The sequence below is a fragment of the Conger conger genome, chromosome 8 (assembly GCF_963514075.1).
Source record: "Conger conger chromosome 8, fConCon1.1, whole genome shotgun sequence".
Classification (NCBI taxonomy): domain Eukaryota; kingdom Metazoa; phylum Chordata; class Actinopteri; order Anguilliformes; family Congridae; genus Conger; species Conger conger.
In genome coordinates, this window is record NC_083767.1 from 60,082,247 (window position 1) to 60,217,588 (window position 135,342).

General features: G+C 44.1%; 6 protein-coding genes across 8 annotated transcripts; 1 reads left to right on the top strand and 5 right to left on the bottom strand.

Moving 5' to 3' along the window:
- Positions 1-10,843: 10,843 nt before the first annotated feature.
- Positions 10,844-28,493, bottom strand: f13a1b (coagulation factor XIII, A1 polypeptide b). Of its 2 annotated transcripts, none has more exons than XM_061251097.1 (15): positions 28,391-28,493; positions 24,600-24,781; positions 22,249-22,428; positions 20,621-20,869; positions 20,169-20,287; positions 19,524-19,631; positions 19,141-19,315; positions 18,620-18,758; positions 17,043-17,146; positions 16,759-16,847; positions 16,121-16,274; positions 14,878-15,153; positions 14,389-14,549; positions 14,072-14,208; positions 10,844-12,468 (listed from the first exon to the last, which is right to left on the bottom strand). In XM_061251097.1, the coding sequence occupies exons 2-15, from the start codon at positions 24,748-24,750 to the stop codon at positions 12,327-12,329; spliced, it is 2,184 nt and encodes a 727-aa protein (XP_061107081.1). In that variant the 5' UTR covers positions 24,751-24,781; positions 28,391-28,493; the 3' UTR covers positions 10,844-12,326. The 2 variants fall into 2 exon arrangements, with proteins under 2 accessions (XP_061107081.1, XP_061107082.1); XM_061251098.1 differs by having other exon boundaries at positions 28,319-28,446.
- Positions 28,494-32,096: 3,603 nt separating this feature from the next.
- Positions 32,097-46,586, top strand: si:dkey-185m8.2 (trichohyalin). Of its 2 annotated transcripts, none has more exons than XM_061251095.1 (5): positions 32,097-32,312; positions 33,269-33,412; positions 37,147-37,914; positions 39,428-44,641; positions 45,571-46,586. In XM_061251095.1, the coding sequence occupies exons 2-5, from the start codon at positions 33,319-33,321 to the stop codon at positions 46,344-46,346; spliced, it is 6,852 nt and encodes a 2,283-aa protein (XP_061107079.1). In that variant the 5' UTR covers positions 32,097-32,312; positions 33,269-33,318; the 3' UTR covers positions 46,347-46,586. The 2 variants fall into 2 exon arrangements, with proteins under 2 accessions (XP_061107079.1, XP_061107080.1); XM_061251096.1 differs by lacking the exon at positions 45,571-46,586 and adding an exon at positions 44,849-45,166.
- Positions 46,587-52,081: 5,495 nt separating this feature from the next.
- LOC133134518 (zinc-binding protein A33-like) lies at positions 52,082-54,661 on the bottom strand. Its single transcript, XM_061250719.1, has 4 exons — positions 54,413-54,661; positions 54,195-54,217; positions 53,991-54,109; positions 52,082-52,638 (listed from the first exon to the last, which is right to left on the bottom strand). The coding sequence occupies exons 1-4, from the start codon at positions 54,659-54,661 to the stop codon at positions 52,082-52,084; spliced, it is 948 nt and encodes a 315-aa protein (XP_061106703.1).
- Positions 54,662-64,354: 9,693 nt separating this feature from the next.
- Positions 64,355-68,644, bottom strand: LOC133134519 (zinc-binding protein A33-like). The gene is made up of 5 exons (XM_061250721.1): positions 68,237-68,644; positions 66,996-67,091; positions 66,626-66,856; positions 66,205-66,304; positions 64,355-64,911 (listed from the first exon to the last, which is right to left on the bottom strand). Exons 1-5 carry the CDS (start codon positions 68,642-68,644, stop codon positions 64,355-64,357), a joined length of 1,392 nt encoding a protein of 463 aa, XP_061106705.1.
- Positions 68,645-77,549: 8,905 nt separating this feature from the next.
- Positions 77,550-100,727, bottom strand: LOC133134520 (E3 ubiquitin-protein ligase TRIM39-like). Its single transcript, XM_061250722.1, has 9 exons — positions 100,320-100,727; positions 99,154-99,249; positions 98,788-99,018; positions 98,568-98,590; positions 98,364-98,482; positions 95,941-96,429; positions 94,774-94,787; positions 89,853-89,961; positions 77,550-78,103 (listed from the first exon to the last, which is right to left on the bottom strand). The coding sequence occupies exons 1-9, from the start codon at positions 100,725-100,727 to the stop codon at positions 77,550-77,552; spliced, it is 2,043 nt and encodes a 680-aa protein (XP_061106706.1).
- Positions 100,728-122,957: 22,230 nt separating this feature from the next.
- On the bottom strand, positions 122,958-126,932 carry LOC133134521 (zinc-binding protein A33-like). Its single transcript, XM_061250723.1, has 5 exons — positions 126,525-126,932; positions 125,658-125,753; positions 125,302-125,532; positions 124,881-124,980; positions 122,958-123,514 (listed from the first exon to the last, which is right to left on the bottom strand). The coding sequence occupies exons 1-5, from the start codon at positions 126,930-126,932 to the stop codon at positions 122,958-122,960; spliced, it is 1,392 nt and encodes a 463-aa protein (XP_061106707.1).
- Positions 126,933-135,342: the final 8,410 nt, after the last annotated feature.

The following is a 135,342-nucleotide window of genomic DNA, read 5'->3' on the forward strand; positions in this document are numbered from 1 at the left end:
TCATCTGCTTAGCCTAATCAACTGTAAGTCACTTTGGATAAAACTTGTGAGCTAAATAACTGTAATGTAACGTAATATTGGTAAACTGGAAGGGGAGAAAATTCAGTCAACACACGCGTCAGACAGATGGGAAATTAAGAAAGCCACTTAATCTTGTCCACCTCAATGAAGGTTAGGCAAACAAGGAACCAATCAGAGGAGGAGGGTGGGTATGCAACGGACCAATCAGAGGAGGAGGGTTGGTATGTAACAAACCAATCAGAGGAGGAGGGTTGGTATGCAACAAACCAGAGGAGGGAGGACAGACCCACCGTGTCAATGCGCTGATGAGTTACAGTTTCTTGGAGGCAGGGGTCTTGGACTTTAACATCTGTGCATCGACAGCAAAATTTGTTAAGCATTTGGACATCTGAGTAGCTATTTGTTCCCCTAAAATGGGGGGTCATATAAATAAATTAAAAAACATTGATCACCCGATACGGATGTAAGTGCCTTGAAAGTAAACAGACAGTCTGTAGTTTAACCTCATTTATTGTCTCATTTCCACTCAGTTGTGCTGGAGTGCAGAGTGAAAACAACCAAAAAAATGTTTCACTGTCTCAATACCTGCACACTGCATTGTAAGTACAGAAACAGCTGAGAATACTCCGCTGATAAGAAGGCACAACAAGAGCTGAGGGGTTTCAGTGGTGGACAAACATGTCATAAGACCCCCCCCCTGACTTGCAGAACCTTTTATTAACATGGCAGAAACGCACACAGCTTTTTATAGAACGGGCAGGCATGCAGGCAGAAAAATATTACTTGGTCTTTCCAAACTTGGGAACCCTCACATGGCCCTTTGATATAAACTTGCACTACGCAAACTGGCCACAGGAGGGGGCACTTTCATAATGTGCATTCACAATAAACTTGTGCACTGTAGTATGATAATGTGATCATCGTCGAATGAATTTGGCTCACAAGAATGGTATCCAGCGTGTAGCAGTGTGTATGATGTACAGAGTTTGAAGTTTCGGCTGTCAACAGCACAGCTGCTTTTGTGGGGAGACTCAGGTAGCGGGGTGGCACTTGGGGGCCCATGGCATGATAGTAGCCCACATATCACATTCAATAAAAGTGAATATTACATCCCAGTCTGCTCTCTCCCTCGAGGACCCCCCCTGCAACGTGGGCCTCCACGGCGTCGGAACCCCTCCAACCTCAGCTACCCTCCGCTGACCCCCTGTGAGGACTTTGCTGTCACAGGGGGACTATGGAACTGCCAGTCTGCCACTCAGAAGGCTGACTTCATCCCTGCATATGCCTCCCTCCAGTCCCTACAATTCCTTGCCCTCACAGAGACCTGGATCACACCTGACAACACCAGCACTCCCGCTGCCCTCTCATCCTCCTTCTCCTTCTCTCACACTCCCCGGCCTTCCGGCCGTGGCGGTGGTACTGGTCTTTTAATTTCCCCCTCATGGAAATTCTCTGTTCTCCCCCTCTCTGACCTGTCCATATCCACTTTTGAATTCCATTCTGTTGCAGTATCCTACCCTACTAACCTTTTCATTGCAGTTATCTACCGTCCTCCAGGGCCCCTGGGAAACTTCCTTGATGAGCCGTTGAGGTCAGTTCCTTCCCTGAGGATGGCACCCCACTGATTCTCCTTGGAGACTTTAACATCCACCTAGAAGCCTCCCAGGCTGCTGCCTTCCTACTGCTAATCCACTCCTTCGGCCTCTCCCTGCAACACTCTCCTCCAACCCACAAGGCGGGCAATGTCCTAGACCTTGTCTTTGTGAGGAACTGCTCATGCTCCGATTTCACGGTTACCCCTCTGCATACATCTGATCACCACTTCATCTCATTCTCCCTCCCTCTTCCTCCCCATCCTCCTCCCCCTCCTCCCACCCACACTTCCTCAGCCCGCCGTAACCTCCACTCCCTCTCACCCTCTTCCTTTGCCAGCACCGTCACCGCCTCACTCCCCCCTCTCAAATCCTTCTTTAAACTCCCCACTAACTCTGCATCTGCCACCCTCCTTTCATCTCTCTCCTCCGCCTTTGACTCTCTCTGTCCCCCTGCCTCAAAGCCACCTCGCACATTCCCTCCCAGTCCTTGGATATCTGACACCCTCTGTACCTCCAGGGCCAGCTTCCGCGCAGCGGAGAGGAAGTGGGGGAAATCCAGAGACGCTTCAGACCTCATGACTTACCAGTCTCTCCTGGCGGCATTCTCTTCCGCTGTCACTGCCGCCAAAGCAAAATACTATCAAACACAAATTCAGAACTCCGGTTCTAACCCCCGGAAACTTTTCTCTATTTTTTCCTCTCTCCTCAACGCACCGCCTCCTCCTCAGTCCTCCTTCCCTGCTGATGACTTTGCTGATTTCTTTGATGAGAACGTCACAGTCATCCGCAGATCCTTTACAACCACCGCCCCCCTCACTGTGCCCTTCCCCCCCTCTAGGCCCATCCCTTCCTTTTCCACTTTCTCCCCCCTTACAGACTCTGATGGTTCTCAACTCCTGCTCTGCCACCGCCCTACAACCTGTGCCCTTGACCCTATCCCCTCTTCTCTTCTCCAGACTATCACACCAGACATTCTCCCATTTGTCACCTCCCTTGTCAACTCCTCCCTGTCTTCCGGCTGTTTTCCAGCATCCTTCAAGAGGGCCCACATCACTCCGCTGCTAAAAAAGCCTGCTCTGGATCCCTCCATCATCCAGAACTACCGCCACTACTATCATCTCTTCTTCCTTTCCTTTCTAAAACTATAGAACGAGCCGCTTCTACTCAACTTTCTTCTTTCTTTTCTAACAACAACCTGCTAGACCCCCATCAGTCTGGCTTCAGATCGGGCCACTCGACAGAGACTGCGCTCCTCTCCGTCAGTGAGTCACTCCATGCCGCACGAGCAGCCTCCCTCTCCTCTGTCCTCTTCTAGATCTCTCTGCTGCCTTCGACACTGTGGATCACTCCATCCTCCTGTCTGCCCTGTCAGCAACGGGCATCTGTGGCACAGCCCTGGACTGGATTGAGTCCTACCTCTCTGGTCGCTCCTTCCAGGTTGCCTAGGCTGGTTCGGTATCGACACCTTGGCCCCTCGCCACAGGAGTTCCCCAGGGCTCAGTCCTTGGCCCGCTTCTTTTTTCTCTTTATACTCGCTCCCTTGGCCCTGTGATCACTGCACATGGGCTATCCTACCACTGCTACGCAGATGATACCCAACTCTTCATCTCGTTCCCGCCGTCCGATACGCAGGTTTCAGCCCGTATCTCTGCTTGCCTGAGGGACATCCAGAGCTGGATGGACAACCACCATCTAAAGCTCAACCCAGGCAAGACTGAAATGATATTCATCCCTGCTAATACCTCTCCCCATCTGGATCTCTCCATTTCCCTTGGGGATACCACACTCACGCCGTCACCCAGTGCACGGAACCTCGGTGTGGTGATGGACAGCAGACTGTCCCTTTCCAAGAACATTGCGGCGGTGACCCGGTCTTGCAGGTTCTTCCTATACAACATATGGAGAATCCGCCCCTTTCTCACCCCCTACTCGACCCAGCTCCTGGTCCAAGCGATGGTTCTGTCCCGCCTGGACTACTGAAATTCCCTCTTGGCTGGCCTCCCAGCGTCCGCCCTCCAACTCATCCCGAATGCAGCAGCTCGTCTGGTCTTCAACCTTCCTAAATACTCACACGTCACCCCCCTGCTTACTTCCTTTCCACTGGCTGCCTGTCATGGCTCGCATCAAATTCAAAACATTGGTGCTAGCCTTCCAAGCAGTTAAAGGGTCTTCCCCAGCTTATCTACAAAAAATCATCAGACCCTACACCCCTGCCAGACCTCTTCGTTCAGCCTCCACAGGCCGCTTGGCACCTCCCCCTCTCCAAACCTCCACCTCACGCTCACGACTACTGTCTGTTCTGGCTCCACGGTGGTGGAACGAACTCCCCGTTGAGGTCAGAACTGTAGAATCTCTCCCCACCTTCAAGCGCAAGCTGAAGACACGCCTCTTCAAGCAGCACCTCTCCCCACCCCTCCCTACCTCCCTGTGAACCTTAATTGTTGTCTCTGTGACTTGCTTTGTGTATCGGTATTTTTAGTTGGCTAGGTAAGCAGTGTTTGGATAATTAACTTTGGTCACTTTTGCTCTGTTTGTTTGTTTCTTTGTTAAAAAAAAAAAAAAAAAAAAAAATTGGCCCACGTCCTTATCTTTGTTGTACAGGTAGCAGTTGAAATTGTACTTCCCTCTAGGGTCTTTCAGCGAACTTATCCCTGGTTATGGGTATGCACTTCGCTCTGGATAAGAGCGTCTGCCAAATGCCAATAATGTAATGTAAAATAAAAGAAAGCAAATAATAATAAGAAGGAATATAAGCCTGAATCTTTGGATAGAATCATTATCTGTTTAGGGTTAATTATTCCTGCAGTTCCAAATAAGGGATTCAGCTTTGGGTACACCTGGAACAGATACAGCTCTCACTCCACAGAGCCAAAACAGCAGAAATGGTGTCATTGTCCAAATACTTACGTTACACGTCATTATCCAAAGTGACTTACAGTTGATTAGACCAAGCAGCAGACAATCCTCCCCTGGAGCAATACAGGGTTAAGGGCCTTGCTCAAGTGCCCAACGGCTGTGCGGATCTTATTGTGCCACTGACCTTGCGGGTCCCAGTCATGTGCCTTAACCACTACACTGCAGGCTGCCCGTATGCACTGTACTGTAAGCACAGAAATAAAATAAAAAGATATTCCGCTGACATGAAGGCTCAGTATCCTGTAGAATCATGAATCATGATTCCCAGGCAGAACCATGCCATGCAGAAACCACACACGACTCAAACAACCAACATGTGACCAGGTTCACAAGAGGAAATTAACATAAGCCATCTTCCTCTTTCTGAGCCACAGTTGCCAATCAATCATTCGGGATGGCATCATGGAGGGACAGTCAGCCGTTTGGAAATGCTGGCAGAGCCCAAACTCTGGAAGAACAGGAGAGGGGGCGTGGGGCAGATATGGCCGATCTCAGACTGGTACTCCTAGGGGGCAGGAATTCTGGAAAAAGCTCTGCAGGAAACATCATCCTGAGTAGAAGTGTGTTCGCAATCGGAACGGTGAACCGCAGATCTACGATGAGGCGGGGGACGGTCGCCGGCAAGACGGTCGCCGTGGTTGACACTCCGGGCTGGGATTATTACGCAGCCTCCATCCCACGGGAGGTGGAACGGGAGATGGAGCGCAGCGTGTCTTTGTGCGCCCCGGGGCCCCATGCTTTCCTCCTGACCATCCCTGTGGGTTCAGACATGATGCAGACGCGAGTGGACAAACATATGCGTCTGCTGGGCCAGGCTGTCTGGGGCAACACGCTAGTGCTGTTCACCTGCGGGGACCGGCTGGGCGACGCAACCATAGAGCTGTACATTGACAGCAATGGTGGAGCTTTGAGGAGGCTGCTCGGAAAATGTGACGGCAGGTACCACGTTCTCAATAACTTAAACAAGAGTGACAAAACTCAGGTCACAGAGCTCCTGAAAAAGGTAACTTATTGTGGAGGCTACAGATGTGAGATACCCCAGCGTCTTGAACCAAGCGGCCAGTGGGAGCAGGCACAAGTGAGTCAGCGATGGACTGAGGGATGCCTGAGAGAGGAACAGTGCCCTGTCGAGAGAGACCAGGCTGGGAAGCGGAACCGAAAGAGTGCAGGAACAACAGAATCCAGCCCGTCTTTAACATGTGAGTGCCAAACTCTTATTTTTTGCTTGATATAAGAGTCCACAGCAATTAAATCACGCGGATTTCAGGTAGAAATCGTAATTTAATTACACTTTCTATATCAATGCAGTGTTTCCTGCAGTGTTTTATAGTTAAGGCGGGACTGGCTTTTGCTCAGCCGGCCCACCTTAACCGTAAACCACTGTGGGAAACATTGTATTCATATAGAATTTGTAATTCAATTATTGATAATGAAATTAAATTGCACAGAGTATAAAAATAAATAAATGACTTGTGCAAGCAAGTCCTTGAAAAAAAACTAAAATTAGTTTGCATGCTTTCCTAAACCATTGTATATATTTCATGAGATGTAATGGATACTTTCTTCTTCTGCGACTGAGGATCAGTCAGTAGGGGTGGCATCGTGGAGGAACAGTCTACTATTTGGAAAAGCTGTGAAAGCCCAAATTTAGGAAAAACGGGAGAGAGGGTGTGGGGCAGGTGAGGCTAATCTGAGACTGGTGTTCTTCCGAAGCAGGAATTCTGTACTCAGCAGGAAACACTTTGTTTCACGATTTTTCCGTCTTTTAATGTTTAATGTTTAAAAAAAGCAAGTCTCCCTGAGACATCTTACGATTTCCCCAACTGGGTCGAAACTGCATCACTTACCCTGTGAACAAACATGTGCAGAAAAAAAAAAAATTCATCCAAAGAATGTAGTCGGTTCAAGTGTTCACATGGCTTATATTCACCTGTTAATTGGATTGTCGAAAGGTTTAGACTACCCCTTTTAATCTGAATAAAATTTTAATTGGAATAGGATCATTTGTTCCGATTGTGTGGTTACATGAGGCATTTTTATTCAGATCGGCCTGTTGATCCGATTAAACATGGCTACATCTAAACGGGGCTACTGAGTGTATCACTACAAGGCTGTAGCATGTTGTCAAAGATCTGTGTTGATACACCTTGATGGAGAGAATGTAATTTTTGTGATTAATTTGATCAATTTTTACACCGGGAGATCAAATTAATACTTGATAGGTCATTATAAATATGCATTAAAAATAAAACCATTGAACCTGCCTTACATTAAAGAATCTATTCGGCCCACTTGCCAATGTTAACTGGAGTTAAAGAACACCTCGCCTTGCAAGCCCTTCCTACTGATTTATTATACACGAACGCCATCTATTGGCAAAAATTGGTATTTGCCATTCATTGAATGATACATTTTGTTTGAATTGAGAGTTCTCAAGCAAACGTTTTGTTTTTTATAGCTGCAGTTGCATCATTTGTGGTACACATATCTTAGTTATATAGCTAGCTAGTTCCATAGGCAAATAAGTTGCTTGCTCGTAACATAGTTGGTTAGCTAAAGTCTCATCCATCCATTATCTTAACCCGTGTATCCTGAATAGGGTCGCAGGGGGGCTGGAGCCTATCCCAGCATACATTGGGCGAACGGCAGGAATACACCCTGGACAGGTTGCCAGTCCATCGCAGGCCACACTCACCATTCACTCACACAGGAAGTAGCAATTTTCAAGCATTGTAACTGTGTTATTAATGTATGCTTCTATGACCTTTTTCCACCCTTTTTCCACCCTCCAACCCTGAATCCTTCCTCCAGGCCCCCCAGTGAACCAATCTGAGGATGCGCTCACAGAGACTTTCCGAATGCCGTCTCCACACATGTCCGGGGAGAATGTTTGTAGGCGCACAGTGGTCACCTGCACAGACACACTGCAGAGCCGGGAGGGAGGGAGGGAGCTCCAGGAGTACATGGGCGTGCATTCGGGAGGCAGCCACACAAGTGACAACAGATACCGGGGCAACTGTTGTCAGGTGGCCCCGCGGCTAGGGAGGGCGGAGGTGAGTGGAGCCAGGTTCTACGGCTGTGGGGAGACCCAGGGAGCGGGGGGCATGTGGAGGCAGGGAGACAGACAGAGAGGGAGGGGGGATCCAGGGGATCCACTGGCGAGACACGGACGTGTGCTGCAGCAGCTCGGTGAGGTCAAGGAGACGCTCAGACAGAAACTGGTCCGGGAGGAGGCGGCTCTGACACGGAGAGAACAGGAGAGAGACACTCTGCAGGCAGAGATAGAGAGACTGAGAGAGAGCAGTGTGGAGAAGGACAGAGAGATAGAGAGACTGAGAGAGAGCAGTGTGGAGAAGGACAGAGAGATAGAGAGACTGAGAGAGAGCAGTGTGGAGAAGGACAGAGAGATAGAGAGACTGAGAGAGAGCAGTGTGGAGAAGGACAGAGAGATAGAGAGACTGAGAGAGAGCAGTGTGGAGAAGGACAGAGAGATAGAGAGACTGAGAGAGAGCAGTGTGGAGAAGGACAGAGAGATAGAGAGACTGAGAGAGAGCAGTGTGGAGAAGGACAGAGAGATAGCGAGACTGAGAGAGAGCAGTGTGGAGAAGGACAGAGAGATAGAGAGACTGAGAGAGTGCAGTGTGGAGAAAGATACAGAAATATTGAGACTTAAGGAGGAAGTAGTAGAGGTGAGAGAGGAGTATGAGGAAGCTGCCAGAGAGGTGGAGATGCTCCAGACACTGGCAGCTCAGCTAAACACCGCTGATGAGGTGGCAGGAGGAGAGTGAAGCCAGGCAGGAGAGTGAAGCCAGGCAAGAGAGTGAAGCCAGGCAGGAGAGTGAAGTCAGGCAGGAGAGTGAAGTCAGGCACAATCTTCTCCTTACAGAATATGAGATATATCGGCTTTCATGATTTGGATTTTTTTTTTTTTTTTTTTTGTGAGTCAATGGAAGGCTCTCCTGATAATATTTTAAGCTTTTATATTTATATCATGTATACTGTACCAATGATATCAAGACATAAAAACTGGTGTATTTGTGAAATAATAATAATGCAAAATGTACAAACCTAAATGTAGAAGCATATTTCTCTATAAAAAACATGGCGTATAAATTTGGTTGAAAAAAGAAACTGCTATGTCATATGATATTATAAACTATTTTATAAAGCATTTGATAAAGTACCGCATTACAAACTTATTTAATTTTCAAATGAGGACGATAGGAATTACAGGAATTGGTTACAGGATAGAACACAAAAAGGAGGGATCTTATTTGAGTCGAGTATTGTGAGAAGGATCAGTGCAGGGACCACTGCGTTTACTCATTTACATGAATGAACTTTACATGGGGGGGCACGGATGGTGCAGTGGGTAGCCTCACAGCAAGGAGGTTCTGGGTTTGAATCCCTGTCGGCCGGGGCCTCTCTGTGCGGAGTTTGCATGTTATCCCCGTGTTCGTGTGGGTTTCCTCCGGGTACTCCGGTTTCCTCCCACAGTCCAAAGACATGCAGGTTAGGCTGATTGAAGAGTCTAAATTGCCCGTAGGTATGAGTGTGTGAGTGAATGGTGTGTGTGTGCCCTATGATGGACTGGCGACCTGTCCAGGGTGTATTCCTGCATTTCATCCAATGAATGCTGGGATAGGCCGCAGCCCCCCTGCAACCCTGTTCAGGATAAGCGGGTTAGGACAATGAATGAATGGATGAATGAATGAACTTTACATGGGCATTGAAAGTACATTAGTTAAATTTGAAGATGATACAAAACTGGGAAGTTTAGCTAACAGTTTGGAATCTACTAAACAGAATCCAGAAGTGGCAAATAAAATTCAATATAACTACATTTAAAGTTCTACACATGGGAAACATAAAGCAGGATTACTTTATGACTGGTACTTAATTGGTCCAATTGAAAAAGACTTGGGGGTAATATTTGAGAGCCGTTCAGGTTCTCATCAATGTGCTGTTGCAGTAAAAAAAAGGCCAGCAGAATGCTTGAATACATCGCCAAGAGTATTGAGTATAAATGTAAAGAAGTCATACTCACCTTATGCAATATCCTTGTCAGACCACACTGAGGATATTGTGTGCAGTTCTAGATATCATACTACAAGAAAGATGGAGGCACTCGAAAAAGGTTCAAAGAAGGGCAACCAGATTGATTCCATGTACAAAAGATAAAACTGATGAGGAAAGACGCTTAATCTCTTCAAGTTTAGGAGACTTCTGATGAGAGATGATTTGATTTCAAGCACTAGCTTCTCTGTCTTTCCGGGGGGAATTTTTGAGTGGGGAGTCAGTTTGACTGACGTTAAATGAGGAGGGGGAAGCAGAGTCGTAGCCTATGGCTCTGGGGGGAGGAACACGTGCCAATGCATGAAAGTGGATAGAAAAAAAACATACACAGTCAAATGTATATATTTTTTGCAATCGGTATACTTGTTTGTATGGTTATGAAGAATTGACAAAATTCTGAGGAAAAAGTTAAATTTCACTGTATCTAAATTCATGGGCTTAACAAAATTAACTACAGGTAATTTGTCAGGGTGAGCTTGGTTGGCAGAATGAGGGGGCATAAAATTCACAAAAGGATAAATTCCATGCAGGTTTTGGGCAGATTGTTTACTTTGTTTTCTTTTGCACTTTTTTGGTTAGATTTGAGGTCAGAGTGGAGAATCTGTCTGCAGAAGACTCACCATTTTGTTTTCATGGGAGTTCGAATAGCTATTTGTTTTAGACTAGAGGCTTTAGTCTTGCTCTGGCCTGTGTCCTGCCCAATGCCATAATGTATGTATTTTAGTTTTGAGGCTTGTTTTATGTCTTCATAAAAAAGTATATTTATTTTTATTGTATTGATGTTTCCATAAATGTATTTTGAACCTTTGTATTTTTGAGCCCAAGCGACTTTGTCGTGTTCCTAGTGTGCTTGCCATGTTAGTTGTAACATAGATTTAGGCTAGATTTGGGACATAACATCAATATACAGCAAATGTACATTTTACATTTACATTTTAGTCATTTGGCTTTAATCCAAAGCGACTTACAAGTGCATAGGTTCTTCCACAAGTTAAAGTATCACATCCATAACTAGTAAAATACACATGAAGTTGTTTCTTTAAACATAGTCATCATAAATGCAATTTTTTCTTCTTTTTTTTGTAATGTAAGCTTGCAGCCTTCTGTAAGATGTGTCTGATGGAATCAGAATATTTATTGCCATGTCAAGGCCTGTACTTAAATGATTCACAAATCATGACAGCCTCATATATCATTGTCCGTTTACATAAAGAATAAGTGAAGCAACCTCAATCTGGTTTCAACAGCATATTTAATGGAAAGAAGAAAGGAAGTGTGAAATGAAAACAATTTCATTGCTGTATAAGTACAGTACTGTGCGAAAGTCTTAGGCACATGTAAAATAATTCTGTAAAAGGGAAGATGCTTTTTTACTATTTTAAAATAACATAAAGAGCAGTAAACAGTTATAAACTAAATCAAATCAATATTTGTTGTGACCACCAATTAAAACTGCATCACTTCTCTCATAAGAAAATCGGTTGGTTGGCAAACACGTTGGTGAACTTGCTACTGTTCTTCAGCAGACTTTGGCTGTCTTGCTTGCTTCTGTCTCTCCAGGTCATCCAAGACACTTTTCAAAGTTTTTGTCCGAAAAGTGGTCCATTAATGTTATTTTTCACACAATACAAACAATTATCTGTAACATGATTTTTTTTGGAAAGTTAGGAAATATATTGCTCTTTTCTACGTGCACACTAATGCAGAAAACTAAAAATAATCATTTATTGACCAAAATAAAGACCTAATTTCTGTATATTTTGTGCCTTTTGTTAGTTTTCAGTAACACTTGACCCAGTGTTTTCACTTGTGTTGTGAGACTTGTCGTTTGACTAGGAGAGATGAGACGGTCCAACAGTGTCTCTCCTTCAGAGCTAAAATGAAACTTAAACCAATGGACTTTGCTTTTACATATGAAAGCTGGGCTAATATAGTTGCATGTTAATATAGCCATTCTCCATCTCCCATAACCACACTCACTAATCCACATTAGCTGCATCCACTGACTTCAAACTGCCCGTGGCTAGAATGCTTAAACTGTATGATGTGCAATATGATGATCTTATGTTGTGATCTAAATACGTATAGTGCAGTTAGCTATAATTCAGCAGCATAGACCTCTGGAAGGGATAACCTTGAATGCAAGTTAAATACAATGCCTGTTAAAACCAGTGCCGGTAATGTTTTAGAGCAGGGGTGTCAAACTGAATTCCCAGGGGGCCGCAGTGACTGCGGGTTTTTGTGGTTGCCAATCAAAGACTTAAATGAGCCACGGGAACAACCTGAACACCAGCAGACACTGCAGCCCTCCAGGACTGGAGTCTGATACCTGTGTTTTAGAGGATGAGGTTCCATCATTGCTGGTGCCGTTGCTACAGACACATGCTCAAATGGCATTTGGAGGCAAATGCTCCATTTGTCTGATGTGGTAGCCATCAAATCCCCCTTGGAAAAAAAAAAGCGTATTTTTAAATTGTTCTAATGGAGAGCTCCCATTCATTTCTTTGGCCACCTCAGGATGCATCACTGCTCCTGTGTCTTCAACAAACGGAAAGGGCCCGTTCACCGTTTCCACGACTACTCTAGCAATAGAAAGAAGGAGGACAAAGACAAGACGGGGAAGAAGAGAAGTAAAAGAGAGGTAATATAAAATGCCGCCCCGCCCGTCGTGAGCGTGACCCCCCAGAGGTCGGCAGCAGGATGGGGAACGCCGCCCGCCTAGGGTTTGACGTTGACCACCACCTGGCTGTACACCTGCCGCAGGGCGGCGCAGTCCAGGGTAACCATCAGCTTGGTGGGCCCAGCTCGGCGTGGAGTGAAGGAGTCTGACCATATCTCGGAGGCTTTTGGGGAGATCAGGCTGGTGGGAAAAAAAACATGAAGGTGCCATTACTTCACACCACAGGCAGAGGGAGTGAGGGTCACAACGGGGTCAGCAGTCAGCAGTCATCATCACTGAGACGGAAATAGGGCTCCCTACCGCAACCTGCTCTATTCCGTTCAAGTGAAGACATTATGATGCAAATGTACAAAATATGGGCCCAAACGTATTTCAAAAGGCACCACCCCCTTTTAAGGCAAATGTACTCAAAGAATAGGTGCACTGCAGTTTTATAAGGAAATCTGCTGGGAAGTTGTTCCAAACACATCGGAATGAACTAGCTGCAGTTCCTCAGCTGACTTTTGTACCACTGCTTCTGCCTCTCCAGGTCATCCCAGACACTCCCAGACACTTTTCAGATAATTTTTTTTGCTGAAAAGTGTTCTATCGCTGAATATGTTATTCCTCACAAAATACAAACAATAGAATATAAAATAGAAATATTTCTGAAATATATATTTTAGCATATCAAATGTGCTTATATATGCTTAGCAATCAATTGCTTCATAGTTGCAGGTCCCCTGTTCACATTGCCAATCATGACAAATCATGCTCTGCATTTTCATTGCATAAACTAAGGAAAAAAAACCCCCCAAAAAAACCCCCATAAATGTCACTTTGGCATTGCTCCTGGTGCATGTACATATACCAGGATGAAGACATCGAAATGGTTCCGAGATGGGGCTTGTGCTTTGTGTGTATCTGACTGGCCCCATCTTCTATGTTCATTCCTGGCTGGTATTATGTTGTAAAACAATTAGGCCAGCAGCACCGGTGGTCTCCAGCAACACATTTTGACCAACGTGGTCTTCAGCGCACGGGACCAAATTGCAAGGAAAGCCATGCTGCATTCCATGCTAAGTGTGACAGTAGACCATGCTAAGTGTGACAGTAGACTATGCTAAGTGCTGCAGTAGACCATGCTAAGTGCTGCAGTAGACCATGCTAAGTGCTACAGTAGACCATGCTAAGTGCTGCAGTAGACCATGCTAAGTGCTACAGTAGACCATGCTAAGTGCTACAGTAGACCATACTAAGTGCTACAGTAGAACATGCTAAGTGCTGCAGTAGACCATGCTAAGTGCGACAGTAGACCATGCTAAGTGCTGCAGTAGACCATGCTAAGTGCGACAGTAGACCATGCTAAGTGCTACAGTAGAACATGCTAAGTGTGACAGTAGACCATGCTAAGTGCTACAGTAGACCATGCTAAGTGCTGCAGTAGACCATGCTAAGTGCTGCAGTAGGCCATGCTAAGTGTGACAGTAGACCATGCTAAGTGTGACAGTAGACCATGCTAAGTGCTGCAGTAGACCATGCTAAGTGCTGCAGTAGACCATGCTAAGTGTGACAGTAGACCATGCTAAGTGCTAAAGTTATTATTTATCGGACCATTTGGCTAGAGCGTTTTCTGAGTGTTCTACCTCATCTAAAACTGTTTGCACATCTGTTTTTTCCCCCCATTTCTAGTCATGCCTTTAATAAAGCCTCTACCATTTTGATCGCTGTCCCGCTAGTGACCTAACATGGAGGCGTAACGACACCCTTGTGTGATTATGACCTGCATGCCCCTGCTGTTCACCTGAAATGCTTGATTTTGGGAGACATGAGTCCTGGGCCGTCCATGCGGAGGTACACGTTGTCCAGGCTGAACTGAAACGGGTTGGTGAACTCCACGGACACCAGGGTCAATTCGCTCACCCGCGGCTCACCGATCACCTGCGAGGGAATAGAGGAACTCAGGTCAGCTGACTTGTGCTGACGCTCAACCTCCCCTAAAACAATAAACCAAGCCGCACCGTGGAAAAACTCTTCACTACGTTTTCCGTAAGTCCGTAACTACAAAATTCTGACTTGGCCTTTTTTTTTGCATTTGGCTTTCTGGCGTGGTTTTTGGACCTTGACGACGAGCTCGGGAACGTGCAGGGTGATGACCCGCATGGCGGAGACGATCTGGCTGTCTTGCTCCACGCGGCCGGTGACGATGAAGTGGAGGTTGCACTGCTCCACCAGCCTGCTCATGTAGTCGTCGGCCTGCACGTCCACTGACACCCGCTCGGCTGGAACACAGAGGGGACACATAACGGTAACAACAACAACAATACCAATAATAGCAACACTCTCTTATTAATGAGGGCAGCCTGTAGCGTAGCGGTTGAAGTACATGACTGGGACACGCAAGGTCGGCGGTTCGATCCCCGGTGTAGCCACAATGAGATCCGCACAGCCGTTGGGCCCTTGAGCAAGGCCCTTAAACCCTGCATTGCTCCAGGGGAGGGTTGCCTCCTGCTTAGTCTTAATGAACTGTAACTCGCTTTGGATAAAAGCGTCAGCCCAATGACAGGTTATGTTGTGTAATGTAACGTAAAAAAAGAGGTCCAAACTCACTCTGCCATGGGTCCAAGGTGACCGTCAGGGTCTTGGACTTGACCTCGTCGCTGGTGACGCCGGTGTAGTAGACCACGTAGCCGTTGACGAAGGCGTTGACGGTGCGTTGCTCCCCGCTGAGGTTCTTGAACTCCAGGGCCAGTTTGAAGTTGTCCCCGACGCTCACCTCCTGCGCCAGGATCTCCACCTGCACGTCCGTCTCGGGGTAGTTCACCTTCGTCCGTCCCATCCCGTACTCCTCCGCCTTCTGCAGCACGGTGCGCTCCTCCTCCGTGCCTGCGCGGGTGTCACACCAATCACGTTCACCGCTGCTGAGCCGTTCACGCCTGCCTGCGATTCTGACCTATCAGGTTTACGAATGTTGGAGCTTGTCCGATCGGATTTACCCGAGTGTGACTCTGAGGAGTCGTATTATATGACCTTTTATTATATTATATTATATGACGTTTTTCTGGTCAGTCATCAGTGAAGAAGTTGAGACCTTGACTGCTTTACTATTTGCATATTTTCAATTTCAGGGTTGAAAATACTTGTGTTTGATTTGCACTTCGTTGTACGTCGCTCTGCATAAGAGCGTCTGCTAAACGCCATGTAATGTAATGTAATGTAAAAAATGTAATGATCTGGCTTCTCTGAATGACATTATTTTCTTGAAAATTATAAACAGATATTCAGCATCGATACATGCTACCAATCAGTTCCTGCTACAAGCTGCCCTGTGAATGCAAGTTTTACTTGCGCCAAATATCGAGTCAGAGTGTGTCATCAATATTTAACCGCCTGTAAAATATTTATCTTTTATAATATGAAATTATTTATCGAACTGAAATGAGATATACTGGGTTACATTGAGGCGGCACGGATGGTGCAGTGGGTAGCACTGCCGCCTCACAGCAAGGAGGGCCTGGGTTCCAATCCCCGTCGGCCGGGGCCTCTCTGTGCGGAGTTTGCATGTTCTCCCCGTGTCTGCGTGGGTTTCCTCCGGGTACTCCGGTTTCCTCCCACAGTCCAAAGACATGCAGGTTAGGCTGATTGGAGAGTCTAAATTGCCCATAGGTATGTGTGAGTGAATGGTGTGTGTGCCCTGCGATGGACTGGCGGCCTGTCCAGGGTGTATTCCTGCCTTTCGCCCAATGTATGCTGGGATAGGCTCCAGCCCCCCTGCGACCCTGTTCAGGATAAGCGGGTTCAGATAATGGATGGATGGATGGGTTACATTGAGATGTAGGTCTTGTTACCCCACCTTCGGCGAATTTGTACTGGCTCGTGATGTCATCATACTGGTCTCGACCGATCGCTTTGGTCAGCACCTTGCGTCCCACGTGGGTGCTGTTCACTTTGACGGGCACCACGTTCCCGCTCTGGTCCCTCTTGTAAAAAACGACATCGCTGTTCACCTGGGGAGGACAGACACGGGCCGCAAAACAAACACGTACCAATAACCATTAAATGAAAGAAGAAAACAATGTTTTTCTTACGAAAACATTTTCAATTGGATTCAAGCTTGAAAGGGTTGCTTCACATAGATCAGGGCTGGGCAAGGCGGGCCATATCTGTTTCTGGATTTCAGACCAGCTTCTGCTCTTAATTATCAAATTATCCCAATCATTTACACGATTTGTCATTTTCAGGCAGATTCCACGATATGAACTGTAGCCAAGAAATATTCATGTCATTCATAGCATTTTATTGTGGTCTAATTTTACAAATTAATCGGTCATGGTACGTATGGTTAATTAGCTGATTGAGCAATGGTAACTGTGTCGTCAAATCCTGCGTACACACCAGCCCTCCAGGGCTGGAGTCGCCTATCCCTGATGCAGATGGTTACCCTTCTGCCCTTCTGAACTACGGAGCTGCAGAAGGGCTGAAGCTCTCTACCTCGGCATATATGAAAGGCGCGTCGAAGGGGAAGCAGATCTGTCCATGTTTGATGGCTTGCACAGATGCAGGACCACATCGGTACAGTCCTGAGGAAATCCGATTAAAGAGAAACAAGTCATTTCACAGAGGGGTTATGGTACCACAGTGTTTCAGGAGCAACAAACCTGATACAACTACTACTAATCATAATGCACGAATGATACAAGTCACGAGTCGGTTACTGATACTACTAGTACTACCACGAATAAATAATAATCTTGAGTTGGGTGGCTGACTCTCACCATCGCTGGTCTCCTGTGGGGTTGCGTCCACTACCTGCCAACCCCCGAAGCCTTGGGGAAGATCAGGCCTTGTCATGTAGCATTCGTTCCAGCAATGATAGTTCCTGAAGAGAAAACCACACCCATGCCTCAGCTCGAGACAGCGTGCTGACATCACAGCGGAAGGCACCATTGCGACAGAAGGCAGATGCGACAGAAGGCAGATGCGACAGAAGGCACCATTGCGACAGAAGGCAGATGCGACAGAAGGCAGATGCGACAGAAGGCACCATTGCGACAGAAGGCAGATGCGACAGAAGGCACCATTGCGACAGAAGGCAGATGCGACAGAAGGCACCATTGCGACAGAAGGCAGATGCGACAGAAGGCACCATTGCGACAGAAGGCAGATGCGACAGAAGGCAGATGCGACAGAAGGCACCATTGCGACAGAAGGCACCATTGCGACAGAAGGCAGATGCGACTGAAGCACATTAGCCACGCGGGTAGAGCCACTGCACCTCGTCGACGGCGGACCGTGACGTCGCTATGAACCGATCGATTTCGCTTTGCCCTCCATAGCAGCAACTCGCATGCTTTGCCCCTTCACGTCACTATGGTTACGTGTTAATCCATCGACCGGAAGACACGAGGCCAGGTTGAAAATACGGCAGCCATTAGACTTCAAAAGTGCTTTCTCTAATTGCAGTTTTGGAAATGTTATTCCAGGCAGGCAGCTCAGTCAGAGCCAGGGCCAATATTCCTCTGAGAGCAGCAGCACTGATCTAGGATCAGGTTCCTCTGTCCATTTCCTGACCTTCTCCGATAAGGGCTAAGGAGCAAAACTGATCCCAGATCAGTACTGTAAATGTGCAAGGCTTTCAGACTGTACGCTGCTCTGGATGAGAGCATCTGCCAAATGCCATAAATGTAATGTCTCGTCCCCTTTGTGCCAATCGGATGACGAGAAAGCTAACTCTAATCAATCTTTAGAGGGGTGCAGAAGCAGTTTTGAGCAGAGGCGTTAAACTGTACGCCCAAGTACAAAACTGCACATTTATGTAACACAAGCACTCCAGAGACCCTAATTTATGAGAGCTACCCTCTTGCAGAGTGTCCTCTAGGACTCATTCTCTTGGGGTCTTGGACCAGATGACTGAAGTCATTTTCATTGAATAGCAAGAAGCAACCACCCCCCCCCCCCACCCTCCTTTTCCAGATGCTAATCAGGAACAGACGGAAAGACGTATTTCCTCTGAAAGCCGTGTTTGTCATCCTTGACCCTGGCATACCACAGTGCGTTCCCTGTCCCAGATGAACACGAAGAATTCCGCTTCAGCAAGCCTTAAAGTCACGGACACTGTGGATGGAAGCTCTTATAGTGAAGCTGTTCTCGCTATAAATAGGCACGAAATAATATAAATAAAATACCGACGAAGATGTTTGCGGTACCAAACCGCACACTAATTGATTACATTTCAATTAACTCATCACGTGTGTCACTAGCAGTCGTTTTCTCAGTTGCGTTGGCAAGAACCCACGGTCGTAAGTAATTTCGATTTCGATCACGACAGCGTGTCACACGACGGACGTTTTACCAAATGGAATCCTTGGTGCGACCTCTGTCCACCTTTCCAGCCTCGTCAAGGATGATGTCAGTCTTTAAGTTGCCATCGTTGTCATGGGCGGAGTAGAAGTTGGTGACCACCCTGGCTGGGATCCCTAAACACCGTAAGACTGAGACAGAGGGCAGGACACTGTTAGATCAAGATATCACAACACAATTTAACCCAACCTGTTAAATAGGCTTGGAGCTCCTAGCTTGGAGAAACGTACTCATCGTCTGCACTGACAAAGATGCTAAATAAGATTTTTTTTTTTTTTTGCCTTTGTTCAAATAAAGGAATATGTTAATTTCTGAATCTGGAGCTTCCTTCCTCCATGGTGGATGGAGCTGTCATACATAATAAAGCACATCTGTACTTTTTGCGCTGGTTTTTGGTAAATGGGTAATGGGATATTTGTGGGCCATAAAGGGGGTTAGAATGCCTCGTGGGCGAAGCGAGTCATTGGCTTTCGGTAAAGAGCGGGTGAGCGGACCGCGTGCGCTTCTCCTCACACGTGTTGAAGACCGCGGCGTAGACCCAGCACTGCCCGTAGTTCACAGGCTGCCGGCTGGAGGCGTAGGTGACCAGGATCTCCACGCTGCTGGTCCAGGACGTGGGCGCGACGCCGAAACTGTAGTCCCCGCTCCAGTTCCCCACCAGCACCCCGTCGTCGTCCCGTGAGTTAACCTGGCTCCGCAGGGAAAACCGCAGAAACACGCGCAGAAACGAGACAGGACATGAGACAGGTGCAGACGTATTACCGACTCCGTCTTGCCACCAGAGAGGTGCATGGACTGTAAGTGGTGATTAGTCTCCAGAAAAGTAATATGGGTTTCGGCTATGATTAGGTGGAGCTCATCATATGTCTACAGTATTGGTTTGTGATTGAGCTTACCGCAGCGGAAGCCTTGCGGGCGACTTTGATGGGATCTCCGCGGTTAACGATGGGCATCTGAGCTCGGTCCATGACATACAGACAGGCATCGAGAACTCCGTACTCAAACTACGTCAGAAAGAATATGAGGGAACTCATGTTACATTTCCTGACTCTCCAAGACTGATATCAGACACATTGAATATAATTGACCATACACAGTTGGGCAGTGTACACACCAGTCAAAGTTGAGAATTTCTATGTGCAGAGTAACCAGGATTTGGAATTCACAGTTCTGGTTGGTGCAGCTCATTGCATGGTGCAGACATGTCACTAATGTATCTTTCAAAGCCCGATGTTGGCATGGCACCAAACAGTCAAACGAATATTTTCTGACATCAACAGTGGCAGTGCTGTAATGGGGAAAATGTGCCTCTTTCTTCCAAAGCTCCAGGTCTAGCTTACAGTTCCTGGACCCTTAAAACGAATTATAGGCAAGTACAATTAATAAGCAAAATGTGAGTATCTGGTCCACACAAACCAGTTATGTAGTTGTTGGATGATTTTGTATCACAGAAACAAGTTTTTAATTTGGGTCGTGTGCACTCACTGGGGACTCCGTGTTGAATCATAGCTACAGGGGGATTTCAGGGCAGTGTCAATCACCTGTCCAAAATTCCAGGGCCTTGCAGAAATGTCGCTGGCCTCCCCGTGGTAAAGGATTCCTGACTCTTCCAGGACGTACTCTCCTCTCTCTTCCTCTTCCTTCAGGAACACAGCGTCATCTGAAGGGAACGAGGACCGGCCAGGTGAGGCGACAGATGAGGCGGAATGTAATCTACAGTATACGTTGCTAGCCTGTGGACCCATTGGACTCGTTGCTCAAGGGTACAGTGGCAGTGGAATCTGAACCTTCCACCTCTTGAGTTATGGGGCCGATCCCCTGAGCACCGCACTGCGTTATACAACACCGTTATCCCACACCACGGACGGCAGCTTTTTACAATGCCGGCCATTTTTGACAGAACTTACAGACGCAGACCATTTAGGCACACGGTGGGGCTAAGCAGATCGTTTGTGGATGACTCTCGAGGTCATCGTTAGCGCATGACAATGACCTGACGCCCATGGGTTGAACAGGACGTAGACGTCTCGCTTAGAATCTCTCCGGGTCCTGCGGATTCCAAACGGGGTGATGACCGCCACGTAGGTGCGGAACCTTCCCACAATGCAGTCTGGGGCCGGGGTGATCCCCACGGTGACCATGTTGTCCATGGAGTCCAGGACCCGGCCCCTCCAGGCCCTGGTCTTCTCGGGGTCGGGGAACACGGGGATGTAGGTGCCCTTGCTCATCTGCGGGCTGGATCCTGGTACGGGAAGCAGATATGCATCAGTGCGATTGGTTAATAGCAGATATGCATCAGTGCGATTGGTTAATAGCAGATATGCATCAGAGCGACTGGTTAACCCACTGGAGTCAGCAAGATCAGATCAACTTTCCTTTCTATTCGGATGATTCACTTTGTGAGATTTGACCGTACAGATGCACCGAACATATTGATTGAAGCCTTAGAAATCTTGACTTCGAAATTCACCTATTGACACACAATATTAATAGTTTTAAAACGTTTTAAATTAGATGAATACGACCACTGCGATTTCTTAAACTTTACTCATTAGTACTTGAGTTTCGCGGAGTAGTTTTAAAAGATGTGTGAACATTCCATTTAGCCGTGCGTATATCGTGGATATTGGCACGGCTGGAACGCAAAAATGACCAGTAGAGACAATGGACCGGCCCGATCCGTTGCATGAAGTTGATTAAAATGACACAAATGTCAGAGCATGGCACATTCACCAGTTTTCAGTTGCCCTCAGACCCCAGAGAGCTAACAGCAGTTTGATTGGTCAAGATTTGAATGAGCTCAGTTACAGCTGACATAATTTACATTATTGGCACTTGGCAGACGCTCTTATCCAGAGCGACGTACAGTTGATGAGACTAAGTAGGAGACAGTCCTTCCCTGGAGCAATACAGGGTTAAGGGCCTTGCTCAAGGGCCCAACACTGTGCGGATCTTATTGTGGCTACACCAGGATTAGAACCACCAACCATGGGTGTCCCAGTCCTTTACCTTAACCACTACGCTACAGGACGCACATAATCAGTCCTACATAGATTATACAGTCGTCCTGTACATTAAATATGTATCCCTGTGCTAAATATGTAGCACTTTTTTTAATCTAAGGCCATGTTCAGACTGCAGCTAAAAGTCAGCAAAGTCCATCATACAGTAAGTGACAGAATTTGTCTTTAGAAGTATCAAGTATGGAAGTGTTTAGTGTGACAGTGCATGCTAATGTTGTCATAACTCTGTACTGTCTGGCAAGCACTAGTGGCCTTAAAAAATTAATTGAACAGTCACACACAAACAGATGTGCCATAGCATGTCCTAACTTGCTGTTTTGCTCAATTGATGTGGATTCGACCACCTGGTCAGTGGATGATGTCTTCATTAAAGGGAGGGACCCACCTGGGGTGTCTCGGTGGCGCAGCCTGTGGAGCACTGACCGCATGCTCATTGCGAGCCGCGACGTCGGCGGTTCGAATCCGACCGTCTGACATTTGTCGCATGTCTTCCCCTCTCTCTCGCTCCCGTTCTTCCTGTCTCTCTATACTGTATACTGTCCAATAAAGCTGAAAAAGGCCTAAAAAATATCTTTACAAAAAAAAGGGAGGGACCCACCGATGACGAACTCCAGCAGGAACTGGTCCTTGGCGGGTTCGTAGGCCCGGTTGAAGGTGACCCGGATCTGGAACTCCTGGGCCCTGCGCACGATGAGCAGGGCGTTGGAGAACAGGGAGGTGTGATGCTCCTTCTTGTTAATATCGTTCACCATGTTCACCTCCCGGATGTCCAGGTATTCTGGAAAAACAGCAAGCCAGCAGGATCGTCACACCCCCACGTCACAAATTCACTAATGGGGTGAGATATTACATCATTACATGACATTGTCGAGGACCCGGCCCTAGGCCCGCCTGATGAGAGATTGACAGAAGATGGGTTAGGCAGGAATGCATATTTTTCCTCTTACGGGCGTTCGTGCTACCACCTTGATGGCGTGTGCGAGGGGTTAACAATGCATTCCTGCCTAACCCGTCCCCCGTCAATCTCTCATCAGGGGGGCCTAGGGCCGGGTCCTCGACAACATTACATTACATTACATTACATTACATTAATGGCATTTGGCAGACGCTCTTATCCAGAGCGACGTACAGTTGAGTAGACAATCCTCCCCTGGAGCAATGCGGGGTTAAGGGCCTTGCTCAAGGGCCCCAACGGCTGTGCGGATCTTATTGTGGTTACACCGGGATTAGAACCAACGACCTTGCGTGTCTCATTTACCGTGACACTAATTAACCTTAACCACGACACCACCGGCCGCCGTACACTATATACACACGTACACTATATATATATACACTATATATGCTGCTTTTTATACTGTGTCAGCGTTCCAATATGCCAGTAAACATATTCATGGTCTGTTGTGATGGGGCACATCCAGAAACAAGCTCAGCTTCAACATGTGTTCTTGCGATGACAGATACAGGTGCCGTTAACCTGTAAGAGCGTTCAATTCTGTTCTATGATTGTTACTTTTTTTTATTGTACTGTGTTGCTTTGTACTTTATACTGTGTGCTGCAAACTCTTGGTCAGATCAGCTGTGAAAAAGGATTAATAAAAGATGAATAAATTGAAATGAAATGGTAGCAGGAGTAATATGAAAACATCTAAACAAAGCATCTAAAGGAAAGGAGAAAAAACCTAGCTGGAAATGTAAAAAATGTAAATGTAAAAAAGGAAATTGGTATAATCTAACTTCTTTGGCCTTTTCTTTTTGCATTTCAGAAGATCAGAGAAGAATGTCTCCTCCGTAGCATGTGATGCCAAGCAGTATGACTGTGACATTTTGTTTTGATTAACTGATCGACAGCTGAAGCCCTACGTTGAAAGAGCACTTGGTCATTTGTGGAAACCATTTGTGGAAAAACAAGGACTTCAAAGGCAAACCAAATGGTGACGAGCCTGCATTGCTTCAAAATCTGTTTCAGCACAAAAACCAGAAAACACTGGTTTTCCCCACATGCACAGGGGTGTTTCGGGGGGTATAGCCAAAACTGCTGCTGCTGTAGCAAAAAGCCCTTCAGAGAAAGAAGAGCTGTTGTGTTTTGATTAAATAATAATAATGAAGCAGTGAGTGGTTGCTTCACAATCAGTGGTCATGTGTTGCAGTCATTTTATGGGAAAGGAACACAGATGCACACACACACACAAGTACACAAAAACTCTAGCAGAGACGGTATGTTCACTAATCTGAGGAAAGCACGATTCACCACAGTGACTATGTGCATAGACCCCTTATCAGTGACACACAAGGTTCTCTCCAAAAACGCAACACGTAAAAATATTTTTAGCTCGTTTCCCAAAAACCAGCAGATTACAAAACCACATTCTGAAAGCGACCCGCGTCTGTTGCCTCTTTCTCTCTCTCGGCACACACGTCTTTTATACTGCAAACACACACACGTACGCACACACTCACACACACACTCACACACACACACAGACACACACACACACACACACACACACACACACACATGCACACACAGACACACACACACACACACACACACACACACTCACACACTCACACACACACACACACATACTCACACACACATACTCACACACACACACACACACTCACACACACACACACACACACACACACATACTCACACACACACACACACACACACATACTCACACACACATACTCACACACACACACACACACACACTCACACACACACACACACACACACACACATACTCACTCACACACACACACACTCACACACACTCACACACACACACACACACACACACACACATACTCACACACACACACACACACACATACTCACACACACACACACACACACACACACACACACACACACACACACACACACACACACACACACACACAGCGTGTAAACGCACTCTCACTGCGGGCCTCGCTCACCTGCCAGTGGAGGAAGTCCACGGGGCATCGGCCCAAACGGCTCAAACTCAGGAGAGTCCTCCCCCTCGGCGTTGGAGTTAGCCACCGCGGCGTTGCTGCGCCCCCGAAACAACACCTTCTTTTTGGGAACTGCGGACTCTGGCTGGGACATGGTTCTGGCCGGCTGCTATTTTCTCTCTCACCTTAAACCCAAGCAGAAGACAGGAGATGCGGATATTGCGTGCTACGGGATTCTTAATTTTCAACGATAATTAAAAGAAGGAATAAAATAAAAAAATTAAATGAACCTTTTCCTGTACCTTACTAAAGGAGGTACTGGCATGCTTATTATGTATTAATTCATATTAATTCATTGAAAACAAAAAAGAAGAAACAAAAAAATATATATATATTTTGAAAAGAACAAAAAAGTGGAAATACACGCACGTTTTATCGGAAAGACATCTCTACAAGAGGCGCAGATGTGGGCGACCTTCCCAGTAATGAAAATAAACAAATTAATTAGAAGAAGGCAGGGGGAGGGAAATGATCTGCAGATGCAGGAGGCTGGAACCATGACTGTGAGCCCCACCATTCAGAAATTAATTCCAGCTAAAATTGTGTTGGTGCTGTTGGTGACTGCAACTTAATACCCTTAGATACAGTAGTGCGAAAATGTGGGCACCCCTGGTCAAAAAGCCTTTTACAATTAATATCTAAGTGATAAGTGTGAACATGACACATTTCTTCACATTTTAAAGCAAGATTATTTTTTATTTTAATTCTTTAAAGTTTAAAAAAAAGAAAGAAAGAAAGCCCTGTGTCACTTAGAACTCCTTGGGCTTGTAAACGCTTCCTGTAACCAGCCAAGAGGCTTTCAGTTCTCACTTCCCCCATTCTTCCTGGCGGAACACCTCTCTCTCAGAAATATTCTTCTGCCACCTTGCATGTACAGCATGTTTGAGATCTCACCAACAATCTTCAAAAATATTAAAGTCTGCTGTCTGTGGTGGCCATTCCAAAACCTTCATCTCTTTTCAGTTGGCAAGGTATTCTCCTCTACAAAGGCTTCACCCTTTTTTCTCCAAACATACCTTCTTTGGTGGTGGCCAAAAAAGTTCAATTTTGGTTTTCGTCAGTTCCAAAAGGCTTCAGGCTTCTCAGTGTGTTCTTTTGTATACTTCAAACACTTCATTTTGTGTTAAGGTTGTTCTGTCTGGCAACTCTGCCATGTAGACCTTTGTTGTTTAAAATATGTTGAATTGCTGTCCTAAGAACATCTAGACCTGTGTTTGCGACTCTTTTTTTTGCAGCTTGTGTGGTTTCTTCTTAACATTTCTCACCAGGTCTCAGACCATTCTATGAAATCTTTCTTCATCTTCCGGACCTTGCTTTGACTTCACCTGCTCCATTTATCTTCCATCTTCTAATAATGTGACAGTGGAAATAGGTAGTTTGAAACATTGAGGGAGTTTTTTTAGCCTTCTCCTTCTGGGTGGAAATGAACCATTCTAACCCTGCAGTTAGACACTTGGCTCATTGGAGTTACTTCAGAATGCCCTGGAATTATAATCACCTGACTCACTGAAGCCCTAACAAGTAAATCACCTGGGTCTGGGCCTTAGTAATTATCTTTTTAAAAAGTAACAACAAATAAACCAAAAGGGCTCCCAAACTTTTGCACAGGGCCCATTTCCTTTTGAAAATGAAAATAAAAACAATCTTGCTTTAACATTTGAAGAGACATCTCATGTTTAACTCTGTACCAATTAGAGTTCAGGTTTGCTTTCAATCACATACTAATTAATTTGTTTAAATTGTAGCAGACATTTAAACTAGGGGTGCCAATTTCTGTACCCCACTGTATGTGATCGTGACTAATTTACATGTATCCTTATTGAATGATTGGCTACAAGGCATTAATATTTGTTGCATCAGAACAGAACCTGTTGTCAGTGGGAATGTTTCTTTTTTTGGGGGGTTATTTCTGTATGATTAGTGAATTACTAGTGTATGATATAATCTGCCTAGAATAAAAATGTTCTAAAACGTCTCGTTTGAGTTGCTGGCGGCGTATATTTCAAATCTGTTTTACAAAGAAGTCCTTCTATGTTTCAAATCAACATTATATAACACCAATGTGGAGTCATTTTTGACACACAATAATTTGTTTCATAAACTGAATTTAAGTGTGGTATAGTTGAGCTCATGCCATGATCTGCCCGACCCATTTACATAATAGTTACATAATTGGTGTTTCCAATTACAGCATCAGAGTATTGACTTAAAATGGAAAGTTGTGTGTGTGGTGACTATCATAAACTGCACAGTGAAGGCTCTGTTTGCCACAAACCACACCCACCATACGGACATTTACTGCAGTATTTTTGGCACTGATTACACAGGGGGGAAATGCTATTGCCTTTTACTGGCTGTTCTAAGGGGGTGGGGTCCTATAATTCTGTGGACCAATGATGGGTTAGCCACATTAAAACACCTTCCTCGGTTTGGGAAAATTAGCTGAATTTTTACTCTGCGCTGTTGCTGCATGCATGCTTTATTTATACAGCGACATTATACCATATTTAGGGGCTGACAATTGACCAATAGCAAGAACTTTGTAAGATTGATTCCGACTAGGCAGGGGAGAACAATTGTACCCTTGGGAAAAGTTCAGAATCTTTCTTCCATACAATATCCTGCAAAGTAAACAGATCCTGAGAGAATTTGATATATCTGTTCAGATATGGTTGACTGTTAAGCAATAAAAGTAGCAATTTCATGGATATTCAACAAGCAATCAATACGCCCCTCACCAGTCATACTATATGAATGTAAGTGTAGCTCATACATGCACACATGAAGTACGGAACAATGACATTTTAAAAATTTGAATTCACTGACTGTATAAATAAGCCCTTAAAATACTGCTTTTCCTAAAGGTGGCCACACATGCTCAACTGTTTTCCTAATGAACTCACGCTTCATCCAGAAGAGCACGTAGTGACGACAATTAGCATGGAGTTCTGAATTGAGGATAAAATTCAATCAACACTTTCATGCACTGTGTGAAGCACATTCAGGCATTACTTTTATTCTCCACAGTTTGGTGTCTTAAGTTTGGTGGTCATGGAATGTGTGAAATTGTGTTTGCATTTCCAGACGTAACAAAACAAAATGCAGAATACATAAACAGGCACTTAGTTAAAAACAATCGGGGTCGATCAATTCTGAAGCGAACATGTTTACTCTGCTTTTTTTACGCAAAACATTTAAAGAGATTGTGGCACATTTTGGAATAGGAGACAAATTCGAAGTGCACAGTGACCCCTGGCTTCTCCTAAACCCCTTCTGTACAAGATGCCCATGATCAATACTGTCATTAGCACTGAGTCATAGCCACACAGAACTGAATGTGACCTAGTTGCAGTCTCGTGATAACGAAGTGTCTGGGAACAAATGCTGCAACCTCTTCAAAGTAAGATCAGCATTCCAAGAGAATTACAAGCAGCCCTGCATCGCTCCTCTGGAACTCATTAAAAGAGCTTTTTTTTTTTTTCTCTCTCCCCCGGACACGCTCGTAAAGTTTCTACATTCCGTCCGGAATAACGGTGGGGAATGGGGAATCGGAGGGGGTGTGGTGGGTGTGAGGGTGGGGCTGGGGTTGCGCAGTGGAAGTGCGGTTGTGTCAGTTAAGCAGAGGAAAATGAAGCGGCAGAATGCATGAGCCCAGCGCTCACCCGGACTCGGCGATGAACGGCGATAGGCGCTACGGCTGCAGACAGAACGGCTGTGTCCCCTCCCGGTCCTACCTGGGCTGAAGAAAGCTGTGCTCCTGTGACCGGACCTCCGTGGGACTGTGACGGGCTGGGGTGCAGAAGCTCTGGTCCCGATCGTTGGAGGGGAACACTTATATTGCAGGGGGGAAGGGCGAAGGGCCCACTGGAGGAGGGGCGTGGGCTTCCACGGGAGAGCTCTTCACTGGTGCTGCCGGCCTGGTGGTTTGGGGGGGGGGGGGTGGGGGGGTGCGTGCGGGGTGGGGCAGGCGGCTGGATACATTATGAACTGGGTAAGGAATCTGCCACCTCTCCAAACAGACAGCTGCAGTGAAGCCCAGTCCTCAGTTTTGATGAAGAAGGGGGTCACTATGCAGCTAACACAATGTCTGTAGTGTTGCACATCTGTCACGCGTGCCTACAAGTTGCATTAAAATTATATTAAATGGAAAGCTAAACTGAGGTATTTGTTGTAATTTATTCAATGGCTTTTGCAGAGAGTGCTAGATATTTTTTGAACTGATAATTTCCTTACACCTGATTGTATAAATTCTTCTCTTTATTTGCAACCAGTATCAACAGTATCAGTTGACAGTTCATGGTAACTCAGGGTTAGGGTTATGGTTATTTAATTCATGGCATGAAATTGTGAAGCGTTTGCATTCAAAAGTTGTTTTGCTTGTGACATACTCACAATGTAGAGTTCATTAGATCTGCACAGTGTAACAGACAGAGTGTAAAAACAGTGTAACAGACTGAGTGTAAAAATAGTGTTACAGACAGAGTGGATTCGCTGGACTGCCACACCTTTTTATGCATTCGACAATTGCATAAGAAGTGTTGCCTTATATCTTGCTAAAATTACTCAGCCAGAAATAAGCCAATTTAAAACAGAATTAAGAGGAATACAGTTGGTATGAATTATACTGTAAAATAAATAATGCTTAGGGAGCTGGCCTCACAACTCCAATTCAATTCCCGGGTCGGCCATTGCTGTTAAACTTTTGAACAAGGTACTTAACCTACAATAAATTGCTTCAGTAACCGCTGTACACATTGATTGTATAAAAGGTTAGCAATACTAATTACTCTGAATTACTATAGTCTGAGATATAGTCTGAATGAGATCAATGGACTATTTAAACTTCAAAAGCTTCCAGAACACAGCAGCGCACCTGTCGAATTAGATTTCAGAAACTTACTCAGAGCACATTTCTAGAGCTGGATATTTTTTTACGGAAGCAATTCAGGTGAAATACCTTCAGGTAAGCTCAGGGCTATAACAGCAGCAACCTACCAGAACCAATTCAACACCCTTGGAGCCGAAAGCTCACTTCTCTAACGATGATTGTCACATTGAGATTGACCCTTTTGCAAGTGGTCCCGGGAACCCACACGTCTTTAGACTAATATGGAGGTAAACCATGTTAGGAAACTATTATGCTACGGTGGCTCCTGAGCCAATATGGTGCTTTAGAATACACTACATGCATTCTATTCTTCTCTTTGCAGACACTGGACACTGCAAATTGTTGCAATAGGCTTAATTAATCTATTTACAGATTGACTGTTCAAAATGACACCAAATCTGTAAAAATAAGATTTTTAAATAAATACAATTTTCAAACGGGTCTAGAATTTCTCAAGTTTGCATTGATACCTGTCATCTCCAGCACCGCAAAAATCACTGAAATGCAGCCAGGTGTTAAAATGCTCTTATTTTTATTATTTTTTTTTTGACAAACCTGCTTTCTTGGTGGGGAAAGGGTGAGTCACAGTGAGCTAATGGCAAATGCTCATGAAAACATTGGGTTCTTTGAGCTGAGCGCTAACTGGCATACAGAATGCCATGTCCAAGGGCCTTTGTCCAAACTGAACTATACGAGGCCTCCGGGATCCATAAATGCCCCAGAACATCCACTCAGACGAAGACATCATCTTACTTTCTGTTGGTTTCCCCTCAATAAGATTACGTTTTTATTTTTTCGGATGTGGTGGGGGGTGTCTTGATGGGTGTAACTAAAGCAAAATAAAAATGATGTCTTTATACATTTTTTTTTGGGGGGGGGGATTTTAAGAGCTAAAAAAACAGTGGAGTGGCAGTGAGAGAGAGAGAGAGCGAGCGAGAGAGTGACGCTGAGAGAGAGTGAGAGAGAGAGAGGGAGAGACTGTGAGAGTGAGAGAGAGAGAGAGACACCCTGAGAGAGAGGGAGAGAGAGAGAGAGGGAGAGACTGTGAGAGAGAGATAGAGGGAGTGACCGTGACAGAGAAAAAGTGAGTGTGAGAGAGAGATAGAGGGGGGGGAGTGAGAAAGAGAGAGAGAGAGAGAGAGAGAGAGATGTGAGATGACCAGAATGGTCACATACAATGACAGGGGCCAAGTCTCAGCGGGTATAGTATGTATTGAACCCTGGCGGCCCAGTCTGAGGTGAAACACAGATATTTTACAGTCAGGCAGACTGCCAGCCCCAGCGGGAGAAAAGGATGCAGTGCCACACAATCTCAACCTCTCTCAAATCTCACAATTACATCACCATGTGTCCACTTGTGGTGATGCAATTACCTTATCTTATGGTAGAACCTAGGCACTTGTAAGTCGCTTTGGATTAAAAGCGTCTGCCAAATGACTAAAATGTAAAATGTAAAATGTACATTAACATTACATTAATGGCATTTGGCAGATGCTCTCATCCAGAGCGACATACAGTTGATGAGATTAAGCAGGAGGCAATGCAGGGTTAAGGGCCTTGCTCAAGGGCCCAACGGCTGCGTGGACCTTATTGTGGCTACACCGAGGATTACAACCACCGGCCTTGCGGGTCCCAGTCATGTACCTTAACCACTACGCTACAGGCCGCCCTTTGGCCGCAATGAACACACACACTCACACACGCACATACACACACACACACACACACACACACACACGCAGATATACACAGATACACTCGCACGCACACACAAACACACACACAGGCACACGCATACACACAGTCAATTGTCAGTAAGGGAGAGTTTGCACACACTACTCTATAAATACATATAATTTGGGCAGATACAGTGTGTATCGTCTGGAGTGTCAATGTCAGTTTGTGGCATGTTGGATTGTATGAATAGGCATTACCGTAAGTGCATGATTCCTCTGTTTTAGACAGGAAGCCAGTAGAGACAATGTGGGTTCACTAGAATTTGGAGGGGGGCAGATAAAGCCCTGCCACGCCCATTATAGCGCCAACACATTGTACTGCACGACTGTAATCTACGGAGCCCTGATGAGGAAACAAATTAAAAATCCCTTATCAAAAAACAAGCATTTTCCAGAGGGAGAGAACGCGACGTAATGCAGAGAATGATGTTGATCCAAAAGGCCGGGAACAGCCACATGACTGTTCTGATTTGCAGTCCAATGCAGAGTCCAATGCAGAGTCTGTTGATATTTTCCGTTGAAACAGGGAAGCTTTTTGAAGCTGAAACAGAATATTCTACAACATCGACCAAAATGCAATTTTCAATTTCCTGCCTGACAGCCCCCCCCCCCCCCCCCTCTCTCTCTCTCTCTCTCTTCCCCCCCCCCCCCTCTCTCTCGCTCTCTGTTGCAGCAACGCACTGCGTAACTTCCTCGCGTTACCGTGAGGAAATGTCAGAGAAACCACAGGCGTGTCACGTGACCGGGCCGCGCCGCGCCGCCCTGGTTCCTCCTCGTGTTCGCGGCGCGACGCGGAACCGCTCCGTCAGAGCCCCGCCCGCGTTCATCAGCCTGCGGTGGAAAGAGACGCCGGGCGGGGAGAAGAGAGAAGAGAGAAAAGTTGCGTTGCGGGGAGACCGGGGGGAGCGCGGAGATGTGACCCCTTTTGTCGCAGCCGAGCCGTCCCGTCCACCTGTCATCCACTGAGAAGCAGCGGAAGGAGCCAGATTGGGGGGAGGGTGGGACTGCGTCTCTCCGCAGCAGCAGGCCTGGGTGAGTTTGGAGGCGTCACATTCGCGTCGCGTGCATCACCTCCCTGCGGCCTCCTTAAATGCAGAAGTAAATGGCGCTAAAAAACAAAACAAAAAACGTCCTCGCTCTCAATTAAGAGTCAGCAGGCCAGCCACGTCATTTGTCAAATGTCACAAGTAGGATAAACCAAGAGGGGATTATGGTTATTCATGTTGACTGTGTTAATACTGGAATATAGACTTGTTCACTTTGAATGAAACATGGGCGTGAGCATTTCACAATGGCGCTGGTGGCTGCAGAAAAAGGCTCCTCTCTGATGAAAACGAAAGTGTACGATGTGACCCCTTCCTGTGTTTTTGCCACTTCATGAACCCCTGAGTTGTGGCTAAAAACTGTGTGTGCCAATAACAGCAACAGTAAAAAAATTTAAATAAATTGACTTCAATAAAAGATATTGCACTGCTTGGGCAGAATGATACGTGAGTGTAGTTCCTCTTCCACAATCTGTATATCAATATTAATAATCATAATCTCATTATATCCAAATTCATAACGAGGAAATGCAAGCTGAATAATACTGTCTGCTGTTTGATCTGCACTTCGTTGTATGTCGCTCTGGATAAGAGCGTCTGCTAAATGCCTTGTAATGTAATGTAATGTAATGCTCAATTTGTTCAGAGGATTTCAGTTGCTCTGGAGCAAGTTGGTATGTGTTTTGGAATAGGTACAATTTCAGAGACTTAAAATTAAAGGTCAAAAGATAAACGTTTCTATAGAAGCAAGCATCAGAACCTCTGAACTGTAAGAACCTTCAAATGTCTTAAAAAGTTTTCTTGATGTTGGTAGTTTGATGAGTGCAAAACTCTGACCTAGAAAGGTGGTCGTGTCATGACTCAGCTGTGCCTGTGATGCAGGCTGACAATTGTTTGGGAGGAATGAGGTGAAATGTGTTTTTTTCATTTTATTTCATGGATTAGAAGTGAGGAAGCATCTGTAGCTTTGTGTGGAAGATTCTACAACAGCAGCGATGTTCAGCAGGAAAAAGATTCGAGAGGGAGAGCGAGAAAAAGAGACAGAGCGAGAGAAGAAAACGAGTGTGCCAACACCAGCGCCATCTCCTGGTGAGACTCCATATTTGGGTGCATATTCTGGACATTTTCTTGTGAATAGTTATATATATACTGTTATCGTACAACTGATATCTATTCAACCTGCTATATATGGCATCGAAAGCAGAGTTAAAAAATGAACACAGAACATAAGGGTCCATAAGTACATGCACACATATTCATGTTTAAATACAATAGAGATATACAGTGCATCCGGAAAGTATTCACAGTGCTTCACTTTTTCCACATATTGTTATGTTACAGCCTTATTCCAAAGTTGATTAAATTCCTCCAAATTCTACACACAATAACCCATAATGACAATGTGAAAAAAGTTTTTTTGAGATTTTTGCTAATTTATTAAAAATAAAAAACTAAGAAATCACATGTACATAAGTATTCACAGCCTTTGCCATGAAGCTCAAAATTGAGCTCAGGTGCATCCTGTTTCCACTGATCAACCTTGAGATGTTTCTACAGCTTAATTGGAGTCCACCTGTGGTAAATTCAGTTGATTGGACATGATTTGGAAAGGCACACACCTGTCTATATAAGGTCCCACAGTTGACAGTGCATGTCGGAGCACAAACCAAGCATGAAGTCAAAGGAATTGTCTGTAGACCTCCGAGACAGGATTGTCTCGAGGCACAAATCTGGGGAAGGGTACAGAAAAATTCCTGCTGCTTTGAAGGTCCCAATGAGCACAGTGGCCTCCATCATCCGTAAATGGATGAAGTTCGAAACCACCAGGACTCTGCCTAGAGCTGGCCGCCCATCTAAACTGAGCAATCGGGGGAGAAGGGCCTTAGTCAGGGAGGTGACCAAGAACCCGATGATCACTCTGTCAGGGCTCCAGCGTTCTCTGTGGAGATGGTTGTCCTTCTAGAAGGTTCCCCTATCTCTGCAGCAATCCACCAATCAGGCCTGTATGGTAGAGTGGCCAGACAGAAGCCACTCCTTAGTAAAAGGCACATGGCAGCCCGCCTGGAGTTTGCCAAAAGGCACCTGAAGGACTCTCAGACCATGAGAAACAAAATTCTCTGGTCTGATGAGACAAAGATTGAACTCTTTGGCGTGAATGCCAGGCGTCATGTTTGGAGGAAACCAGGCACTGCTCATCACCTGGCCAATACCATCCCTACAGTGAAGCATGGTGGTGGCAGCATCATGCTGTGGGGATGTTTTTCAGCGGCAGGAACTGGGAGACTAGTCAGGATTGAGGGAAAGATGAATGCAGCAATGTACATCCTGGAAGAAAACCTGCTCCAGAGCGCTCTTGACCTCAGACTGGGGCGACGGTTCATCTTTCAGCAGAACAACGACCAAAAGCACACAGCCAAGATATCAAATGAGTGGCTTCAGGACAACTCTGTGAATGAGTGGCCCAGCCAGAGCCCAGACTTGAATCTGATTGAACATCTCTGGAGAGATCTGAAAATGGCTGTGCACCGACGCTCCCCATCCAACCTGATGGAGCTTGAGAGGTGCTGCAAAGAGGAATGGGCGAAACTGCCCAAAGATAGGCATGCCAAGCTTGTGGCATCATATTCAAAAAGACGTGAGGCTGTAATTGCTGCCAAAGGTGCATCAACAAAGTATTGAGCAAAGGCTGTGAATACTTATGTACATGTGATTTCTTAGTTTTTTATTTTGAATAAATTTGCAAAAATTTCTAAAAAACTTCTTTCATGTTGTCATTATGGGGTGTTGTGTGTAGAATTTTGAGGAAAAAAATGAATTTATTCCATTTTGGAACAAGGCTGTAACATAACAAAATGTGGGAAAAGTGAAGCGCTGTGAATACTTTCCGGATGCACTGTAATAGAAATATACGTTTCCTAAGTTTTTATTGTGTGCTGAGCATTTCAATACAAAGCAGAGCTTTGTAGTGCAAAAGCACAAACCTTAATATTCTCAGCCATACTTCATAATTGTGTGCTGCGCATTGCAATACAAAGCAGAGCTTTGCCATACTTCATAATTTTATTTATTTAATTTTCTTCCTTCAAAAGTTCGGCATGCTACTCCTCCCACAGCTTTGAGAAATCCCAGGCAAGATATATATCAAAACGACCGGAATAGATGGGAATCGATGGGAAAGACTTACGAAATGCGAAAAACCGACCGATTTTTGCCCATAGGAATGAATGAGAATTCGTTAAAAAAAATCTCACAAATTGATCAAACCCACCCCTCTTTGGAGCCACACCACTTCGTCATACTTTGTCGCAGAAACGTGATTAAAGGTTTAAACGGGTCACAAGACTTTGAACTGTGTTGATCTAAAGGCACTTTTTGATATCTTCTACGGTTTTTACAAAATCACAGTTTATGTTTTATGAAATTTTTTAGATTTTCAGATTTTATAATGGGTGTGTATTGCGTGGCTTTAGAGTGCGGTGACATCACCCACTCTAGCATTCAGCCCTTCTAAATTTTATCAAAAATATTCAAGACATTCTCATCTTACTCCCACAGCTTCTACTCTACAATAACAATTTATGCATCAAAATGTAGAGAAACTTGTCCTCTCTCATTCAATGTTACTTCCATTGAGATAGGACTCACGGTTTTTTAATAAATCGCCCAAAAGTGCAGAGAGTGCCGGATCCAGCTCTCATTGACTCATGTTATCTGAAGCGTCGACTGCTAGCTTTCGTTAGCTTCGTTGCGCTAGCTTGCGTTAGCTTCGGCGCTAGCTTGCGTTAGCTTCGTCGCGCTAGTTAACATTAGCTTCGGCGCTAGCTAGCTTAACTAACTAACTGACGGTCTGACTAACTGATTAACTAAGTGACTGTTACTAACTGACTAACTAACTAGCTAGCTGACTGGCTAACTAGTTAGCTGACTGGCTAACTAACTAGCTGACTGGCTAACTAACTAGCTAGTTAGCTGACTTGCTGACAGACTAACTAGCTAGCTGACTGACTAACTAACTAACTAACTAACTAACTAACTAGCTGACTGGCTAACTAGTTAGCTGACTGACTAACTAACTAACTAGCTAGCTAGCTGACTGGCTAACTAGTCAGCTGACTGGCTAACTAAGCTCAGCTGATTAGTGAACTGTCACTGTAATTTATATTTACCAAAACTAATGCAGTGTAATATTCTATAACATGTCTAACTAAGTCATTAATAAGAATAATTAACTAAATAACTAGCTAACTGACTGACTACATCCTGTCCACATTATATGAAAATACCAAGGTTTTTAACTGTTTTATTTCTATGTCCATGTCTTAATGGTTGTGCTAACTGTAACAGGAGGGTGGGTGTGGTTGAGCAACCCATATTTAGCCAGACAACGCCACCTTGGGAATTGTACCCTTATACTGCCCAGACCACCCTAGCAACCACCCAGAACACCCTAGCAACCGCCCAGAACACCCTAGCAACTGCCCAGAACATGTGTATAGATGAGGATGTCTATTTTTGTGAGGACCAAATTTTGTTTTAGATCTGTGTCTGTGTGTGTGTGTGTGTGTGTGGCCTATGAACTTATCATAAGGGCAAATACACACACACACACACACACAAGTGTATAGATGAGGTTCTCCATTTTTGTGAGGACCAAATTGTGGGTTACATCTGTGTTTGTGTGAGGGATGGGCAACAGCACACTTAAAATTTCCCTGGAATTTTTTCTAGTTTTATTTTAAAGTGTTCCATGTGGGTAAATGACTCAGACTGGCGCTGAAGCTCCATCACAGAATGGGAACCAGCTGTCCCCCTCTCTCCTGCAGGTGGCGTGAGACCAGCATCAGGGGCAGAGGAGGGGCAGACCCCTCTTCCTGGAGCCCCGTGTCCCTCAGAGCTCCGATTGGTGCTGCTGGGGAGGAAGGGGGCGGGGAAAAGCTCTGCGGGAAATGCCATCCTGGGCATCAGCGAGGGGGGCTTCACCGACGGCAGTCCGACGGAGGAATGCGTGGAGAGGTGGGCGCACGTGGCCGGCAGACGGGTGGTCATCGTGGACACCCCCGGGTGGGAGTGGTACTACCCTCTCAACGGCACGCCCGAGTGGGTGAAGTGGGAGACAGTGCGGAGTGTGACCCTGTGCCCGCCCGGACCCCACGCCCTGCTGCTGGTGGTCCGGGCCTACGCCTCGGTGGACGGAACCTACCGGAAGGAGATCCAGGAGCACATGGAGCTCCTGGGCGAGGCGGTCTGGAAGCACACGCTGGTGCTCTTCACGCAGGGCACCGATCCGGAGGTCGTGGCGGACAGGATCGGCGATGGCGGCGCGGACCTCCGGCTCCTGGTGGAGCGCTGTGGGAACCGGTGGCACGTGCTCCGTAGCACAGCCAGGGGGCGCCACGCCGCCCAGGACGCCCAGCTGCTGCGCAAGGTGGAGGAAATGGTGGCTGCCAACGGAGGCGCCCCCCTGGAGATGGAGCCGGTCCGTTTGCGCCTGGAGCAGCAGGGCGGCAGCCGGAGGCCTGGAGAGGAGAGGAGGAGCCAGAGACTACAAGAGGAGAGGAAGCTGAGAGAGTCCCTGCGAGAGATATTCACCGGTGAGTTCACTCAGTCTGAGTCTGGTAGTCACTGTGTTTGCTTTTTATTCAGCTTTTCAGAATGAAGTAGCCCATTTACTCGGCAAATCTGACTGCGTTTATACTTTTCCATGAGACCGTAAAGAGAAAACTCGTTGAATTTTTTACTTCCTGTTTACAAAAATAACTGGAAGATCTAATAAAATTAATCTCAATAAAGTCCCCTTCAGTCATCTTTTGTCAAGCCTGAATTGTAATGTTCCTGTATTTGTCCTGTGTGTATTTATGTTTATTCTTGTTATTTATTCATTTTTGAAATTGGTTAGTGTTTTCCATAACAGTTCTCATTTGTCATCCCCTGTTATGTCTGCATCTGAATTTTTACCAGTCTGTGTGTCCTACTATTCGGGCGGTGACGGTACTTTTCGGGTTTTGAACATTTCTTCTAAAACTTGTGATTCTTACTTCCTGCTTTTTCTTGGTAGGTAAATGTTGTAAAGCACAATTCTTACTAACTACTACTAATCTAGGTTTTGTACAGTACTAATCCGATTAATACACTTACTGTCTGTCTAACTAACTAACTAACAATCACTTTTATTGGGTAGTTTAGAAATATTCACGTAATTAACTCATTAATGCAATCTCTTTGTATTTCTGCACTGTTCTGTAACTCCGCCTCCCTATGCTATCCCTGATTACTCGTTTAGTTTCAGCAAAGTGTTCGCACCTGTCTCTAACTATCACTACGTCTTCTAACTCTGCAAATGTCTACTCCCTAATCCGGAGCTGTATGTTTTACAGGTTCTGTTTTGTGCATCCGGTCCGTGTTTTCGTCTCCCTCCCGTTATTATGTTATTACCCTATTATGTTTCCCCACCTGTTGTCTATTTGTTTAGTCCACCTTTTTCCCAGCCCCGCCTAGATTGTCACCTTCCCTCATGTATTTAAACCTCAGTCTCTGCATTGTTCTTTGTCAGAACGTTGATCAGTTTTAGTGCCGAATACCTCGTAAGCCTAACTCTTGAGATTCTTGATAGATACCCCTTTGCCTTTTGATTTCCAAGCCTGCCTTGCCCTTTTGTTCCGTTTGCCTTTCTGCTTTTCTGGTTTTCGACATTCTGCTTTGTTTTCTGGTTTTGATTCTTGCCTTCGTCCTTTTGTACTTTAGCCTTATTATTTTCTGGATTTTTGACCCCCTCGCCTGTTTTTTCGACTATTCTTTTGCCTTTCGTTTTTGTCTTTGTATTGGATCTCCTGGCTACGATTTCGGACGATTAAACAACGATTTTGGATAATCCTGTGGTCTGCGTTTGGGTTTTCAGAGCCGTACATAACATGAATAGATGTTGACCTTCCTCATTACAAGTGAAATGTAAAAATACAAATGTAGTGGCTCATCTTTGGGCACTCTCAGCAGCATCCATGTGTGTTCGGCCGTATGATTTGTATAATACTTTTGGGGAGCTGGAGGGACACATTTGCATGGGTCCAAATAGACTGAATTCACGCTGGTTATGTCTCTTTCTCACAGGCGATGGGAGCCATGTCACCTGGAGAGAGGAGGTACAGGCGCGCTGGCCCACAGGGCGTGGTCGTGGCCTCCCGGACCTACGGCTGGTGCTGCTGGGGGAGCGGGAGACAGGGAAAAGCTTGGCGGGAAACGCCATCTTGGGAGGGGCTCCGTTCCTGGCCGGCAGGGTTACGGAGGAGTGCACCAGCTCGCAGGGGGAGGTGGCGGGCAGACGGGTCACCGTGGTGGACACGCCCGGCTGGGAGAGCAAGAGGACCCCCGAGAGGGTCCGGCACGAGATTGGGAGGAGCGTGACACTGTGCCCGCCAGGGCCCCACGCCCTGCTGCTGGTGGTGGGCGTGGACTCGGACGTCACTGTGCAGGCCGCGGCGGAGCACATGGGGGTGCTGGGTGAGGAGGCCTGGAGGTACGCCCTCATCCTGTTTACGGGCGGAGACAAGCTGAGGCGTGGCGCCACCATCCAGCAGCACGTCCACAGTTCGGCCAAAGCCCACCAGCTCGTGGAGAGGTGCGAGGGCAGGTACCACGTCATCAGCGGCGCGGAGCCGGTGAACACGCAGGTCACAGAGCTGCTGGAGAAGGTGGAGGACCTCGTGGCGGGAAACGGCGGGCAGCCGTTCACGCCGCTGACGCAGGAAATAAGAGAGCTGATGGGACAGAAGGAGGAGAGACGGAAGAGTGAGACGGAAACGAAAGCAAAGAAAGAGAGAAGCAGGATGAGTTTTGAGAGGAAACCCAAGGAAAGGGAAAGAATGGAGGGGAAGCCGGAGGCGGGGAGGCAGGAACAGGAGGACAGAAGGCAGACAGAGATGAGGAAGCTCCTAGACAAAAGAGTAAAGGAAATGAAAGAGAAAAACGACAGAATCACAGCAATTCTTGACCAGGAGTACAGGCTTAGAGAGGGGGATATGAAGCTAAAGATGCAAGAGAAAGAGCGGGAGATCAAAGCCTTGATGGAGAAGAATGAAGAAAGAGAAATTAGAATACTGACCGCAGAGAGAGAGATGCACCTTGACCGGAGGATGTGGGAAAAGATGCACCAACAGAGCGCAAAAGAAAGGGAGGAGCTGGAGAAAAGTGCTGAGGAAGAAAAGAAGAAGAACAGTGAGCTGATGGAAAGAACAGCGGCGATGGAAAAAGAAGCAGACGAGTCGAGAAGGTTATGCCAGAGTCTTGTTAAAACAGAGGAAGAATTGAGAAAGATCATTCAAAATAAAACTACAGAAATGGAGGAGCTGAATCGACTGAATGAAGAGAAAAAGACAGAGCTCAACGACCTGGCGATGGAATTCCACAAACGTGGAGAGGAGATGGAGAACCTGGAGGAGAAGAAGAAAGAGAGAGACTTAATGTTGGATAAAATGAAAGAGTTTTATGAAGAGCAGAGGATGAAAAGAGAAGCTGAGATCAAAGCAAACATGCAGAAGTGTGACCTGGAAATAGGGGAATTAAAATGCAGGAATCTGGAAAAAAAGACAGAATTGTGTGACTTGCATCAAATGTATGAGGACAAAGAGAGGGAGGTGGAAGAACTACAGCACACAATTCAGGTGGCAGAGCAAACCACTGAAGTTCTGAAGCAGGATTTTGAGAAGAAACAGCGACAGAGAGAAGAGGTGTGGAGAGTGGAAACTGAGAAGATGAAAAAACAGATAGAGGAGATAAAAGAGATAGAGCAGAATAGAAATGGACAAGAGGAAGAGATTGGAGAGCAGAGGGAATACTATGAGAAATTAAAAAGCATTCACACAGAAAATGAGGGGAAACTAAGAGAGCAGGAAAAAGAGATCAGAAAGATGGAGTTAGCATTCAGGAAAAAAGATAGAGAGATGGAAAACGTAAAACAGCAATATGAAGAGGAACTGAGGAGGATACAGATGGAGATGAAACTAAAGGATGCAGAGAGAGAGAGGGAGGCAGAGAGAAGCACACAGGCTTTGGCAGAAAGAGAAGCACAACTTAAGCTGAAGGACAGAAGGATTCCAAAGCTGATGCATCAAGCACAAGAAAATGCAGGGGCAACAGAAAAGAGACTGAAGGATGAACAGAGGAAGAGAGTGGAGGAGCTGGAGAAGAAAATCAGGGAGAAGGAGAAGGAGATAGAAGAGATGAGAGAGAGGTATGAACACAGTGAAAGGCAAAGAGAAAAACTAGAGGTCATGATTAAGGAGCTAAGGACTGATACCGCAGAACTGATGGAGAAATTTCACATTGCTGTGGAAGAGAGGGATGAGATTAAACAGCAACATGGAGAGAAAGAACTACAGAGAGAGGAAGAGATGGAGGGAGTGGTCAGAGAAAAAGACAAGGAGATAAAAGACATGAAGATGGAACTGAATGAATTACAGAACAAAAATGATGAGAAAGAGAGAGAACTGAGATGCATCATCAAGGAAAAAGAGGAAGAAATAACAGCTTCTCTGCAAGAATATGAGGAAGAGCTAAAGCAGAGGGAAGAGGAATGGAGAGATAAACACGAGAAGATGCAGAAGGAGATGGAGGGTACAAAATATATGGATGAAGAGAAAAGGCAGATGAGAGAGGCAGAGGTAGAGTCAGTCCTGGAGGTGAAAGAAAAGGTGATTTCTGAATTAAAACAAAGGTATGATGAGCTGGAGAGAAACTTGGTTTGCCTCAGAGAGAGGTATGAGTCACTGAGCCTGGAGAGAGATGAGATAAAAGAAAAGTGTGAGGACTACAGGAAAGAAAATGAAGAGCACAGAAAGAGGGCTGAGACAAGAGAGATGGAGATCAGAGAAATGGAGCAGAGAAACAACATGCAGAAGAGCGGTGCTGAAGAAATAGATGAAATAAATGAGAAGAAAGACAAAGAGATGGAATATAAGAAAGAGCAATATGAAGAGGAACTGAGGAGGATACAGATGGAGATGAAACTAAAGGATGCAGAGAGAGAGAGGGAGGCAGAGAGAAACACACGGGCTTTGTCCGAAAGAGAAGCACAACTTGAGCTGAAGGACAGAAGGATTTCAGAGCTGATGCATCAAGCACAAGAAAATGCAGGGGCAACAGAAAAGAGACTGAAGGATGAACAGAGGAAGAGAGTGGAGCTGGCAGAAGAGAAAATCAGGGAGAAGGAGAAGGAGGTAGAAGAGATAAGAGAGAGGTATGAACACAGTGAAAGGCAAACAGCAAAACTAGAGGTCATAATTAAGCAGCTAAGGACTGATACCGCAGACCTGGTGGAGAGAATTCACATTATTGTGAAGGAGAGGGATGAGATTATACAGCAACGTGGAGAGAAAGAACTACAGAGAGAGGAAGAGATGGAGGGAGTGGTCCAAGAAAAAGACAAGGAGATAAAAGACATGAAGATGGAACTGAATGAATTACAGAAGAAACAATATGAGAAAGAGAGAGAAGTGGATGAACTGAGACACAACACTGAAGAAAGGGAGGAGAAAATATCAGCTTCTCTGCAGGAATATGAGGAAGAGCTAAAGCAGAGGGAAGAGGAATGGAGAGATAAATATGAGAAGATGCAGAAGGAGATGGAGGGTACAAAACAGATGGATGAGGAGAAAAGGCAGATGAGAGAGGCAGAGGTAGAGTCAGTCCTGGAGGTGAAAGAAAAGGTGATTTCTGAATTAAAACAAAAGTATGATGAGCTGGAGAGAAACTTGGTTTGCCTCAGAGAGAGTTATGAGGCACTGAGCATGGAGAGATATGGAGCGATTGAGGAGATAAAAGAAAAGTGTGAGGACTACAGGAAAGAAAATGAAGAACTGAGAACAAGGGCCGAGATGAATGAGACAAAGATTGCAGAACTGAGGATTCATTATGAGGAGATCAGGAGAAATATGCAGACAGAATATGAGAGGAAACAGAGTGAGCGAGAAACAGGGATTAGAGAGCTGGAAGGGGCGCTCAGAGAAAAAGACAAAGCAATGGAACAGATCAAGAGGGAACGGAAGAGAGAGGGGGATGAAATTAGAGGGACAATCGAGGAAAGAGATGAAGAGATACAAAAACTCAGCGAAGACACGTGGAAAGAAAAATATGAAAAAATGGAGAGAGAGACGAAGGACAAGAAACAGATTCATGAGGAGAAATTGAAGGCGATAGAGACAGAGATGGAGGTAAAAGAGAGATGCGTTAATGAACTGAAAAAGAAGCACGATTGCAGTGAGAAACGATTGGTTTCCATCACAGAGAAGTATGAAGACAGTCAGGAGCAAGTAGAGGAACTGAAGGGACTGATCTCTCAAAGAGAGACTGAGTTAGAGGAGATCAGAAAGAGCTGTAAGGAATACAAGAAGGAACTAGAAGAGCTGCAAGAGGCCATTTCTGAAAAAGAGAGGGAAGTTGACGGGAAAAATCTGAATTGTCCAGAGGAGTTAAAGAACAAAGAAGGGATAATACCATGGACAGAGGGTGAAGACGATAACGGGGCAGGGAGAGATAGACAACTTCTAGAGGAAGGAACAAGAGAGAGGCAAATGGAGAGTAAACTCATTCCCCAGCCAAAGGAAAAAGAATCCAGAGAGAAGGAACTACTTTCTAAAGGAGAAACAAGAAACAGAGAGCAAAAGCTGATGGTGACTGTTTCAGAGAGGGAGGCTGTGATTCAGGAATTTAAAAGGACTTTTGAAAAGAAAGAGCAGGAGATTAAGGAGCTGGTAAAAACCCATGAAATGGAATTAAACAGGAAAGAGTCTGAATTTTACCACAAGCTCAAAGGGACCGAGGATCAGCTCAAAGAGCTACAACTGAGGTACACAGAAAAAGAAAGGAAACTGTTAGACATGGAAAAAATGTACAAAAAGGCAAAAAAGGGACCAGTGGAATTCTGTACAGTGGATCCGGAAAACGGGGTGGACAACAGAGAGAGAGAAAAAGACAGGAAAGAAACACGCGTGGAAGGGGCAGCAGGGGTGCAAGAAGAGAAGCAGGGGATGAGGGAAGATGATCCTGATCCCATTGTGAGTGAAGGACGAGGTTATGCCCTGAAAGAGGCGAATGGAGGGCAGGAGGAAGAGCTCCACAAGCCCAAACAGAAGAAAGAGAGACACGGAGCGAGGGAATGGTCAGAAAGGAAGAATCTCAAACTTTGCAGCAACAGTGAGAGCCTCAATGACCTTTTGCCTGAGTTTATGGACAGACGCTTCCAGAACCGGGTGAAGGAGATGAGAGGGAGAGGGGAACTGAATGTGCCTAAACCATGTCAAAGACTGGACTCCCATAAACCAGCTGCAGGTTAGTCTCTCTCATACACTGCTCGTATGGTACTTTTTAGCTTCAGATGTGAATAACTATTGTTAATACGAGGTGTGGCTATAGTGAGATTGATTACACGTCTCAGCAGCCTCAAACTAATGAATTACGTTGTACAGTTGCACAACATTTGAACCCTATATAAGCCCAGCCTTGGTTCTTTTTGCTTCATCATTCTTGTTTTTACAGGTGGGTTTCTAACTCTTGTGAAGTGTACTCTGTAGCGCTATGAATCTGGTTGCGAAGCTCATCTGGGGAAAAATCCAACGGAGACCCTTCTCACGCTGAAAGAAAGGTCTGGGGAGCACCGTGCCCCTGTCTGAGGGGAACGGGCGGTGCAGAGGGGGGCGGGATGAAGCGTAGGATGATCCGAAAACCCGCACGACGCTCAGATCTGACGCCGACCTCCAGAGGGCCAAGGACCTGGCGCGGACGCTTCACACGCTGACAATCGGAGCGATCGCCGAGGAACCGGGATTAAGATTAAAGAGTCTGTGAGGACCACCTTGGGGGAAATCTGGCCATGGGGAAAGGCGTTCGCAAAGGAGGTGCCCAAGTTGCTTGACGAGGACCACGAGACTCGTCCCTCTCTGAACCGCTTGTGCCAATGGCACGGGCACAGGGCATAGTCTGCTCCCTGTGCACTCCGTTCAACAGTTAGAAACCCACCTGTGAAAACAAGAATAATACGTAAAAAAGAACCCAGACAGGGCTTGTATAATGTTTAGATATTGCGCAACTCTATAATGAAATTAATGAGTTTGAGGTTGCTGAGTTGTGTAAGCCTCTGGTTTATATTTTGCCCCATCTGTTACAGTTAAAGCCCCTCCATGAGGAGGAACAACAATAATGACAGCTGCTCATTATATCAAGTACACAACCTCACAGTTTGCCTTTTCTTGTTGTTTCAGTGATCGCTGAAGGGAGCCCTGCACAGCCTCCCAGTACAGTTTCCCCAACATTCCCGCTGTCTCCTCAGTCTCCCAGTCAAATCCGTACCGCATTCCCACCATTCCCAGAGTGTCCCGGTCCATCTGAGCTCAGGCTCGTCCTGCTGGGAGAGAGCTGGGCCTCCAACAGCTCGGCTGGAAACAGCATCTTGGGTGGACAGGAGGCCCAGACAGAGAGAGGCACAGTGAGGCGAGGGCAGGCAGCCGGGCGGCGGGTCGCTCTGGTGGAAGTGACAGGGCCCAAGTGGTACCTTGGGGACGGGGCCGCAGGTCACGCCCTGCAGAGGGCAGCTCTGTGCCCCCCAGGGCCCCACGCCTTCCTCCTGGTCGTCCCCGCGTATCTCTCTTTCACAGCCGGCTACGGCCGGGCGGTCAGGCTCAACATGGCCGCCTTCGGCACGCGAGTGTGGAGGCACACGCTGGTGCTCTTCACCTGGGCGGAGGCTTTGGGGGAGAGCGTCGAGCAGCACATTCTGAGGAGCCAGGGCCTCCGCAGGCTGGTGCACAGGTGCGGGAACAGGTACCACGCCCTACACAGCCGGAGGAATGCCCGTCACGTCTCCCAGCTGCTGGAGAAGGTGGAGGAGATGGTGGCGTCAAACCGGGGCAGGTTCTACAGCTGCGGGGAAGAGGAGGAAGAGGAGGAAGAGGGGGAAGAGGAGGAGGACGAGGAGGTAGAAGGACGAGCTGAGAGAGAGAAGTGCACAGAGGCAGGCTGGAGAGAAAGGAAGGAATAGAGTGGGAGAAAAGGGGGAGAAAAGAAAAACAAAGATGAGGAAGAAACAAACAAGTGCAGGAAGATTGTGGAGAACCAAACACAAGTGGGGAACCAGAGACCACACTGCTCTTTACAATGAACTGTTATTGACACGTGCAACGTGTTAAAAGTTAAAAGGATCTCAGCTGACTTTAACCTCTTTTTCCCAGACCTGTTTTCAGTACTATTTAATAAAGCTGTTCCACTGTGTGGCAACACATTGCATGGTTGGCTGAATTTGACGGGCACATGTGTACCATCAAGATCAAAGCATGAGAGCCTAAGAAATACTTGAAAAAGTATGTCTGGTAAACACAAAAAGCAAAAAGATCATACCTTTACATGCTCTAATATTAATTGCACCAAATCTAAATCTGCTAGGGACAACAATTATTGTATACAGTTCATCCACAATGTGTTGTCCACCACTCGAAAAAAGTTTGTGTGGCTACATTACATTACATTATTGGCATTTGGCAGATGCTCTTATCCAGAGTGATGCACAGTTCATTAGACTAAGCAGGAGACAATCGTCCCCTGGAGCAATGCAGGGCTAAGGGCCCAACAGCAATGCAGATCTTATTGTGGCTACACCAGGATTTGAACCACTGACCTTGCCTGTCCCAGTCATTTACCTTAAACACTACGCTACAGGCCCCCTGCTATCTGAAAGCAGTGACATCCTGCAAGTGTTTTTCCAAGATGAGGCACAAGTGTCCTTTTACTTATCCAAAATCTATCCAAATGGCATATTTTGGATAATGTTGTGAACAAGTTCTCTCCACCTTCTTCTTGACTCAAAATGACTTATTTTGCACAGATAACAGAAGGAAATCAATTCTAATATGTTTAGTCTGTCTGTCTCAGGTGCAGCACAACCTTCTGTAGGATGTTCAATTTGTTTGCCACAACATGTTAATCATGACTAAAACAATCTCATCTTGAATCCAACTGCTGAAAACTTTATTATTGCATGGAGATAACATAAAAAATGTTTTGCTGTTCTTTTATTTGCATAAAAGAGACATTGAAAGTAGTTTTCTCCCGTTTCTATGCATGATCAGCCCTATACCTGCACATCTGTGTTCATCTTTGCAGTTCCATGCAGCATCGATAAGTCAGTACTCGATGATGATGATAGGCTAATTAATAATATACCTCATAATAATAACAACAACAATAATAATAATAATAATAATAATAACAATAATAGCGGCTAATTCCAACCAATATACTGATTATTGTCTGCTGAGCAGAGCTTTGTAGTGCAAAAGCACACACCTTAATATTCCCAGCCATACTTCATAATTTTATTTATTTAATTTTCTTCCTTCAAAAGTTCGGCATGCTACTCCTCCCACAGCTTTGAGAAATCCCAGGCAAGATATATATCAAAACGACCGGAATAGATGGGAATCGATGGGAAAGACTTTTCTCAATTCTGCGACATCTCGTTTTCTTACGAAATGCGAAAAACCGACCGATTTTTGCCCATAGGAATGAATGAGAATTCGTAAAAAAAATTGATCAAACCCACCCCTCTTTGGAGCCACACCACTTCGTCATACTTTGTCGCAGAAACGTGATTAAAGGTTTAAACGGGTCACAAGACTTTGAACTGTGTTGTTCTAAAGACACTTTTTGATGTCTTCTAATTTTTACAAAATCACAGTTTATGTTTTATGAAATTTTTGAGATTTTCAGATTTTATAATGGGTGTGTATTGCGTGGCTTTAGAGTGCGGTGACATCACCCACTCTAGCATTCAGCCCTTCTAAATTTTATCAAAAATATTCAAGACATTCTCATCTTACTCCCACAGCTTCTACTCTACAACAACAATTTATACATCAAAATGTAGAGAAACTTGTCCTCTCTCATTCAATGTTACTTCCATTGAGATAGGACTCACGGTTTTTTAATAAATCGCCCAAAAGTGCAGAGAGTGTCGGATCCAGCTCTCATTGACTCCAATGTTATCTGAAGCGTCAACTGCTAGCTTCGTTGCGCTAGCTTGCGTTAGCTTCGGCGCTAGCTTGCGTTAGCTTCGTCGCGCTAGTTAACATTAGCTTCGGCGCTAGCTAGCTTAACTAACTAACTGACGGTCTGACTAACTGATTAACTAAGTGACTGTTACTAACTGACTAACTAACTAGCTAGCTGACTGGCTAACTAGTTAGCTGACTGGCTAACTAACGAACTAGCTGTCTGGCTAACTAACTAGCTAGTTAGCTGACTTACTGACAGACTAACTAGCTAGCTGACTGACTAACTGACTAACTAACTAGCTGACTGGCTAACTAGTTAGCTGACTGACTAACTAACTAACTAGCTAGCTAGCTGACTTGCTAACTAGTCAGCTGACTGGCTAACTAAGCTCAGCTGATTAGTGAACTGTCACTGTAATTTGTATTTACCAAAACTAATGCAGTGTAATATTCTATAAAGTTTTTATTATTTTAGAGAGGTGTTGATTTGGTTGTTTGTTATCTGTAGTTTGTGATGCTGTTGAACTGTAAGTATGTTCTGCCTCTGCCTAACACGTCTAACTAAGTCATTAATAAGAATAATTAACTAAATAACTAGCTAACTGACTGACTCCATCCTGTCCACATTATATGAAAATACCAAGGTTTTTAACTGTTTTATTTCTATGTCCATGTCTTAATGGTTGTGCTTACTGTAACAGGAGGGTGGGTGTGGTTGAGCAACCCATACTTAGCCAGACAACGCCACCTTGGGAATTGTACCCTTATACTGCCCAGACCACCCTAGCAACCACCCAGAACACCCTAGCAACCGCCCAGAACACCTTAGCAACCGCCCAGAACACCCTAGCAACTGCCCAGAACATGTGTATAGATGAGGATGTCTATTTTTGTGAGGACCAAATTTATTTTTAGATCTGTGTGTGTGTGTGGCCTATGAACTTATCATAAGGGCAAATACACACACACACACACACACACACACACACACACACACACAAGTGTATAGATGAGGTTCTCCATTTTTGTGAGGACCAAATTGTGGGTTACATCTATGTTTGTGTGAGGGATGGGCACCAGCAGCAGCACACTTAAAATTTCCCTGGAATTTTTTCTAGTTATTATTATTATCATTATTTTTATTCTTATTGTTATTATTATTATTATTATTATTATTATTATTATTATTATTATTAATATTATTACTGTACGATGTTACGTAAGGCATTGCGCTGAGGATTCTGGGTTGTTTATGAAGATAACAGTGACGTTCAGCTCTCATGTTGGCCGATCATCACCCTGGATCAGCGGTAATCATACATGCGCTAAAATGACCACATAGCTCCAGATTATAGCATACAGGCCTGGGAAACTAACTGCTGCAGTTTTCCAGCACAGTCCACCCCAGCACCTTTCCATACGTAGGCTATCTAAACATGCTCCGATGCGGTAGCCTGACAGGTCTGCAGATTAAGGCGCGCAGAATGAGCAGAACGGACAGGGTCTTTGAAACGTCTCGTGTCAGGTGCGTAATCGGATAGGTGCAAAGCAGGCCTGCATTTGAGCTTCATACTCATGGAGATTGATCAAAACACACTCATCTTTAAGCGGAACACAGATGGCAGAACAGGTGAGACACCCCACGGCCATCGGGAGTTCTGCACTGCATCATGGGACTGCCCAAGTGCCATTGTTGTAGCGTAATCATCATACACAAAGATGACTTGTGTCTATTCCTTGGAGGTGTTTAGCTTACACATCTGAATCTTTGAATTCCATTGTCAGGAGTAGTGAATGTTGCCAAACCAAATGAAACCATGTTAGTCTGTCCTTGACTCAGATTTGGGAATATAATAGTTCTTTATCAAACATGAACCTTGTCATTTAATATGGGCCCATTAAATGACAAAGTTTTTCAGATGAAATTCAGCAAGACATATCAGGAGCGCTGCCCTAAATTGCCTGAATTATAAAAGTATGGTATCTAACAAAACATACGCTCTTAATACATGCAGATGTAAATCTATTGATGTAAGCATTATTGTACTAAATGAATTAGATCTTCAGTGTGTATCTCTTATATTAGTTGCTCATAATAACAACAATAATAATAATAATAATTATAATAATAATAATATTAATACTACAACAACTCCTATACTAAATAAATAAATAAATAAATAAATAAATAAATAAATAAATAAAAATAATAATAATAATAATAATAATAATAATAATAATAATAATAATAATAATAATAGGCGGCACGGATGGTGCAGTGGGTAGCACTGCCGCCTCACAGCAAGGAGGTCCTGGGTTCGAATCCCGTTTGCTCTAGCCCCCCTGCGACCCTGATCAGGATAAGTGGGTTCAGATAATGGATAAATGGATGGATGGATGGATGGATGGATGGAATAATAATAATAACAATGCATTTCATCATTATTTAAGAGTACTTTTCAGCAATCTCAAATTGCTTTGCAGTGAGTGGGATAAAAAAATATCTTTGACTATCCATGTAAGTTTCAACTGCCAGTTTTACACATTCCTGAGAGAAATAGCAGTGGATAGAGTGCCCAGACCTAGCCTAGCAGAGTGCTTGTAGTCTGACCACTGGGAGGATGAAAGTTGAGCAGTTGGTCCAAACAATCTCTAAAGCTATTTACTGCACACACACGGTTGAAGACTTAAATGAAAGAAGAGGCTTATACCATTCCAAACCATTTGAGACAGAATCAATTGATGTCAGAGCATGTACATAAAGTGTACACAAAATATACATGAAAATATAAAGAAATTACTTAAAGCCTTATGTTTTTATAGTCTTATACTGTATGTCTAGTATATATATGGTACTTGTTTCCCATACATCATCATTACATCCTACATTCAATATAAACATATCATGCACATATGAAAATAGTTTGAGGCCAATGGCAGGTGTGCAGGTAAGGCTACTGAAGGCTCAGATGTAAATCCTACAGCATGGTACTGACAGGGTGAATTTATTCTTCACTGCATCTGCAAAGTACAATCTGAAAAGAGCCCAGACTCTAATTAAAGCTTGTACACGCTCTCATGAATCCAGTTCAACAGGATTGACATCGATCAGGTATGAAAGCATTTGATTTATCCACAAGAGCGCATCTGTTTTATGTATAAACACTTCATAAAATACAGTTCAAATGCTTCAAAACAGAACCCAAAAGATACAGCCTGCTTGCACATGACCAAAAATGCATGTACAGTTGAGTAACTCAACAAAATAATTGGTGATGAAAAGAAAATGAAAGAATTGAAATTATTGAAATGGATTTCATCTATAGTATCCTATTAGTGTGAAAGCACTTGGTCCTCTGAAAAGCAACATTTGCAGTTTCCAAAGTTCAGATGAATAAGAAATTACATTAACAAGAAACAACAGTCTCCTTTACAGCATAAAACGCACCAGGTAAAAGCAAATAACCACATAGTCATTACTCCCTTGTGACAGACACCCCCCTTTGTTCTAGATGTGTGTCCCTAGATACTGAGAGTGTACCTCTGTCTGTTTATCTTCCATTGGGTACTGGTACACCATCAACCCCCCCCGCCCCCCCCCCCCCCCCCGATCATCTCCAGCATGTGTCCCAAAGCTCAAGTCAACAGCCAGGCATGCTGAGGAGGCAGATCAGACACATCCTAAATCCCTGACAGCATTTCTAGTTTCATTTTTACACAAACACCTTCACTGGGATGACGTCACTGTTACTGAGACTTTCACTGGGCAGATTGTCAGGGGCTCATCGTTCTTACCATCATCTCTCAAACAGGGAGAGAAGAATGGGAACACCCTCTCAGTAAATGTGTGTTTAAAAGTGTAAATGAGTGACATGTCACTGGAGTTGAAGAAGGACACCTCCCCCCTGTCATATTCCAGCTGCACCCTGATGCTCTGGGGTTTCCTCTTCAGTGTGAGGTCAGTACCTCCTACTGCACTGTACGTATCACCATTCCTCAGCCTTATGAGCCAGGGTCCATCCTCTGGGCTGTATGTGATATCTCCCTTCCTGTTGGTGGACTCTTTCACCACTCCTACATCCCACTGACGTTTATTCCCAACCTTCACCTCCCAGCTGTGTTTCCCTGAGGTAAACCCCTCAGATCCCAACACAAACACATAGTAGTAAAATCTCTCTGGGTTGTCAGGACAGTTCTGCGCTGTACCTGTGTGTCTCACAGTGGTCAGATCATCAGAGAGAGAGAGATAGGCATGTGCAGTGTTAGGGTCCATCATCACAGGAGCTGAAATATGAAGAAGAGAGATATTTAAACGGTGGGAAGAAGAGGTACAGGAGAGAACACACACACCTGGTGGAGGAGTGGGCGTTGCGCCTCCTACCGCTGCTGTCAGGGGAGGTGCAACTGGCAGCATGAAATATACCAGCCGGGGCCCTGGCCAACTACACCACCAAAAGAGACTGAGGGAGCTTTCTTTTAAGACCGTCGCTCCTTTAAGGCAGTCGTGTAAGTGTTTGTCTTGTCTTGTTATTTGTTTGTTGTGTGAATGTATTTCCACAATCACAGTATTTATTATTGTTATATTTTGTCTACATGTGTTGTTTTTATTATTATTTGTAACTGGCTGAATTCCAATTTTTTTTTCACATTTTTATTCCTAATTTTTTATTTTTTATTTATTAAAATGCTGCCTCACGTCTCGTGTTATTGTACCATAGCTTGTTCTTCGTATTTGTGTTGTTAAATGTTTAGTTTCATGTTTTCCTGTCACGTTCTGTGCCTCCGTTGTAGTTAATTTCCCTGATTATCCTTTTCTATGTGTTTTATGTCAATGTTCCATTCCATGTTTTCCCTTTCTCCCGATTACCTGTCCACTCCCCCCACCCCACACCCCCACCCTGCCTTCTCCACACTGCTCTGGTTACCTGTCCACACCCCCCACCCCACCCTGCCTTCTCCACACTGCTCTGGTTACCTGTCCACTCCCCCCCACACCCCACCCTGCCTTCTCCACACTGCTCTGGTTGTTTGGACTCTGACCCTTTGGACTCAAACTGCCTTGCCTGTATTGCCCTTATTGCCGTGCACTGAACTATTTCTGTGGCACTTTGATTGAAGCTTGTTATTTATTACATCTTGGAGTCTGCTAATGGCTCCGATCATAACGATCTCCCTGTGTCCATTTCTTGTGTCCGCCCATGGCGTGTGGCAGGACCATTTCACATACTCTATTCAGATTAGGTCCCATACACAGGAAATGACATATACTAGTTATGGATAACAATATACTGTAGTTTTGTGATTCATATTTTAAATATAGAACCTATTTGGATTATGAAAATTCATGAATCAATGAACACATCATTGCAAATTCAATGCAAACAATTCTCACAGCTAATAAAACATATTTTTCATGAGGTTTTACATTGTGTGTTAATTCTGTGTCTGCATGAGTTCTGATGTTAAACTGCGAGCAGTGCAGTGCAGCCCTCAGGATCTCCCTGCTCTGAGACTGGATGACTCTGTGCTGTTTATCTTCAGCACCATGTCAACATGCAGCCTGTTCCTCCTCTTTCATGTGTTCATTAAATGTTTGAAAAAAAAACCTGATTTCAGCATCTGGCCCAGATACTCACTGTACTGCACCATCCCCAGCATCTTCTCCCAGACTCTGAACGTCAGGTTGCCCAGGTGTTTGGCCACGTCTATCAGCGCCCCTGAGAGCAGCTCTGGGTCCTGCAGTGTGCACTGGGCTCTGTAACGACAGGCTGGAGTCAGTCAGCATCGGGAACTGAAGAGACTTAAACACACAAGATGAAATGAGCTGAGAGTCCACATACCTTTCCTTGATGTTGTTGTAGCTCTGAAAAACACACACAATAAGAGCATCATTGTGAGTGTATAAATGTATTCAGTCCATTCCATTATGAGAAACAATAGGTGAGAAACAGCAGGAGCCATGTTAATGAAAGTGAAGAGGATGATAACAGTCAGCACACATGACGTTACTTTACTGAGGTTAATCGGTATAAACTCGGTCAGTAAATGAAGCTCCTACCTTTAAAATGGAGGTGTCTTCGGTCTCCATGGCCGTCTCTAGAGCTGTGATTTTGTCTGTAAGGATGGAGATGTCTCCACTGATGTGTTCTAGCTTCTCCTCCATTATCCGACTCTTCTGCTCCTCTTCCTCTTTCAGTGCAGCTAGTCTGGCCTCCTCTTCCTCACGCAGGAACTGGTGGAGCTTCTCAAACTCTGCCTTTATCTGCCTCTCTGTGTGCTGGGCTTGACTCTGCGATTCAAACACCATTTTAAACCTGAATAGTGTAACTACGCTTTGTTATTTATGTATGGCAGTTGGTGTGTTTGTTATCCATGTCACACACAACATTCATCAAAAATACTACATATTTAATAATTGTGTTACTCACCCTGATGTGTTTTGCTGTCTTCTTACATCCTTGTTCAACCTCAGTAAACTTCTTCAGTTTTTCTTTAACAAGATTAAGTGCAGGCTTGAGTTCCTCCTGGAGTGATATGAACCAGTTAAGACTTATTCTCACAAATAGCACAGTATTACCCCTGCTACACTAGTGACGGTCAGTGTAATTTTGTACGTGTAAGAACATGGGAAATTTTGTATGGAATGTACTATACCTGCAACCACTCGAGAAAAGATGAGTGAAATATGCTTCTATGGCGTCATAGCATTATGCATTATGCATTTTCAGCACAATTAAACCAGTCAAATATTTCAGCATATTAGGATTAGAAAACCACCACCACTGGGCTGTGCATGCATATAATTTACAGCCAACTGTAAGGAATGTTGAAGCATTCACAGAACCGTCCATCCATCCATTATCTTAACCAGCCTATCCTGAACAGGGTCACGGGGGGACTGGAGCCCATTGGTGAAAGGCAGGAATACAACCTGGACAGGTCGCCAGTCCATCCCAGGGCACACACACCACTTACTCAGACCTATGGGAAATTTACACTCTCCAATCAGCCTAACCTGCATGTCTGTGGACTGTGGGAGGAAACCGGAGTAGCCGGAGGAAACCCACGCAGACACGGGGAGAACATGCAAACTCCGCACAGAGAGGCCCCGGCCGATGGGGATTCGAACCCAGGACCTCCATGCTGTGAGGCGGCAGTGCTACCCACTGCACCATCCGTGCTGCTATTCACAGAACCGGCTTGATTTCTTGTGTTCGATATTAACACATCCATTTTGAGAGAGTATTTACAGCTCTGTCTGCACTGCTTATTCACTCAGTGTAGATTTCTGCACTTCCTGGTTGTTGCACAGTTCTCTCCTCAAGCAGATTACAGTTTATATGGCAGTAGTTTTATCAGATCTATTTGATCTATTTGTACTGTCAGTATCTAATCTCACACATTATTGTTATATATTCATGAGATCACACAGCATTTCAATGTTACATTTATGGAACTGTATTCACTATAAAAGGCCCATAATCACAACTGTGAATCAGGACTTAACCATGCCCACACACAATACTGGATGTTTTGAGGCTTTAAAACAAGACTTTCAGATACAATACTGACTTGAATTTTAAATTGTGATTTAAAGAAGAATACCTTCAACTCCTGTGCGGCCTCTTCCACTGGACAGACCGGGTGGTTTCTGTGTTTTCTTGCAGTCTGACAGATGAGACAGAGAGGCTCTTTGTCATGTTCACAGAATAAAACAAGTTTCTCTCCATGAAGACTACAGCGAGACTCAGTCTTGTCTGTCGTTTCTCTCTCAGTCTTCTGCTTTAAGTAAGACTCCACAATGCTTCTTAAGGCCAGGTTTAGAGGAGGATCATCCACAGAGGCCTTTCTCCTGCAGATGGGACACTCTCGAGAGCCCTTCTCTTCCCAGCACTGCTGCAGACACACTCTACAGAAGCTGTGGCTGCATTTCAGAACAACAGGTTCTTTAAAAATGTCACAACATACAGAGCAACAGAGATCGTCCTCTGGAATCAAAGCTTTAGCCTCCATGTTACAGTCTCTCCGTCTCTCGGTCTGATACTTTCACCGCTGCTGAACCTTGGACAGAACACACCCGATGTGCTTCAAAACAGGAACAAACCTACTGATCAGGTTTGTAGTTCTCAGTCAGCGGGAGATTCTTGACTGGGTTTGTCCTCTCTCTCTTACGGAGATGGTCATGTGCCTGAACTGGATTGGATTCACAGGATGCAGTAATGTACCACTGGATCCATTTATGTGCCATGTATGAAAATTAATTAAATTAGATAATTTGGAACAGCGAGGCCAATTCCTTTGTTATTGCAAAACACTGAATTCATTCATAATTTCATCTTTTATTTCCTCGTATTTAAGCCTAGATGTGCTAAACTACTTACAACATAGCACCTTTGCTATCAAACCACCCAATTTCTAGGTGAGCAAAAGTATTGGTAGAGAGAGTATTAAAGTAAATAATTTGTAATATTTTGTAGCATATCCCTTGCTTGCAATAACTGCATCAAGCCTGTGACCCATGGACATCATCAAACTGTTGTGTTAATCTTTTTGTGATGCCTTTCCAGGCTTTTAATGAAGCTGTGACAAGTGAAAAGCAGTAATACACTCATAATTTGCGACGTTTAAAAAGTCTGAATTCATGGTCTGTAATGTGAAAAATCAGTGATGTGCAAAACCATCTTATTCTGCTAACCTGATATTGATTACTCATGCCTGCCTTTGTGCAGTAGGGGGAGAACTTGTGATGAAGCCATCAGTGGAGAAACACTGTGTTGAGTCGCAATTATTATTCAGGGGTACAACACAGCCTCTTTCAGTTGTTGTTTGTTTTGAGGGTTTTTTCCCTTCAATTTCCTCTTCAGTACGTGAAATGCGTGCTCAATTAAGTTAAGGTCTGGTGATTGACTTGGCCAGTCTAAAACCTTCTACTTCCTGCCCCAAAGGAAGTTGCGTTGTAAGTGTGTTTTGGGTCATTGTCTTGCTGCATGATGAAGTTCCTCCTAATTAGTTTGGACGCATTTCTCGATAACTTTTCAGACAGACTGTTTTTGTAGACTTTTGGAGACTGAATTCATACTGGTGCTATCATCATAAGTTACATCATCAATACTGATTAGTGAACCCACTCCATACAAGCCTAAGCCATGACACTTCCTCTCACTGACTGATGTTTTGGAGTTTTTCTTCATAGCTCTGACAATGTCTCTGTCATCAACTGCTGTTGTTTTCCGTGGTCGACCTGTTTCATATCTGTTGCTCAGTATGCCGGCGGTTTATTTATATTTCTTCACAGGCAAAACCCAAGGCTTAAACCAAGAGTTCACACACAGAACTATTTAGTCAATGTAACAGGACACATTTGGGCAACAAGAAACACACAAGAAAGAATACTAATAGGGTTAAAAATTAGTGGCCCCTATGCGGACAGTCTAGATCAGCCAATAAATAAACCATGATACAAAGATAGGAGTACCACTCTGCCTTCTGCTCTTTACTGGTCCGGGCTGACCAAGAATCTCCACAATACCTTCACCTTTGTTTATCTGACTCCATTTTAGAATAATAATTTAGATTAGTTGTCTACATTTGGTGGATGCCTTATTTATAATTTTGACTTGATCGCTATAGGAGTCCTGTACTGAGAAGAACTCGCTGAACAATCTTCTGCTGGTACCACCGCATGTCACATCGCGCGTTATGTGCACGTCTCACGAACTGACTAGCTATCTGTAGTCATTACAGAGGTCGCAGGAATAGCTACTCTTGGGTATATCTGTTTACAGCCTAGGGACCCAAGCAGACCAACATAGCTACGGCTGTGCTCGACATGAATGAACTACCATGCGGAGGCGAGGGATTTACCAACATAGGTCTACGGGTGCTATACGCCGTGATACAGTAAGTGGAAATAATCATCCTCCCTAGACCAGTTCGAGGGGGTAAACCACGCATTCCCTGTATAACATTGAGTGTCAGTCAGCGAAACCACACAGATCAAGTTTTAACAATTTATTTTACCAGGCAGGTTACATACGCAATTACACACTAGTTCCAATAAAACAACATTACAACGGAAACCAAATTACGGAGTCTTAAAAGTCATACCTGGTAATAAAAGCTACATACGGGAGTCTGGCTACAGACACCCTGTATGTAGAAATTACGTGCACGGTGTGCACAGGAGAGACGGATTGCATCCTCCCAGATTGCTTAGTTTACTGTCCTTAAATCCAAAATCTGGCCTTTGATGTTAACCCTAAAAATGGGTCACCGATCTGTAATTTGGAGCCACGCCTCCCCAGGAAACGCAGGGGGGTTGAGGCACATGACTTTCACTGGGGCAGAGCTCCATACAGTTTCTCCCTGGTTCCTGGTTGGTTATGATGTCCAGGGTTTGCTGTTGCAGAAATGAAACCATTGCACCAGTCGCACTGAAACAATCAGAATAATACCAAACATGAATATTATCTAAACTGACTTTGTCATGAAACATCCAGTGCTGTACACATCATTTAGTGACTGAGGAAGAGGGAGATCTGAGAGGGAGGGAGTAAGAAAGGGGGGTCGAAGGGAATAATGGGCCCAACAGGCCGTGCCCTCTGAAACCTTCCCGTGCCGTAAAGGATGTTTCCCCTGTCGTAATGAGTTTTACGGCTGGAGGCCTGAGTCTTCCCCCACAGGCTCCTGCCTGTATGGGAGCGGAGATAGTGGGGGTTAATGGTGCATGCTCCTGGGTTAAATTACTTTACAGCCACATTTTGCCACAATAACAGAGGAAGCCAGCAAGCTGACCAGCCCTGAGTGATAATGCCAGATGTTAATCATTTCCACCTTACAATCTGACATTTGTATATACACCGGCTACAGACACAGACTGCAAGCATAGCTTATAGAAATGTCCGGAAACTAAAATCAAGGCCATCGGTTGGAACAAAACGCTGTGCACAGATTGGCCCTGGAGGACCGGAGTTGTGCACCCCTGCCCCACAGTAACTACACGGAGGAACAGAGACACAGACACACACACAGACAGACGGACACACACAGACACACACAGAAAGACACAGACAGACACATAGACACTGACAGACACACACTGACAGATGCAGAAACACAAACACTCACAGACGCACACAGACAAATACAGACACACAGACAGATGCAGACACACACAGACACATACAAACAGACCAGGCCTGTCAGGACTTGGCTGGTTAGATAATCGCATGAATAAGTAGGTGGGCTAAATATTTCCCAAAAGATATGCATTCATGAGATTAAGCAGTTTCTTTTATTTTCTTTACGAGGGAGAGTGCACATTCATCAATTCAGTTTCCACTATGCAAAGTGTACAAGAAGGCTCACATAGGAATTAATTTATTGTGTCGATTTAATTTCATGAAATTAACAAAATAATATATGTTGCACCATTTGAAACACCTCTGTATTGAAACAACATTTTCCCAGATAGTGGAAAGATCTTTCTGAAAGATATTTGTGTCATTTTTCTAAAATCACAGGGACTTGGATAAACTTGATGAATGAATGAATATGAACAGTCAGTTTCCATTGGGGAGAAAAGATTTTCCCTATGTTTATGCTGGGTTTTAATGCATGTGATTTACAATGTACAGGCTACTGTACATTTCCCATATAGTAATAGACCAGAACACACCAACGTTTCTCCTTCTAAAGTCTAAAGTCGTCTCTGATTCCGCGGCTGAAGAAGGACCTCTCTACCTCCTCCGTCTACCTACCTCCTCCAAAGGTATGATGGGTATTCCTGCAGGTATCACCCGTTCCCCACTCACCTTGCAGGGATAGGGAAGAGGATTGGGAGACTGGGAGTCTTTTCATCAGCAGGGGACCATAAGACAAACGTGGTGCGCGCTGACCTTGTCAGATGTTTCCACAAGTGACCCCTGGGGCCTGTTTCACCAAGCAGGATGAGTTACTCAGTCAGCTGGATGGCTGCACTCAGTACAGCCTGGATCCCCTCTCAAATCTGGATCATGGACTGAAGTCAAATGAGCTGATCCAGGCACAGCTATCCAGCTAACTGAGTGTTCCTACTTTGCGATCCTGCTTTAGACTTGTGGGCTAAAGGCATTACTAATCAACCATCAAAGGGGCTTTGCAGTATGTGTACTGAATTGAATGAAGCTGACACATGCAATATAGTAAACTCTAAACACCACCGTTTGACCCCCCAGTATGTACAATCATTTATCTCTCCTGGCTTTGTGATTCTGAATATGAGACTTTTATTTTGAAGTTTACAAAGCAGGTCCGGATTCCATTTGATCAATACCATGGCTTGCATTCATAAGTAAGGGGAGCAGGGCATAGAAACTTTCAAAACTGGGGCCCAAAATAAGATACAGAATGTTAGAATAGAACCCATTTGAATCTCCCACATTCTGGGGGGGCTGGCATCAACCAACAAAGAGATGTTAGGTAGGAGGACACCTCAGTCATGCAATAACATTGTTGAAGACCATTGATTTTCTTTGCTGTGAAACAATATTCTCAGAAAATAATATTTAATGAAAGGTATGGTAAGAAGCACGAAATTGGAAGTCTAATTTTCAGCAGTGATACCCTTTAACTATAAAAGCCTCAGTTTTCTTTGGCACACTTCTCCATGAGTGTTTGCAGCTCCGCGTTATGGAAATGGGCATGACTTAGCGTTGATAAGGCTTGACACGGCTCGCTGACACTCATGCTGTTCCAGACTGGCTGCTCCATCACTAACCCCAAGGTGAAAGGTGACAGGTATGTTCTCACCTGTCGCGTGGGGAAGGGTGTCACCTGTTCTGTCGACAGCGGCCACGGACATACAGCGTCCGGATGACCTGTTCCTGAGTCCCGGGGGGCGTCATAATCAAAGGTCATCAGTCTGTCACGCACCTAATGTGTGTTTGAGGGGATTCCTTGCATGGAGGTCCTGGCCTCCAAATGAATGGCGTCACAAACAATTAATTTAATTTATATGTACTAGGGACTCTATATTACATTACATTACATTATTGGCATTTGGGAGAAGCTCTTATTCAGAGCAACGTGCAGTTGATTAGACTAAGCAGGAGACAATCCTCCCCTGGAGCAATGCAGGGTTAAGGGCCTTGCTCAAGGGCCCAAAGGCTTTGCAGATCAAATTGTGGCCGCACCGGGGATCGAACCAGCGACCTTGCATGTCCCTATATACAGTAGCGGCTGCCACAAATCATAGAGGGCCCACAAACAATCTCTGCAGCCGTGTTAGCGTGTTGCTGCTATCCCTGGTATGCTCGGAGAAGGGCCAGGCCTGCTGGGGCTGGATGGTGTGCATAGTTGTCAGTGTTTTGAAGGTGTTCAGTAGCCTTTTTGATTTTTGACAGGGCCACAAACAGTTCTAATGTTTAAAGGGCAGCCAGCCTGATTCTAAAAAAGAGCAGTTCTTTACGATTCAGATACAATTCAACACTTGCAACTAATTCTAGCCTGGAATGTCTTCTGTAAAAAAAAAAATTTGAAAACCCAGGGAAAGCATTTAAATGGTTGGCATTTATATAGCGCCTTTATCCAAAGCGTTGTACAATTGACAACCGACCAGCTCGTCAGGAGCATTTGGGGGTTAGGTGTCTTGCTTAGGGACACTTTGACACAGCCCGGGCAGGGGATCAAACCGGCAACCCTCCGACTGCCCGACAACTGCTCTTACCGCCTGAGCCTTGCCACCCCAAATAAGAAGAATTACAACAAATAAGAATCAGGGTTACCCTCTACGAGCAATGCATCATTTAAGGCTGCAGTAATAGTTTATTTCTCAGTTACACAGAAAGGCATTACCTGTAGCTGCTGTTATACTGTTGTCATTTTATTGTCTGGAGGATGTATATCAAAGGATTATTCCACTCTTCAGAGGGACACTCTCAGTACGATGTGAAATGTCTGGTGCTCTGGTGTCAAGCGCTGCAGAAATACTGTACGAGATGCAGAAAGCCGGAGGCACCGTAGTTGGGCTGATACCGTGGGAGGACTTTGGAATAACCGTGTTTCTGTCATTTGAGCCAGGCACGCTATTCAGAGTGGCATTCTGGTATGGACACGCTCCTCAATGAATACGCTAAAGGTGCCCATTTCCTGTTCAACACGTCACAACAGCACCCTCTGCTGGATGTGCGGGCGAAGTTACCTCAACTTTCAATCTGTGAAAAAACTGAGACTGAGACATCTCTGCACCCCCACTGGAACAGATTCTGCAGATGGTCACATGTCTGAAGCACGCCTGACATTGACTGCACCTGGATTTACACATGGGAACATCCTCGTAATATCCAACAATGTAAGAAATGTAATCTATCAATATATGTGCAGGATGATAGGTATGCTTCAGAATAAAAGTCCTCTGATGTATTCCCTTTGGAGCGTTTCATACTGTAGCATTCAGTGGCTGCTTGGCCTGGGACAAAGTGGTGTAGTAGGGTGAATGTTCTCCAGCTTTCCCCTATACCTTTATGGTAGCACTCACACTAATGTAGAAGCACTAAAAATATACCCCCACTGTATAGTCAAATAAAATATTGTGATATCCAGCATCCAGCATTTTTATATATCTTAATCTCTACTGTATCCATCCCTCCATACTGTATGTACAGCACTAAAAATGGATATGAATATGCTCTTAAAAGTATTCAAGTGGAGCAAGTTTGGAATGGATAATATGTATGAAACTTTGGGTGTGCAGTATGTGTTCATTAACACCATGCTTACTCTCTGGACACCAACTGCAGAGCCACAACAACAGAAAGAGTTGAGGAGTTTAAGTATCTGGACACCATTATAGACAACAAACTGTCCCTTTTGGCCAATCAGGCCTGTTCAAAGGACTTGGGAAGTTCTGTGGTTGCTAGCTTGCACAATGCACTTCTCTGTAGCAGTTTCAACATATTTTGTACTAGTCCTATAAAAGTGTCAACATCTCGAAAACTATTTACTGCACACATGGCTGAAAACTTAAATGAAAGAAGAGGCTTGTACCATTCCAAACCATTTGAGACAGAATCAATTGATGTCAGAGCATGTACATACAGTGTACACAAAATATACATGAAAATATAAAGAAATTACATAAAGCCTTATGTTTTACACTGAATATCTAGTGTCTATAGTGGACTTGTTTCCCATACATCTTCATTACATCCTACATTCAATAAAAACATATCATGCACATATGAAAAGAGTTTGAGACCAATGGCAGGTGTGCAGGTAAGGCTACTGAAGGCTCAGATGTAAATCCTACAGCATGGTACTGACAGGGTGAATTTATTCTTCACTGCATCTGCAAAGTACAATCTGAAAAGAGCCCAGACTCTAATTAAAGCTTGTACACGCTCTCATGAATCCAGTTCAACAGGAATGACATCGATCAGGTATGAAAGCATTTGATTTACCCACAAGAGCGCATCTGTTTTGTGTATAAACACTTCATAAAATACAGTTCTAATGCTTCAAAACAGAACCCAAAAGATACAGCCTGCATGCACATGACCAAAAATGCATGTACAGTTGAGTAACTCAACAAAATAATTGGTGATGAAAAGAAAATGAATCAATTGAAATTATTTCAATGGATTTCATCTATAGTACCCTATAAGTGTGAAAGCACTTGGTCCTTTGCAGTTTCCAAAGTTCAGATGAATAAGAAATTACATTAACAAGAAACAATAGTCTCCTTTACAGCATAAAATGGACCAGGTAAAAGCAAATAACCACATAGTCATTACTCCCTTGTGACAGACACCCCCCTTTGTGCTAGATGTGTGTCCCTAGACACTGAGAGTGTACCTCTGTCTGTTTATCTTCCATTGGGTACTGGTACACCATCAACCCCCCCACCCCGATCATCTCCAGCATGTGTCCCAAAGCTCAAGTCAACAGCCAGGCATGCTGAGGCAGATCAGACACATCCTAAATCTCTGACAGCATTTCTAGTTTCATTTTTACACAAACACCTTCACTGGGATGACGTCACTGTTACTGAGACTTTCACTGGGCAGATTGTCAGGGGCTCATCGTTCCTACCACCATCTCTCAAACAGGGAGAGAAGTATGGGAACACCCTCTCAGTAAATGTGTGTTTAAAAGTGTAAATGAGTGACATGTCACTGGAGTTGAAGAAGGACACCTCCCCCCTGTCATAGTCCAGCTGCACCCTGGTGCTCTGGGGTTTCCTCTTCAGTGTGAGGTCAGTAACTCCTGCTGCTCTGTACTCATCACCATTCCTCAGCCTTATGACCCAGTATCCTTTCCCTGGGCTGGCTGCTATATCTCCCTTCCTGTTGATGGACTCTTTCACCACTCCTACATCCCACTGACGTTTATTCCCAACCTTCACCTCCCAGCTGTGTTTCCCTGAGGTAAACCCCTCAGATCCCAGCACATTTACACAGCGATTAAATCTCTCTGGGTTGTCAGGACATTTCTGCGCTGTATCTGTGTGTCTCACAGTGGTCAGATCATCAGAGAGAGAGAGAGTGGCACGTGCAGTGTTGGGGTCCATCATCACAGGAGCTGAAATATGAAGAAGAGAGATATTTAAACGGTGGGAAGAAGAGGTGCAGGAGAGAACACACACACCTGGTGGAGGAGTGGGCGTTGCGCCTCCTACCGCTGCTGTCAGGGGAGGTGCAACTGGCAGCATGAAATATACCGGCCGGGGCCCTGGCCAACTACACCACCAAAAGAGACTGAGGGAGCTTTCTTTTAAGACCGTCGCTCCTTTAAGGCAGTCGTGTTAGTGTTTGTCTTGTCTTGTTATTTGTTTGTTGTGTGAATGTATTTCCACAATCACAGTATTTATTATTATAATATTTTATTTACAATGTGTTGTTTTTATAATTATTTGTAACTGGCTGAATGCAAAGCCCTTTGAGCTACATTTTATGTATGCTTTACAAATAAAGCTTATAATAATAATTATTATTATTATTATGATTATTATTTATTTTTTTCATTATTATAATTTTTTTTTGTTATGTATATATATTTTTTTAATGAAAATGCCAGTGCTGCCTCACATCTCGTGTTCCTGTGTCAGTTTGATTCTCTGTACTCACCCCATTCTTCATATTTGTGTTGTTAAATGTTTAGTTTCATGTTTTCCTGTCACGTTCCGTGCCTCTGGCGGAGATCATTTCCCAGTTTATCCTGTTCTATGTGGTTTATGTCAATGTTTCATTCCATGTTTTCCCTTTCTCCCGATTACCTGCCCCTTGCCGTGCACTGAACTATTTCTGTGGCACTTTGATTGAAGCTTGTTATTTATTACATCTTGGAGTCGGCGAATGGTTCCGATCATAACAACCTCCCTGTGTCCATCTCTTGTGTCCGCCCATGGCGTTTGGCAGGACCATTTCAAATACTCTATTCAGATTAGGTCCCATACACAGGAAATGACATATACTAGTTATGGATAATAATATACTGTAGTGATAGTGATTCATATTTAAAATATAAAACCTATTTGCATTATGAAGTCATGAATCAATGAACACATCATTGCAAATTCAATGCAAACAATTCTCACAGCTAATAAAACATATTTTTCATGAAATTTTACATTGTGTGTTAATTGTGTGTGTGTGTGTGTGTGTGTGTGTGTGTGTGTGTGTGTCTGCGTGTGTTCTGATATTAAACTGCGAGCAGTGCAGTGCAGCCCTCAAGATCTCCCTGCTCTGAGACTGGATGACTCTGTGCTGTTTATCTTCAGCACCATGTCAACATGCAGCCTGTTCCTCCTCTTTCATGTGTTCATTAAATGTTTGTAAAAAAAACCTGATTTCAGCATCTGGCCCAGATACTCACTGTACTGCACCATCCCCAGCATCTTCTCCCAGACTCTGAACGTCAGGTTGCCCAGGTGTTTGGCCACGTCTATCAGCGCCCCTGAGAGCAGCTCTGGGTCCTGCAGTGTGCACTGGGCTCTGTAACGACAGGCAGGAGTCAGTCAGCATCGGGAACTGAAGAGACTTAAACACACAAGATGAAATGAGCTGAGAGTCCACATACCTTTCCTTGATGTTGTTGTAGCTCTGAAAAAAACACACAATAAGAGCATCATTGTGAGTGTATAAATGTATTCAGTCCATTCCATTATGAGAAACAATAGGTGAGAAACAGCAGGAGCCATGTTAATGAAAGTCAAGAGGATGATAACAGTCACACACGTGGCATTACTTTACTGAGGTTAATCGGTATAAACTCGGTCAGTAAATGAAGCTCCTACCTTTAAAAAGGAGGTGTCTTCGGTCTCCATGGCCGTCTCTATTGCTGTGATTTTGTCTGTAAGGGTGGAGATGTCTCCACTGATGTGTTCTAGCTTCTCCTCCATTATCCGACTCTTCTGCTCCTCTTCCTCTTTCAGTGCAGCTAGTCGGGCCTCCTCTTCCTCACGCAAGAACTGCTGGAGCTTCTCAAACTCTGCCTTTATCTGCCTCTCTGTGTGCTGGGCTTGACTCTGCGATTCAAACACCATTTTAAACCTGAATAGTGTAACTACGCTTTGTTATTCATGTATGGCAATTAGTGTGTTTGTTATCCATGTCACACACAACATTCATCAAAAATACTACATATTTAATAATTGTGTTACTCACCCTGATGTGTTTTGCTGTCTTCTTACATCCTTGTTCAACCTCAGTAAACTTCTTCAGTTTTTCTTTGACAAGATTAAGTGCAGGCTTGAGTTCCTCCTGGAGTGATATGAACCAGTTAAGACTTATTCTCACAAATAGCACAGTATTACCCTGCTGCACTAGTGACGGTCAGTGTAATTTTGTAAGTGTAAGAACATGGGAAATTTAGTATGGAATATAGTATACCTGCAACCACTCGAGAAAAGATGAGTGAAATATGCTTCTATGGCGTCATAGCATTATGCATTATGCATTTTCAGTACAATTAAACCAGTCAAATACTTCAGCATATTAGGATTAGAAAACCGCCACCACTGGGCTGTACATAATGTAATTTACAGCCACCTGTTAGGAATGTTGAAGCATTCACAGAACCGTCCAGCCATCCATTATCTTAACCCGCTTATCCTGAACAGGGTCTCAGGGGGGCTGCAGCCCATTGGGTGAAAGGCAGGAATACACCCTGGACAGGTCACCAGTCCATCCCAGGGCACACACACCATTCACTCACACACTCATACCTATGGGAAATTTACACTCTCCAATCAGCCTAATATGCCTGTCTGTGGACTGTGGGAGGAAACCGGAGTACCCGGAGGAAACCCACGCAGACACGGGGAGAACATGCAAACTCCGCACAGAGAGGCCCCGGCCGATGGGGATTTGAACCCAGGACCTCCTTGCTGTGAGGCGGCAGTGCTACCCACTGCACCATCCGTGCCGCCATTCACAGAACCGGCTTGATTTATTGTGTTCGATATTAACACATCCATTTTGAGAGAGTATATACAGCTCTGTCTGCACTGGTTATTCACTCAGTGTAGATTTCTGCACTTCCTGGTTGTTGCACAGTTCTCTCCTCAAGCAGATAACAATTTATATGACAGTAGTTTTATCAGATCTAGACCTTCATTTTGTTAGAGTAAAAGTCTTGTGCTATATTTGTGCTGTCAGTATCTAATCTCACACTTCATTGCTATATATTTATGAAATCACATTGCATTTCAATGTTACATTTCTGGAGCTGTATTCATGATAAAAGGCCCATAATCACAACTGTGAATCAGGACTTAACCATGCCCACATTTTACTCCAAGTACATTGTACTGAAATCTAAAATACTAGATGTTTTGAGGCTTTAAAACAAGACTTTCAGACACAATGCTGAGTTGAATTTTTAATTATGATTTAAAAAAGAATACCTTCAGCTCCAGAGCGGCCTCTTCCACTGGACAGACCGGGTGGTTTCTGTGTTTTCTTGAAGTCTGACAGATGAAACAGAGAGGCTCTTTGTCATGTTCACAGAATAAAACAAGTTTCTCTCCGTGAAGACTACAGCGAGCCTCAGTCTTGTCTGTCGTTTCTCTCTCAGTCTTCTGCTTTAAGTAAGACTCCACAATGCTTCTTAAGGCCAGGTTTAGAGGAGGATCATCCATAGAGGCCTTTCTCCTGCAGATGGGACACTCTCGAGAGCTCTTCTTTTCCCAGCACTGCTGCAGACACACTCTACAGAAGCTGTGGCTGCATTTCAGAACAACAGGCTCTTTAAAAATGTCACAACATACAGAGCAACAGAGATCATCCTCAGGAATCAAAGCTTTAGCCTCCATGTTACAGTCTTTCAGTTTCTTCGTCTGATACTTTCACCGCTGCTGAATCTTGGACAGAACACACCCTATGTGATTCAAAACAGGAATAAGCAAGAACAGGAACTGCAGATCAGGCTTGTAGTTCTCAGTCACCAGGAGATTCTTGACTGGGTTTGTCCTCTCTCTCTTACGGAGATGGTCACGTGCCTGAACTGGATTGGATTCACGGGATGCAGTAATGTACCACTGGATCCATTTATGTATGATGTGTTGGAAAACATGGGAGGCAAGTCCACTACAGCCAACCCCTGAAGCACCTCGCTTTGTTTGGTCAATCTACAACCCTATCTAGCCCCCAATCTTGTGAAATGTACCTCTTTGATCAGTACCTCTCTGTTATATCCTCTACCCCCTCCCTCAACCCCTTTCCCCACACATTGTTTTACCTCCCCACCAGACCTAATCACTTGACCCCCTCACCAGATCTAATCACCCCCCTCCCCACTCCTGTGATGTGTTTTAATGTATGACAATGGCCATATGTTCCACTGTCTCTATTGAGGGACATGGTATAAGTGTTGACATCCTCCCTCATTTTTTAATTCTTGTTGATCTGTACTGGGGGAACAGAACCACTAGTTCCTCGACCATTTTAAACTACCTATTTGAAACAAAGACGTGCCTGCATTTATTTTTCTACTGACAATCGTACGGAGGAATACATTTACCTCTACACCATGTATGAAAATAAATTAAATGAGATTATTTGGAACAGCGAGGCCAGTTCCTTTGTGATACACTGATTACATTTGGGCTTGAGGTAAAAAGATGAACACGAGACAAGAGCTCATAATTTCATCTTTTATTTCCTCGTATTTACGCCTAGATGTGCTAAACTACTTAAAACATAGCACCTTTGGTATCAGACCACCCAATTTCTCAATGAGCAAAATTATGGGTACAGGGAGTAAATAATACTTAATATTTTGTAGCACATCCCTTGCTTGCAATAACTGCATCATGCCTGTGACCCATTGACATCATCAAACTGTTGTATTAATCTTTTTGTGATGCCTTTCCAGGCTTTTACTGCAGCTGTGACAAGTGAAAAGCAGTAATACACTCATAATTTGCGACGTTTAAAAAGACTGAATTCATGGTCTGTAATGTGAATAATCAGTGATGTGCAAAACCTAAACCTTTCTAATAGTTTAGAAATATTCACGTAACTAACTCACTAATGCAATCTCTTAGTATTTCTGCACTGTTGTGTAACTCCGCCTCCCTATGCTATCCCTGATTACACTTTCAGCGAAGTGTTCGCACCTGTCTCTAACTATCACTACGTCTTCAAACTATGCAAATGTCTACTCCCTAATCCGGAGCCGTATGTTTTACATGTTTTGTTTTGTGCATCCAGTCCGCGTTTTCGTCTCCCTCCCGTTATTATGTTATTACACTATTATGTTTCCCCACCTGTTGTCTATTTGTTTAGCCCACCTTTTTCTCTGCCCCTCCTAGATTGTCACCTTCCCTCTTGTATTTAAACCTCATTCTCAGTATGCTTCTTTGTCGGAACGTTGATCGTAGTAAGTGCCGATTTTGTGTAAGCCTTATTATTGAGATTCATGATAGACACCCCTTTGCCTTGACTTCTGTACCTGCCTTGCCCTCTTGTTTTGTTTGCTCATCTGATCTTCTGTTTTTTTTCGATGTGTTGTTTTGTATTTTTGACTACGAGTTTGTTTTTGCCCTTTTGTACCTTCGCCCTGTGATTTCCTGGATTTTGACCTCTCGCTTGTTTTTTCGACTATTCTTTTGCTTTTCGTTCTTGGCTTTGTACTGGATCTCTTGGCTTTTGACCACTGAACATTAAACTACGATTTTTGGATTATCCTGTGGTCTGCGTCTGGGTTCTCTGCACCGTACATAACAGTCCTCCCATTCAGGGGTACAACACAGCCTCTTTCAGTTGTTGTTTGAAGGGAAAAAACCCTCAAACAATCTCCTTTTCAGGACGTGAAATGCGTGCTCAATTAAGTTAAGGTCTGGTGATTGACTTGGCCAGTCTAAAACCTTCCACTTCCTGCCCTGAAGGAAGTTGTGTTGTAAATGTGTTTTGGGTCATTGTCTTGCTGCATGATGAAGTTCCTCCTAATTAGTTTGGACACATTTATCTAACTTTTCAGACAGAATGTTTTTGTAGACTTTTGTAGACTGAATTTATACTGGTGCTATCATCATAAGTTACATCATCAATACTGATTAGTGAACCCACTCCGTACAAGCCTAAGCCATGACACTTCCTCTCACTGACTGATGTTTTGGGGCTTTTCTTCATAGCTCTGACACTGTCTCTGTCATCAACTGCTGTTGTTTTCCGTGGTCGACCTGTTTCATATCTGTTGCTCAGTACACCAGCGGTTTATTTATATTTCTTCATCAATTTAGTCAATGTAAAAGGACACACCTGGGCAACAAGAAACACCTGTCAGTCACATGTTCCAATACTTTTGCTCACCTAAAACTTGGGTGGTCTGATACAAAAGGTGATACGTTCTGATAAGTTATTGAACAAATCTAGATAAAAATACCAGGAAATAAAAGCTGAAATCCGGATCTCTCATGTACATCTTTTGACCTCAAAATCTATTGTCTTCAGTGCATAGCAAAAACAAAGGAATTGACCTTGCTGTTCCAATACTTTTTGACCAATGCTCTTGTAAAAATGTTTTTTTTTTTTTTAAGATATTTGTTTTAGGCCTTTTTCAGCTTTATTGGACAGTATATAGTATAGAGCAGGGGTCTCCAACCCTGGTCCTGGAGAACTACTGGGTCTGCTGGTTTTTGTTTTCACTTTAAAATCAGCACCTGTTGAGACCCAAGTAACCAGGTGAGGTGAGTTAATTAATCAATTAGAGCAGTTGATTACAGTTCATTGCTGGGTAACAAGGAAAACCAGCAGACAGTAGCTCTCCAGGACCAGGGTTGGAGACCCCTGGTATAGAGAGACAGGAAGAATGCGAGAGAGAGAGAAAGACATGCAACAAAAGTCTGACGGTCAGATTCGAACCGCTGACGTCGTGGCTTACAATGAGCATACAGGCTGCGCCACCGAGACACCCTCCGCATAACAATGTTTTAACACACAGACACAGACAGAAAGACACAGATGGACACATACACACAGACACACACTGACAGACGCAGACACACACAGGCACACACAGAAAGACAGACACAAGCAGACACATACAGACACATAGACACACAGACAGATGCAGACACATACAGACAGACAATGCCAGTCAGGACTCCAGGACAGTAGAAGGCAAATGGCTGTTTATTCTGTTAGATTACCTCAGCAACAGCTCACTCTGTATGAGAACACAGAGTGGATAGGGGTATAGCTCCTGAAGAGTTTACTGAGCTGAGGTACAGGAGAGAACCAGCATGATTAATAGAAACCTTCACACTTACAGTACTAAGCATTTAGCAGAACCTTGTATCTGGAGTGACTTCCTCAATTAGAGTTACCTTCACACATAGAGTACAATCACATCTTCATTTCGCAGAACCTCAAGTACTCCTGTGACTTATGATGCGTTGTGTGTTCAGAGATGTTCTTCTGTATACCACTGTTGTAATGTGTAGTTATTTGCATTACTGTCACCTTCCTGTCACCTTCAACCAGTCAAACCAGTCCAACCACTCTCTCAGAAACTCAGAGTTTCTGTCTGCAGAACTCCTGCTCACTGGATTTGTTTTGAGTTTTTTTGCACCATTCACTGCAAACTCTAGAGACATGTGTGCGTGGAAATCGCAGGAGATCAGCAGTTTCTGAGATACTCGAACCCACCCTCTCTGCCACCAACAAACATTCCACAGTCGCTTAGACCACATTTTTTCTGATGGTTTGCATGAAGATTAACTGAAGCTCCTGACCCGTATGTGCATAACTGTATGCATAGCACTGCTTCTATATAATTGGCTGGGTAGTAATCACATTAATTAAGTAGGTGGGCTAAATATTTCCCAAAGGATATGCATTTGCGAGCAAAAGCAGTTTTTATTTTATTTTCTTTACGAGGGAGAGTGCACATTCATCAATTCTGTTTCCACTATGCAAAGTGGAATTAAGTTATTGTGTAGATTTAATTTCATGAAATTAACAAAATAATATATGTTGCACCTTTTGAAACACCTCTGTATTGAAACAACATTTTCCCAGATCGTGGAAAGATCTTTCTGAAAGATATTTTAGTGTTATTTTTCTAAAATCACAGGGGCTTGATGAGTGAATGAATGAATATGAACAGTCAGTTTCCATTGGGGAGAAAAGATTTTCCATATGTTTATGCTGGGTTTTAATGCATGTGATTTACAACTTACAGGCTACTGTACATTTCCCATATAGTAATAGACCAGAACACACCAACGTTTCTCCTTCTGAAGTCTAAAGTCATCGCTGATTCCACGGCCCTTTTTCCGAAGCTGAAGAAGGACCTCTCTACCTCCTGTTTCCTTTTGGTTTTCCCAAAGGTATGATGGGTATTCCTGTAGGTATCACCCATTCCCCACTCACCTTGCAGGCATAGGGAAGAGGACTGGGAGACTGGGAGTCTTTTCATCAGCAGGGGACCGTAAGACAAACGTGATGCGCGCTGACCTTCTCAGATGTTTCCACAAGTGACCCCTGGGGCCTGTTTCACCAAGCAGGATGAGTTACTCAGTCAGCTGGATGGCTGCACTCAGTACAGCCTGGATCCCCTCTCAAATGTGGAACATGGACTGAAGTGAAAAGAGCTGATCTAGGCACAGCTATCCAGCTAACTGAGTGTTCCTACTTTGCGATCCTGCTTTAGACTTGTGGGCTAAAGGCATTACTAATCAACCATCAAAGGGGCATTGCAGTATGTGTACTGAATTGAATGAAGCTGACACATGCAGTACAGTAAACTCTAAACACCAGCGTTTGACCCCCCAGTATGTACAATCATTTATCTCTCCTGGCTTTGTGATTCTGAATATGAGGCTTTTATTTTGATGTCTACAAAGCAGGTCAGGATTCCATTTGATCAATACCATGGCGCATGTTTCATTAAGGTGGGGCTTGCATTCATGAGTAAGGGGAGCAGGGCACAGAAACGTACAAAACTGTGGCCCAAAATAAGATACAGGATGTTAGAATAGAACCCATTTGAATCTCCCACATTCTGGGAGGGCTGGCATCAACCAACAAAGAGATGTTAGGTAGGAGGACACCTCAGTCATGCAATAATATTGTTGAAGACCATTGATTTTCTTTGCTGTGAAACAATATTCTCAGAAAAGAATATTTAACGAAAGGTATGGTTAGAAGCATGAAATTGGAAGTATAATTTTCAGCAATGATACCCTTTAACTATAAAAGCCTCAGTTTTCTTTGGCACACTTCTCCATGAGTGTTTGCAGCTCCGCGTTATGGAAATGGGCATGACTTAGTGTTGATAAGGCTTGACATGGCTCGCTGAAACTCATGCTTTTCCAGACTGGCTGCTCCATCACTAACCCCAAGGTGAAAGGTGACAGGTATGTTCTCACCTGTCGCGTGGGGAAGGGTGTCACCTGTTCTGTCGACAGCGGCCACGGACATACAGCGTCCGGATGACCTGTTCCTGAGTCCCGGGGGGCGTCATAATCAAAGGTCATCAGTCTGTCACGCACCTAATGTGTGTTTGAGGGGATTCCTTGCATGGAGGTCCTGGCCTCCAAATGAATGGCTTCACAAACAATTAATTTCATTTATATGTACTAGTGACTCTATATTACATCACATTATATTATTGGCATTTGGCAGACGCTCTTATCTAGAGCGACGTACAGTTGATTAGACTAAGCAGGAGACAATCCTCCGCTGGAGCAATGCAGGGTTAAGGGCTTTGCTCAAGGGCCCAACGGCAGTGCGGATCTTACTTTGGCTACACTGGGAATCGAATCTCTGCAGCCGTGTTAGCGTGTTGCTGCTATCCCTGGTACACTCAGAGAAGGGCCAGGCCTGCTGTGGTTGGATGGTGTGCATAGTTGTCAGTGTTTTGAAGGTGTTCAGTAGCCTTTTTGATTTTTGACAGGGCCACAAACAGTTCTAATGTTTAAAGGGCAGCCAGCCTGATTCTAAAAAGAGCAGTTCTTTACGATTCAGATACAATTCAACACTTGCAACTAATTTGAGCCTGGAATGTTTTTTGTGAAAAAAAAATTTGAAAACCCAGGGAAAGCATTTAAATGGTTGGCATTTATATAGCGCCTTTATCCAAAGCGTTGTACAATTGACAACCGACCAGCTCGTCAGGAGCATTTGAGGGTTAGGTGTCTTGCTTAGGGACATTTTGACTCAGCCCGGGTGGGGGATCGAACCGGCTACCCTCCGACTGCCAGACAACTGCTCTTACCGCCTGAGCCTTGCCACCCCAAATAAGAAGAATTATAACAAATAAGAATCAGGGTGACTCTCTATGAGCAATGCGTCATTTAATGCTGCAGTAATAGTTTATTTCTCAGTTACACAGAAAGGCATTACCTGTAGCTGCTCTTATACTGTTGTTATTTTATTGTGTGGATGATGTATATCATAGGATTATTACACTCTTCAGACGGACACTCTCTGTACGATGTGAAATGTCTGGTGCTCTGGTGTCAAGCGCTGCAGAAATACTGTACGAGATGCAGAAAGCCAGAGGCACCGTGGTTGGGCTGATACCCTGGGAGGACTTTGTAATAACCGTGCTTCTGTCCATTTGAGCCAGGCACGCTATTCAGAGTGGCATTCTGGTATGGACACGCTCCTTAATGAATACGCTAAAGGTGCCCATTTCCTGTTCAACACGTCACAACAGCACCCTCTGCTGGATGTGCGGGTGAAGTTACCTCAACTTTCAATCTGTGAAAAAACTGAGACTGAGACATCTCTGCACCCCCACTGGAACAGATTCTGCAGATGGTCACATGTCTGAAGCACGGCTGACATTGACTGCACCTGGATTTACACATGGGAACATCCTCGTCATATCCAACAATGTAAGAAATGCAATCTATCAATATATGTGCAGGGTGATGGTTATGCTTCAGAATAAAAGTCCTCTGATGTATTCCCTTTGGAGCATTTCATACTGTAGCATTCAGTGGCTGCTGGGCCTGGTACAAAGTGGTGTAGTAGGGTGAATGTTCTCCAGCTTTCCCCTATACCTTTATGGTAGCACTCACAGTAATGTAGAAGAACTAACAATATACCCCCACTGTATAGTGAAATACAATATTGTGATATCCAGCATCCGGCATTTTTATATTTCTTAATCTTTACTGTATCCAGCCCTCCATACTGTATGTATACCATTTAAAATGTATATGAATATCCTCTTAAAAGTATTCAGGTGGAGCATGAAATAGGTTTTGAATGGGTAATAGGTATAACACTTTGGGTGTGCAGTACGTGTTCATTAACACCATGCTTACTCTCTGGATACCAACTGCAGAGCCACAACAACAGAAAGAATCGAGGAGTTTAAGTATCTGGACACCATTATAGACAACAAACTGTCCCTTTTGGCCAATCAGGTCTGTTCAAAGGACTTGAGAAGTTCTGTGGTTGCTAGCTTGCACAATGTACTTCTCTGAAGCAATTTCAGCTTATTTTGTACTAGTCCTATAAAAGTGTCAATATCTCAAACTATTTACTGCATACACATGGCTGAAGACTTAAATGAAAGAAGAGGCTTGTACCATTCCAAACCATTTGAGACAGAATCAATTCATGTCAGAGCATGTACATACAGAGGACAGAAAAAATACATGAAAATATAAAGAAATTACATAAAGTCTTATGTTTTTATAGTTTTACACTGAATATCTAGTGTCTATCATGCATATATGAAAAGAGTTGGGGTGGCCTGTATCGTAGTGGTTAGGGTACATGACGGGGACCCACAAGGTCGGCGGTTCTAATCCCCTGTTTAGCCACAATAAGATCCGCACAGCCGTTAGGCCCTTGAGCAAGGCCCTTAACCCTGCATTGCTCCAGCGAAGGATTGTCTCCTGCTTAGTCTAATCAACTGTACGTCGCTCTGGATAAGAGCGTCTGCCAAATGCCATTAATGTGATGTAAAGAGTTTGAGACCAATGGCAGGTGTGCAGGTAAGGCTACTGAAGGCTCAGATGTAAATCCTACAGCATGGTACTGACAGGGTGAATTCATTCTTCACTGCATCTGCAAAGTACAATCTGAAAAGAGCCCAGACTGTAATTAAAGCTTGTACACGCTCTCATGAATCCAGTTCAACAGGAATGACATCGATCAGGTATAAAATCATTTGATTTACCCACAAGAGCACATCTGTTTTATGTATAAACACTTCATAAAATAAAGTTCAAATGCTTCAAAACAGAACCCAAAAGATACAGCCTGCATGCACATGACCAAAAATGCATGTACAGTTGAGTAACTCAACAAAATAATTGGTGATGAAAAGAAAATGAATGAATTTAAATTATTGAAATGGATTTCACCTACAGTACCCTATAAGTGTGAAAGCACTTGGTCCTTTGCAGTTTCCAAAGTTCAGATGAATAAGAAATTACATTAACAGGAAACAATAGTCTCCTTTACAGCATAAAATGGGCCAGGTAAAAGCAAATAACCACATAGTCATTACTCCCTTGTAACAGACACCCCCCTTTGTGTTAGATGTGTGTCCCTGTCTAGACACTGAGACAGTGTACCTCTGTCTGTTTATCTTCCATTGGGTACTGGTACACCATCAACCCCCCCCCCCCCCCGATCATCTCCAGCATGTGTCCCAAAGCTCAAGTCAACAGCCAGGCATGCTGAGGCAGATCAGACACATCCTAAATCTCTGACAGCATTTCTAGTTTCATTTTTACACAAACACCTTCACTGGGATGACGTCACTGTTACTGAGACTTTCACTGGGCAGATTGTCAGGGGCTCATCGTTCCCATCAGCTCTCCCACAGGGACAGAAATATGGGAACACCCTTTCAGTAAATGTGTGTTTAAAAGTGTAAATGAGTGACATGTCACTGGAGTTGAAGAAGGACACCTCCCCCCCGTCATAGTCCAGCTGCACCCTGATGCTCTGGGGTTTCATCTTCAGTGTGAGGTCAGTACCTCCGGCTGCTCTGTACTTATCACCATTCCTCAGCCTTATGACCCAGAATCCTTTCCCTGGGCTGTATGTTATGCTTCCCTTCCTGTTTATGGACTCTTTCACCACTCCTACATCCCACTTAGGTTTATTCCCAACCTTCACCTCCCAGCTGTGTTTCCCTGAGGTGAACCCCTCAGATCCCAGCACAATTACACTGCAGTTGAATCTCTCAGGGTTGTCAGGACAGTTCTGCACTGTATCGGTGTCTCTCACAGTGGTCAGATCATCAGAGAGAGAGAGATAGGCATGTGCAGTGTTGGGGTCCATCATCACAGGAGCTGAAATATGAAGAAGAGAGATATTTAAACGGTGGGAAGAAGAGGTACAGGAGAGAACACACACACCTGGTGGAGGAGTGGGCGTTGCACCTCCTACTGCTGCTGTCAGGGGAGGTGCAACTGGCAGCATGAAATATCCCGGCCGGGGCCCTGGACAACTACACCACCAAAAGAGACTGAGGGAGCTTTCTTTTAAGACCGTCGCTCCTTTAAGGCAGTCGTGTTAGTGTTTGTCTTGTCTTGTTATTTGTTTGTTGAGTGAATGTATTTCAACAATCACAGTATTTATTATTATAATATTTTATTTACAATGTGTTGTTTTTATAATTATTTGTAACTGGCTGAATGCAAAGTACTTTGAGCTGCATTTTATGTATGCAATACAAATGAAGCTTATTATTATTTTTTAAATGTATTTTTTTATTCCAAATTTTTTATTTTTTATTTATTAAAATGCCAGTGCTGCCTCACGTCTCGTGTTATTGTATCATAGCTTGTATCATAGCTTGTATTTGTGTTGTTAAATATTTAGTTTCATGTTTTCCTGTCACGTTCCATGCCTCCGTTGTAGTTCATTTCCCTGACTATCCTTTTCTATGTGTTTTATGTCAATGTTCCATTCCATGTTTTCCCTTTCTCCCGATTACCTGTCCACTCCCCCCACCCCCCTCCCCACCCTGCCTTCTCCACACTGCTCTGGTTACCTGTCCACACCCCACACCCCACACCCCACCCTGCCTTCTCCACACTGCTCTGGTTACCTGTCCACACCCCCCACACCCCACACCCCACCCTGCCTTCTCCACACTGCTCTGGTTACCTGTCCACACCCCACACCCCACCCTGCCTTCTCCACACTGCTCTGGTTGTTTGGACTCTGACCCTTAGGACTCAAACTGCCTTGCCTGTATTGCCCTTATTGCCCTGCACTGAACTATTTCTGTGGCACTTTGATTGAAGCGTGTTATTTATTACATCTTGGAGTCTGCGAATGGTTCCGATCATAACGACCTCCCTGTGTCCATCTCTTGTGTCCGCCCATGGCATGTGGCAGGACCATTTCACATACTCTATTCAGATTAGGTCCCATACACAGGAAATTACATATACTAGTTATACTGTAGTTATAATGATTCACATTTGAAATATAAAAGGTATTTGCATTATAAAAATTCATGAACCAATGAACACATCACTGCAAATTCAATACAATCAATTCTCACAGCTAATAAAGCATATTATTGATGAGGTTTTACATTGTGTGTTAATTCTGTGTCTGCGTGAGTTCTGATATTAAACTGCGAGCAGTGCAGTGCAGCCCTCAGGATCTCCCTGCTCTGAGACTGGATGACTCTGTGCTGTTCATCTTCAGCACCTTGTCAACATGCAGCCTGTTCCTCCTCTTTCATGTGTTCATTAAATGTTTGTAAAAAAAACCTGATTTCAGCATCTGGCCCAGATACTCACTGTACTGCACCATCCCCAGCATCTTCTCCCAGACTCTGAACGTCAGGTTGCCCAGGTGTTTGGCCACGTCTATCAGCGCCCCTGAGAGCAGCTCTGGGTCCTGCAGTGTGCACTGGGCTCTGTAACGACAGGCAGGAGTCAGTCAGCATCGGGAACTGAAGAGACTTAAACACACAAGATGAAATGAGCTGAGAGTCCACATACCTTTCCTTGATGTTGTTGTAGCTCTGAAAAAAACACACAATAAGAGCATCATTGTGAGTGTATAAATGTATTCAGTCCATTCCATTATGAGAAACAATAGGTGAGAAACAGCAGGAGCCATGTTAATGAAAGTGAAGAGGGTGATAACAGTCAGCACACATGATGTTACTTTACTGAGGTTCATCGGTATAAACTCGGTCAGTAAATGAAGCTCCTACCTTTAAAAAGGAGGTGTCTTCGGTCTCCATGGCCGTCTCTATTGCCTTGATTTTGTCTGTAAGGGTGGAGATGTCTCCACTGATGTGTTCTAGCTTCTCCTCCATTATCCGACTCTTCTGCTCCTCTTCCTCTTTCAGTGCAGCTAGTCTGGCCTCCTCTTCCTCACGCAGGAACTGGTGGAGCTTCTCAAACTCTGCCTTTATCTGCCTCTCTGTGTGCTGGGCTTGACTCTGTGATTCAAACACCATTTTAAACCTGAATAGTGTAATTACGCTTTGTTATTCATGAATGGCTGTTGGTGTGATTGTTATCCATGTCACACACAACATTCATCCAAAATATGACATATTTACTAGTTGTGTTACTCACCCTGATGTGTTCTGCTGTCTTCTTACATCCTTGTTCAACCTCAGTAAACTTCTTCAGTTTTTCTTTTACAAGATTAAGTGCAGGCTTGAGTTCCTCCTGGAGTGATATGAACCAATTAAGACTTATTCTCACAAATAGCACAGTATTACCCCTGCTACACTAGTGATGGTCCGTATAATTTTGTAACTGTAAGCACATGGGAAATGTAGTATGGAAAATACTACACTCGAGTAAAGATCAGTGAAATATTCTTAAAGAGCGTCATAACACAATATGTTACTGTGCATTTTCAGCACAATTAAACCAATAAAATATTTCAGCAAAATAGGATAATAATACTGGGCTGTACATACATATAATTTACAGCCAACTCGAAGGAATGTTGAAGCATTCATAGAACCAGCTTGATTTATTGTGTTCGATATTAACACATCCATTTTCAGAGAGTATATACAGCTCTGTCTCCACTGGTTATTCACTCAGTGTAGATTTCTGCACTTCCTGGTTTTTGCACAGTTCTCCCCTCAGGCAGATAACAGTTTATATGACAGTAGTCTCTAAAATACTTGCTGTTTTGATGCTTTAAAACAAGACTTTCAGATTCAATGCTGACTTGAATTTTTAATTTTGATTGAAAAAAGAATACCTTCAGCTCCAGAGCGGCCTCTTCCACTGGACAGACCAGGTGGTTTCTGTGTTTTCTTGAAGTCTGACAGATGAAACAGAGAAGCTCTTTGTCATGTTCACAGAATAAAACAAGTTTCTCTCCATGAAGACTACAGCGAGCCTCAGTCTTGTCTGTAGTTTCTCTCTCAGTCTTCTGCTTTAAGTAAGACTCCACAATGCTTCTTAAGGCCAGGTTTAGTGGAGGTTGATCCATAGAGGCCTTTCTCCTACAGATGGGACACTCTCGAGAGCTCTTCTCTTCCCAGCACTGCTGCAGACACACTCTACAGAAGCTGTGGCTGCATTTCAGAACAACAGGCTCTTTAAAAATGTCACAACATACAGAGCAACAGAGATCGCTCTCAGGAATCATAGCTTTAGCCTCCATGTTACATCTCTCCATCTCTCGGTCTGATACTTTCACTTTCACTTCTGCTGAGCCTGGGATAGACCCAACAAGCTTCAAAACAGGAAAAAGCAGGAACAGCAACTGCAGATCAGGCTTGTAGTTCTCAGTCAGCGGGAGATTCTTGACTGGGTTTGTCCTCTCTCTCTTACGGAGATGGTCCCGTGCCTGAACTGGATTGGATTTACAGGATGCAGTAATTTACCACTGGATCCATTCATGTACCATGTATGAAAATTAATTAAATGAGATAATTTGGAACAGCGAGGCCAATTCCTTTCTATTACACTGAATACATTTGGGGTTGAGATAAAAAGATGAACACGAGACAAGAGCTCATAATTTCATCTTTTATTTCCTCGTTTTTACGCCTAGATGCGCTAAACTACTTAAAACATAGCACCTTTGGTATCAGACCACCCAATTTCTAGGTGAGCAAAAGTATTGGTACAGAGAGTATTTAAGTAAATAATACTTAATATTTTGTAGCACATCCCTTGCTTGCAATATCTGCATCAAGCCTGTGACCCATGGACATCATCAAACTGTTGTATTAATCTTTTTGTGATGCCTTTCCAGGCTTTTACTGCATCTGTGACCAGTGAAAAGCAGTAATACACTCATAATTTGCGACGTTTAAAAAGATTGAATTAACGGTCTGTAATGTGATAAAGTTACAAATCAGTGATCTGCAAAATGATCTTATTCTGCTAACCTGATATTGATTACTCATGCCTGCCTTTGTGCAGTAGGGGGAGAACTTGTGTTGAAGCCATCAGTGGAGAAACCCTGTGTTGAGTCACAATTATTATTTCATCCCCCTATTCAGGGGTACAACACAGCCTCTTTCAGTTGCTGTTTGTTTGAGGGTTTTTTCCTTTCAATCTCCTCTTCAGGATGTGAAATGCGTGCTCAATTAAGGTCTGGTGATTGACTTGGCCAGTCTCAAATCATCCACTTCCTGCCCCGAATGAAGTTGTGTCTTGCTGCAGGATGAAGTTCCTCCTAATTAGTTAGGACGCATTTCTCGATAACTTTTCAGACAGAATGTTTTTGTAGACTTTTGTAGACTGAATTCATACTGGTGCTATCATCATAAGTTACATCATCAATACTGATTAGTGAACCCACTCCATGCAAGCCTAAGCCATTATCTGAACCCGCTTATCCTGATCAGGGTCGCAGGGGGGCTGGAGCCTATCCCAGCATACATTGGGCGAAAGGCAGGAATACACCCAGGACAGGTCACCAGTCTATCACAGGGCACACACACCATTCACTCACACACTCATACCTACGGGCAATTTAGACTCTCCAATCAGCCTAACGTGCATGTCTTTGGACTTTGGGAGGAAACCGGAGTACCCGGAGGAAACCCACGCAGACACGGGGAGAACATGCAAACTCCACACAGAGAGGCCCCGGCCGACGGGGATTCGAACCCAGGACCTCCTTGCTGTGAGGCGGCAGTGCTACCCACTGCACGAGGGAGAGTCGACATTCATCAATTCAGTTTCCACTATGCAAAGTGTACAAGAAGGCTCACATCGGAATTAAGTTATGGTGTAGATTTAATTTCATGAAATGAACAAAATAATATATGTTGCACCTTTTGAAACATCTCTGTATTGAAACAACGTTTTCCCAGATAGTGGAAATATCTTTCTGAAAGATATTTTAGTGTTATTTTTCTAAAATCACAGGGACTTGGATAAACTTGATGAATGAATGAATATGAACAGTCAGTTTTCATTAGGGAGAAAAGATTTTCCATATGTTTATGCTGGGTTTTAATGCATGTTATTTACAACTTACAGGCTACTGTACATTTCCCATATAGTAATAGACCAGAACACACCAACGTTTCTCCTTCTAAAGTCTAAAGTCGTCTCTGATTCCGCGGCCCTTTTTCCGTGGCTGAAGAAGGACCTCTCTATCTCCTGATTCCGTTTGGTTTTCCCAAAGGTATGATGGGTATTCCTGTAGGTATCACCCGTTCTCCACTCACCTTGCAGGGATAGGGAAGAGGACTGGGAGACTGGGAGTCTTTTCATCAGCAGGGGACCGTAAGACAAACGTGGTGCGCGCTGACCTTCTCAGATGTTTCCACAAGTGACCCCTGGGGCCTGTTTCACCAAGCAGGATGAGTTACTCAGTCAGCTGGATGGCTGCACTCAGTACAGCCTGGAACCCCTCTCAAATCTGGATCATGGACTGAAGTCAAATGAGCTGATCCAGGCACAGCTATCCAGCTAACTGAGTGTTCCTACTTTGTGATCCTGCTTCAGACTTGTGGGCTAAACGCATTACTAATCAACCATCAAAGGGGCTTTGCAGTATGTGTACTGAATTGAATGAAGCTGACACATGCAGTACAGTAAACTCTAAACACCACCGTTTGACCCCCCAGTAAGCACACCTCACTCATTTATCTCTCCTGGCTTTGTGATTGTGAATATGAGACTTTTATTATGAAGTTTATAAAGCACGTCCGGATTCCATTTGATCAATACCATGGCGCATGTTTCATTAAGGTGGGGCTTGCATTCATAAGTAAGGGGAGCAGGGCATAGAAACGTACAAAACTGTGGCCCAAAATAAGATACAGAATGTTAGAATAGAAGCCATTTGAATCTCCCACATTCTGGGGGGCCTGGCATCAACCAACAAAGAGATGTTAGGTAGGAGGACACCTCAGTCATGCAATAACATTGTTGAAGACCATTGATTTTCTTTGCTGTGAAACAATATTCTCAGAAAAGAATATTTAATGAAAGGTATGGTTAGAAGCATGAAATTGGAAGTATAATTGTCAGCAGTGATACCCTTTAACTATAAAAGCCTCAGTTTCCTTTGGCACACTTCTCCATGAGTGTTTGCAGCTCCGCGTTATGGAAATGGGCATGACTTAGTGTTGATAAGGCTTGACACGGCTCGCTGACACTCATGCTGTTCCAGACTGGCTGCTCCATCACTAACCCCAAGGTGAAAGGTGACAGGTATGTTCTCACCTGTCGCGTGGGGAAGGGTGTCACCTGTTCTGTCGACAGCGGCCACGGACATACAGCGTCCAGATGACCTGTTCCTGAGTCCCGGGGGGCGTCATAATCAAAGGTCATCAGTCTGTCACGCACCTAATGTGTGTTTGAGAGGATTCCTTGCATGGAGGTCCTGGCCTCCAAATGAATGGCTTCACAAACAATTAATTTCATTGATATGTACTAGTGACTCTATATGACATTACATTACATTGCTGGGGCTGGATGGTGTGCATAGTTGTCAGTGTTTTGGAGGTGTTCAGTAGCCATTTTGATTTTTGACACAAACAGTCCTAATGTGTAAAGGGCAGCCAGCCTGACTCTGAAGAAACAGCAGTTCTTTACGATTCAGATACAACACAACACTTGCAACTAATTTGAGCCTGGAATGTTTTCTGTAAAAAAAATTAATTGAAAACCCAGGGAAAGCATTTAAATGTTTGGCATTTATATAGCGCCTTTATCCAAAGTGTTTTACAGTTGACAACCGACCAGCTCATCAGGAGCATTTAGGGGTTAGGTGTCTTGCTCAGGGACACTTCAACACAGCCTGGGTGGGGGATCAAACCGGCAACCCTCCGACTGCCAGACAACTGCTCTTACTGCCTGAGCCTTGCCCCCCCAAATAAGAAGAATTACAACAAATAAGAATCAGGGTTACTTTCTACGAGCAATGTGTCATTTCACGCTGCAGTAATATTTTATTTCTCAGTTACACAAAAAGGCATTACCTGTAGCTGCTGTTATACTGTTGTCATTTCATTGTGTGGATGATGTATATCATAGGATTATTACACTCTTCAGACGGACACTCTCTGTACGATGTGAAATGTCTGGTGCTCTGGTGTCAAGCGCTGCAGAAATACTGTACGAGATGCAGAAAGCCGGAGGCACCGTGGTTGGGCTGATACCCTGGGAGGACTTTGTAATAACCGTGCTTCTGTCCATTTGAGCCAGGCACGCTATTCAGAGTGGCATTCTGGTATGGACACGCTCCTTAATGAATACGCTAAAGGTGCCCATTTCCTGTTCAACACGTCACAACAGCACCCTCTGCTGGATGTGCGGGCGAAGTTACCTCAACTTTCAATCTGTGAAAACACTGAGACTGAGACATCTCTGCACCCCCACTGGAACAGATTCTGCAGATGGTCACATGTCTGAAGCATGCCTGACATTGACTGCACCTGGATTTACACATGGGAACATCCTCGTAATATCCAACAATGTAAGAAATGTTATCTATCAATATATGTGCAGGGTGATGGTTATGCTTCAGAATAAAAGTCCTCTGATGTATTCCCTTTGGAGCGTTTCATACTGTAGCATTTAGTGGCTGCTTGGCCTGGGACAAAGTGGTGTAGTAGGGTGAATGTTCTCCAGCTTTCCCCTATACCTTTATGGTAGCACTCACAGTAATGTAGAAGAACTAAAAATATACCCACACTGTATAGTCAAATACAATATTGTGATATCCAGCATCCAGCATTTTTATATATCTTAATCTCTACTGTATCCATCCCTCCATGCTGTATGTATAGCTGGATATGAATATGCTCTTAAAAGTATTCAGGTGGAGCATGAAATAAGTTATGAATGGATAATAGGTATGAAACTTTGGGTGTGCAGTATGTGTTCATTAACACCATGCTTACTCTCTGGTCACCAACTGCAGAGCCACAACAACAGAAAGAGTCAAGGAGTTTAAGTATCTGGACACCATTATAGACAACAAACTGTCCCTTTTGGCCAATCAGGCCTGTTCAAAGGACTTGGGAAGTTCTGTGGTTGCTAGCTTGCACAATGTACTTCTCTGTAGCAGTTTCAATGTATTTTGTACTAGTCCTATAAAAGTGTCAATATCTCGAAAAGTATTTACTGCACATATGGCGGAAAACTTAAATGAAAGAAGAGGCTTGTACCATTCCAAACCATTTGAGACACAATCAATTCATGTCAGAGCATGTACATACAGTGTACACAAATTACACAGAAATTACATGAAGCCTTATGTTTTTATAGTTTTACACTGAATATGTAGTGTCTATAGTGGACTTGTTTCCCATACATCTTCATTACATCCTACATTCAATAAAAACATATCATGCATATATGAAAAGAGTTTGTGACCAATGGCAGGTGTGCAGGTAAGGCTACTGAAGGCTCAGATGTAAATCCTACAGCATGGTACTGACAGGGTGAATTTATTCTTCACTGCATCTGCAAAGTACAATCTGAAAAGAGCCCAGACTCTAATTAAAGCTTGTACACGCTCTCATGAATCCAGTTCAACAGGAATGACATCCATCAGGTATGAAAGCATTTGATTTACCCACAAGTGCACATCTGTTTTATGCATAAACACTTCATAAAATGAAGTTCAAATGCCTTAAAACAGAACCCAAAACATACAGCCTGCATGCACATGACCAAAAATGCATGTACAGTTGAGTAACTCAACAAAATAATTGGTGATGAAAAGAAAATGAATGAATTTAAATTATTGAAATGGATTTCACCTACAGTACCCTATAAGTGTGAAAGCACTTGGTCCTTTGCAGTTTCCAAAGTTCAGATGAATAAGAAATTACATTAACAGGAAACAATAGTCTCCTTTACAGCATAAAATGGACCAGGTAAAAGCAAATAACCACATAGTCATTAGTCCCTTGTGACAGACACCCCCCTTTGTGCTAGATGTGTGTTCCTGTCTAGGCACTGAGAGTGTACCTCTGTCTGTTTATCTTCCACACATCCCCCCCCGCCCCGATCACCTCCAGCATGTGTCCCAAAGCTCAAGTCAACAGTCAGGCATGCTGAGGCAGATCAGACACACCGTAAATCTCTGACAGCATTTCTAGTTTCATTTTTACACAAACACCTTCACTGGGATGACGTCACTGTTACTGAGACTTTCACTGGGCAGATTGTCAGGGGCTCATCGTTCCTACCACCATCTCTCGAACAGGGAGAGAAGAATGGGAACACCCTCTCAGTAAATGTGTGTTTAAAAGTGTAAATGAGTGACATGTCACTGGAGTTGAAGAAGGACACCTCCCCCCTGTCATAGTCCAGCTGCACCCTGATGCTCTGGGGTTTCCTCTCCAGTGTGAGGTCAGTACCTCCTGGTGCTCTGTACTCATCACCATTCCTCAGCGCTATGACCCAGAATCCATCCTCTGGGCTGTATGTTATGCTTCCCTTCCTGTTGATGGACTCTTTCACCACTCCTACATCCCACTGACGTTTATTCCCAACCTTCACCTCCCAGCTGTGTTTCCCTGATGTAAACCCCTCAGATCCCAGCACCAACACACAGCGGTTAAATCTCTCTGGGTTGTCAGGACAGTTCTGCGCTGTACCTGTGTCTCTCACAGTGGTCAGATCATCAGAGAGAGAGAGATTGGCACGTGCACTGTTGGGGTCCATCATCACAGGAGCTGAAATATGAAGAAGAGAGATATTTAAATGGTGGGAAGAAGAGGTACAGGAGAGAACACACACACCTGGTGGAGGAGTGGGCATTGCGCCTCCTACCGCTGCTGTCAGGGGAGGTGTAACTGGCAGCATGAAATATCCCGGCCGGGGCCCTGGCCAACTACACCACCAAAAGAGACTGAGGGAGCTTTCTTTTAAGACAGTCGCTCCTTTAAGGCAGTCGTGTTAGTGTTTGTCTTGTCTTGTTATTTGTTTGTTGTGTGAATGTATTTCCACAATCACAGTATTTATTATTTGAATATTTTATCTACAATGTGTTGTTTTTATAATTATTTGTAACTGGCTGAATGCAAAGCCCTTTGAGCTACATTTTATGTATGCAATACAAATGAAGCTTATTATTATTTTTTATTATTTAAATGTATTTTTTTATTCCAAATTTTTTATTTTTTATTCATTAAAATGCCAGTGCTGCATCACGTCTCGTGTTATTGTATCATAGCTTGTATCATAGCTTGTAATTGTGTCGTTAAATGTTTAGTTTCATGTTTTCCTGTCACGTTCCATGCCTCCGTTGTAGTTCATTTCCCTGATTATCCTTTTCTATGTGTTTTATGTCAATGTTCCATTCCATGTTTTCCCTTTCTCCCGATTACCTGTCCACTCCCCCCACCCCCCTCCCCACCCTGCCTTCTCCACACTGCTCTGGTTACCTGTCCACACCCCCACATCCCCCACCCTGCCTTCTCCACACTGCTCTGGTTACCTGTCCACACCCCCCCACACCCCACCCTGCCTTCTCCACACTGCTCTGGTTACCTGTCCACACCCCCCCCACACCCCACCCTGCCTTCTCCACACTGCTCTGGTTACCTGTCCACTCCCCACACCCCACACCCCACCCTGCCTTCTCCACACTGCTCTGGTTACCTGTCCACACCCCCCCCACACCCCCCACCCTGCCTTCTCCACACTGCTCTGGTTACCTGTCCACACCCCCCCCACACCCCACCCTGCCTTCTCCACACTCCTCTGGTTACCTGTCCACACCCCCCCACACACCCCCCACCCTGCCTTCTCCACACTGCTCTGGTTACCTGTCCACACCCCCCCCCACACCCCCCACTCTGCCTTCTCCACACTGCTCTGGTTACCTGTCCACACCCCCCCACACCCCACACCCCCACCCTGCCCTCTCCAAACTGCTCTGGTTACCTGTCCACACCCCCCACACCCAACCCTGCCTTCTCCACACTGCTCTGGTTACCTGTCCACACCCCCCCACACACCCCCCACACCCCCACCCTGCCTTCTCCACACTGCTCTGGTTGTTTGGACTCTGACCCTTTGGACTCAAACTGCCTTGCCTGTATTGCCCTGATTGCCGTGCACTGAACTATTTCTGTGGCACTTTGATTGAAGCGTGTTATTTATTACTTCTTGGAGTCTGCGAATGGTTCCGATCATAATAACCTCCCTGTGTCCATCTCTTGTGTCCGCCCATGGCGTGTGGCAGGACCATTTCACATACTCTATTCAGATTAGGTCCCATACACAGGAAATGACATATACTAGTTATGGATAATAATATACTGTAGTTATAGTGATTAATATTTTAAATATAAAACATATTTGCATTATTTAAATTCATGAATCAATGAACACATCATTGCAAATTCAATGCAAATAATTCTCACAGCTAATAAAGCATATTATTGATGAGGTTTTACATTGTGTGTTAATTCTGTGTCTGCGTGTGTTCTGATATTAAACTGCGAGCAGTGCAGTGCAGCCCTCAGGATCTCCCTGCTCTGAGACTGGATGACTCTGTGCTGTTTATCTTCAGCACCATGTCAACATGCAGCCTGTTCCTCCTCTTTCATGTGTTCATTAAATGTTTGTAAAAAAAAACCTGATTTCAGCATCTGGCCCAGATACTCACTGTACTGCACCATCCCCAGCATCTTCTCCCAGACTCTGAACGTCAGGTTGCCCAGGTGTTTGGCCACGTCTATCAGCGCCCCTGAGAGCAGCTCTGGGTCCTGCAGTGTGCACTGGGCTCTGTAACGACAGGCAGGAGTCAGTCAGCATCGGGAACTGAAGAGACTTAAACACACAAGATGAAATGAGCTGAGAGTCCACATACCTTTCCTTGATGTTGTTGTAGCTCTGAAAAAAACACACAATAAGAGCATCATTGTGAGTGTATAAATGTATTCAGTCCATTCCATTATGAGAAACAATAGGTGAGAAACAGCAGGAGCCATGTTAATGAAAGTGAAGAGGATGATAACAGTCAGCACACATGACGTTACTTTACTGAGGTTAATTGGTATAAACTCGGTCAGTAAATGAAGCTCCTACCTTTAAAAAGGAGGTGTCTTCGGTCTCCATGGCCGTCTCTAGAGCTGTGATTTTGTCTGTAAGGGTGGAGATGTCTCCACTGATGTGTTCTAGCTTCTCCTCCATTATCCGACTCTTCTGCTCCTCTTCCTCTTTCAGTGCAGCTAGTCTGGCCTCCTCTTCCTCACGCAAGAACTGCTGGAGCTTCTCAAACTCTGCCTTTATCTGCCTCTCTGTGTGCTGGGCTTGACTCTGCAATTCAAACACCATTTTAAACCTGAATAGTGTAACTACGCTTTGTTATTCATGTATGGCAATTAGTGTGATTGTTATCCATGTCACACACAACATTCATCAAAAATACTACTAATTTACTAATTGTGTTACTCACCCTGATGTGTTCTGCTGTTTCCTTACATCCTTGTTCAACCTCAGTAAACTTCTTCAGTTTTTCTTTGACAAGATTAAGTGCAGGCTTGAGTTCCTCCTGGAGTGATATGAACCAGTTAAGACTTATTCTCACAAATAGCACAGTATTACCCCTGCTACACTAGTGACAGTCTGTGTAATTTTGTAACTGTAAGCACATGGGAAATGTAGTAGGGAAAATACTACATTCGAGTGAAGATCAGTGAAATATTCTTATAGGGCGTCATAAATATTCAGCCTAACTTGCATGTCTTTGGAGTGTGGGAGGAAACCGGAGTACCCGGAGGAAACGCACACAGACACGGGGAGAACATGCAAACTCCGCACAGAGAGGCCCCGGCCGACGGGGATTCAAACCCAGGACCTCCTTGCTGTGAGGTGACAGTGCCACCCACTGCACCATCCGTGCCGCCCTACACGAGTGATTTTAATTGATAGTAATTTTGTAAGTGTAAGCACCTGGGAAATGTAGTAGGGAAAATACTACACTTGAGTAAAGATGAGTGAAATATTCTTATAGGGCATCATAACACAATATTTTATTGTGCATTTTCAGCACAATTAAACCAATAAAATTTTTCAGCAAAATAGGATAATAATTCTGGGCTGTACATACCTATAATTTACAGCCAACTGTAAGGAATGTTGAAGCATTCACAGAACCAGTTTGACTTATTGTGTTCGATATTAACACATCCATTTTGAGAGAGTATATACAGCTCTGTCTCCACTGGTGATTCACTCAGTGTAGATTTCTGCACTTCCTGGTTGTTGCACAGTTCTCCCCTCAGGCGGATAACAGTTTACATGACAGTAGTCTCTAAAATACTGGCTGTTTCGATGCTTTAAAACAAGACTTTCAGATGCAATGCTGACTTGAATTTCAAATTATAATTGAAAAAAGAATACCTTCAGCTCCAGAGCGGCCTCTTCCACTGGACAGACCGGATGGTTTCTGTGTTTTTTTGAAGTCTGACAGATGAGACAGAGAGGCTCTTTGTCCTGTTCACAGAATAAAACAAGTTTCTCTCCATGAAGACTACAGCGAGCCTCAGTCTTGTCTGCAGTTTCTCTCTCAATCTTCTGCTTTAAGTAAGACTCCACAATGTTTCTTAAGGCCAGGTTTAGAGGAGGTACATCCATAGAGGCCTTTCTCCTACAGATGGGACACTCTCGAGAGCTTTTCTCTTCCCAGCACTGCTGCAGACACACTCTACAGAAGCTGTGGCTGCATTTCAGAAGAACAGGCTCTTTAAAAATGTCACAACATACAGAGCAACAGAGATCGTCCTCAGGAATCAAAGCTTTAGCCTCCATGTTACAGTCTCTCCGTCTCTCGGTCTGATACTTTCACTTTCACTTCAGCTGAACTTGGGACAGAACACACCCGATATGCTTCAAAACAGGAATAAGCAGGAACAGGAACTGCAGATCAGGCTTGTAGTTCTCAGTCATTCTTGACTGGGTTTGTCCTCTCTCTCTTACAGAGATGGTCACGTGCCTGAACTGGATTGGATTCACAGGATGCAGTAATGAACCACTGGATCCATTTATGTACCATGTATGAAAATAAATTAAATGAGATAATTTGTAACAGCAAGGCCAATTCCTTTGTTATTGCAATACACTGAATACATTTGGGGTTGAGATAAAAAGATGAACACGAGACAAGAGCTCATAATTTCATCTTTTATTTCCTCATATTTACGCCTTGATGTGCTAAACTACTTAAAACATAGCACCTTTGGGATCAGACCACCCAATTTCTAGGTGAGCAAAAGTATTGGCACAGAGAGTATTAAAGTAAATAATACTTCATATGTTGTAGCATATCCCTTGCTTGCAATAACTGCATCAAGCCTGTGATCCATTGACATCATCAAACTGTTGTATTAATCTTTTTGTGATGCCTTTCCAGGCTTTTACTGCAGCTGTGACAAGTGAAAAGCAGTAATACACTCATAATTTGCAAAGTTTAAAAAGACTGAATTCATGGTCTGTTTTGTGAAAAATCAATGATGTGCAAAACCGTCTTATTCTGCTAACCTGATATTGATTACTCATGTCTGCCTTTGTGCAGTAGGGGGAGAACTTGTGATGAATTATTATTTCATCCCCCTATTCAGGAGTACAACACAGCCTCTTTCAGTTGCTGTTTGTTTGAGGGTTTTTTCACTTCCATCTCCTCTTCAGGATGTGAAATGCGTGCTCAATTAAGTTAAGGTCTGGTGATTGACTTGGCCAGTCTAAAACCTTCCACTTCCTGCCCCGAATGAAGTTGTGTTGTAGGTGTGTTTTGGGTCATTGTCTTGCTGCATGATGAAGTTCCTCCTAATTAGTTTGGACGCATTTCTCGATAACTTTTCAGACAGAATGTTTTTGTAGACTTTTGGAGACTGAATTCATACTGGTGCTATCATCATAAGTTACATCATCAATAAAGATTAGTGAACCCACTGAATGCAAGCCTAAGCCATGACACTTCCTGTCAGTGACTGATGTTTCATATCTGTTGCTCAGTACGCGTTTATTTATATTTCTTCACAGGCAAAACCCTAGGCTTAAACCAAGAGTACACATACAGAACTATTTAGTCAATGTAACCGGACACATCTGGGCAACAAGAAACACCTGTCAGTCACATGTTCCAATACATTTTGTACAATGCTCTTGTAACAATGTTTTAACAAGAATCATACCTATTGTAGCCCAATCATGTCTTGATCTGTATATGCACCAGCAACAGACACAAACTGCAAGCATAGTTTATAGAAATGTCCGGAAACTGTTGTGCACCCCTGCCCCACAGTAACTACACGGAGGAACAGAGACACAGACACACACAGACACACACAGACAGACGGACAAACACAGACACACACAGACAGACGCAGAAACACAAATGGACACAGAAGGCAGTCACTCAGAGACACACACAGAAAATACAGACACACGAACAGACACAGACAGACACATACAGATACAGATACAGACACACACACAGACACACGGGCAGGCACACACAGAAACACTATGTTTTGGTCAGAAGCCAGATTGGAAGGGTTCAAGGAGGTTATTTGAATCCAGGTGAGTTTGAAGTTGGGCTGCCACCACACGTTCAAGTACTTTTGAGACAAATGGGAGGTTGGAAATTAGACGGAAATTGTTTAAATTGTTATAATCTACACCAGATTTGTGGAAGATGTATATCATAGGATTATTACACTCTTCAGACGGACACTCTCTGTACGATGTGAAATGTCTGGTGCTCTGGTGTCAAGCACTGCAGAAATACTGTACGAGATGCAGAAAGCCGGAGGCACCGTGGTTGGGCTGATACCGTGGGAGGACATTGGAATAACCGTGTTTCTGTCATTTGAGCCAGGCACGCTATTCAGAGTGGCATTCTGGTATGGACACGCTCCTTAATGAATACGCTAAAGGTGCCCATTTCCTGTTCAACATGTCACAACAGTACCTTCTGCTGGATGTGCGGGCGAAGTTACCTCAACTTTCAATCTGTGAAAACACTGAGACTGAGACATCTCTGCACCCCCACTGGAACAGATTCTGCAGATGGTCACATGTCTGAAGCACGGCTGACATTGACTGCACCTGGATTTACACATGGGAACATCCTCGTCATATCCAACAATGTAAGAAATGTAATCTATCAATATATGTGCAGGGTGATGGTTATGCTTCAGAATAAAAGTCCTCTGATGTATTCCCTTTGGAGCGTTTCATACTGTAGCATTCAGTGGCTGCTGGGCCTGGGACAAAGTGGTGTAGTAGGATGAATGTTCTCCAGCTTTCCCCTATACCTTTATGGTAGCACTCACAGTAATGTAGAAGAACTAAAAATATACCCCCACTGTATAGTGAAATACAATATTGTGATATCCAGCATCCAGCATTTTTATATATCTTAATCTCTACTGTATCCATCCCTCCATACTGTATGTATAGCACTAAAAATGGATATGAATATGCTCTTAAAAGTATTCAGGTGGAGCATGAAATAAGTTTGGAATGGATAATAGGTATGAAACTTTGGGTGTGCAGTATGTGTTCATTAACACCATGCTTACTCTCTGGACACCAACTGCAGAGCCACAACAACAGAAAGAGTCGAGGAGTTTAAGTATCTGGACACCATTATAGACAACAAACTGTCCCTTTTGGCCAATCAGGCCTGTTCAAAGGACTTGGGAAGTTCTGTGGTTGCTAGCTTGCACAATGCACTTCTCTGTAGCAGTTTCAACATATTTTGTACTAGTCCTATAAAAGTGTCAACATCTCGAAAACTATTTACTGCACACATGGCTGAAGACTTAAATGAAAGAAGAGGCTTGTACCATTCCAAACCATTTGAGACAGAATCAATTGATGTCAGAGCATGTACATACAGTGTACACAAAATATACATGAAAATATAAAGAAATTACATAAAGCCTTATGTTTTTATAGTTTTACACTGAATATCTAGTGTCTATAGTGGACTTGTTTCCCATACATCTTCATTACATCCTACATTCAATAAAAACTTATCATGCATATATGAAAAGAGTTATAGACCAATGGCAGGTGTGCAGGTAAGGCTACTGAAGGCTCAGATGTAAATCCTACAGCATGGTACTGACAGGGTGAATTTATTCTTCACTGCATCTGCAAAGTACAATCTGAAAAGAGCCCAGACTCTAATTAAAGCTTGTACACGCTCTCATGAATCCAGTTCAACAGGAATGACATCGATCAGGTATGAAAGCATTTGATTTACCCACAAGAGCGCATCTGTTTTATGTATAAACACTTCATAAAATAAAGTTCAAATGCTTCAAAACAGAACCCAAAAGATACAGCCTGCATGCACATGACCAAAAATGCATGTACAGTTGAGTAACTCAACAAAATAATTGGTGATGAAAAGAAATGAATTAATTGAAATTATTTCAATGGATTTCATCTATAGTACCCTATAAGTGTGAAAGCACTTGGTCCTTTGCAGTTTCCAAAGTTCAGATAAATAAGAAATTACATTAACACCCCCGATCTTCCCCCCGAAATTACCCCCCGATCATCTCCAGCATGTGTCCCAAAGCTCAAGTCAACAGTCAGGCATGCTGAGGCAGATCAGACACACCGTAAATCTCTGACAGCATTTCTAGTTTCATTTTTACACAAACACCTTCACTGGGATGACGTCACTGTTACTGAGACTTTCACTGGGCAGATTGTCAGGGGCTCATCGTTCCTACCACCATCTCTCAAACAGGGAGAGAAGAGTGGGAACACCCTCTCAGTAAATGTGTGTTTAAAAGTGTAAATGAGTGACATGTCACTGGAGTTGAAGAAGGACACCTCCCCCCCGTCATAGTCCAGCTGCACCCTGATGCTCTGGGGTTTCCTCTCCAGTGTGAGGTCAGTAACTCCTGCTGCTCTGTACTCATCACCATTCCTCAGCGCTATGACCCAGTATCCTTTCCCTGGGCTGTATGTTAGCTCTCCCTTCCTGTTGGTGGACTCTTTCACCACTCCTACATCCCACTCACGTTTATTCCCAACCTTCACCTCCCAGCTGTGTTTCCCTGAGGTGAACCCCTCAGATCCCAGCACATTTACACAGTCGTTAAATCTCTCTGGGTTGTCAGGACAGTTCTGCGCTGTACCTGTGAGTCTCACAGTGGTCAGATCATCAGAGAGAGAGAGATCGGCACGTGCAGTGTTGGGGTCCATCATCACAGGAGCTGAAATATGAAGAAGAGAGATATTTAAACGGTGGGAAGAAGAGGTACAGGAGAGAACACACACACCTGGTGGAGGAGTGGGCGTTGCGCCTCCTACCGCTGCTGTCAGGGGAGGTGCAACTGGCAGCATGAAATATCCCGGCCGGGGCCCTGGCCAACTACACCACCAAAAGAGACTGAGGGAGCTTTCTTTTAAGACCGTCGCTCCTTTAAGGCAGTCATGTTAGTGTTTGTCTTGTCTTGTTATTTGTTTGTTGTGTGAATGTATTTCCACAATCAATCAGTATTTATTATTTGAATATTTTATCTACAATGTGTTGTTTTTATAATTATTTGTAACTGGCTGAATGCAAAGCCCTTTGAGCTACATTTTATGTATGCAGTACAAATTAAGCTTATTATTATTTTTTATTTTTTAAATGTATTTTTTTATTCCAAATTTTTTATTTTTTATTCATTAAAATGCCAGTGCTGCATCACGTCTCGTGTTATTGTATCATAGCTTGTATCATAGCTTGTATTTGTGTCGTTAAATGTTTAGTTTCATGTTTTCCTGTCACGTTCCATGCCTCCGTTGTAGTTCATTTCCCTGATTATCCTTTTCTATGTGTTTTATGTCAATGTTCCATTCCATGTTTTCCCTTTCTCCCGATTACCTGTCCACTCCCCCCACCCCCCTCCCCACCCTGCCTTCTCCACACTGCTCTGGTTACCTGTCCACTCCCCCCACACCCCACCCTGCCTTCTCCACACTGCTCTGGTTACCTGTCCACACCCCACACCCCACCCTGCCCTCTCCACACTGCTCTGGTTACCTGTCCACACCCCCCCACACCCCACACCCCACCCTGCCTTCTCCACACTGCTCTGGTTACCTGTCCACACCCCACACCCCCCACCCTGCCTTCTCCACACTGCTCTGGTTACCTGTCCACACCCCACACCCCACACCCCACCCTGCCTTCTCCACACTGCTCTGGTTACCTGTCCACACCCCACACCCCCCCCACCCAACCCTGCCCTCTCCACACTGCTCTGGTTACCTGTCCACTCCCCCCCACACCCCACCCTGCCTTCTCCACACTGCTCTGGTTACCTGTCCACACCCCACACCCCACACCCCACACCCCACCCTGCCTTCTCCACACTGCTCTGGTTACCTGTCCACACCCCACACCCCACCCTGCCTTCTCCACACTGCTCTGGTTACCTGTCCACACCCCACACCCCACACCCCACCCTGCCTTCTCCACACTGCTCTGGTTACCTGTCCACACCCCACACCCCACACCCCAACCCTGCCCTCTCCACACTGCTCTGGTTGTTTGGACTCTGACCCTTTGGACTCAAACTGCCTTGCCTGTATTGCCCTGATTGCCGTGCACTGAACTATTTCTGTGGCACTTTGATTGAAGCTTGTTATTTATTACATCTTGGAGTCTGCGAATGGTTCCAATCATAACGACCTCCCTGTGTCCATCTCTTGTGTCCGCCCATGGCGTGTGGCAGGACCATTTCACATACTCTATTCAGATTAGGTCCCATACACAGGAAATGACATATACTAGTTATGGATAACAATATACTGTTGTTATAGTGATTCATATTTTAAATATAAAACATATTTGCATTATGTAAATTCATGAATCAATGAACACATCATTGCAAATTCAATAGAATCAATTCTCACAGCTAATAAAGCATATTATTGATGAGGTTTTACATTGTGTGTTAATTCTGTGTCTGCGTGAGTTCTGATATTAAACTGCGAGCAGTGCAGTGCAGCCCTCAGGATCTTCCTGCTCTGAGACTGGATGACTCTGTGCTGTTTATCTTCAGCACCATGTCAACATGTAGCCTGTTCCTCCTCTTTCATGTGTTCATTAAATGTTTGTAAAAAAAACCTGATTTCAGCATCTGGCCCAGATACTCACTGTACTGCACCATCCCCAGCATCTTCTCCCAGACTCTGAACGTCAGGTTGCCCAGGTGTTTGGCCACGTCTATCAGCGCCCCTGAGAGCAGCTCTGGGTCCTGCAGTGTGCACTGGGCTCTGTAACGACAGGCAGGAGTCAGTCAGCATCGGGAACTGAAGAGACTTAAACACACAAGATGAAATGAGCTGAGAGTCCACATACCTTTCCTTGATGTTGTTGTAGCTCTGAAAAAAACACACACAATAAGAGCATCATTGTGAGTGTATAAATGTATTCAGTCCATTCCATTATGAGAAACAATAGGTGAGAAACAGCAGGAGCCATGTTAATGAAAGTGAAGAGGATGATAACAGTCAGCACACGTGACGTTACTTTACTGAGGTTCATCGGTATAAACTCGGTCAGTAAATGAAGCTCCTACCTTTAAAAAGGAGGTGTCTTCGGTCTCCATGGCCATCTCTATTGCTGTGATTTTGTCTGTAAGGGTGGAGATGTCTCCACTGATGTGTTCTAGCTTCTCCTCCATTATCCGACTCTTCTGCTCTTCTTCCTCTTTCAGTGCAGCTAGTCTGGCCTCCTGTTCCTCACGCAGGAACTGGTGGAGCTTCTCAAACTCTGCCTTTATCTGCCTCTCTGTGTGCTGGGCTTGACTCTGCGATTCAAACACCATTTTAAACCTAGTGTAACTACGCTTTGTTATTTATGTATGGCAGTTAGTGTGTTTGTTATCCATGTCACACACAACATTCATCAAAAATACAACATATTTACTAATTGTGTTACTCACCCTGATGTGTTTTGCTGTCTTCTTACATCCTTGTTCAACCTTAGTAAACTTCTTCAGTTTTTCTTTAACAAGATTAAGTGCAGGCTTGAGTTCCTCCTGGGGTGATATGAACCAGTTCAGACTTATTCTCACAAATAGCACAGTATTACCCCTGCTGCACTAGTGACGGTCAGTGTAATTTTGTAAGTGTAAGAACATGGGAAATTTAGTATGGAATATACTATACCTGCAACCACTCGAGAAAAGATGAGTGAAATATGCTTCTATGGCATCATAGCATTATGCATTATGCATTTTCAGTACAATTAAACCAGTCAAATACTTCAGCATATTCGGATTAGAAAACCACCACCACTGGGCTGTACATGCATACAATTTACAGCCAACTGTAAGGAATGTTGAAGCATTCACAGAACCGTCCAGCCATCCATTATCTTAACCTGCTTATCCTGAACAGGGTCTCAGGGGGGCTGCAGCCCATTCGGTGAAAGGCAGGAATACACCCTGGACAGGTCTAACATGCCTGTCTGTGGACTGTGGGAGGAAACCGGAGTACCCGGAGGAAACCCACGCAAACACGGGGAGAACATGCAAACTCCGCACAGAGAGGCCCCGGCCGATGGGGATTCGAACCCAGGACCTCCTTGCTGTGAGGCGGCAGTGCTACCCACTGCACCATCCGTGCCGCCATTCACAGAACCGGCTTGATTTATTGTCTTCGATATTAACACATCCATTTTGAGAGAGTATATACAGCTCTGTCTGCACTGGTTATTCACTCAGTGTAGATTTCTGCACTTCCTGGTTGTTGCACAGTTCTCTCCTCAAGCAGATAACAATTTATATGACAGTAGTTTTATCAGATCTAGACCTTCATTTTGTTAGAGTAAAAGTCTTGTGCTATATTTGTGCTGTCAGTATCTAATCTCACACTTCATTGCTATATATTTATGAAATCACATTGCATTTCAATGTTACATTTCTGGAGCTGTATTCATGATAAAAGGCCCATAATCACAACTGTGAATCAGGACTTAACCATGCCCACATTTTACTCCAAGTACATTGTACTGAAATCTAAAATACTAGATGTTTTGAGGCTTTAAAACAAGACTTTCAGACACAATGCTGAGTTGAATTTTTAATTATGATTTAAAAAAGAATACCTTCAGCTCCAGAGCGGCCTCTTCCACTGGACAGACCGGGTGGTTTCTGTGTTTTCTTGAAGTCTGACAGATGAAACAGAGAGGCTCTTTGTCATGTTCACAGAATAAAACAAGTTTCTCTCCATGAAGACTACAGCGAGCCTCAGTCTTGTCTGTCGTTTCTCTCTCAGTCTTCTGCTTTAAGTAAGACTCCACAATGCTTCTTAAGGCCAGGTTTGGAGTAGGACCATCCATAGAGGCCTTTCTCCTGCAGATGGGACACTCTCGAGAGCTCTTCTTTTCCCAGCACTGCTGCAGACACACTCTACAGAAGCTGTGGCTGCATTTCAGAACAACAGGCTCTTTAAAAATGTCACAACATACAGAGCAACAGAGATCATCCTCAGGAATCAAAGCTTTAGCCTCCATGTTACAGTCTTTCAGTTTCTTCGTCTGATACTTTCACCGCTGCTGAATCTTGGACAGAACACACCCTATGTGATTCAAAACAGGAATAAGCAAGAACAGGAACTGCAGATCAGGCTTGTAGTTCTCAGTCACCAGGAGATTCTTGACTGGGTTTGTCCTCTCTCTCTTACGGAGATGGTCACGTGCCTGAACTGGATTGGATTCACGGGATGCAGTAATGTACCACTGGATCCATTTATGTATGATGTGTTGGAAAACATGGGAGGCAAGTCCACTACAGCCAACCCCTGAAGCACCTCGCTTTGTTTGGTCAATCTACAACCCTATCTAGCCCCCAATCTTGTGAAATGTACCTCTTTGATCAGTACCTCTCTGTTATATCCTCTACCCCCTCCCTCAACCCCTTTCCCCACACATTGTTTTACCTCCCCACCTGACCTAATCACTTGACCCCCTCACCAGATCTAATCACCCCCCTCCCCACTCCTGTGATGTGTTTTAATGTATGACAATGGCCATATGTTCCACTGTCTCTATTGAGGGACATGGTATAAGTGTTGACATCCTGCCTCATCTTTTAGCTCTTGTTGATCTGTACTCGGGGAACAGAACCACTAGTTCCTCTACTATATTAAACTATCTATTTGAAACAAAGACGCATTTATTTTTCTACTGACAATCGTACGGAGGAATACATTTAACTCTACACCATGTATGAAAATAAATTAAATGAGATTATTTGGAACAGTGAGGCCAATTCCTTTGTGATACACTGATTACATTTGGGCTTGAGGTAAAAAGATGAACTCGAGACAAGAGTACATAATTTCATCTTTTATTTCCTCGTATTTACGCCTAGATGCGCTAAACTACTTAAAACATAGCACCTTTGGTATCAGACCACCCAATTTCTAGGTGAGCAAAAGTATTGGCACAGAGAGTATTTAAGTAAATAATACTTAATATTTTGTAGCACATCCCTTGCTTGCAATAACTGCATCAAGCCTGTGACCCATTGACATCATCAAACTGTTGTATTAATCTTTTTGTGATGCCTTTCCAGGCTTTTACTGCAGCTGTGACAAGTGAAAAGCAGTAATACACTCATAATTTGTGACGTTTAAAAAGATTGAATTCACGGTCTGTAATGTGATGAAGTTAAAAATCAGTGATGTGCAAAACGATCTTATTCTGCTAACCTGATATGGATTACTCATGCCTGCCTTTGTGCAGTAGGAGGAGAACTTGTGATGAAGCCATCAGTGGAGAAACACTGTGTTGAGTCACAATTATTATTTCGTCCCCCTATTCAGGGGTACAACACAGCCTCTTTCAGTTGCTGTTTGTTTGAGGGTTTTTTCCCTTCAATCTCCTCTTCAGGACGTGAAATGCGTGCTCAATTAAGTTAAGGTCTGGTGATTGACTTGGGAAGTCTAAAACCTTCCACTTCCTGCCCCGAATGAAGTTGTGTTGTAAGTGTGTTTTGGGTCATTGTCTTGCTGCATGATGAAGTTCCTCCTAATTAGTTTGGACACATTTCTCGATAACTTTTCAGACAGAATGTTTTTGTAGACTTTTGGAGACTGAATTCATACTGGTGCTATCATCATAAGTTACATCATCAATAAATATTTGTGAACCGAATGCAAGCCTAAGCCATGACACTTCCTGTCACTGACTGATGTTTTGGGGCTTTTCTTCATAGCTCTGACAATGTCTCTGTCGTCAACTGCTGTTGTTTTCCGTGGGCGACCTGTTTCATATCTGTTGCTCAGTACGCGTTTATTTATATTTCTTCACAGGCAAAACCCTAGGCTTAAACCAAGAGTACACATAAAGAACTATTTAGTCAATGTAACCGGACACATCTGGGCAACAAGAAACACCTGTCAGTCACATGTTCCAAAACATTTTGTACAATGCTCTTGTAACAATGTTTTAACAAGAATCTTATCGATTGTAGCCCAATCATGTGTTGATCTGACATTTGTATATGCACCAGCAACAGACACAGACTGCAAGCATAGTTTATAGAAATGTCTGAAAACTAAAATCAAGGCCATCGGTTGGAACGAAATGCTGTGCACTGATTGGCCGTGCAGGACCAGAGTTGTGCACCCCTGCCCCACAGTAACTACACGGAGGAACAGAGACACAGACACACACAGACACACACAGACACAAAGACACATACACACACAGACACACAGACGCAGGCACTCACAGACACACACAGACACACACAGAAACACAGGAACACAGACAGACACATACACACACAGACACACACAGAAAGACACAGACAGACACATACAAACACAGACACACACTGACAGGCGCAGAAACACAAACACACACAGACGCTGACACACACAGACACACACAGGCACACACAGAAACACAGACACACGGACAGACAGACACAGACAGACACATACAGATACAGACACACACAGACACACACAGACACACACAGAAACACTATGTTTTGGTTGGAAGCCAGATTGGAAGGGTTCAAGGAGGTTATTTGAATCCAAGTGAGTTTGAAGTTGGGCTGCCACGACACGTTCAAGTACTTTTGACACAAATTAGAGGTTGGAAATCGGACGGAAATTGTTAAAATTGTTATAATCTACACCAGATTTGTGGAAGATGTATATCATAGGATTATTACACTCTTCAGACAGACAGTCTCTGTACGATGTGAAATTTCTGGTGCTCTGGTGTCAAGCGCTGCAGAAATACTGTACGAGATGCAGAAAGCCGGAGGCACCGTGGTTGGGCTGATACCCTGGGAGGACTTTGGAATAACCGTGTTTCTGCCATTTGAGCCAGGCACGCTATTCAGAGTGGCATTCTGGTATGGACATGCTCCTGAATGAATACGCTAAAGGTGCCCATTTCCTGTTCAACACGTCACAACAGCACCCTCTGCTGGATGTGCGGGCGAAGTTACCTCAACTTTCAATCTGTGAAAACACTGAGACTGAGACATCTCTGCACCCCCACTGGAACAGATTCTGCAGATGGTCACATGTCTGAAGCACGGCTGACATTGACTGCACCTGGATTTACACATGGGAACATCCTCGTAATATCCAACAATGTAAGAAATGTAATCTATCAATATATGTGCAGGATGATAGGTATGCTTCAGAATAAAAGTCCTCTGATGTATTCCCTTTGGAGCGTTTCATACTGTAGCATTCAGTGGCTGCTTGGCCTGGGACAAAGTGGTGTAGTAGGGTGAATGTTCTCCAGCTTTCCCCTATACCTTTATGGTAGCACTCACACTAATATTGAAGCACTAAAAATATACCCCCACTGTATAGTGAAATACAATATTGTGATATCCAGCATCCAGCATTTTTATATTTCTCAATCTCTACTGTATCCAGCCCTCCATACTGTATGTATACCACTTCAAATGGATATGAATATGCTCTTAAAAGTATTCAGGAGGAGCATGAAATAAGTTTTGAATGGGTAATAGGTATAACACTTTGGGTGTGCAGTATGTGTTCATTAACACCATGCTTACTCTCTGGACACCAACTGCAGAGCCACAACAACAGAAAGAGTCGAGGAGTTTAAGTATCTGGACACCATTATAGACAACAAACTGATCCCTTTTGGCCAATCAGGCCAGTTCAAAGGACTTGGGAAGTTCTGTGGTTGCTAGCTTGCACAATGTACTTCTCTGTAGCAATTTCAGCTTATTTTGTTCTAGTCCTATAAAAGTGTCAATATCTCAAACTATTTACTGCACACACATGTTTGAAGACTTAAATGAAAGAAGAGGCTTGTACCATTCCAAACCATTTGAGACAGAATCAATTTATGTCAGAGCATGTACAGTGTACACAAAATGTGAATCAAAATATAAATAAATGATTCCATCCATCCATCCATCCATTATCTTAACCTGCTTATCCTGAACAGGGTAGCAGGGGGGCTGGAGCCTATCCCAGCATACATTGGGCGAAAGGCAGGAATAAACCCTGGACAGGTCGCCAGTCCATCGCCGGGCACACACAACATTCACTCACACACTCATACCTACGGGCAATTTAGACTCTCCAATCAGCCTAACCTGCATGTCTTTGGACTGTGGGAGGAAACCAGAGTACCCGGAGGAAACCCACGCAGACACGGGGAGAACATGCAAACTCCACACAGAGAGGCCCCGGCCGAAGGGGATTCAAACCCAGGACCTCCTTGCTGTGAGGCGGCAGTGCTACCCACTGCACCATCCGTGCCGCCAATAAATGATTCGTATTAGTAATTTATTAGTTTTACACTGAATATCTAGTATATATAGTGGACTTGTTGCGTAGTGGTTAAGGTAAATGACTGGGACAGGCAACGTCGGTGGTTCTAATCCCGGTGTAGCCACAATAAGATCCGCACAGCCGTTGGGCCCTTAAACCTGCATTGCTCCAGGGGAGGATTGTCTCCTGCTTAGTCTAATCAACTGTACGTTGCTCTGGATAAGAGCGTCTGCCAAATGCCAATATTGTAATTGCTCCACACTGCTCTGGTTACCTGTCCACTCCCCCCCACACGTTATTTGTGAAATGTCATAAGTAGGATAAACCAAGAGGATTATGGGTATTCATGTTGACTGTGTTAATACTGGAATATAGACTTGTTCACTTTGAATGAAACATGGGCGTGAGCATTTCATGGTGCTGGTGGCAGCAGAAAAAGGCTCTTCTCTGATGAAAACGAAAGTGTACGATGTGACCCCTTCCTGTGTTTTTGCCACTTCATCAACCCCAGAGTTGTGACTAAAAACTGTTTGTCAAAAACAAGCCAATAACAGCAACAGTAAAAATTGACTTCAATAAAAGATATTGCACTGCGTGGGCAGAATGAGTGCAGTTCCTCTTCCACAATCTGTATATCAATATTAATAATCATAATCTCATGATATCCATATTCATAACGAGGAAATGCAAGCTGAATAATACAACAGCAGCGATGTTCAGCAGGAAAAAGACTCGAGAGAGAGAGAGCAGGAAAAAGAGACGGAGCGAGGGAAGAAAACGAGTGTGCCAACACCAGCGCCATCTCCTGGTGAGACTCCATATTTGGGTGCATATTCTGGACATTTTCTTGTGAATAGTTGTACATAAACTGTTATCGTACAACTGATATCTATTCAACCTGCTATATATGGCATCGAAAGCAGAGTTAAAAAATGAACACAGAACATAAGGGTCCATACGTACATGCACACATGTTCATGTTTAAATACAATAGAGATATACAGTGCATCCGGAAAGTATTCACAGTGCTTCACTTTTTCCACATTTTGTTGTTACAGCCTTATTCCAAAATTGATTACACACAATACCCCGTAATGACAATGTGAAAAAAGTTTTTTTGAGATTTTTGCTAATTCATTAAAAATAAAAAACCAAGAAATCACATGTACATAAGTATTCACAGCCTTTGCCATGAAGCTCAAAATTGAGCTCAGGTGCATCCTGTTTCCACTGATCAACCTTGAGATGTTTCTACAGCTTAATGGGAGTCCACCTGTGGTAAATTCAGTTGATTGGACATGATTTGGAAAGGCACACACCTGTCCATATAAGGTCCCACAGTTGACAGTGCATGTCGGAGCACAAACCAAGCATGAAGTCAAAGGAATTGTCTGTAGACCTCCGAGACAGGATTGTCTTGAGGCACAAATCTGGGGAAGGGTACAGAAAAATTCCTGCTGCTTTGAAGGTCCCAATGAGCACAGTGGCCTCCATCATCCGTAAATGGATGAAGTTCGGAACCACCAGGACTCTTCCTAGAGCTGGCCACATCCGATTGAACATCTCTGGAGAGATCTGAAAATGGCTGTGCACCGACGCTCCCCATCCAACCTGATGGAGCTTGAGAGGTGCTGCAAAGAGGAATGGGTGAAACTGCCCAAAGATAGGCATGCCAAGCTTGTGGCATCATATTCAAAAAGACTTGAGGCTATAATTGCTTCTTTCATGTTGTCATTATGGGGTGTTGTGTGTAGAAGTTTGAGGAAAAAAATGAATTTATTCCATTTTGGAATAAGGCTGTAACATAACAAAATGTGGGAAAAGTGATGCGCTGTGAAGATTTTCCGGATGCACTGTAATAGAAATATACGCTTTTTAATTTATTTTTAAGTGTTCCATGTGGGTAAATGACTTGGCGCTCAGACTGGCGCTGAAGCTCCATCACAGAATGGGAACCAGCTGTCCCCCTCTCTCCTGCAGTTGGCGTGAGACCAGCATCAGGGGCAGAGGAGGGGCAGACCCCTCTTCCTGGAGCCCCGTGTCCCTCAGAGCTCCGATTGGTGCTGCTGGGGGGAAGGGGGCGGGGAAAAGCTCTGCGGGAAATGCCATCCTGGGCATCAGTGAGGGGGGGTTGACCGACGGCAGTCCGACGGAGGTGGACACCCCCGGGTGGGAGTGGTACTACCCTCTCAACGGCACGCCCGAGTGGGTGAATTGGGAGACAGTGCGGAGTGTGACCCTGTGCCCGCCCAGACCCCACGCCCTGCTGCTGGTGGTCCGGGCCTACGCCTCGGTGGACGGAACCTACCGGAAGGAGATCCAGGAGCACATGGAGCTCCTGGGCGAGGCGGTCTGGAAGCACACGCTGGTGCTCTTCACGCTGGTGCTCTTCACGCAGGGCGCCGATCCGGAGGTCGTGGCGGACAGGATCGGTGAGGGTGGCGCGGACCTCCGGCTCCTGGTGGAGCGCTGTGGGAACCGGTGGCACGTGCTCCGTAGCACAGCCAGGGGGCGCCACGCCGCCCAGGACGCCCAGCTGCTGCGCAAGGTGGAGGAAATGGTGGCTGCCAACGGAGGCGCCCCCCTGGAGATGGAGCCGGTCCGTTTGCGCCTGGAGCAGCAGGGCGGCAGCCGGAGGCCTGGAGAGGAGAGGAGGAGCCAGAGACTACAAGAGGAGAGGAAGCTGAGAGAGTCCCTGCGAGAGATATTCACCGGTGAGTTCACTCAGTCTGAGTCTGGTAGTCACTGTGTTTGGTTTTTATTCAGCTTTTCAGGATGAATTAGCCCATTTACTCGGCAAATCTGACTGCGTTAATACTTTTCCATGAGACCGTAAAGAGAAAACTTGTTGAATTTTTTAATTCCTGTTTACAAAAATAACTGGAAGATCTAATAAAATTAATCTCAATAAAGTCCCCTTCAGTCATCTTTTGTCAAGCCTGAATTGTAATGTTCCTGTATTTGTCCTGTGTGTATTTATGTTTATTCTTGTTATTTATTCATTTTTGAAATTGGTTACATTTACATTTACATTTTAGTCATTTGGCAGACGCTTTTAATCCAAAGCGACTTACAAGTGCATAGGTTCTACCATAAGTCAGAGCATCACATCCAGAAACTAGCAAAATACACAGGAAATGCTGTTCTAAACATAGTTGTCATCAGAATATATATATATATATATTTTTTTTTTTTTTTGGGGGGGGGGGGTTAGACAAGGATAGGGATATCAGAAAGGAGGGGCAGGGGAATAGTGTTTTCCATTACAGTTCTCATTTGTCATCCTCTGTTATGTCTGCATCTGAATTTTTACCAGTCTAGTCACTCCCCTGTCTGCGTGTCCCACTATTCGGGCGGTTACGGTAGTTTTCGGGTTTTCAACATTTCTTCTAAAACTCGTGATTCTTACTTCCTGCTTTTTCTTTGTAGGTAAATGTTGTAAAGCACAATTCTTACTAACTACTACTAATCTAGGTTTTGTACAGTACTAATCCGATTAATACACTTACTGTCTGTCTAACTAACTAACTAACAATCACTTTTATTGGGTAGTTTGGAAATATTCACGTAACTAACTCACTAACGCAATCTCTTTGTATTTCTGCACTGTTCTGTAACTCCGCCTCCCTATGCTATCCCTGATTACTTGTTTAGTTTCAGTGACGTGTTCGCACCTGTCTAACTATCACTACGTCTTCTAACTATGCAAATGTCTACTCCCTAATCCGGAGCCGTATGTTTTACATGTTTTGTTTCCTGCATGGCGGCATGGATGGTGCAGTGGGTAGCACTGCCGCCTCACAGCAAGGAGGTCCTGGGTTCGAATCCCCGTCGGCCGGGGCCTCTCTGTGCGGAGTTTGCATGTTCTCCCCGTGTTTGCGTGGGTTTCCTCCGGGTACTCCGGTTTCCTCCCACAGTCCAAAGACATGCACGTTAGGCTGATTGGAGAGTCTAAATTGCCCGTAGGCATGAGTGTGTGAGTGAATGGTGTGTGTGCCCTGAGATAGACTGGCGACCTGTCCAGGGTGTATTCCTGCCTTTCGCCCAATGTATGCTGGGATAGGCTCCAGCTCCCCAGCGACCCTGTTCAGGATAAGCGGGTTCAGATAATGGATGGATGGATGGATGTTTTGTGCATCCAGTCCGCGTTTTCGTCTCCCTCCCGTTATTATGTTATTACCCTATTATGTTTCCCCACCTGTTGTCTATTTGTTTAGTCCACCTTTTTCCCAGCCCCGCCTAGATTGTCACCTTCCCTCATGTATTTAAACCTCAGTCTCTGCATTGTTCTTTGTCAGAACGTTGATCAGTTTTAGTGCCGAATACCCTGTAAGCCTAACTCTTGAGATTCTTGATAGACACCCCTTTGCCTTTTGATTTCCGAGCCTGCCTTGCCCTTTTGTTTTGTTTGCTTTTCTGCTTTTCTGGTTTTCGACATTCTGCTTTGTTTTCTGGTTTTGATTCTTGCCTTCATCCTTTTGTACTTTAGCCTTTTGATTTTCTGGATTTTTGACCCCCTCGCCTGTTTTTTCGACTATTCTTTTGCCTTTCGTTTTTGCCTTTGTATTGGATCTCCTGGCTACGATTTCGGACTATTAAACAACGATTTTGGATAATCCTGTGGTCTGCGTTTGGGTTTTCAGAGCCGTACATAACATGAATAGATGTTGACCTTCCTCATAACAAGTGAAATGTAAAAATACAAATGTAGCGGCTCATCTTTGGGCACTCTCAGCAGCATCCATGTGTGTTCTGCCGTATGATTTGTATAATACTTTTGGGGAGCTGGAGGGACACATTTGCATGGGTCCAAATAGACTGAATTCACGCTGGTTATGTCTCTTTCTCACAGGCGAGACCTCCCGGACCTACGGCTGGTGCTGCTGGGGGAGCGGGAGACCGGGAAAAGCTTGGCGGGAAACGCCATCTTGGGAGGGGCTCCGTTCCTGGCCGGCAGGGTTACGGAGGAGTGCACCAGCTCGCAGGGGGAGGTGGCGGGCAGACGGGTCACCGTGGTGGACACGCCCGGCTGGGAGAGCAAGCGGACCCCCGAGAGGGTCCGGCACGAGATTCGGAGGAGCGTGACACTGTGCCCGCCAGGGCCCCACGCCCTGCTGCTGGTGGTGGGCGTGGACTCGGACGTCACTGTGCAGGCCGCGGCGGAGCACATGGGGGTGCTGGGTGAGGAGGCCTGGAGGTACGCCCTCATCCTGTTTACGGGCGGAGACAAGCTGAGGCGTGGCGCCACCATCCAGCAGCACGTCCACAGTTCGGCCAAAGCCCACCAGCTCGTGGAGAGGTGCGAGGGCAGGTACCACGTCATCAGCGGCGCGGAGCCGGTGAACACGCAGGTCACAGAGCTGCTGGAGAAGGTGGAGGACCTCGTGGCGGGAAACGGCGGGCAGCCGTTCACGCCGCTGACGCAGGAAATAAGAGAGCTGATGGGACAGAAGGAGGAGAGACGGAAGAGTGAGACGGAAACGAAAGCAAAGAAGGAGAGAAGCAGGATGAGTTTTGAGAGGAAACCCAAGGAAAGGGAAAGAATGGAGGGGAAGCCGGAGGCGGGGAGGCAGGAACAGGAGGACAGAAGGCAGACAGAGATGAGGAAGCTCCTAGACAAAAGAGTAAAGGAAATGAAAGAGAAAAACGACAGAATCACAGCAATTCTTGACCAGGAGTACAGGCTTAGAGAGGGGGATATGAAGCTAAAGATGCAAGAGAAAGAGCGGGAGATCAAAGCCCTGATGGAGAAGAATGAAGAAAGAGAAATTAGAATACTGACCGCAGAGAGAGAGATGCACCTTGACAGGAGGATGTGGGAAAAGATGCACCAACAGAGCGCAAAAGAAAGGGAGGAGCTGGAGAAAAGTGCTGAGGAAGAAAAGAAGAAGAACAGTGAGCTGATGGAAAGAACAGCGGCGATGGAAAAAGAAGCAGACGAGTCGAGAAGGTTATGCCAGAGTCTTGTTAAAACAGAGGAAGAATTGAGAAAGATCATTCAAAATAAAACTACAGAAATGGAGGAGCTGAATCGACTGAATGAAAAGAAAAAGACAGAGCTCAACGACCTGGCGATGGAATTCCACAAACGTGGAGAGGAGATGGAGAACCTGGAGGAGAAGAAGAAAGAGAGAGACTTAATGTTGGATAAAATGAAAGAGTTTTATGAAGAGCAGAGGATGAAAAGAGAAGCTGAGATCAAAGCAAACATGCAGAAGTGTGACCTGGAAATAGGGGAATTAAAACGCAGGAATCTGGAAAAAAAGACAGAATTGTGTGACTTGCATCAAATGTATGAGGACAAAGAGAGGGAGGTGGAAGAACTACAGCACACAATTCAGGTGGCAGAGCAAACCACTGAAGTTCTGAAGCAGGATTTTGAGAAGAAACAGCGACAGAGAGAAGAGGTGTGGAGAGTGGAAACTGAGAAGATGAAAAAGCAGATAGAGGAGATAAAAGAGATAGAGCAGAATACAAATGGACAAGAGAAAGAGATTGGAGAGCAGAGGGAATACTATGAGAAATTAAAAAGCGTTCACACAGAAAATGAGGGGAAACTAAGAGAGCAAGAAAAAGACATCAGAAAGATGGAGTTAGCAGTCAGGGAAAAAGATAGAGAGATGGAAAACGTAAAACAGCAATATGAAGAGGAACTGAGGAGGATACAGATGGAGATGAAACTAAAGGATGCAGAGAGAGAGAGGGAGGCAGAGAGAAACACACAGGCTTTGGCAGAAAGAGAAGCACAACTTAAGCTGAAGGACAGAAGGATTCCAGAGCTGATGCATCAAGCACAAGAAAATGCAGGGGCAACAGAAAAGAGACTGAAGGATGAACAGAGGAAAAAAGAGGAGGAGCTGGAGAAGAAAATCAGGGAGAAGGAGAAGGAGGTAGAAGAGATGAGAGAGAGGTATGAACACAGTGAAAGGCAAAGAGCAAAACTAGAGGTCATGATTAAGCAGCTAAGGACTGATACCGCAGAACTGATGGAGAAATTTCACATTGCTGTGGAAGAGAGGGACGAGATTAAACAGCAACGTGGAGAGAAAGAACTACAGAGAGAGGAAGAGATGGAGGGAGTGGTCAGAGAAAAAGACAAGGAGATAAAAGACATGAAGATGGAACTGAATGAATTACAGAAGAAAAATGATAAGAAAGAGAAAGAACTGAGATGCATCATCAAGGAAAAAGAGGAAGAAATAACAGCTTCTCTGCAGAAATATGAGGAAGAGCTAAAGCAGAGGGAAGAGGAATGGAGAGATAAACACAAGACGATGCAGAAGGAGATGGAGGGTATAAAACAGATGGATGAGGAGAAAAGGCAGACGAGAGAGGCAGAGGTAGAGTCAGTCCTGGAGGTGAAAGAAAAAGTGATTTCTGAATTAAAACAAAGGTATGATGAGCTGGAGAGAAACTTGGTTTGCCTCAGAGAGAGTTATGAGACACTGAGCCTGGAGAGAGATGAGATAAAAGAAAAGTGTGAGGACTACAGGAAAGAAAATGAAGAGCACAGAAAGAGGGCTGAGACAAGAGAGATGGAGATCAGAGAAATGGAGCAGAGAAACAACATGCAGAAGAGAGGTGCTGAAGAAATAGATGAAATAAATGAGAAGAAAGACAAAGAGATGGAATATAAGAAAGAGCAATATGAAGAGGAACTGAGGAGGATACAGATGGAGATGAAACTAAAGGATGCAGAGAGAGAGAGGGAGGCAGAGAGAAACACACAGGCTTTGTCCGAAAGAGAAGCACAACTTGAGCTGAAGGACAGAAGGATTTCAGAGCTGATGCATCAAGCACAAGAAAATGCAGGGGCAACAGAAAAGAGACTGAAGGATGAACAGAGGAAGAGAGTGGAGGAGGCAGAAGAGAAAATCAGGGAGAAGGAGAAGGAGGTAGAAGAGATAAGAGAGAGGTATGAACACAGTGAAAGGCAAACAGCAAAACTAGAGGTCATGATTAAGCAGCTAAGGACTGATACCGCAGAACTGGTGGAGAGAATTCACATTATTGTGAAGGAGAGGGATGAGATTATACAGCAACGTGGAGAGAAAGAACTACAGAGAGAGGAAGAGATGGAGGGAGTGGTCCGAGAAAAAGACAAGGAGATAAAAGACATGAAGATGGAACTGAATGAATTACAGAAGAAACAATATGAGAAAGAGAGAGAAGTGGATGAACTGAGACACAACGCTGAAGAAAGGGAGGAGAAAATATCAGCTTCTCTGCAGAAATATGAGGAAGAGCTAAAGCAGAGGGAAGAGGAATGGAGAGATAAATATGAGAAGATGCAGAAGGAGATGGAGGGTACAAAACAGATGGATGAGGAGAAAAGGCAGATGAGAGAGGCAGAGGTAGAGTCAGTCCTGGAGGTGAAAGAAAAGGTGATTTCTGAATTAAAACAAAGGTATGATGAGCTGGAGAGAAACTTGGTTTGCCTCAGAGAGAGGTATGAGTCACTGAGCATGGAGAGATATGGAGCGATTGAGGAGATAAAAGAAAAGTGTGAGGACTACAGGAAAGAAAATGAAGAACTGAGAACAAGGGCCGAGATGAATGAGACAAAGATTGCAGAACTGAGGATTCATTATGAGGAGATCAGGAGAAATATGCAGACAGAATATGAGAGGAAACAGAGTGAGCGAGAAGCAGGGATTAGAGAGCTGGAAGGGGCGCTCAGAGAAAAAGACAAAGCAATGGAACAGATCAAGAGGGAACGGAAGAGAGAGGGGGATGAAATTAGAGGGACAATCGAGGAAAGAGATGAAGAGATACAAAAACTGAGCGAAGACACGTGGAAAGAAAAATATGAAAAAATGGAGAGAGAGACGAAGGACAAGAAACAGATTCATGAGGAGAAATTGAAGGCGATAGAGACAGAGATGGAGGTAAAAGAGAGATGCATTAATGAACTGAAAAAGAAGCACGATTGCAGTGAGAAACGATTGGTTTCCATCACAGAGAAGTATGAAGACAGTCAGGAGCAAGTAGAGGAACTGAAGGGACTGATCTCTCAAAGAGAGGCTGAGTTAGAGGAGATCAGAAAGAGCTGTAAGGAATACAAGAAGGAACTAGAAGAGCTGCAAGAGGCCATTTCTGAAAAAGAGAGGGAAGTTGACGGGAAAAATCTGAATTGTCCAGAGGAGTTAAAGAACAAGGAAGGGATAATACCATGGACAGAGGGTGAAGACGATAACGGGGCAGGGAGAGATAGACAAGTTCTAGAGGAAGGAACAAGAGAGAGGCAAATGGAGAGTAAACTCATTCCCCAGCCAAAGGAAAAAGAATCCAGAGAGAAGGAACTACTTTCTAAAGGAGAAACAAGAAACAGAAAGCAAAAGCTGATGGTGACTGTTTCAGAGAGGGAGGCTGTGATTCAGGAATTTAAAAGGACTTTTGAAAAGAAAGAGCAGGAGATTAAGGAGCTGGTAAAAACCCATGAAATGGAGTTAAACAGGAAAGAGTCTGAATTTTACCACAAGCTCAAAGGGACCGAGGATCAGCTCAAAGAGCTACAACTGAGGTACACAGAAAAAGAAAGGAAACTGTTAGACATGGAAAAAATGTACAAAAAGGCAAAAAAGGGACCAGTGGAATTCTGTACAGTGGATCCGGAAAACGGGGTGGACAACAGAGAGAGAGAAAAAGACAGGAAAGAAACACACGTGGAAGGGGCAGCAGGGCTGCAAAAAGAGAAGCAGGGGATGAGGGAAGATGATCCTGATCCCATTGTGAGCGAAGGACGAGGTTATGCCCTGAAAGAGGCGAATGGAGGGCAGGAGGAAGAGCTCCACAAGCCCAAACAGAAGAAAGAGAGACACGGAGCGAGGGAATGGTCAGAAAGAAAGAATCTCAAACTTTGCAGCAACAGTGAGAGCCTCAATGACCTTTTGCCTGAGTTTATGGACAGACGCTTCCAGAACCGGGTGAAGGAGATGAGCGGGAGAGGGGAACTGAATGTGCCTAAACCATGTCAAAGACTGGACTCCCATAAACCAGCTGCAGGTTAGTCTCTCTCATACACTGCTCGTATGGTACTTTTTAGCTTCAGATGTGAATAACTATTGTTAATACGAGGTGTGGCTATAATGAGATTGATTACACGTCTCAGCAGCCTCAAACTAATGAATTACGTTGTACAGTTGCACAACATTTGAACCCTATATAAGCTCAGCCTTGGTTCTTTTTACTTCATCATTCTTGTTTGTACAGGTGGGTTTCTAACTCTTGTGAAGTGTACTCTGTAGCGCTATGAATCTGGTTGCGAAGCTCATCTGGGGAAAAATCCAACGGAGACCCTTCTCACGCTGAAAGAAAGGTCTGGGGAGCACCATGCACCTGTCTGAGGGGAACGGGCGGTGCAGAGAGGGGCGGGATGAAGCGTAGGATGATCCGAAAACCCGCACGACGCTCAGATCTGACGCCGACCTCCAGAGGGCCAAGGACCTGGCGCGGACGCTTCACACGCTGACAATCGGAGCGATCGCCGAGGAACCGGGATTAAGATTAAAGAGTCTGTGAGGACCACCTTGGGGGAAATCTGGCCATGGGGAAAGGCGTTCGCAAAGGAGGTGCCCAAGTTGCTTGACGAGGACCACAAGACTCGTCCCTCTCTGAACCGCTTGTGCCAATGGCACGGGCACAGGGCATAGTCTGCTCCCTGTGCACTCCGTTCAACAGTTAGAAACCCACCTGTGAAAACAAGAATAATACGTAAAAAAGAACCCAGACAGGGCTTGTATAATGTTTAGATATTGCGCAACTCTATAATGAAATTAATGAGTTTGAGGTTGCTGAGTTGTGTAAGCCTCTGGTTTATATTTTGCCCCATCTGTTACAGTTAAAGCCCCTCCATGAGGAGGAACAACAATAATGACAGCTGCTCATTATATCAAGTACACAACCTCACAGTTTGCCTTTTCTTGTTGTTTCAGTGATCGCTGAAGGGAGCCCTGCACAGCCTCCCAGTACGGTTTCCCCAACATTCCTGCTGTCTCCTCAGTCTCCCAGTCAAATCCGTACCGCATTCCCACCATTCCCAGAGTGTGCCGGTCCATCTGAGCTCAGGCTCGTCCTGCTGGGAGAGAGCTGGGCCTCCAACAGCTCGGCTGGAAACAGCATCTTGGGTGGACAGGAGGCCCAGACAGAGAGAGGCACAGTGAGGCGAGGGCAGGCAGCCGGGCGGCGGGTCGCTCTGGTGGAAGTGACAGGGCCCAAGTGGTACCTTGGGGACGGAGCCGCAGGTCACGCCCTGCAGAGGGCAGCTCTGTGCCCCCCAGGGCCCCACGCCTTCCTCCTGGTCGTCCCCGCGTATCTCTCTTTCACAGCCGGCTACGGCCGGGCGGTCAGGCTCAACATGGCCGCCTTCGGCACGCGGGTGTGGAGGCACACGCTGGTGCTCTTCACCTGGGCGGAGGCTTTGGGGGGGAGTGTCGAGCAGCACATTCTGAGGAGCCAGGGCCTCCGCAGGCTGGTGCACAGGTGCGGGAACAGGTATCATGCCCTACACAGCCGGAGGAATGCCCGTCACGTCTCCCAGCTGCTGGAGAAGGTGGAGGAGATGGTGACGTCAAACCGGGGCAGGTTCTACAGCTGCGGTGAAGAGGAGGAAGAGGAGGAAGAGGGGGAAGAGGAGGAGGACGAGGAGGTAGAAGGACGAGCTGAGAGAGAGAAGTGCACAGAGGCAGGCTGGAGAGAAAGGAAGGAATAGAGTGGGAGAAAAGGGGGAGAAAAGAAAAACAAAGATGAGGAAGAAACAAACAAGTGCAGGAAGATTGTGGAGAACCAAACACAAGTGGGGAACCAGAGACCACACTGCTCTTTACAATGAACTGTTATTGACACGTGCAACGTGTTAAAAGTTAAAAGGATCTCAGCTGACTCTTTTTCCCAGACCTGTTTTCAGTACTATTTAATAAAGCTGTTCCACTGTGTGGCAACACATTGCATGGTTGGCTGAATTTGTCGGGCACATGTGTACCATCAAGATCAAAGCATGAGAGCCTAAGAAATACTTGAAAATGTATGTCTGGTAAACACAAAAAGCAAAAAGATCATACATTTACATGCTCTAATATTCATTGCACCAAATCTAAATCTGCTAGGGACAACAATTATTGTATACAGTTCATCCACAATGTGTTGTCCACCACTCGAAAAAAGTTTGTGTGGCTACATTACATTACATTATTGGCATTTGGCAGATGCTCTTATCCAGAGTGATGCACAGTTTATTAGACTAAGCAGGAGACAATCGTCCCCTGGAGCAATGCCCAACGGCAATGCAGATCTTATTGTGGCTACACCAGGATTTGAACCACTGACCTTTCCTGTCCCAGTCATTTACCTTAACCACTATGCTACAGGCCCCCTGCTATCTGAAAGCAGTGACATCCTGCAAGTGTTTTTCCAAGATGAGGCACAAGTGTCCTTTTACTTATCCAAAATCTATCCAAATGGCATATTTTGGATAATGTTGTGAACAAGTTCTCTCCACCTTCTTCTTGACTCAAAATGACTTATTTTGCACAGATAACAGAAGGAAATCAATTCTAATATGTTTAGTCTGTCTGTCTCAGGTGCAGCACAACCTTCTGTAGGATGTTCAATTTGTTTGCCACAACATGTTAATCATGACTGAAGTAAAACAATCTCATCTTGAATCCAACTGCTGAAAACTTTATTATTGCATGGAGATAACATAAAAAATGTTTTGCTGTTCTTTTATTTGCATAAAAGAGACATTGAAAGTAGTTTTCTCCCGTTTCTATGCATGATCAGCCCTATACCTGCACATCTGTGTTCATCTTTGCAGTTCCATGCAGCATCGATAAGTCAGTACTCGATGATGATGATAGGCTAATTAATAATATACCTCATAATAATAACAACAATAATAATAATAATAATAATAATAATAACAATAATAGCGGCTAATTCCAACCAATATACTGATTATTGTGTGCTGCGCATTGCAATACAAAGCAGAGCTTTGTAGTGCAAAAGCACACACCTTAATATTCTCAGCCATACTTCATAATTTTATTTATTTAATTTTCTTCCTTCAAAAGTTCGGCATGCTACTCCTCCCACAGCTTTGAGAAATCCCAGGCAAGATATATATCAAAACGACCGGAATAGATGGGAATCGATGGGAAAGACATCTCGTTTTCTTAGAAAATGCGAAAAACCGACCGATATTTGCCCATAGGAATGAATGAGAATTCGTAAAAAAAAATCTCACAAATTGATCAAACCCACCCCTCTTTGGAGCCACACCACTTCGTCATACTTTGTCGCAGAAACGTGATTAAAGGTTTAAACGGGTCACAAGACTTTGAACTGTGTTGTTCTAAAGACACTTTTTGATATCTTCTAATTTTTACAAAATCACAGTTTATGTTTCATGAAATTTTTGAGATTTTCAGATTTTATAATGGGTGTGTATTGCGTGGCTTTAGAGTGCGGTGACATCACCCACTCTAGCATTCAGCCCTTCTAAATTTTATCAAAAATATTCAAGACATTCTCATCTTACTCCCACAGCTTCTATTCTACAACAACAATTTAATGTAGAGAAACTTGTCCTCTCTCATTCAATGTTACTTCCATTGAGATAGGACTCACGGTTTTTTAATAAATCGCCCAAAAGTGCAGAGAGTGCCGAATCCAGCTCTCATTGACTCCAATGTTATCTGAAGCGTCAACTGCTAGCTTCGTTGCGCTAGCTTGCGTTAGCTTCGGCGCTAGCTTGCGTTAGCTTCGTCGCGCTAGTTAACATTAGCTTCGGCGCTAGCTAGCTTAACTAACTAACTGACGGTCTGACTAACTGATTAACTAAGTGACTGTTACTAACTGACTAACTAACTAGCTAGCTGACTGGCTAACTAGTTAGCTGACTGGCTAACTAACTAACTAGCTGACTGACTAACTAGCTAGTTAGCTGACTTACTGACAGACTAACTAGCTAGCTGACTGACTAACTAACTAACTAGCTAACTAGTTAGCTGACTGACTAACTAACTAACTAGCTAGCTAGCTGACTGGCTAACTAGTCAGCTGACTGGCTAACTAAGCTCAGCTGATTAGTGAACTGTCACTGTAATTTATATTTACCAAAACTAATGCAGTGTAATATTCTATAAAGTTTTTATTATTTTAGAGAGGTGTTGATTTGGTTGTTTGTTATCTGTAGTTTGTGATGCTGTTGAACTGTATGTATGTTCTGCCTCTGCCTAACATGTCTAACTAAGTCATTAATAAGAATAATTAACTAAATAACTAGCTAACTGACTGACTCCATCCTGTCCACATTATATGAAAATAGCAAGGTTTTTAACTGTTTTATTTCTATGTCCATGTCTTAATGGTTGTGCTAACTGTAACAGGAGGGTGGGTGTGGTTGAGCAACCCATACTTAGCCAGACAACGCCACCTTGGGAATTGTACCCTTATACTGCCCAGACCACCCTAGCAACCACCCAGAACACCCTAGCAACCGCCCAGAACACCTTAGCAACCGCCCAGAACACCCTAGCAACTGCCCAGAACATGTGTATAGATGAGGATGTCTATTTTTGTGAGGACCAAATTTTGTTTTAGATCTGTGTGTGTGTGTGTGTGTGTGTGTGGCCTATGAACTTATCATAAGGGCAAATACACACACACACACACACACACACACACACACACACACACACACACACACACACACACAAGTGTATAGATGAGGTTCTCCATTTTTGTGAGGACCAAATTGTGGGTTACATCTATGTTTGTGTGAGGGATGGGCACCAGCAGCAGCACATTTAAAATTTCCCTGGAATTTTTTCTAGTTATTATTATTATCATTATTTTTATTCTTATTGTTATTATTATTATTATTATTATTAATATTATTACTGTACGATGTTACGTCAGGCATTGCGCTGAGGATTCTGGGTTGTTTATGAAGATAACAGTGACGTTCAGCTCTCATGTTGGCCGATCATCACCCTGGATCAGCAGTAATCATACATGCGCTAAAATGACCACATCGCTCCAGATGATAGCATACAGGCCTGGGAAACTAACTGCTGCAGTTTTCCAGCACAGTCCATCCCAGCACCTTTCCATACGTAGGCTATCTAAACATGCTCCGATGCGGTAGCCTGACAGGTCTGCAGATTAAGGCGCGCAGAATGAGCAGAACGGACAGGGTCTTTGAAACGTCTCGTGTCAGGTGCGTAATCGGATAGGTGCAAAGCAGGCCTGCATTTGAGCTTCATACTCATGGAGATTGATCAAAACACACTCATCTTTAAGCGGAACACAGATGGCAGAACAGGTGAGACACCCCACGGCCATCGGGAGTTCTGCACTGCATCATGGGACTGCCCAAGTGCCATTGTTGTAGCGTAATCATCATACACAAAGATATGACTTGTGTCTATTCGTTGGAGGTGTTTAGCTTACACATCTGAATCTTTGAATTCCATTGTCAGGAGTAGTGAATGTTGCCAAACCAAATGAAACTGTAAAACCCTACGCTAACCCAACGACGGAATTTAGCGAGGGCTGAAGGTATCAGCGTGCTCGTCCTTCTGGTGTTGCTGAAAGAATACTAATAGGGTTAAAAATTAGTGGCCCCTATGCGGAGAGTCTAGATCAGCCAATAAATGAACCATGATACAAAGACAGGAGTACCACTCTGCCTTCTGCTCTTTACTGGTCCGGGCTGACCAAGAATCTCCACAATAGGGCCAATATATTCCCCTTCGTTTATCTGACTCCATTTGAATAATAATTTAGATTAGTTGTCCACATTTGGTGGATGTCGCATTCATAATTTTGACTTGATCGCTACAGGAATCCTGTACTGAGAAGAACTCGCTGAACAATCCTCTACTGGTACCGCCGCATGTCACATCGCGCGTTATGTGCACGTCTCACGAACTGACTAGCTATCTGTAGTCATCACAGAGGTCACAGGAATAGCTACTCTTGGGTATATCTGTTCACAGCCTAGGGACCCAAGCAGACCAACCTAGCTACGGCTGTGCTCGACATGAATGAACTACCATGCGGAGGCGAGGGATTTACCATCATAGGTCTATGGGTGCTATACGCCGTGATACATTAAGCGTAAATATTCATCCTCCCTAGACCAGTTCGAGGGGGTAAACCAAGCATTCTCTGTATAACTTTGAGTGTCAGTAAGCGAAACCACACATATCAAGTTTTAACAATTAATTTTACCAGGCAGGTTACATACACGTAATTACATACTAGTTCCAAATCAAAAAACATTACAACAGAAACCAAATTACAGAGTCTTAAAAGTCATACCTGGTAATAAAAGCTACATAGGGGAGTCTGGCTACAGACACCCTATACGTAGAAATTACGTGCACTGTGTGCACGGGAGGCTGATTGCATTCTCCCAGATTGCTTAGTTTACTGTCCTTAAATCCAAAATCTGGCCTATGATGTTAACCCTAAAAATGGGTCACCCATCTGTAATTTGGAGCCACGCCTCCCCAGGAAACGCAGGGGGGTTGAGGCACATGGCTTTCACTGGGGCAGAGCTCCACACAGTTTTTCCCTGGCTCCTGGTTGGTTATGATGTCCAGGGTTTGATGTTGCAGAAATAAAACCATTGCACCAGTCGCACTGAAACATTCAGAATAATACCAAACATGAATATTATCTAAACTGACTTTGTCATGAAACATCCAGTGCTGTACACATCATTTAGTGACTGAGTAAAGAGGGAGAGAGCAATCTCGACTATCTATGTAACTTTCAACTGCCAGTTTTACACATTCCTGCCTCAGCTGTGAGAAATAGCACTGGAGAGAGTGCACAGTCATAGCCTAGCAGAGTGCTTGTAAGCTGACCAAAGTTGAGCAGTTGGTCCAAACTATCTCTAAAGCTATTTACTGCACACACACACGTTACACAAGACTTAAATGAAGGAAGAGACTTGTAGCATTCCATAGGATTTGAGAAAGAATCAATTTATGTTTATGCATGTACATACAGTGTGCACAAAATACAAAGAAATTACAAAACAAAAATAAAAATTACATAAAGCCTTATGTTTTTATAGTCTTATACTGTATGTCTAGTATATATATGGTACTTGTTTCCCATACATCATCATTACATCCTACATTCAATAAAAACATATCATGAATATATGAAAAGAGTTTGAGACCAATGGCAGGTGTGCGGGTAAGGCTACTGAAGGCTCAGATGTAAATCCTACAGCATGGTACTGACAGGGTGAATTTATTCTTCACTGCATCTGCAAAGTACAATCTGAAAAGAGCCCAGACTCTAATTAAAGCTTGTACACGCTCTCATGAATCCAGTTCAACAGGAATGACATCGATCAGGTATAAAAGCATTTGATTTACCCACAAGAGCGCATCTGTTTTGTGTATAAACACTTCATAAAATACAGTTCTAATGCTTCAAAACAGAACCTAAAACATACAGCCTGCATGCACATGACCAAAAATGCATGTACAGTTGAGTAACTCAACAAAATAATTGGTGATGAAAAGAAAATGAATGAATTTAAATTATTGAAATGGATTTCACCTACAGTACCCTATAAGTGTGAAAGCACTTGGTCCTTTGCAGTTTCCAAAGTTCAGATGAATAAGAAATTACATTAACAGGAAACAATAGTCTCTGTTACAGCATAAAACGGACCAGGTAAAAGCAAATAACCACATAGTCATTACTCCCTTGTGACAGACACCCCCCTTTGTTCTAGATGTGTGTCCCTAGATACTGAGAGTGTACCTCTGTCTGTTTATCTTCCATTGGGTACTGGTACACCATCAACCCCCCCCCGATCATCTCCAGCATGTGTCCCAAAGCTCAAGTCAACAGCCAGGCATGCTGAGGCAGATCAGACACATCCTAAATCCCTGACAGCATTTCTAGTTTCATTTTTACACAAACACCTTCACTGGGATGACGTCACTGTTACTGAGACTTTCACTGGGCAGATTGTCAGGGGCTCATCGTTCTTACCACCATCTCTCGGCCAGGGAGAGAAGAATGGGAACACCCTCTCAGTAAATGTGTGTTTAAAAGTGTAAATGAGTGACATGTCACTGGAGTTGAAGAAGGACACCTCCCCCCTGTCATAGTCCAGCTGCACCCTGATGCTCTGGGGTTTCCTCTCCAGTGTGAGGTCAGTAACTCCTACTGCTCTGTAATTACCACCATTCCTCAGCCATATAATCCAGTATCCTTTCCCTGGGCTGGCTGGTTCATTTCCCTTCCTGTTGATGGACTCTTTCACCACTCCTACATCCCATTCACGTTTATTCCCAACCTTCACCTCCCAGCTGTGTTTCCCTGAGGTGAACCCCTCAGATCCCAGCACATTTAAACATGGGTAAAATCTCTTTGGGTTGTCAGGACAGTTCTGCGCTGTATCTGTGTCTCTCACAGTGGTCAGATCATCAGAGAGAGAGAGAGTGGCACATGCAGTGTTGGGGTCCATCATCATAGGAGCTGAAATATGAAGAAGAGAGATATTTAAACGGTGGGAAGAAGAGGTGCAGGAGAGAACACACACACCTGGTGGAGGAGTGGGCGTTGCGCCTCCTACCGCTGCTGTCAGGGGAGGTGCAACTGGCAGCATGAAATATCCCGGCCAGGGCCCTGGCCAACTACACCACCAAAAGAGACTGAGGGAGCTTTCTTTTAAGACCGTCGCTCCTTTAAGGCAGTCGTGTTAGTGTTTGTCTTGTCTTGCTATTTGTTTGTTGTGTGAATGTATTTCCACAATCACAGAATTTATTATTATTATATTTTATCTACAATGTGTTGTTTTTATAATTATTTGTAACTGGCTGAATGCAAAGCCCTTTGAGCTACATTTTATGTATGCAATACAAATGAAGCTTATTATTATTTTTTATTTTTTAAATGTATTTTTTTATTCCAAATTTTTTATTTTTTATTTATTAAAATGCCCGTGCTGCCTCACGTCTCGTTTTATTGTATCATAGCTTGTATCATAGCTTGTATTTGTGTCGTTAAATGTTTAGTTTCGTGTTTTCCTGTCACGTTCCATGCCTCCGTTGTAGTTTGATGATTATCCTTTTCTATGTGTTTTATGTCAATGTTCCATTCCATGTTTTCCCTTTTTCTCGATTACCTGTCCACTCCCCCCCACACCCCCCACCCTGCCCTCTCCACACTGCTCTGGTTACCTGTCCACACACCCCACACCCCACCCTGCCTTCTCCACACTGCTCTGGTTGTTTGGACTCTGACCCTTTGGACTCAAACTGCCTTGCCTGTATTGCCCTTATTGCCGTGCACTGAACTATTTCTGTGGCACTTTGATTGAAGCGTGTTATTTATTACATCTTGGAGTCTGTGAATGGTTCCGATCATAACAACCTCCCTGTGTCCATCTCTTGTGTCCGCCCATGGCGTGTGGCAGGACCATTTCACATACTCTATTCAGATTAGGTCCCATACACAGGAAATGACATATACTAGTTATGGATAATAATATACTGTAGTTATAGTGATTCATATTTTAAATATAAAACATATTTGCATTATGAAAAGTCATGAATCAATGAACACATCATTGCAAATTCAATAGAATCAATTCTCGCAGCTAATAAAGCATATTATTGATGAGGTTTTACATTGTGTGTTAATTCTGTGTCTGCGTGAGTTCTGATATTAAACTGCGAGCAGTGCAGTGCAGCCCTCAGGATCTCCCTGCTCTGAGACTGGATGACTCTGTGCTGTTTATCTTCAGCACCATGTCAACATGCAGCCTGTTCCTCCTCTTTCATGTGTTCATTAAATGTTTGTAAAAAAAAACCTGATTTCAGCATCTGGCCCAGATACTCACTGTACTGCACCATCCCCAGCATCTTCTCCCAGACTCTGAACGTCAGGTTGCCCAGGTGTTTGGCCACGTCTATCAGCGCCCCTGAGAGCAGCTCTGGGTCCTGCAGTGTGCACTGGGCTCTGTAACGACAGGCAGGAGTCAGTCAGCATCGGGAACTGAAGAGACTTAAACACACAAGATGAAATGAGCTGAGAGTCCACATACCTTTCCTTGATGTTGTTGTAGCTCTGAAAAAAACACACAATAAGAGCATCATTGTGAGTGTATAAATGTATTCAGTCCATTCCATTATGAGAAACAATAGGTGAGAAACAGCAGGAGCCATGTTAATGAAAGTGAAGAGGATGATAACAGTCACACACGTGGCATTACTTTACTGAGGTTAATCGGTATAAACTCGGTCAGTAAATGAAGCTCCTACCTTTAAAATGGAGTTGTCTTCGGTCTCCATGGCCGTCTCTATAGCTGTGATTTTGTCTGTAAGGGTGGAGATGTCTCCGCTGATGTGTTCTAGCTTCTCCTCCATTATCCGACTCTTCTGCTCCTCTTCCTCTTTCAGTGCAGCTAGTCTGGCCTCCTCTTCCTCATGCAGGAACTGGTGGAGCTTCTCAAACTCTGCCTTTATCTGCCTCTCTGTGTGCTGGGCTTGACCCTGCGATTCAAACACCATTTTAAACCTGAATAGTGTAACTACGCTTTGTTATTTATGCTATTTATTTAGTGCTCACAAACAACTTTCATCAAAAATACTACAGATTTATTAATTGTGTTACTCACCCTGATGTGTTCTGCTGTCTTCTTACATCCTTGTTCAACCTCAGTAAACTTCTTCAGTTTTTCTTTAACAAGATTAAGTGCAGGCTTGAGTTCTTCCTGGAGTGATATGAACCAGTTAAGACTTATTCTCACAAATAGCACAGTATTACCCCTGCTACACTAGTGACGGTCAGTGTAATTTTGTAAGTGTAAGCCTGTGGGAAATGTAGTATGGAAAATACTACACTCGAGGAAAGAGCAGTGAAATATTCTTATAGAGCGTCATAACACAATATGTTATTGGGCATTTTCAGCACAATTAAACCAATAAAATATTTCAGCAAAATAGGATAATAATACTGGGCTGTACATGCATATCATTTACAGCCAACTGTAAGGAATGTTGAAGCATTCATAGAACCGGCTTCATTTATTGTGTTCGATATTAACACATCCATTTTTGAGAGAGTATATACAACTCTGTCTCCACTGGTTATTCACTCGGTGTAGATTTCTGCACTTCCTGGTTGTTGCACAGTTCTCTTCTCAAGCAGATTACAGTTTATATGGCAGTAGTTTTATCAGATCTAGACCTTTATTTTGTTAGAGTAAAAGTATTATGTTATATTTGTGCTGTCAGTATCTAATCTCACACATCATTGCTATATATTTATGAAATCACACTGTATTTCAATGTTACATTTCTGGAGCTGTATTCACTATAAAAGGCTCATAATCACAACTGTGAATCTGGACTTAACCATGCCCACATTTTACTCCTAGTGCATTGTATTGAAATCTAAAATACTTGATGTTTTGAGGCTTTAAAACAAGACTTTCAGATGCAATGCTGACTTGAATTTCAAATTATGATTGAAAAAAGAATACCTTCAGCTCCAGAGCGGCCTCTTCCACTGGACAGACCGGGTGGTTTCTGTGTTTTTTTGAAGTCTGACAGATGAGACAGAGAGGCTCTTTGTCATGTTCACAGAATAAAACAAGTTTCTCTCCATGGAGACTACAGCGAGCCTCAGTCTTGTCTGCAGTTTCTCTCTCAGTCTTCTGCTTTAAGTAAGATTCCACAATGTTTTTTAAGGCCAGGTTTAGAGGAGGTTCATCCATAGAGGCCTTTCTCCTACAGATGGGACACTCTCGAGAGCTCTTCTCTTCCCAGCACTGCTGCAGACACACTCTACAGAAGCTGTGGCTGCATTTCAGAACAACAGGCTCTTTAAAAATGTCACAACATACAGAGCAACAGAGATCATCCTCGGGAATCAAAGCTTTAGCCTCCATGTTACAGTCTCTCCGTCTCTTGGTCTGATACTTTCACCGCTGCTGAACCTGGGACAGAACACACCCTATGTGCGTCAAAACAGAAACAAACCTGCAGATCAGGTTTGTAGTTCTCAGTCAGCGGGAGATTCTTGACTGGGTTTGTCCTCTCTCTCTTACGGAGATGGTCACGTGCCTGAACTGGATTGGATTCACAGGATGCAGTAATGTACCACTGGATCCATTTATGTGCCCTGTATGAAAATAAATTAAATGAGATCATTTGGGACAGCGAGGCCAATTCCTTTGTAATACACTGAATACATTTGGGGTTGAGATAAAAAGATAAACAAGAGTTCATAATTTAATCTTTTATTTCCCCGTATTTACACCTGGATGTACTTAAAACATAGCACCTTTGGTATCAGACCACCCAGTTTCTAGGTGAGCAAAAGTATTGGTACAGAGAGTGTAGTAAATAATACTTAATATTTTGTAGCATATCCCTTGCTTGCAATAACCACATCAAGCCTGTGACCCATGGACATCATCAAACTGTTGTATTAATCTTTTTGTGATGCCTTTCCATGCTTTTACTGCAGCTGTGTCAAGTGAAAAGCAGTAATACACTAATAATTTGCAAAGTTTAAAAAGACTGAATTCATGGTCTGTAATGTGATGAAGTTAAAAATCAGTGATCTGCAAAACGATCTTATTTTGCTAACCTGATATTGATTACTCATGCCTGCCTTTGTGCAGTAGGGGGAGAACTTGTGATTAAGCCATCAGTGGAGAAACACTGTGTTGAGTCGCAATTATTATTCAGGGGTACAACACAGCCTCTTTCAGTTGCTGTTTTTTTGAGGGCTTTTCCCCTTCAATATCCTCTTCAGGACGTGAAATGCGTGCTCAATTAAGTTAAGGTCTGGTGATTGACTTGGCCAGTCTAAAACCTTCTACTTCCTGCCCCAAAGGAAGTTGCGTTGTAAGTGTGTTTTGGGTCATTGTTTTTCTGCATGATGAAGTTCCTCCTGATTAGTTTGGATGCATTTCTCGATAAATCTTCAGACAGAATGTTTTTGTAGACTTTTGGAGACTGAATTCATACTGGTGCTATCATCATAAGTTACATCATCAATACTGATTAGTGAACCCACTCCATGCAAGCCTAAGCCATTACACTTCCTGTCACTGACTGATGTTTTGGGGTTTTTCTTCACAGCTCTGACAATGTCTGTGTCATCAACTGCTGTTGTTTTCCGTGGTCGACCTGTTCCATATCTGTTGCTCAGTATGCCGGCGGTTTATTTATATTTTTCACAGGCAAAACCCAAGGCTTAAACCAAGAGTTCACACACAGAACTATTTAGTCAATGTAACAGGACACATCTGGGCAACAAGAAACACCTGTCAGTCACATGTTCCAATACTTTTGCACACCTAAAACTTGGGTGGTCTGATACAAAAGGTGATACGTTCTGATAAGTTATTTAACAAATCTAGATAAAAATACTAAAACTAAAAGCTAAAAGCGGAAATTCGGATCTCTCGTGTACATCGTTTGACCTCAAACTCTATAGTCTTCAGTGTATAGCAAAAACAAAGGAATTGACCTTGCTGTTCCAATACTTTTTGTACAATGCTCTTATAACAATGTTTTAACAAGAATCTTACCTATTGTAGCCCAATCATGTCTTGATCTTGTAAAACCCCACGCTAACCCAACGACGGAATTTAGCGAGGGCTGAAGGTATCAGCGTGCTTGTCCTTCTGGTGTTGCTGAAAGAATACTAATAGGGTTAAAAATGAGTGGCCCCTATGTGGACAGTCTAGATCAGCCAATAAAGAAACCATGATACAAAGACAGGAGTACCACTCTGCCTTCCGCTCTTTACTGGTCCGGGCTGACCAAGAATCTCCACAATACCTTCACCTTCGTTTATCTGACTCCATTTGAATAATAATTTACATTAGTTGTCCACATTTGGTGGATGCCTTATTTATAATTTTGACTTGATCGCTACAGGAATCCTGTACTGAGAAGAACTCGCTGAACAATTCTCTGCTGGTACCACCGCATGTCACATCGCGCGTTATGTGCACGTCTCACGAACTGACTAGCTATCTGTAGTCATTACAGAGGTCGCAGGAATAGCTACTCTCGGGTATATCTGTTTACAGCCTAGGGACCCAAGCAGACCAACATAGCTACGGCTGTGCTCGACATGAATGAACTACCATGCGGAGGCGAGGGATTTACCAACATAGGTCTACGGGTGCTATATGCCGTGATACAGTAAGTGGAAATAATCATCCTCCCTAGACCAGTTTGAGGGGGTAAACCACGCATTCCCTGTATAACATTGAGTGTCAGTAAGCGAAACCACACAGATCAAGTTTTAACAATTTATTTTACCAGGCAGGTTACATACGCAATTACACACTAGTTCCAAATCAAAAAACATTACAACGGAAACCAAATTACGGAGTCTTAAAAGTCATACCTGGTAATAAAAGCTACATACGGGAGTCTGGCTACAGACACCCTGTATGTAGAAATTACGTGCACGGTGTGCATGTAATGTTTCTGTACTTGTTCTGTATGTTTTCATGTTTATTCTTGTTTATCATTCAGTTCTCATAGTACCTGGTTTATGTTTTCCCATTACAGTTCTCTATTGTCCTCCCCTGTTATGTCTACGTCTGAATGTTTATCAGTCTAGTCACTCCCCTGTCTGCGTGCCCCACTATTCGGGTGGTTACGGTAGTTTTCGCGATTCTTACTTCCTGCTTTTTCTTGATAGTTAAATGTTGTAAAGCACGATTCTTACTAACTACTACTAATCTAGGTTTTGTACAGTACTAATCCGATTAATACACTTACTGTCTGTCTAACTAACTAACTAACTAACAATCACTTTTATTGGGTAGTTTAGAAATATTCACGTAACTAACTCACTAACGCTATCTCTTAGTATTTCTGCATTGTTCTATAACTCCGCCTCCCTATGCTATCCCTTATTACTCGTTTAGTTTCAGCGAAGTGTTCGCACCTGTCTCTAACTATCACTACGTCTTCTAACTATGCAAATGTCTACTCCCTAATCCGGAGCCGTATGTTTTACATGTTTTGTTTCGTGCATCCAGTCCGCGTTTTCGTCTCCCTCCTGTTATTATGTTATTACCCTATTGTGTTTCCCCACCTGTTGTCCATTTGTTTAGCCCACCTTTTCCTCTGCCCCGCCTAGATTGTCACCTTCCCTCTTGTATTTAAACCTCAGTCTCAGTATGCTTCGTTGTCAGAACGTTGATCTTGATAAGTGCCGATTGTTTGTAAGCCTTGTTATAGAGATTCTTGAAAGACACCCCTTTGCCTTGACTTCGACTTCGATTTCGACTTCGCTTTTGCCCTACTGTACCTTCGCCCTGTGATTTTCTGGATTTTGACCTCTCGCTTGTTTTTTCGACCATTCTTTTGCTTTTCGTTTTTGGCTGTGTTTTGGATCTCTTGGCTTGTGACTACTGGACATTAAAACTACTCTTTTGGATTATCCTGTGGTCTGCGTCTGGGTTCCCTGCACCGTACATAACAGTGCATGGAAGAGACGGATTGCATCCTCCCAGATTGCTTAGTTTACTGTCCTTAAATCCAAAATCTGGCCTTTGATGTTAACCCTAAAAATGGGTCACCCATCTGTAATTTGGAGCCACGCCTCCCCAGGAAACGCAGGGGGGTTGAGGCACATGACTTTCACTGGGGCAGAGCTCCACACAGTTTCTCCCTGGTTCCTGGTTGGTTATGATGTCCAGGGTTTGCTGTTGCAGAAATGAAACCATTGCACCAGTCGCACTGAAACAATCAGAATAATACCAAACATGAATATTATCTAAACTGACTTTGTCATGAAACATCCAGTGCTGTACACATCATTTAGTGACTGAGGAAGAGGGAGATCTGAGAGGGAGGGAGTAAGAAAGGGGGGTCGAAGGGAATAATGGGCCCAACAGGCCGTGCCCTCTGAAACCTTCCCGTGCCATAAAGGATGTTTCCCCTGTCGTAACGAGTTTTACGGCTGGAGGCCTGAGTCTTCCCCCACAGGCTCCTGCCCGTATGGGTGCGGAGATAGTGGGGGTTAATGGTGCATGCTCCTGGGTTAAATTACTTTACAGCCACATTTTGCCACAATAACAGAGGAAGCCAGCAAGCTGACCAGCCCTGAGTGATAATGCCAGATGTTAATCATTTCCACCTTACAATCTGACATTTGTATATACACCGGCTACAGACACAGACTGCAAGCATAGCTTATAGAAATGTCCGGAAACTAAAATCAAGGCCATCGGTTGGAACAAAACGCTGTGCACAGATTGGCCCTGGAGGACCGGAGTTGTGCACCCCTGCCCCACAGTAACTACACGGAGGAACAGAGACACAAACACACACAGACACACACAGACAGACGGACACACACAGACACACACAGAAGACACAGACAGACACATATGTAAGCCCCCCACTAACCCAAAGACGAAGTTAGCTGTGTAGGGCGAAGGTATCTGCGTGTGTCCTTCAGGTGCTGTTTGGGAAGAGGTTGATGTTATTACCTAATTGAACCCATTCCGTAGAGAAACTAGATCAGTCAGAGAAATACCAAGGGACAAAGACAGCAGTATCACTCTGCCTTCCGTTTTTAACTGATATGGACTGACCCAGAACTCCGGGAATGGTGCATCTTACAGTTCCTATACACTTTGACTCTGTTTCATATAATTAACCCCAATTTATAATATTGTCATTATCTAAATTTGGACTTGATTGTTACAGGAATCCTATACTGCTTGTCCTTCTAGTGTTGCTGAAAGAATACTAATAGGGTTAAAAATTAGTGTCCCCTATGCGGACAGTCTAGATCAGCCAATAAATAAACCATGATACAAAGACAGGAGTACCACTCTGCCTTCCGCTCTTTACTGGTCCGGGCTGACCAAGAATCTCCACAATACCTTCACCGTCGTTTATCTGACTCCACTTGAATAATAATTTAGATTAGTTGTCCACATTTGGTGGATGTCTTATTTATAATTTTGACTCGATCGCTATTGGAGTCCTGTACTGAGAAGAACTCGCTGAACAATCCTCTGCTGGTACCACCGCATGTCACATCGCGTGTTATGTGCACATCTCACAAACTGACTAGCTATCTGTAGTCATTACAGAGGTCGCAGGAATAGCTACTCTCGGGTATATCTGTTTACAGCCTAGGGACCCAAGCAGACCAACATAGCGACGGCTGTGCTCGACATGAATGAACTACCATGCGGAGGCGAGGGATTTACCAACATAGGTCTACGGGTGCTATACGCCGTGATACAGTCAGTGGAAATAATCATCCTCCCTAGACCAGTTCGAGGGGTAAACCACGCATTCCCTGTGTAACATTAAGTGTCAGTAAGGAAAACCAAACAGATCAAGTTTAACAATTTATTTTGCCAGGTAGGTTACGTCTTCAAATTAAAACCAAAACACAAAGTTACAAATCATAGTATATAATACAATTTTTCCACAGAGTACAAAGTAAAAGCATTGTCATACCTGGCAAGGGTTTCTACACACACGGCAGGTGCGGGAGTCTGGCAACAGATCTCCCAGACCCCTTGTATCTTCCCCTTAAGTAGGAAACCAGGCCTTTGATGTTTGACCAAAAAAGTGGGTCCATGATTAATCATTTGTAAACTATCACTAATGGGGATCTAGACAGGGGGGTGGAACCAGATGACTTTTCTTAGGTCAGATTCCCATAGCTTTTCCTAGGTTCCTGGATGGCTATGATATCCTTCGTACATTGCTACGAAAATGAGACCATTGTACCAATCACACTAAACCAAGGAAAATGATACCAAACATGAATTTTATCATAATTGGCCTTGCCAAGAAACATCCAGTGCTGTACACCCCATTCAGTGTCTGAGTCAAGAGGGAGAGTAATAAAGGGTTCAGGAGAAGGTTGGGCCTGGCAGGCAGGATTCCCTCCCAACCTCTCGGTGCCGTAAACAATGTTACTCTGTCGTTTACTCTGTCGTAATGAGTTTTAATGGCTCTGTCGTTTACTCTGTCGTAATGAGTTTTAACGGCTGGAGGCCTGAATAAACAATCAGATAACAGAGGGGGTTGCTTTGGAAGAAAACAGATGCCTTGATTACCCGTCCTGCGTTCTGGAGAGTACAGAGTGATGAGTTGAATCCTAGGTTTTGAAACCCAGTCAGCCTTACACATAGACACTGACAGACACACACTGACAGACGCAGAAACACAAACACTCACAGACGCACACAGACAAAGACAGACACACATACAGATACAGACACACACAGACACATACAGACATACAGACACGCAGACACGCACATACAGATACAGACACACACAGACACATACAGACAGACCAGGCCTGTCAGGACTTGGCTGGTTAGATAATCGCATGAATAAGTAGGTGGGCTAAATATTTCCCAAAAGATATGCATTCATGAGAAAAAGCAGTTTCTTTTATTTTCTTTACGAGGGAGAGTGCACATTCATCAATTCAGTTTCCACTATGCAAAGCGTACAAGAAGGCTCACATAGGAATTAAGTTATTGTGTCGATTTAATTTCATGAAATTAACAAAATAATATATGTTGCACCTTTTGAAACACCTCTGTATTGAAACAACATTTTCCCAGATAGTGGAAAGATCTTTCTGAAAGATATTTGTGTTATTTTTCTGAAATCACAGGGACTTGGATAAACTTGATGAATGAATGAATATGAACAGTCAGATTCCATTGGGGAGAAAAGATTTTCCATATGTTTATGCTGGGTTTCAATGTATGTGATTTACAACTTACAGGCTACTGTACATTTCCCATATAGTAATAGACCAGAACACACCAACGTTTCTCCTTCTGAAGTCTAAAGTCGTCTCTGATTCCGCGGCCCTTTTTCCGTGGCTGAAGAAGGACCTCTCTATCTCCTGTTTCCGTTTGGTTTTCCCAAAGGTATGATGGGTATTCCTGTAGGTTTCACCCGTTCCCCACTCACCTTGCAGGGATAGGGAAGAGGACTGGGAGACTGGGAGTCTTTTCATCAGCAGGGGACCGTAAGACAAACGTGGTGCGCGCTGACCTTCTCAGATGTTTCCACAAGTGACCCCTGGGGCCTGTTTCACCAAGCAGGATGAGTTACTCAGTCAGCTGGATGGCTGCACTCAGTACAGCCTGGAACCGCCTCTCAAATCTGGATCATGGACTGAAGTGAAAAGAGCTGATCTAGGCACAGCTATCCAGCTAACTGAGTGTTCCTACTTTGCGATCCTGCTTTACACTTGTGGGCTAAAGGCATTACTAATCAACCATCAAAGGGGCATTGCAGTATGTGTACTGAATTGAATGAAGCTGACACATGCAATATAGTAAACTCTAAACTCCACCGTTTGACCCCCCAGTATGCACAATCATTTATCTCTCCTGGCTTTGTGATTCTGAATATGAGACTTTTATTTTGAAGTTTACAAAGCAGGTCCGGATTCCATTTGATCAATACCATGGCGCATGTTTCATTAAGGTGGGGCTTGCATTCATAAGTAAGGGGAGCAGGGCATAGAAACTTTCAAAACTGTGGCCCAAAATAAGACACAGAATGTTAGAATAGAAGCCATTTGAATCTCCCACATTCTGGAAGGGCTGGCATCAACCAACAAAGAGATGTTAGGTAGGAGGACACCTCAGTCATGCAATAACATTGTTGAAGACCATTGATTTTCTTTGCTGTGAAACAATATTCTCATAAAAGAATATTTAACGAAAGGTATGGTTAGAAGCATGAAATTGGAAGTCTAATTTTCAGCAGTGATACCCTTTAACTATAAAAGCCTCAGTTTTCTTGGCACACTTCTCCATGAGTGTTTGCAGCTCCGCGTTATGGAAATGGGCATGACTTAGCGTTGATAAGGCTTGACACGGCTCGCTGACACTCATGCTGTTCCAGACTGGCTGCTCCATCACTAACCCCAAGGTGAAAGGTGACAGGTATGTTCTCACCTGTCGCGTGGGGAAGGGTGTCACCTGTTCTGTCGACAGCGGCCACGGACATACAGCGTCCGGATGACCTGTTCCTGAGTCCCGGGGGCGTCATAATCAAAGGTCATCAGTCTGTCACGCACCTAATGTGTGTTTGAGGGGATTCCTTGCATGGAGGTCCTGGCCTCCAAATGAATGGCTTCACAAACAATTAATTTAATTTATATGTACTAGCGACTCTATATTACATTACATTACATTATTGGCATTTGGCAGACGCTCTTATCCAGAGTGACGTACAGTTGATTAGACTAAGCAGGAGACAATCCTCCCCTGGAGCAATGCAGGGTTAAGGGCCTTGCTCAAGGGCCCAACG

Coding starts and splice junctions, on each gene's coding strand:
- LOC133134520 (XM_061250722.1), bottom strand. CDS start 100,727: ATGGAGGCTAAAGCTTTGATTCCTGAGGATGATCTCTGTTGCTCTGTA. Junction 99,019..99,153: donor AGACAGCAAAACACATCAGG/GTGAGTAACACA, acceptor TTTGAATCGCAG/AGTCAAGCCCAGCACACAGA. Junction 96,430..98,363: donor GCTGGGGATGGTGCAGTACA/GTGAGTATCTGG, acceptor TTCATATTTCAG/CTCCTGTGATGATGGACCCC.
- LOC133134521 (XM_061250723.1), bottom strand. CDS start 126,932: ATGGAGGCTAAAGCTTTGATTCCCGAGGATGATCTCTGTTGCTCTGTA. Junction 125,533..125,657: donor AGACAGCAGAACACATCAGG/GTGAGTAACACA, acceptor TTTGAATCGCAG/GGTCAAGCCCAGCACACAGA. Junction 123,515..124,880: donor GCTGGGGATGGTGCAGTACA/GTGAGTATCTGG, acceptor TTCATATTTCAG/CTCCTATGATGATGGACCCC.
- si:dkey-185m8.2 (XM_061251095.1), top strand. CDS start 33,319: ATGTTCAGCAGGAAAAAGATTCGAGAGGGAGAGCGAGAAAAAGAGACA. Junction 37,915..39,427: donor CCTGCGAGAGATATTCACCG/GTGAGTTCACTC, acceptor TCTTTCTCACAG/GCGATGGGAGCCATGTCACC. Junction 44,642..45,570: donor CTCCCATAAACCAGCTGCAG/GTTAGTCTCTCT, acceptor TTGTTGTTTCAG/TGATCGCTGAAGGGAGCCCT.
- LOC133134518 (XM_061250719.1), bottom strand. CDS start 54,661: ATGGTGTTTGAATCGCAGAGTCAAGCCCAGCACACAGAGAGGCAGATA. Junction 54,218..54,412: donor AAGACACCTCCATTTTAAAG/GTAGGAGCTTCA, acceptor TGTGTTTTTCAG/AGCTACAACAACATCAAGGA. Junction 54,110..54,194: donor TACAACAACATCAAGGAAAG/GTATGTGGACTC, acceptor CTGTCGTTACAG/AGCCCAGTGCACACTGCAGG.
- LOC133134519 (XM_061250721.1), bottom strand. CDS start 68,644: ATGGAGGCTAAAGCTTTGATTCCTGAGGATGATCTCTGTTGCTCTGTA. Junction 67,092..68,236: donor AGGCCGCTCTGGAGCTGAAG/GTATTCTTTTTT, acceptor ATATCACTCCAG/GAGGAACTCAAGCCTGCACT. Junction 64,912..66,204: donor GCTGGGGATGGTGCAGTACA/GTGAGTATCTGG, acceptor TTCATATTTCAG/CTCCTGTGATGATGGACCCC.
- f13a1b (XM_061251097.1), bottom strand. CDS start 24,750: ATGTCCCAGCCAGAGTCCGCAGTTCCCAAAAAGAAGGTGTTGTTTCGG. Junction 20,288..20,620: donor GTTCAACCCATGGGCGTCAG/GTCATTGTCATG, acceptor CGTTCCCTTCAG/ATGACGCTGTGTTCCTGAAG. Junction 14,209..14,388: donor TTCCCGAGCTCGTCGTCAAG/GTCCAAAAACCA, acceptor ATTCCCTCGCAG/GTGATCGGTGAGCCGCGGGT.